This window comes from Ptychodera flava, chromosome 21, assembly GCF_041260155.1.
Source record: "Ptychodera flava strain L36383 chromosome 21, AS_Pfla_20210202, whole genome shotgun sequence".
NCBI classification, from domain to species: Eukaryota; Metazoa; Hemichordata; class Enteropneusta; family Ptychoderidae; genus Ptychodera; species Ptychodera flava.
The window spans coordinates 17141667-17251875 of NC_091948.1; the positions used below are offsets into that span (position 1 = coordinate 17141667).

At 37.0% G+C, this 110209-nt stretch overlaps 6 protein-coding genes across 6 annotated transcripts; 3 read left to right on the top strand and 3 right to left on the bottom strand.

The window, feature by feature from the left end:
* Positions 1–432: 432 nt before the first annotated feature.
* Positions 433–8231, bottom strand: LOC139121580 (peptidyl-prolyl cis-trans isomerase 5-like). Its single transcript, XM_070686611.1, has 5 exons — positions 7742–8231; positions 5440–5553; positions 4922–5015; positions 878–1062; positions 433–626 (listed from the first exon to the last, which is right to left on the bottom strand). Exons 1-5 carry the CDS (start codon positions 7874–7876, stop codon positions 495–497), a joined length of 660 nt encoding a protein of 219 aa, XP_070542712.1. The 5' UTR covers positions 7877–8231; the 3' UTR covers positions 433–494.
* A 6220-nt stretch (positions 8232–14451) lies between these two features.
* Positions 14452–66654, top strand: LOC139121581 (arrestin domain-containing protein 3-like). Its single transcript, XM_070686613.1, has 9 exons — positions 14452–14733; positions 39205–39310; positions 45359–45437; positions 55395–55542; positions 57755–57857; positions 58503–58759; positions 59192–59390; positions 60119–60276; positions 61260–66654. The coding sequence occupies exons 1-9, from the start codon at positions 14581–14583 to the stop codon at positions 61320–61322; spliced, it is 1266 nt and encodes a 421-aa protein (XP_070542714.1). The 5' UTR covers positions 14452–14580; the 3' UTR covers positions 61323–66654.
* Positions 66655–68041: 1387 nt separating this feature from the next.
* On the bottom strand, positions 68042–75160 carry LOC139121583 (U6 snRNA-associated Sm-like protein LSm6). Its single transcript, XM_070686615.1, has 4 exons — positions 74998–75160; positions 72015–72189; positions 70373–70486; positions 68042–69212 (listed from the first exon to the last, which is right to left on the bottom strand). The coding sequence occupies exons 2-4, from the start codon at positions 72103–72105 to the stop codon at positions 69178–69180; spliced, it is 240 nt and encodes a 79-aa protein (XP_070542716.1). The 5' UTR covers positions 72106–72189; positions 74998–75160; the 3' UTR covers positions 68042–69177.
* Positions 75161–75219: 59 nt separating this feature from the next.
* On the top strand, positions 75220–78264 carry LOC139121582 (cyclin-dependent kinases regulatory subunit-like). Its single transcript, XM_070686614.1, has 3 exons — positions 75220–75707; positions 76878–77005; positions 77246–78264. Exons 1-3 carry the CDS (start codon positions 75649–75651, stop codon positions 77311–77313), a joined length of 255 nt encoding a protein of 84 aa, XP_070542715.1. The 5' UTR covers positions 75220–75648; the 3' UTR covers positions 77314–78264.
* A 4429-nt stretch (positions 78265–82693) lies between these two features.
* Positions 82694–87365, bottom strand: LOC139121584 (ciliary microtubule associated protein 1A-like). The gene is made up of 4 exons (XM_070686616.1): positions 87201–87365; positions 86488–86598; positions 86166–86279; positions 82694–83449 (listed from the first exon to the last, which is right to left on the bottom strand). The coding sequence occupies exons 1-4, from the start codon at positions 87244–87246 to the stop codon at positions 82968–82970; spliced, it is 753 nt and encodes a 250-aa protein (XP_070542717.1). The 5' UTR covers positions 87247–87365; the 3' UTR covers positions 82694–82967.
* Positions 87366–89935: 2570 nt separating this feature from the next.
* On the top strand, positions 89936–108067 carry LOC139121585 (COP9 signalosome complex subunit 2). Its single transcript, XM_070686617.1, has 12 exons — positions 89936–90020; positions 90312–90425; positions 91176–91253; positions 93939–93992; positions 95026–95187; positions 95896–95973; positions 99273–99447; positions 100963–101141; positions 102049–102199; positions 102754–102836; positions 103210–103268; positions 104767–108067. The coding sequence occupies exons 1-12, from the start codon at positions 89967–89969 to the stop codon at positions 104909–104911; spliced, it is 1332 nt and encodes a 443-aa protein (XP_070542718.1). The 5' UTR covers positions 89936–89966; the 3' UTR covers positions 104912–108067.
* The last annotated feature ends 2142 nt before the right edge of the window (positions 108068–110209 follow it).

The window sequence follows — 110209 nt, forward strand, 5'->3', positions numbered from 1 at the left end:
TTTTTGAAATTCGAAAATATTTATTTTTCACCATAGAGTTAACACAGGGATGGCGGCCATTTTGAATTTAAATTCTAATATCGGTAAATCTTGGGTTATTTGTTTCTCTTGTACCAAAATTTGCTCGGCTACCCCCTATTTTTATTCTTGATTTTGAAAGAGAATAATTGTGAGATTCCTTGAGGAAAGTTAGAGCAAAAGTTTAAGTCTTTCACTTTCGAGGTGCATATTACCTTAATTGCAAAACAAGAGCGATCGCTTCAAAGGTAGTATGCATCTTGTAGATAGAATTTCACTTGATTCTTAACGTGGTAAAAGTTAATGTTGAACCAGTTCCTCCAAATCAAGGATGCTGAACATAGCTTTTTTTGAAAATGGGTCCAAAACGGGCATTCTACCTTTTCATTGTAAGTAATGACAATAGACAGTGTCAACTATAAAAGTTCATCATTTTATTTCAAAACAATTCTATAGAATGAATCTCCTATGCTATTTTACTCTTCAACGGCCTCTTTTGGAACAGAATATGGTTCATCAACTTCAATAACTCCAGAGTCAGCGATTACGCACTCGTCCTTGGGACTGGAACCAGCTACAGGTGTGTTTTCTATCTTGCGAACGACATCCTGAGGAGAGAAAAGATGAGATGCTGTCAACTCGATTCATTAGAGGTGACTGGTACTGTGGTATCCCTGCTTGCAATGGTGCTGCTGTGTATCGGCCAAGGTGAAAATCATGTGACAAACAGCCTGTCACAGGTAACAGCCATGTGACACACATTTGACAAGTACATTTGCATTTTCATACAACAAAATGAGGATACTAAAGAAAGGACAAAAAAAGAAAGGGGTAGCAAGAAACAAAGTTGTTGTCTTACCATTCCTTCCACTATTTTACCAAAGACGACGTGTTTTCCGTCCAGCCATGGTGTCTTGACAGTGGTGATGAAGAACTGAGAGCCGTTGGTGTTTTTGCCTGCATTAGCCATACTTAGCCAACCAGCACCATAATGCTTCAGCTTGAAGTTTTCATCCTTGAATCGATCTCCATAGATACTCCTGCCTGAAATGATCAATTGAAAGGTCAGGAAAAGGTCATGGTTCTTTAGTGATGGTCACTTGGTCTATGTACATGTAGATGTTTAGTGTGTTCAGCAGTTAGAAGATTAAATGATTAGAAGCAGTTAGAAGATTAAAAGATTAAAGCCCGGGGCGAAATGGACCGGGATCCGGATTAATGCCAAGTTTGGATGGGCGTTTTGGGGCATGGCTCTGCATAATGAGTCTGTTGGTAACAGTTGCTATCGTTCGCATTATCTGCGTAATCTGTTTGCTCTCAACTCACGCTCTGACTATAAGCTTAGGTACAGCCTTCGCAATACGCGAAAGAAAAAAGAAAGAAGGAAAAAATATCAATTTCATAAAAACAGGAGCGTGCTGAGTTGATCTACTGAAGTTTTTGCTGAGTTGATTTATTAAAGTTTCGGGGTCATGTCATCGTTCGAGAATGATTCGGCTGCTGACCGCCATATCTACATACGGAAATGGCGCCGTACGTAGTGGAAATAATCATCAAGAAAGTAATAAACATAAACATTAAAAATAATCCGAAGCTGGCAATTTCGTATGTTGAAATCACGAATTACCGATCTGAACATTGACTGAGAAACACGGTCAGGAAAATGGTAGGAAATAGGTGAACGATGCGACGTCATGACCGATCGCTAAAAATTAAAAAAATAAGTTCACTACATCACGGAAGGATCGAGATTTCCATGAATCTCGCGTACCACAATATCTGTAAGCGATCGAGGTCGGCTGCTCGGTTGCTTTGAGGGTGACCCCGGACAACTAATCACGAGTTACATTTATTTTCGGAGCAATTGGATGAACCACGGACTGGGTTCATAGATATCTTCGTTATTGAAGAAATTAAAGTCCAACCTTTGTCAAATACATACGATGTAGTGCCAACTCAATGACCCGATCTCGGACACACGTACCAATAGGCCTATAAGCCTTTCGAAGAAGATCAGGTGATGACGCTCACTTGCTCACCTTGAACTGACATTGACAAATACTGTTTTGATGTCTTTACAAGCTTTGTTTATTTCTCATAACAGAAGTCCAAACGTTACTGGGGCAACCGGTACATGTATGTCAAAACCTTACCAACCCTCCGAACACGACATGTCATTGCCATGTGTGAGAACACGTGTACATGTGCAAACCATACGGCCGTTTCAGGGCTAGCATTTATATCAAAAGCGACTGTAGCGTACCGGTACTTTCGGCCGTAGATTTGGGGGGCTGTTTAAAAAAGTGGCTCTCTTTGACTGACTGTAATCAAATTGATCATGGAGGCTACCGCCATGCTTTAATATTTAGTTGTTTTCGATGTCATTGTAAACTATGGACTCTGCCTGCAGTTCTGTAAAATTCAGTGTACGCTAAGTCACGACCGAAAATGGCTCACTTTCGCGATGTCTGTGCATCATAAACGCTTGTTAGTAAAATAGTTTATGACAACCACGAAGTTTTAATCCTGTGTGCACGCCAATATCCATGTAACTCTAAGCATGGAGGTCTCTTCCTACCTCCATGCTCTAAGCGTACACATGGTTTGTTTACATCGTAATTATTCTCGTATGCACAGCAAATGTTTGACCAATTTACACCTCTGCGCGTCACTGAATGATTGACAATTGTTTGAATTGCGGAATGACTGTTCCCTGGGGGCCATTTCCTTTGTTACGAAAGCGATTTTTCCCCTTATCGTCGTAATTTTAAAAGGCTTTGTGAAACTTTGCGGATACCTGTATGGCCTACGTGTTTATGAAACAGTCTATGTTTATGGTATGCCAATAATGTTTGTTTGTGAATCGCTTCGGCTGATTTTTACGGAGCGGTCTACCTTGCTGTTGCCAGTTGTCACTCAAGCGCCATTATGAATTTTCGATGAGTTAGGGGTCTTTTATACCCCGCACCGGGGTTTAAATGCTTTGCACCACACTTGAATCAGTTTCTCAAAAACACCTGCAGAGGAGTGTTTCCATTCATTTTTCAATTCACATAACTGGAATGTAAGTCACTGGATTCAACACTACCTGATGCAACAGTTTTGAATTGTAAGGTTACTATAAACAGAGAATAGGAAAGCCTTGGAGAGCTATTCATGGACTTGCAGATACGTGTACAAATGTTTGCACTACGCCATACGAATCTTGCTGAAGACCAAGTTCACCTGCCATGAATAATTTGTGATGATGCTGCTATCTAAGAACACCTGAAACACTGTCCTTCGTCACATCTTCTGACAAAATAAGAAGCCACTGGGAAACTCAACACTACTCACATACAACAGAACAAACAACATACTTATACTCTGATGACTGACTATACAAAATGAAACTGCAATTATGTGGAACAAACTTTCACTAGTAAAAAACCCAATATGATCACATAGCATCAATGACGCTTGGTTCCCATTTGAACTATATCAATGTCAGCTCGACACATAAATTTCAAAGCTGATGTTTAAGGTCAGCAGTTCCAAGGAAGATATTTTTGGCAAAAGGCATTGACTGTTAACTTTATATTTGCAAATTTCACTATTATAACATCAAGTCTTTAGAAGTGATCCTCAAGACCTTGAAACCAAATTTGAAGACCATATAGCCTAGCAGAGCTTTAAAAAAGTTTCTTGTTTTGGTGGGGGGGGGGGGGGGGAGGGGGTAAAATAAGAGAAATTGGCTCAAAGGATACTACTGCAATTTTTATCCTCATATAAATAATGAAACCATATATCATCCCAAGGAAACTACGGAACAAATTTACAGTCACAGCTAGTGATTTCAGAGAAAAAGATATTTTGACCAAATTGATATAAAAGTCCATCCCAGATTTTCACGTTTGCAATTTTAACCCATCAATCGAAAGAAAACCCTACATTAAGTAATTTTTTTTTCTTAGTAACGTACGTTACAATTTGAAAGCTACGTGATGGGTAATTTCAAAAGAACAAACGAATTGGAAAGATCTGTAACCTCCTTTCTGGGGGTTTTCACCAAAATGCACTTAGTGAAATATCTTGCCGACTTAAAAAGTACTCTTACAACATGGCCGACAACATAACGATTGCTTATTCTTACAGGTACTTAAATGAAACTTGATCTCAAGCTTGAATTAATGGCTATATCCATATTATTCCACAAATGTTTGTATTCCAGGAATTTCACACTGTAATGCTCTTTGTAGGATATCACCTGAACAGCACGGACTGTGTACATGCATTAACCTAGACGGTAAACTGAGTAAAATTTGTCCTGTATTCCTCCTGCCTTCAATAGAGTGACATCCTGTTGGCGTCTACCATGGTGAAAGGAACCAAGGAAGGAAGGAAACTTATAGAGGGAAAATACTTTGTGTGACAATACAAACTATAGAACCAATAGGTCTGCGGTCACAATGATCAAACATTTTCACTGCAGACAAAAGGACAGGAACTGACCAAAATACAATGGTTGATATGTTGGGATTCAATAGCATACATTTTCCTTACATCATGTTGATGGCAAAAATCATATTTTGGGTAATAGCAATGTAATAAGGTCATGTTGAAGGCTCTAGACATATTTGGGACCATGATAATATAATATTGACTTAAACCCTTTCATTGCTAGACTTCCAAAGTGTTAAATACAGTGATTTGACCTATCCATACACTAGAATAGGATGAAAGAGTTCAAACTCTATCAAGCATTGAGGGTCACTGAAATTACCATGGAACTATCAATACAAATATTCCTTGTGTCTGCTGTGATACCCTACATGAAATTTAAAGGAATAAATGAAATGTTACAGAAGAAAGTTCAGTGGAGAACAGTTCAGGAAGAAACAAAATGGACATCGCTGACACTTACCTCCCGTTCCATCACCTCTGGTGAAATCTCCTCCTTGAATCATGAAATCTTTGATGACTCTGTGAAACTTGCTGCCTTTGTAGCCTTCACCTTCCTGTCACAGCAATGAAATGTACGACAAATACAAGATTTTGAGATGAAACACAACAAAGAATGGTAGGCATGGTAGGTATTTTTCAACTTTGAAGTGATTTTGTTATTAACTGAAAAATCATTCCAAAGTTTAAAAATTTAACTTCCTCTTTTGTTATTTACAAACAGATGTTACTAAATTTGATGGCTGAAATAAATTTTTAAAGACTTTCAAACCTCATTGGCATTTCCTAATACATGGTCTACGGCACTATTGATCCCATGCCTGTACACATTAACATGCAACTGCTTTAAAGTTCAATCACAAAAACTGTGAATGAAAATTAAACTCTTAGCCACCACTGTTTAGCAATTTGCATTCACTGACATTGGCTTCAATGAACATGACCCAGTGGAATGAAAAACAAAATTAAATGATGTGTTACCTCTGCCTTGGCAAGTTCTGCAAAGTTCTTGACAGTTTTGGGGACAACTTTACCAAACAAGCCGATGACTATACGCCCTTGTTTCTCACCACCGATCTCTATATCAAAGTAGACCTGGAGAGAAAAAGTTTAAAACTAAAAGTCAACATTAAAAGGTAAAACTGTCATATAGATGTTACCTCCATATTTCTTTAGATGGATCATTTCACTTTCAAATCGTGGTTAAGAATGCAGTTACTGCCAATTTATGATATATTGTGTATATACTCTGCATACATAATAGTTGTTGGTTATTTTTTAAAACAAATAAACAATAGAAAGGCTTTAAACTTGGAATAATTTTGGTTACATAGGCAAACAACCTTTCCACAGCAAACTTACATACATGTAGTTTAAATAGTTAGGCCACTCTATTTTGTCACGAGCCTCACTTTAATGTTAAAAAGACAAATGGCACAACTGACAATGTGATCTAAAATATAATCATACTTAATAGTGTAAAACTGTTACCTTGATTTCGGATATTTATTATTCTTTACAATTAAAAAAAAATTTCCTGTTTATTTGCACCATTGCAATACACTGGCAAATACAAAAAATGTACGAAAAATGAGCCTTGTATTATATATAAATAAATGTATATATATATAAATATATATATATATATATATATATATATATATATATATATATATATATATATATATATATATATATATATATATATATATATATATATATATCTCTCTCTCTGAAATATAGGTTGCTCATCAGTATTTCAAGTTTCCTTTGAATTTCTTTTCAAAGGTATGCAAATGATGTCTGTAATAGTTGTACATGAGCTAGAAGGGAATAAATCATTGGCAGTGTTTGACATTTTTTTCATATTTCTTGATAATTGCCTTTGATGGTTTCCATATTAAGAGTCAGCCATATGCCTTATTTGCATCTGTATAAACCTACTGAAAACCACTTCATGAAATCCAGCCTTAACATACGGTATTTTGTCCTGGTGGTTTTATCAATAAATTCTACATCTGATGACCAAGAGGCAAGGATATCTATCCTGAAAATAGCACAGTTGTTAACAATGTACGGGTACACTGTTGTCATATACTAGTATTGTGGGGGTAACACTGAGTGTACCATGGTATACTATTGTTTCTGGTCAGCATGAAATGATGCCCTGCTCAAATTTGTCACCAGTGTCATAAACAGGTTTAACACTTTCATAGTGTCAATGTCACGTATATCCCATATTGCTTGTACAAGGGTGGGTATATCAGGTGATGAGAGTGGATGGATAAATTTGACTTGCACTCCAAATGTTGATTATTTTACAAGTGCGCCTACTACTGTACTCACATGTTGAGTGAATATCAGTTATTGATAACACTCACAGCTTTTGTATACCCACATGGAGGTAGAACTAGACTGAAGCAACCCTTACATCTTCCTCCGATACACCATACCGATATCTTCCCACGCCTGATATGTACAGATAGTATGCTCTGAAGCATATTAGCAAACACAGTAGCACGCAAAAACTCGCACGACCAGTTTTTTACAACCATATGCTATTTTTGGCCCACTTTGTTTTTTGATATAGGGGTAAGTAAGTGACAAGCAAATTCATTTCACTCCCTAATCTACAGTGAATATTGAACTGTTGCCAATCCGTGGTCACTCTGAGCATCCTAATCATCGAAATGCCATCAGTGATCAACTAATTGCCTGCTCATCAGGCTGAAGTTGCACGCCGGGGGAGGCTCCACAGACAGCTTCCACATGGGACAATAGGTTGGAAGAGGAAGCAAGCGGCTGGCCATGAGACCAGCACACTATGAATTTCCCCAAGGACAGCTAAAATACTAGAAACTATTTTACTAATTGTGATATATGAGCAGAGGTAAATCGCAGACAAGTAGAACATAATGACGTTTAATTGCAATAATGCGATGCCAGGCCACCCACCAGATCCATGTGGTCCAGTCGGTCACACTAATTGGAGGTAGTAGCTACTACCTCCATGGTCACACTAATTTAAGTAATTAGCCAATCGCACTATTCAGAATCACTTATGCAGCTTCAAAATCATCGAATCAATCACAATCCCTCCAATCAGGTGTGTCAACTGAGCAGAGCCCCGTTGAAAACTTGAAAACTTTACAGCAAAGGGGAAAGAAGTCTGGTGATTAGTCTGTAACAGTCTACGGCAGGGTCCGGTCCACCAAAAACAATTCAAAGAGTAAATGTGTCCGACACTGTTGTGAGGAAATTGGCTTCCTCATCAGCAACTCACCTTTTCCGTTACTTTAGGGTCTTTGCTCGAGTCACCTGCAGTTGTGGGAACAAGCAGGTATGTTAACCCGAGTAGAACGACCGAAATTACGGCGAGCAATTTCATGTTTCGACGGAGGAAAGACCACCACGACATGCAATAGAAGACAACCCTGGACCCTATGAACGAAACTAACTCTTCCTCAAATGTGGACACGTTTGTATGCTCTGATTGGTTGGTTTCATTTGTTAACCTTTCAACTTTACCAGCAGCTGTTCACTTGCCTTCAACCATACCTCCATGCCTTCAACTGATAGTCTCGGTGACCCAGACTATCAACTGAGAGAAATCCGGGGAGAAATCACTGTCATCAGGACCAGTTTAAAATTCCTTCACTTTGAAGCTTTTTTGTCAACTATGACGAGAATCTACGTGAGAGTTTTGTAGAGCTGAAATACGCTGACAAAGTACTAACGCGAAAAAGAAGTAATAACTGTGGGTTGAAAACAGTGCCCTCTATAGACTTGTATATCGCAGATTTCGTTTTTCTTCAGGAGCGCAACACTTTGATACTGCGCCAAACTAACAAATACAATTATTCCTTCTAATCCGAAATAGCCGCCTGTACTTTTTCCAGTGTGGATTTATTCATTTATTTATTCATTTATTTATTTATTTTTACTAACTACGTAAATGAAAGAATACACTTTTACGTCAAAACAGGCTTTTTTTAAAAACTGCAGGTGCTGATGATACCTAAAACATTTCTTCAGATGGGTAATCACATTTCAGGTAAACTCAGGCAGATAAATGAATCTAACTGTATCTACCCTGTTTGCAGGGAAATCCTACTCTTACATCCATTGCGGTGATCTCGAGCAAGACTCTTAAAAGGCCAGTAGCTGCAACTTTTGATGATATTTTCGCTATTTTGTGTTTGATGTCAACTACAGTTTTTTGTTCTTCTCCAAAAGCACGTTGAGATACACAGTTTCAAGCTTGTAGACCCAGTGTGTACATGAGTAGACTGCATTGTTATTGTTAACAAGTCAATTCTGGTCCGGTCTGGAATTCAAATGTAAACAATAACAGTGCATTTTGCACGTTCAGATGCTGTGTTGACAAACCAAATAGTGGATGTGTGGATACTTGAAAGAGTAGAACAAAAACTTGCAGCTAGCATAAGAACAAAAAAGTGAAAAATCATCTAACCGGCCCTTTAAATTTACGTAAAATTTGAAATGTAGGTTCGGGCCAAATGTTGTTCGTTGTGATACCTTTGATGCGAGTTTTGGTTTCCGCATTATTCAGGACACAGAAGGCAAGCAGATATATTTGTATGTGGACAACCTCTTTCCAGGAAACCATGTATCTCAAATACAATAAGCTATGATTACATGAGCATGAAGGCGACAGCTTACAACAGTACAACAATCATTTGAAGCATGCTGTTTGTATTTAAGAGTTGACGGTCTAGATAATTACCGTATAAAACCACAGTACAGCGTTGTTAGACCGCTGTGCAAAATGTGCCTCAGCAGTGGTAAAGAGACCAAAAAATTGACTCAAAGTTATGTAAAAACATAGCTATTAGGCCTCGCCTTCAGGAACAATAGCTGTATGCTTTGTTCTGTATGTTTTTACATGTTCTTGTTCTACTCCGAAAAGCGTATATATACTGACATAGCATTCTCTTTAAAAACACCAACTTGTACAAGCTGTATACAATGTGCATTATTATTTTTGACGGTTGAATTTACTGCTAGATTTCAAGTCATCAATATGGGCTATGTGTTCGAGAAAGTGTTACAACTTGAAGTGACAAGTCGCAGTGTTATCTGTAGGCCTACAGGTAAACAAATTCCAATGGAGATAGATTCAAACTATGATGATGGAACCAGACATAGTACAAAATATATTTTAAGAAATAACACACGTTTTAGTGACTGAACCCTTTGAATCAAACACTTCATCAACACTGTCAGCCAAAGCAATACTTATCGTTTATCTCTAGTAAAATATACTAACTCAGCATTCATTGTCATTAAGTGTGTATGTACATATATATATACATACACACACACACATATATATATATATATATATATATATATATATATATATTTATATATATATTTATATCCCAAAACTTCTGTGTAGTCCTGCATCCTCGGGTACATTACTAGGTCAAGAAGCAACAAAAAGCGATAAACAATAAATAACGACACCATCTCGATTCACTGATAAATGATGGTACCAGGTGTACGAAATGGACGCCCTTTCCTTGCTTTCAATGAAGAAGCATGACTGAAAATGTAATTTTTCTTTAGATTTGGCATTTTGGGATTTACAACTATTGATTAATATTTTAAGATTTGCTGTTTTCAGAATAACGGTAAGTAGATGGGATCAATATAAGAGAATAGCGTCAGGCCGACTACGAGGAGAGGGCACACAGCGCACCTTCTCAATGTTTTTGGCTGTCAGTTACTCATATAAGACTGTTAGAAGAGTTTTACTAATTATTTCCTGTCACGGTGTGCTTTTCCTTTGGTTTGTCTTTCTTCACATATTGTCACCTAAGATGGATGATTCTCCTACACAAAAAGTTCAGCGTTGCTGAATAAAATGCAAAACGGAAAATGAATTCCTTGTCGCCCTAAGCAGTCGCCTTTACAGTATTTTCAACTGAAGATAACATGGAGGGAAAGATGCTGTCGTATAATTGGAGACAAATTTTAAGGACTCCCTGAGCGAGAAAGGACGTATAATTTATGTAGATAAATCAGTGTCTATGCAGCAACTCCGAGACTATCCGTAGATTTCATATTTCTCGTTATGTTTCTATTTACATCAAAGTGAGTCCACATATGCACCAGACCGCAATATTACTGTTAAAAGCTAGAGCACAGACAAGGAGAAAAATAATTCCCCTTGTCTGTGGCTAGTGTACCTCCATGGTCAGAATATCTTTTGCCGGAACGTATTTCACCCTACAGGTAAGGATTACTGAAATGTATTGACGAGATGAACATAATCATGTCAGAGCTTACATGATGAGAAATTTATTTGGGAGTAGAAGTTAAAGTTTAATATCAAAGAAAAAGACCTTTTCTGTGGCGAACAGTGCTCGTGGGGTGTGAAAATGTTTAAATGACAGAGGTGTAAATGGTATATGCGGGAACAAAGTAAGCGTAAATTTATGCTTAGGCCGTTTAAAGAATATTCTTGTTTTGCCGTCCTTGAATTTTTGAAAAACCTACCAGCTAGCAGGGGAAAACAAAAAAACACAGACAAAAACACAAGGTATCAATATATGCTAAATTTTTATTTGATTTCCCTTGGAAAAATAATACTTTTATTAGTAATAGTGTTAAGTTGTGTTTGTTTACTTAATTTTCTCTGAAAACCTACCAGCACGTTGACGGCAAACATAGTCAAAACGCCTTACTAAGAGCACAGGGGCTAACCCGCTGCGGGTCATAAATTGGTCTAATACAATGATCTAAGGTATATTCACATGTGAGCGTGTAAAACCGAATCATAGTATGGAAAATAGGTGTGAAAACGCCAAGAAAAACTAAATTTGGTTATTATTATTGCTTTGACATTTGGCAAAAGTGACCCAGTTAGGTCAGCCGTATGTTTTGAGGGAGTGACCCCGTGCGAATAAACACCCTTGGCTAGCGAAGTTGCACATCATGTAAGGTATACTTGAGTCAATTAATTTTACTGATACGATATTGGTTAAATGTAGGTATTGTGTTAGCCGTCTGATTTTGAGACTTTGGCAAGGATTAGCCGTTTGTTTTCTGGGCTATGATGAGGATTGGTTTGAACGCACCAAAGAGTGAAGGCGTAACGAAGCCGTCACAACGAGCAAGTCTAAAAGTGATGTGCAGAATCAAGAAATCTGGGCGGGTTTTTTTTTTTTGGGGGGGGGGGGGGGGGGGCGCAATGCCATAAATATTTTTTTAACATTCCATAGATTATCTCTATCTGAAAAATATACAGACCAGCACGGATTGATCTTTAGCTTGTGTGACATATAAAAACTATCTATTGATTATAGGTCTGTTCGAATTAAGAGTGGCATTACTTCACCAAGTCCGCACAAGGCAGCAATATTCACAATGAATGGCGAGCTCACCTGCGAGACATGTCGCTTCTCATTTTGGAGAACAAACGTTTCCGCAGAGGTGACAATAGAGGGCGTATTCCAGCTCAGAGTCAGACTTGCACCAAGTTTGTACAATAAAATAAAATGATTTTCAGCAAAATCTGTCTTGGGTTAATATACTGTGAGTGGAGTGAACGAGTTCAGATTGGTATGATCACATAATAACCGTGTGATCGCGAAGGATTACAAGCACGAACATACACCCGAACAAAGAACAAACCCGAAACGTTGCAAAAGATATAAAACCTGTCAATACTAATGGGAGACGGGAAATAACTGAATTAGATGAGAATCTTTGAAACAAGCAAACAAAAAACAAAAACCGTTAAGCGACTATTGGTGTAGGTTAGCTCAGAGGGTCGCGATTGAATTGATGATCGCTGCATGGCGAGTTTTGAAATTTGAAGATGGAGTTGTTTCTGTCAAACTCCAATGGATCTCTTTTTTATTTCAAAAGAAAAAGTTTTAGCTCGATGAGCCAAAGTTTCAACTTAAAGGGGAATTGAGTTTGCACTGTAGTCTGAATGCGATACCGTACAATATTATGTCTGGAATTCCCAATGAGAATTCAATTATCACAGGGTAGCGCAAACATCACAGTTTCAAATAGAAGAACAGATTTTCAAAAATCACATATTGAACACAATTTTCGATTGTAAATAAAGGACCAAAATATATTGACATTGTTACCCACAGTTTTACCACTTTTTAAAAAATTCTACAATATTTTATTACGACTTTTCTCAACAAAGATATCACTGCTCCTCTTTTGCCGAAACGCTTTTCCATGCAGCCAGAACATTCAAGTTGTTTATAACATCAAAGTACATGCATTTTAAGCTATCTTGAATTTTAATGACGAAATTACTGGAGTCCGACATTCATCAACATTTCGATTCGGGGTCTATTTGTTGTAGCTGAACAGGTGCGTATTTTGGCTCACAAACTGGATGACCTGAGAAAGCCTTCAGGAATTACAAGGGTTGTTGGCTGGGGGAATTCCGTGCACACCACTACAGTAAAATGTGACCCTCCCCCTGTCCGACATTCTAAAACTTGACCCACCCCCTAACCACCGCAGTATTCTCCCAAGAAATAACTGAAACAATCTCAGCTAATTTACATAACACTTTTTAATTGTTATGAAGTTAGGGACAGAAATAACAGGGGGCTGGCGTTTTTGGAGAATCGAAATTTATCACGCATGCATTTTTAAAGGACATGATATTTCGTACATTTGCGGGATGGTCACCACATTTTGTTCAACTATGAGAGGGTAAGAAGTGGCTGATATAGTTCTTCACCAAAAAATATCAAATCATAATACATGGAGTCTATCAGGTAAACTAGGCCTACTGCATGACAATTTTCCCCCGCAAAACAAGCTATGTCTGTACATTTATATATGGTTGATAATATAGTTAAATGTACTTAGCTTGAAGTGGGAAGTAAAAGTGCGTTATATTTGTGTACAAGAAATAAGATTTTTGTATTTCATCGAAAGAGTTGATTCACTATACATGGTAGTCTATGAGAGATCTATGAACAGTTTTTTCCAATACAAAACTGACAATATCTGTGCATTTATAGACGTTGGAAATTGATATACACTTTGCCGATATGTTTTTGTCTCTTGTCTTTCATCAGTCTCAACTGTTCAAGGTGTTTAATGTAGGATACCACTGCATCTTCTTTGCTTGTGAAACGTGTGGACAGTGTTTACGTAAAATCAGCTTCTCTTACATTGTAAAAGTGACCCTCACCCCAAGAAAGGTTCATAAAAAATGACTTGGACAGTTTTCTGAAAATTGACCCTCACCCCAATTCCCCCGGCCCAACCCCTGTAATTACTGAAGCCTTCCTAAGGTGAAGACATCAAACGAGTATAGATGTAAACGTATCTTGACAGAACACTGGTATTTTGTCCGATCTCCAACATTATTCTATAATAATAATATTAAAATGCATTCTGTTTAACGTAAATTACAGCATCTCTATGTGTACAATTATATCATTTTCAACGTATGTAGGTGCAATAGGACAGCCTGTGAATGTGCATATCACAAAGTAGGCTTTTCAACTATACTCACGGGATTGGAATGTTCAAAAAATAAAACAAACTTTAATTGTAAGTTCAAATAATGTTTCTACGAAACTTTTAGAAATTTTCGGAAACTTTCAAAAACATATTAATTTTCCCATGGCAAATGTCCACGAAATAACCTTAATTAGAACATTGATATTCACGATTTCTTGTTTATCTGTTCCGTTTTGGTATAATAGTTGTTGCTAGGAAACTATTTGAATTCTTGTTGCATTTCCTACTTATCAAATATCAAAACGACTTTGATATGTAGATCTGACTCTATTGGTATTAGCGGCCAATTATTGGAAATGGGATTATCTCTGATTTTCGTGGTATATTAGCTGGTATGTAACCCACATAAAATGATTGCAACTGCATCTCTCGCTTTGTTGTAGTGATCCATGACGTTATGAAGCGGGCAGATTCAGCTTTACCCGAACTGGGCATGCGCAGTTGAAACTTCCGGGATGATCTGATACAACGATCAGCAGCAAACGACAGCAGTGAACGGCGGAATCTGGAGAGCAAATTCACCGTGCCGCGATCTCGCAGCATTTGCGGCGGATCTGTGGCATCCCTTGGCATACCACGACGATGATGGGGAAATTGAAAGACTTTCGCGTCGTCTTGGATAACAACAAGACAGTGTACTCCTCGGGAGAGCACGTTTCCGGCGTCTGTATTGTGGACCTCCGAAATGACATGAAACTGCGGGGAATACGAATGTACATGCGAGGACTGGCAAAGGTGAAACATCTTTCTTCTCTCTTTCAGTAGCAACGCATGCGTGTATTTACCAAATAATTTCATTAATTTTAGCTAGAAGCTGTATGTAGCGAAATTTGTTACCCTGTGAAGGATGTGAGTTCCTTGATATCGTCAGAATTTATGATTTTTTGACGTTGTTGCAGACTACGTGACGAGAAACACGGATGGAGCAGTTCTTTTCAAAACGAAGGAAAGTGTCACCATTTTCAGTATTATCACAGCTTACAGCAAAATCTCGAACGAGATTACGTAAACTTGACTCTTTTAACGGCGACTTTGTGTAAAGGTGCAGGTTGAATTCTCATCTTTGTCCAAATTGGTCAGACCACTGTCCCACCGTGATCAGACGTAGGTGAATTGTTCCATTAACATTTAATATTGTTGTAAACATAGTAGCTTTTATAATTGTGACACATTATTGCCGTGCTAGCAAAATATTTTCATTGTATAACTTTTATCGTCCACATTGTTTTAGAATATGAAGGTTTGCTTTTCCCTTATTAACTAATATTTCTGCTTGATAGCGGTCTTACACATATATCTGCCTATATCCACTCCTCCTGTTGTTTTGATTACCAAAGAGCAACACGCCTCCTCACTGAACAACAAAGGGTGTCAACTTTTAATCGATTGAAGATCCCCCAGGGTGCTTTTATCTTTCCACTGTTATTAACACTTACAGCTGTAGAGCTAAATGCGGAAAGGTGAGAGTTAAAAACTCGCAAGTTCCCAGAATTCCCGATCGTGTAATATCTGATGGCTGTTGTTGACACATATTTTCATTGTATTTTGTGAGTCAATGTTCGAAGCATTGAACTTTTACCTATTGCATTGGTATGTATGAATGGCTCAGGTTTAAAGTACTTTTCCGCCAATCTCCAAGGAGATGACAGCAGCTGAAGTTAGATAATCAAAATAACTTGCGTTCGAGAAATAAAAAGAAAACAGGTAATATTAATAATATCACTGATGCGGCGTTCATTAGAAAAGACAATTTACACTTGCAAGGAAAACCAAACATGGCACATGGCTGTGCATGACAAAAACATAAGCCAACGCAGATCTCTTCCATTTGCTAATTAAAGTGTATAATAACGAATTTCCCAAATGCATTACAAAGCTGATTTGTTGGGTAAATTTAGTGAGAGAACAGCTTCTTACATAACAACTGTCAGTGGTTTTATTGCAGACCTTTAGATTGAAAAGCTTCTTCCCATAGAAATTCGTATGGTTCCTGAAAATTGTTTAGTTTCTGCTGTCGCAGTCTATGTTCTATCAAGATGGTCATTCTCATTATTTCACTGTAAAATACATGACCTGTAACAGCCAGTTAAATTTTTACTAAGTTGTGGAGGTGACCAAAAGACATTGTTGAATGGTGAACTGTCATTGTGCCAAGTTATGAAACATTTTTTGTATAATATAAAAGGACATACACTCTGTGTTTTATTAAAAGTTTAGCATGTAATGTTCAATCTTTAAGTAGAAATTGTATCCCTACCCAGCCCACCCTGTCCAGTGCAAATACCTCCAATATGTCTGTGACAAGAACTGAAATATGGCAGAACTTTGGTAGTGACCCACTTTAAAGCCTAAATGTGCTGTCTTCCACTAACTTAATGCTATCCAGACCTTGATATATGCACTAATTGAGTGTGAATGACAGCAAATTGTGTGTGGACAGAGCTAGGGTAGCACATGAACACACTGACTCATTTGTGCCACAGTATATATACGGATTGTAGCAAAAAGCCATTAAAGACACATAAACATATACTTTATTGGTGTAAACACACAAACGTGTTTTGATTTTTCAACATTTCAAAATTACCAAGGAAGCCAAGTGTTGTTTGACAAGATTTGCTTACATGGGGTAAATGGACAGTTTATTCAGAAAATAGACAAATATCCATGAAGTCTGTGGTAAACTTTATTCAATTGACAGCTGTTCATGGTGCAGTAAATGACATATGGTCAAATCCTTTGGGATTCAGAAAAAAATATTCCTAGTAATACCAGCTTCAAATTTACCACTTGATTACTATAACCCATTATCCTGCCATTCCTATTATTTTCCTTTCTTCAAAGTCAGTAAAACGCGATGCTGAGCCAAAACCTACACATATTGTGACTTACTTTGCAGTAAAGTTCATGTTTACAGTACATGTGTGTGCGTTTCCAGGAGCCTTCAAGTGTTCTTGAAAGTCTTTGTTTGAATACAAGTTACACATAGCACATGTTATACTTCACTGGTAACTTGACCTGATGGCCACATATGAACTTGGCAAGATAAGGTTTAATTTTCCATTTCATTACTGTTTTAAATTATTTTACTGATTCTTTGTTGCAAATTTGCTTTGAAAATGAAAGGCAATATCAGTGTTGAAAGTAAATAACAGATATTAGTTTTAAAAAAGTGAACTCTCACCCATCTGCAGTGTCCAATAAAACATGTAGGGTAGGTTACAGATGGTAAAGAAACCATAGGGTAATATACTAAAACTTGAGTATATGCTGTAACAGAATCTTGCTATGAAATGACTGTTGTAATTTTCAACTTGGCAGCCTTCAGTCCTTTTTTTTCTTGTTAGTTTTGTCAACATTGATTATCTACTGTTCACCCTATTTCCCAGTATAAAGATGACAGGTCCACAGTCGCTAGTAATAACAATGGGTTTGGCCAAACCATGGTGGTGAAAGGATGTAGCCCTTTGTTTTCCATTGAAAATTTTGTAATCAGTGGCTTTGCAGGGAAGGCTGATAAACAACCATGCACTTCATGAGCTGTGTTTTCTATGTGAGCTGTATTGTATACACCAGTGTGTGTTTGTCTTGTACATTGTCAGTAGCAAAGACAAAGCTTGAAATTTATTTTTGGCTGATTTTTTGTCAAAGGATGATATGTCATTGATGGCTAAGTATCATCGAAAACCAAGATGGCAATTATGTTATAATGTTGTATTAATAGTGCAAAGTACCAGAAGACAGTGGAGTGAAATTGTTCCCAAGGGTTAGATTATAGACGTTTATTTGTGGTAATTGGACACCAGTTTCCACACTCACTTTCTACAACAAGTATGCAAAAGCCATTCCTGGGTAGTATGTTGAGTAATAAATGGAAAAGACAGTTCCTATTGTGGCAAGCATAATTTTGTGATCTCATCATCTCATACCTAACAAATGTTGTCTGCAGCTTCATTGAATAAATTTTCCAATACACAGAGTGATTGAATTTCATTGAGACTAGTAAATACTTGTGGCTCACCACTAATCCTATCACTTTACAGAATCTTGATTCTATTTTAACTGGGAAAAAAATATAATAAATGCACGCACAATTTTATCGGTATGTGAAAATGTAATGATTGAATATCATGGGATCAAAGAAAATTTCAAACTTCCCTTTTCTCTTGATTTCAAAAGAATGTCAGCTGGGCACATATGGAAAAAGCATGACACACAAATACTCAATAACACATTTCAATCAACTAAATAAAATTTGGATGCCCGACAATTGGTTATGTAAATTGATATACCGGTATGTAAAATAATAGGCATGATGGGCACTGTACTCTTCAAAGCTACATGCAACTCCCGACTTATTCCTACAACTCTTTATGTATATAAATGGTAAGTATTGGTGAAATGGTCGCCTAACTTATTTCACTGGATTTTAGGTAAACGAGCATATTCTATGGAAGGAAAATCAACATAAAATCAATAGACAAGATGATAGCAATGGAAGGAATGATAGCCACTGATATTTGACAAAATTTTATGTGATTTTGTAAAACAAACATTCAAATTGACAATATTTATTTTAATTTTGTGTAAATATCTTGCAATTTTCTGATATTAATTGCAAGAAGGTGCTAATGTAATGATAGTGATACAACTATAGTTTTGCAACAGGAAAGGAGATTCATGGCGCCGTTCTGTGTGGTTGTTGCATATTTTACTCAAACTACATGTTTTTATAATCAATTCTGTCCACCTTTGATGTGTTTTCATGTCAAAAGTACGTTGACCCAGATTTGCATATGCAACTTGGTCAGAGAATGCTGAATGAATATAAATTAGCTTCAGGGTAACTTTTCCTACAAACATTTAGTTTCCTCTTTTATCCCACACATGCAACACTAAAATAGCTCCCTGCAACGCTGTGCAGGGTCAAAATCTGGGTAAATTCATCATTTCCATGGCATACCTGGTAGTTAGATCCCTATTGACGCCGAGTGTTAAAGCCCCAACAGCTGCAAATGTGTACTAAATTGATCTCAAAATATCCTGGGTTTTCCAAGAGTTTCTTTGAATAAGACCCATTACAGACTGAAAAATTGTGTAACACTGTCATAAGTGTCGAAGATGGCATGTAAATTCATACGTTTTAACATCATTTTTAGATTTCCCGCCATTTTCAAAAAACTAATCATGTGACAGAGAAAATAAAGATTACATAAACAAAATGTTGGCCATCGTTTGCATTCAAGAAAATGGCATCATTCGTGTTTCCTTTGTAATCACGATGTGTATGTGCAGGGAATACTGCATTTTTTGTACTTTTCCGCTGGGGTGCCATTTTATGAGAGCGACACTGGTTTAATATTTAAACTGTTAAAACATACCAGTATAGGTGTGGTCCAATTTAGAGAGCAGTGATACTTCTATAGTATATGTATGTCCTTCAGTTAGCACATTTACACTAACCAACTTTGGTTTGAAAATAAAATCATGAAAATAATGCATAAAATTTACAAATTACAGCTATTGGGGCTTTAATGCTCACAGTACCTCCAAGTGGCAGAACTGAAGGGGGGGCACAGTGCTTTTGTTGTTTGTGCCGGACATTGTTGCATGTTTCGTTCAGTCGACGTTGATCACTGTTCTGACATTGTGAATGTATACTTAGGCCAGAGAGAGAAAAAATATTATTCATCAGATATTTTTGGCAAAGCTACAGAAGTGCTGAGCAAAATTTTTTAATTTTTTTACGGACCAGCAAAATCTACCTCTAATTTATAGTATTTACATTGTTACTGATGACTTGGAGTCTGATTTTACAAGCTTTCCACAATAATACAAGCATTACAGGCAGTGTTGACAGAACAAATCCTGAGCATTTCCACAAGCTCCCAAAAGAAAACATAAACTGTAAAAATATGCACAATATGAATGTCCTAAAAGTAAAACAGTGGGAGTATTATCCTTTTAATGACCTTCTACTGGGGTCTAACACTTGCTGGTTTTAGTTTTACTTTGACCCCATGTTCTGGGAAGGAAAATGTAATATATGTTTGCCGCAATTAAACCTTTTTTCCCGAATTGGCTAAAGTAGAAGTGGTGAATCAGAAGAAAATGTAATATATATTTGCCGCAATCAAACCTCTTTTCCCGAATTGGCTAAAGTAGAAGTGGTGAATTAGAAGAACAATTCAATTATTCTTCTTGGCCTAAGGTAAAATACAATCAACTACGTTCAGCATCTTGCAGATTGTTTGAAGAACTTTGTGGTACGTATCATAACCTATGTATTCACTTTTCAATGCCCATCCAAAAGGACTCAGTATGTTCAGTACAGAACATGGACATTTCAGGTAACTTTTTGTAAGTTGAACAGCACAAATAATAACACGGACACTGTCTACAATTCTATCTTGATCTTTCTTTCATTGTCATATGAGAAGAATTATTTCTGAGGATAATGTAGGTCAAGACTATCTTGTTGTTTGGAGATATTTCTTGAGTAGGAATTCTGTTTACCTGGAAAGTCCAAGCTACTAATCACCCTGTACTTATTTTCCAGTGAATCAAATGTATATAATAAAGATAATGTACTGCTTTCTTAGAAAAGAAATTGTGGTTGGTGTTATAAGACAAACTGAAAGTTACTGAGTGTTTCAGGACAGTCATCAATGATGTATATAGGTTAACCAATGTATATACCCTCTAGACTTGTTTTGCCCTGAAGAATCTGAGTCACCCGTGAACTTTTGGCCTCCAGGCAGAGTTGAATCTGTTTTAAAGTGACATATATTCCTTCCAAGAAATACTTATATTACTTATCCGTATTGGCAGTCACTATAAAGGGAAGCAGTCAAACGGACAACAAAATACTATCACAACATGTAATACCAGAGTTTCCATTCTTCCATTTTGCTACTTCAATCATCGATACCTTCAAACTCTCTGCAAAGCGTTACTTTTTCCCATACACACATGGCAATTTATTTTGTTATTCCCTTGATAGACTTCCAATGTTTTTGTCTGGCTACTAGTGTGTTTTCCTCTTGTCACGTCTTCAGCCTTTGACATACATCTGTGGTGAAAGTATCAACCAGTTTCTTTCAAAGTTTGTCATGGACATTGCAGTGTTAATAAACTATTTATCACTTTCTTCCTTTCTCTCTTTTACTGTTTGCCTCACCGTCATTCTCTTTCGACTCGAGAACATTTGCCAAAATGGATAAATGTTGGTAGTTTACTGCATTTACAGGTAGCGGTATAACTCTTTCCCAATAGAATGAAATTCTTGTAATTGCATGAGGAAGAGTGCATTATTATAACACGATACACATGGTGTATATCTGAACTGGTAGCAGAAAACAATAGTTGAGTGAAACCCTTATAAACCGTGATGTGTGTATCTTTCATCCATGAAATGTTGCAATCTGGTGTCCTGTCTCCATGGAAAAGCCTGCCCTTGTATCTCTCTATGGTCAGTTTTGCTTACTGCAACCCTGGAAGCCAGAGCAGGTGGATCTATGATTCAAATCAAATCAAATAATCTTTTGTACATTTTACACATTTGTTTATCAAGATGATCAAGCCACCCATGAATGCTCAAATGCTCACTGTAACATTCAGGTTTTAATAACTACCAGGAAAGGATAATTGCAAGTTCTGCTTCATACATCTACCTTAATCCCTATGTACATTCAATGTACACATTACAATCATGATAATATCTTGATAAGTCGCTCATTTGATGTTTTCCCAATATGGCATATATGTATCCATAATGTGCCGTAGAAATTACCTTTATTCTACCTGCCAGCTAAAAAGTAGTGAGCTACATGTAATAGTCGTTACCTCAGTAACTAGTGTAGTGATATTAAAGTGCCAATTATAGATTTTAATGTCAGGTTTCCATAATTGACAATTTATTACATAGCTTTTATAATTCAAAATGTCATGATTTTACGTGTCTTAAAATGTCAAACTATATTTTACATTATCTGTTTAATTGCATTGTGTTGACAATATATTGTGAGTATTGGTCATGCCCAAGTTATTTCTGGCTTTAATAAAATAGGGTTATCAATTTTGTCATGATATCTTTGTTATTGTACATATATTTGTTTTAGCATTATTAAACTAAATGGAATTAGCATTTAATTAATTATCCAGGCTTCTCATTGATAAGTGAACAAAGCTTCTGAGTGCATAAGTTCATTTCCTGACCTGAAGGTGATCGTATTATTTCAACAGTGGCAATTTGATCAGTTCACAGACAGCTAACAGAAGGACAATATGCTTCTCTAGACTGTCATATACAGAATTGCATTTTTTGTACATATGTGTACATGTAAGCATGCAGTTTCATAAAATCCTGAATCAAAGTAATCTTCACTAATATCATTGCATTGACCTGGCGGGGAATGATTTATGTTGCACCACTGTGGTAATATTACTAGCATAATAAATATAATTTTCATTCTGTACAGTAAAGTGGAAAAGCCTACATAGGTATGTAGGTTGTGTGATACAGTTCAAGTATCAATTTCATTAAGAGGTTTTGTTGTTTGACTTCCATGGGCAGATGTTTAGTCCCCACGGACACCGTCCGGGGGGACTTATAGGTTTGGTCATGTCCGTGCGTGCGTGCGTGCGTGCGTCCGTGCGTGCGTCCGTCCGTCCGTTCACGCAGATATCTCAGAGATGCCCAGGTCAATTTCTTTCAAACTTTGCACAAGGATAGTACCCTACCCCATACAGATGCACGTTGATTTGTTTCACAATGTGATCAAATTTGGCCGTGTTAGAGGACTTTTTAGTTTTCACCTCCGTAGACTCCCATGTATAAGGCAGTCTCCATAGACTCCCATGTATAAGGCAGTCCATAGACTCCCATGTATAAGGCAGTCCATAGACTCCCATGTATAAGGCCAAGAAAAATAAAAATTTAGTTTCTCATCGTATTCATATTGCAAAAAGGATGCAGTGACACAGTTTTAGTCCCCACGGATGAGTCCAGGGGGCTTATAGATTGGGTCATGTCCGTCCATGAGTCCATCCGTGAGTCCATCCGTTCACGCAGATATCTCAGATATTTTGACAAAATGTCACGTGACCTTGGTGACCTTTGACCTCAAATATACATATTTGTCCATAACTCAGTAGCCACAAGTGCTAACCCTTCATGTATGGTATGATGGACAGCTTATGACGCCACATATTGTACCTTATTAATTATGCGCATATCTAATTTTGAGCGAGCCAATAGAGCTAGAGGTCTGATTTTTGGTATATAGGGATAACTTAGCAATACTATTTTTTTTTCAAAATGTCACGTGACCTCGGTGACCTTTGACCTCAAATATACATATTTGTCCATAACTCAGTAACCACAAGTGCTACACCCTTCATATATGGTATGATGGCACAGCTTATGACGCCACATATTGTACCTCATTAATTATGCACATATCTAATTTTGAGCGAGCCAATAGAGCTAGAGGTCTGATTTTTGGTATATAGGGATAACTTAGCAATACAATTTTTTTGACAAAATGTCATGTGACCTTTGACCTCAAATATACATATTTGTCCATAACTCAGTAACCACAAGTGCTACACCCTTCATATATGGTATGATGGGACAGCTTATGACGCCACATATTGTACCTCATCAATTATGTGCATATCTAATTTTGAGCAAGCCAATAGAGCTAGAGGTCTGATTTTTGGTATATAGGGATAACTTAGCACTACAATTTTTTTGACAAAATGTCATGTGACCTCGGTGACCTTTGACCTCAAATATACATATTTGTCCATAACTCAGTAACCACAAGTGCTACACCCTTCATGTATGGTATGATGGGACACCTTATGACGCCACATATTGTACCTCATTAATTATGTGCATATCTAATTTTGAGCGAGCCAATAGAGCTAGAGGTCTGATTTTTGGTATATAGGGATAACTTAGCAATACAATTATTTTGACAAAATGTCACATGACCTCGATGACCTTTGACCTCAAATACACATGTTTGTCCATAACTCAGTAACCACAAGTGGTACACCCTTCATATATGGTATAATGGGAGACCTTATGATGCTTCATACTGTACCTAATTAATTATGCGTATATCTAATTCTGAGCAAACCCATAGAGCTGGATGTCTGTCATACATATGCACATAGATTTGTTCTGTGATACGATCCAATAAGGCCGCCATGTGGCCATTTTATTACGATTTTTTTCATGTCCTGAACTACAGCTCAGACATGTATCAAGCGAATTTATTCAAAAGTATTTTTATCACAAACCTAATGAAGAGGACTCTATCCTCTCTGAGGACCTGTAATCAAAGTACTACCCATTAACAAGTGGGACTGTGTCATCAACGATGACTTGTTGAAATTAATTGGTGTTGATGCAAATTAATCCTCATTTGAATAAAAACTGCTCAAGATTTGTTGCTTGATTTTGGAGGACATTCAGAGGGTATCACTGACCAATGCCCAGGTTTATTACAGGGGGGCAAATCTTTCAATGGAATTGTTTGATATGGTAAATTTCTCACCTAATGCCAACATACAGTACCAAAGACTCATTTGAGCCTTCTTTGACACAGCGAAATTTTCATAGTGCATGCAATCATGAAGTGTGAGGCAGAAACCATAAGTTTGTTGTAAAGTTAAATTGAGTCAAGAGGCATGTATATGTACAGGCATGGAGGTAGCAGCTACCTCCATGGTACAGGTTACATTGCGATTGACAGGCCTATTATTTCATTGTGTGAGTTGTGTTAGGGGACATGTAAAAAACCAAGGGAATCCAAATGATAGAGCTATGGATAGAGTATCACAACCCTTGGTTTGTTACACAGCTTCCTACAGTCTATCTCTCACTTACTGTACCAGTACACTATAAATGTACTAGCTACACAATCCCCTGGGCCAGTGCACAGAATAAAACCGCCCTTACTGAACTATTTTAAACTAAAGTCAGAATCAGTGGCAGGAGAGATCAAGCCACACTGCATAGCCAATGAGGGGCTGTGAGGAGAGTCTATGGTAGGCAGTGCAGTGCTACAAATAAACCGCATAGCCTATGAGGGGCTGTGAGGAGAGTCAATGGTAGGCAGTGCATTGCTACAAATAAACCGCATAGCCTATGAGGGGCTGTGAGGAGAGTCTATGGTAGGCAGTGCATTGCTACAAATAAACCGCATAGCCTATGAGGGGCTGTGAGGAGAGTCTATGGTAGGCAGTGCATTGCTGCAAATAAACCGCATAGCCTATGAGGGGCTGTGATAGAGTCTATGGTAGGCAGTGCATTGCTACAAATAAACCGCATAGCCTATGAGGGGCTGTGAGGAGAGTCTATGGTAGGCAGTGCATTGCTACAAATAAACCGCATAGCCTGTGAGGGGCTGTGAGGAGAGTCTATGGTAGGCAGTGCAGTGCTACAAATAAACCGCATAGCCTATGAGGGGCTGTGAGGAGAGTCTATGGTAGGCAGTGCATTGCTACAAATAAACCGCATAGCCTATGAGGGGCTGTGAGGAGAGTCTATGGTAGGCAGTGCATTGCTACAAATAAACCGCATAGCCTATGAGGGGCTGTGAGGAGAGTCTATGGTAGGCAGTGCATTGCTACAAATAAACCGCATAGCCTATGAGGGGCTGTGAGGAGAGTCTATGGTAGGCAGTGCATTGCTGCAAATAAACCGCATAGCCTATGAGGGGCTGTGAGGAGAGTCTATGGTAGGCAGTGCATTGCTACAAATAAACCGCATAGCCTATGAGGGGCTGTGAGGAGAGTCTATGGTAGGCAGTGCATTGCTACAAATAAACCGCATAGCCTATGAGGGGCTGTGAGGAGAGTCTATGGTAGGCAGTGCATTGCTACAAATAAACCGCATAGCCTATGAGGGGCTGTGAGGAGAATCTATGGTAGGCAGTGCATAATTGCTACAAGTAAACCGCATAGCCTATGAGGGGCTGTGAGGAGAGTCTATGGTAGGCAGTGCATTGCTACAAATAAACCGCATAGCCTATGAGGGGCTGTGAGGAGAGTCTATGGTAGGCAGTGCATTGCTACAAATAAACCGCATAGCCTATGAGGGGCTGTGAGGAGAGTCTATGGTAGGCAGTGCATTGCTGCAAATAAGGAGACATAATGATCTTTGAATTTAGGTCCACATCTACTGGTACAAGGTGACAGGAACTGGGAATAGGGCGGGGATCAAAGTAGTATCATAACACTCTTTACAAGAATTTGAATGTTAATCTGTTCATCCCCATCTTCCTGTGAACAGGTCTGGAGTCATAGTGAAAAATGATTGGCCAAAACTATAGTTATGAAAGGTTGAAGACGGATACCAATATTTTATGTCCACAGGTGATGGTATAATTAAGGTTGACAAATTATGATATTGGTCTCTGCTGTCTTAAAACTCATCCATGTTTCATTATTACATTTACGGTGTACCTTGACATCGATGTGTATATAATAACTAGGGAAACACAATTTCACACTAAAAAAGTCAGCTCACATTACTGGTATAGTAAATTGGACTTCCTCTTTTCATTGCGCTGCATTTTCGTAGCTTTCAACATTCTCAAAACATCAACGTGAGAATCATAAATATGTGTCAATCCATAATTTGATATCACATTTGCTAGCTTGATTTTATAGCTCATGGGAGCAGAATGTTCATTTTGATATGTGACTTTGTTTTCTGAAATGAGCAACATATTTTTGAGTCCATGAAACTGTAAATACCCATGGTACATGTATACCTAAAGAACTAAAAATTTGCAACATCATAATAAAAGACGCGTCTTATAAAATGACTTTAACGGTATGAATTGAAAAGTATGTATGGTTAACCACAATCCCTTCATCACAGCAAATGTCTATGGCACCTTTCCATGATATTAGCTTTACTGCATCATAGTACAAGACTTATCTGGAAAGTCTTAATGAAAGTCATCTCACTCAGGGTCAACGGTGATTGACCTTAGTATACCTGTACATGGGGAAGTCTGTTTACTTAAATATTATAATCTTGCTAGTGATAGCATAGATCCTAAAAGGGTCTATTCTATAGTTCAGCAGTCAGGGCCTGAAAGACAGGGGACATTTTTAGAACTCATTTCCTCTTGAACCTGTTACTGTGTTAGACTTATAGGGGTAATACTGTAGTATAAACAAAATTGACACACCTCATAAACAGCATTCATATTTTTAATTTGGAACAATCGTATTACCGTGAACAAACATAGTAGCAGCCATGAAGAATTACCATGACGCTACCACAACTGAATATTATATCACCTTCATAATACCCATGAAAATCCTGTGGAAAGGGAAATGGAAAATTATTGCACATAAAGTGTGTTATGTCTCATTATGCCATGACCCTCTTGACCCAATGAAATGAATGCACATTAATAACCTGGCATATCAAAGTTCCCTTTCACCAAGTTTCATCCATGGTTACTCTATCCTACTTGTACAGCATTGTATAGCAATACCAGCATTGGTGAGCAGATTTTTACAATGTGAAGCATTATGCTCCATAAGTTAACACCATATGGGTTGGCAAATAACATAGAATTCTCATTCATTTCACACACTTTGCTGTGATTTTGTGGTTCACTGGTAAGACTGCAATTTCACTATGTTTACCAAGTCATGCAGTTGTTACTTTGATGGATAAACAAATTTGTAACATAAAATCTTGAAGTTCTTGTTTCTTTGGTTGCTAGGGGAATGATAAATATTTACCGGTACTTCTCTTCAATGAGGTCATATGGAAGCTACTGGATTTGACTAATCCTTCCGTATTTCACGGGAAAGCTCTTTTAATTTTTATTCATTCCTAATATTAGGGAAATGATGTTAATATCTGGGTGTAATGTTGTTCAGCAAAAAAAAATATTCTACTCAGGTTTCTTTGCTGCTTTTGTGGCAGCTTCAATCAAGACAAGCTAAAAAAATTGTCTGGTATTCTGAGCAATGACCAGTACACTTCATTTGTGGTAAACAGGGTACTAAATCCTGACACATTTTTGACATGTTAGCGCTGTTAGTATTACACAAGTATAAAAGAATTTCTTTGATGGTGTACCATGTACCAGTGGAAACATCTATTTCTGAATTCGTGCATTTGGCAAGTTTGTTATTGATGTGATGAACATATGGTACAGTTCAAATGGATATGTCTTATTCTAGAAACAGGCTCACATCAAAAGAATTTGATCTACAAGAAAGTATGGGTTCACTTGTAGTTCACATAATGGAAGTTTTATTGCATTTGTTCACGTAGAGCAGCACGTCTACCGGTACTGAGAAAAGACACATCACACGGATGTGGCACATTTGTATATCTGGGAGATTAATAATGGTTTTCTTTCACACTCTTCCGTTTTTCATTCCAATACAGTCTTACCAGCAGGTGATGAATATGTATACTGGTACACTGCACCTTTACAGCTTGGATTTCATTCCTTTCTTACAGGCATCATGATGTACAAATTCTGATCAGCATGATAATCATTAATTTTTGTCACATACAGTCCTATTCTTTGATAACATATTCAAGTTCACTGTCCAATATACCGTACAGTGTACTGTGCTAGGTTGTACTGGTACTTCGGTGTGTTTGTTGTATACAAATCTATGTAATGTGACTTTTGACCCATGATTTTTGGATTACGGATGGGTGTGATTTCTATTAATTCATAAGTGAGTAATATCGGTAGGCTATCATTTTCCTAGTCAGTGAATTAATCAATGTGTAGATGCGTGGCATAGTATCTCAGATTTTGAACAAAATTGGACCTGTCATTTCTGAGGGATTGATGTACCATTCGCTTGATGTGAAGAATTTTACATAACAAAACAAATGGCCACTTGATAAATATAAAAAAATCATTTGTACTGGCAATAGTAACAAATAGCTGTATAAATATCATGTAAACTGCATGCCATGCTTGTTCCTAGCTTTAATTAAAAGAAAACATTTCTGTCATTTCTGAGTGTGGTTCAAGAAATGAAATATTAAAATTACTACAAAACAGCTGTTTGTGGCCATATTGGATCATAGCACAAAACAAATTGCCATGCATACTTTATGTACTTCCAGGAAATTATACCACATTAGAGTGTCGTTGGTTAAAAAAGTTGTGCGATTCTATAACATATGTGTGACCAATATCAAAATCAATGGAAGAAATGTAATGAAATGAAAAATTAATAAATTAATCATGACAGGTTGTACATTATGCAATTCAAAAATTGTAAATTTGTGTGATAAGAACACAGCGGTCCTGGATTATGTGTATAGTATTTCATGATAAATCTACTTGAAACTCGTCAATATTAACAAAATTTAGTGCATTTAAAAACCAGGGATAAGCATTGACAAGTAAACACTGTAAGGAGATATATTCTTATATTTTGACATTGAAAACACGTAAATTATACCTCAGCAGCTAGGTATGTTATTTATCACTCCCACGAAATGAAAAGTGTCTGTAGATTTGCATTAAGATTCTGGTGATAGGATTGTACACCATTGATATCATTATACCAGGTACATCAGATGCTAACAGCACACACCTTTACCATACTCATGTATTGTTGTGCAACAATCAATCAGACCACAGTCTAAAGATTGTGAGGTTACCATGACAATCTGTGAAATTCATTTTGTAATGCACCTGGTGATATTAAACTTCGGGTTCAACTATTACAAGAGGATTAGAACTTGTCTCACAGCAGCTTTAAAAAAAACCACGGAAATGAAATGATAGAGGTTCTAAAGAGCACTCTGTATTTCATGCATGACTGTTCCTGTATGATTTGAAGGCTTGCCTATCACTGCAAGTCTGTTATTTCTGACAAATTTTCAGGACTGATATTTTCATTCTGGAAAAAAGTTCATTTGCTGTACCTCAATCTTCTCCTGCAGTAAGCTGATATACATAAAGTGTTACCATTGCAAACACAATGTGGATGATATGCAGTGTTTTGCTGAGAAGTGACTTCCAGTCTGGATTAGAGTTAGGCTGTGATGACAGGTTTGGTACCAGGCGCTTTGATACAATTTTGTGCACAGAACGAGAAACTGTATTTTACAAAAAAGGAGAAAAATGAGGGCAAACTAATCAAAAGTACAGCTAATGGAGCTTGAAAAAATATCATGACAATACTCTTCATCAGTTTAAATAACACAGTTTTGACTGTGTTCCTGAGGGAATTTTATGATGCTGTTTACAGCAATAAAAAAATCTGTCAAATATCGTACAAGTTGGCATATTGCACAGAGGAAGTGAAGCTGGAATACTAGATCAATTCAAAATCCATCAACAGCGTGCAGAAACACACATAATACAGTCCTTTTTCTTTGATCAAATATATTAGATATTGTCAATCAATGCAACTTCCATCTGATAATTCATGCAAAGAATATGTATCTCAGTATGTATGTCTAGAATGATAAAAAACTACTAAATCCTGAATGTTACTTTGCTCAACTTGCAAATTATAGGCCCCAGGATTTGTGTTACAATAGCCGTTATCAAGCTATATATATATATATATATATATATATATATATATATATATATATATATATATATATATATATATATATATATATATATATATATATATAGACTGTGCCACCAGAATATCGCTTTGTTTATGAGTATACTGATATTGGTCAAGTTTGTGAGTTAATTTATCCAGAGGTGGCATATAGCAGGGTAAACAGCATCAGTTCATAGGTAGTAATTTATTAGCATTTGAAGGCATCATAGCATATTATTAGCATTTGAAGGCATAATAACACAGTGTGAATAGTGAGAGAGTGATATGTCAATGACAAATGCATAAATAACATGATGTTATTAAATTTTGATACTTTGTTCCAGTTGAATGATGAACACTGAAGTCTGTCCACACATTGGCCAGTACTCATCTGTAAACTTATCAAAGTATCAGCTTATCTGAGCCAAGATTGTGTTGTATTTCAGAGGTACCATAGTTCACAAACTATGTGACTTTGTTTTAGTTAATAATATTATAGTAGCTGTCATTTTTGGACTAAAAAGATACGAATGCCAAATTGCTGTTTTGATCACTGAAATAATTTAATCCCATTTCATGTTGTTCTCCACGGTAGATACATGATAAGTGATGTTATTGACATGTTGACAAATTAATTCCAGTCCACACTGAAATTAAGGTTCCAAGACAAGAAATTGGCCTTTTTAAGCTAACGATTCTCTAGTCGTTCATAAGCTCAGAACCCCCCTAAATTATATAATTTCGGAAAGCCTAGATGTAGGGGAACATTTTTGTTACCATAATGTCACCATTGTTTACATAACTATCACGTGATAGGTAATTTGCATAACCTTTCAAAAATCAGTTTTCCCTATGTTTTGTTTCAATGCTTTGAGATGTGGCTGAAATTTGTGTGAGTGCAAGCTGTTTATTTAAAATTGTGCTCAAAAAAAAACTAAGCAAGATATAAAAAATGTGAGACATACTTTTGAAGAGCGTTGTAACAGCTTGCATTCCAGCAAGTTTGAGTCAGATATTTTGAAGTATTGAGACAAAACATAGGGAAAACCGATTTTTGAAAGGTTATGCAAATTACTTGTCATGTGATAGTTATGTAAACAATGGTGACACTGTGGTTACCAAAATGTTCCCCTATATCTAGGCTTTCAGAAAATGTATAATTTATGGGGGTTCTGAGCTTATTAAGCACCAGAGAATTAATTGTTAGATTAAAAAGGTCAATTTCTTGTCTTGGAACCTTAAATAGTCAACAACAGTATTGGTTGTTGCACATGTTGACATGCCGTGTCAGTGTTTTGATGAGGTTTCTGGAGTACCAGTAACACAAGAATCAGGATTTTACAAACTAAACAAAAATACCTGTTATTTTTTACATCAAAGGTTTGGAAGCAAAGGAGCCTGAACAATAAACATGTACCATTACTTTCAATGAATGACCCAGGTGAATAAACCTACAGTTCACATTGTGTTGTACATAAAGTAATCACACACAATAATTAGATGACAGAAGAGCATCATGTGCATTTTCTGTCCAGAAATCCTGTAAAAGCCAAAAAAATTCTATTTGGAAACAACATTTGTGAATATTCTCTGTGTGATGTATGTACTAAAGAGGCTAAGATATCAGCCATTTTTTACCTCAATTATTTGCATTATACAAGGCAGATTTGTGAGAACAGCTGTAATGCAGTAGTGGAATTCTTTTTAATTTTGTAGTGTAAAAATATCCGAAGCTGATATCCAGCATAACAATTGTCACTTCTTCAATGAACAACAATGTGCGTCATGCCTTGTACTTCAACACAGCCAAACACACACTTCAGAATTTGATTGACAGCTGCAAGTGGGCCGATGGTATTCCACCATGACTGGTTTAATCTCTCTCGACTGAGTTCATCCACCGTGCACAACAGTCAGAAAATGGTAAATTCATTAAATTCTCATTACGTAGAGATTGATGCAGAGGTTACCAAATGTGAAAATAAACTGCGGGAGTGACCTAGCATGCCAATGTGGATATCAAGTCTGAAATGCAGTTGAGTTGTACTTCACTGCATGACTTGTGTTTCTTTCCAGACAGTAATTTATGGAATGACTGGCGTTACAACTGATGGTCATTATGTAAGATACCAAGAATGTCTACAGCCCTCAAGTTCATGACAATTTATTTACCTACTGTACTTCATGTATCGTCAGTATCTGGATGTTTACATCAAGTACAGTACATGCAGCCATTGTAAAAAGTCCATTAACTCAGTATAAGGGCCTACTTTTCATTGGTTCATGCAATACTCTTTTTGAAAGTCGATTTTCATCAGGTGTACTGGTAGGTACCGTATATTCACAGTACAGAATACATGAAGAATGTGTCATTGCTATACATACATATTGATGCTTATACTTGGCAAAGCCAAAGAATGATGGTGAATCAAGACATACAGATCATTTCAACTGTCAATGTCTTATTTGTTGCAGTCTACTGATAGCTTGCTGTTGTCAATCTACTAAAACTTAGTCAGTGGAGACATTTTGAATCAGTGTGATGGCAGGATTGTCCATTGGTTTTGTTCAATAGAAATGTACCTGGCTGTCACAAATGGTATGCTGTTGATTAGGTAGGATTATTATACCACAGGGAGCCAGGAAAAACAAACATACAAATAAATAAATAAATAATAAATAAATAAATAAATAAATAAATAAATAAATAAATAAACAATGTCATAGAACGTTGAATAAATAAACATACAAACAAATAAACAAAGTATACACACATGCATATGTAAAAATAATATTATATATATATATTAATATATATATATATATATATATATATATATATATATATATTAAATATATGTGCATGTGTTTATACATTTGTTTGTTTATTTGTTTGTGTATGTGTGTGTGTGTATAAACTGGTATATAATGTATGTGTATGTGAGTGTTAGAGACAACAGCATATTGAGAAAAGATTGATATGGTTGACTGAACAGCTCATGCCAATTTGCAGGTAAAATGTACCACCTAAACAGTTTTTCAAATGTATATTTTTACAATATACTTTGCTGTTCTGCTGCTTGTATAAAGTACCTTGAAGCCCATGGATTAAGGCAGTATGCGCCTCAAAAGTGAAAGACTTAAACTTTTGCTCAAACTTTCCGTAGGGAATCTTTCAACCATTCTTTTAAAAATCAAGAATAAAATCAGGGGTTACCGTGGAAATTTTGGTACTACTGGTACATGTAGAGAAACAACCAAGGATTTACAAATATTTGACATTCAAAATGGCCACCATCCTTATGACATGTTAATTTATGAAGAAAAAAAATATTTTCGAATTTAGAAAAACCAAGTTGTTGAAAGGTTTTCTTACACCAAGAGCTTGAAAATGAATCCCCACAAGTGGTATATCAGAAAAGAATTGTAAAAGTTTGAGAGTCTGATATTTGTCCCTGAGGCGCATTCTATCTTAAATGAAGTTTGAGTTCTGATTTTATAAAAATCAACATACAATTTTTACACATAAATGTAACAATGGTATTACAATATTTTTGAATTTCAAGTACCGGTATAAATAGTTATTAATTTTCAGATCATTGCATTCTCTCACCCTAACCTTTACTCAGTGACCCCTGATCTTTTCATGCTTACGAAAGAGTGTGGTGCTGGTGTGAAGTTACCCTGTGAAAAATTTTGGCAAACCGCAACACTTTCTGTTTTGAGCCATATAAGTATACCTCAGGGCTCGAAAGGAACTTTTTACCCTGGTAGTCCCATTGGGCTACCATTTTCTGAAGTTGGTAGCCCAGCGACAAGGTCTGGTAGCCCATGCATGAATGAAGAGGGGTTTTTTGTAAAGAATATTTATTTATATCTAGACAATGAATGATTTATTTTGCATTATTCTATCCAGTGAGTGAATTTTCTAGTCATTTGACATCAATACCTGCAGATCATGGCCTTAGGAGAACGGTATAGTATGTATAGTGGACGACAGTGACGCCTCAAAGTTTGACGACCTATTTTCACATACGCAGAGCTTTGATATTCGCAATGACTACGACTTTTCACTCAGCACGTGTAAACATAACATGGCTAAAAATAGATTGGCCATGAATTTCAGGGTGACAACTTGGTACAGTCATGTTCCTAATACTTTCCTGGCAATTTTGACTATATTTCCCCAGCATATCATGGGATGATCTCGTACACTTCAGAAAGCTAAATGTGTGGATGGCCCGACAGCTTTTTCTTTGCAGTTTGAATAATTTTGTGTCTAATTGTGATTGATAAATTGTGATTAAATAAATATGAAAATGAATTTTCATTGGCCATCATTTCTCGAGCCTGTTATCCAAGTACATCAGTTCAGATATAAATGATATTTTATTGAAAGTTTGTCGCAACAAATTCGACATGTCCTTTCTGTGTCCAGCTGGGTTGACTGTATGAGCGTCGGTATAGCATGTGTAGTGGCGTCAGCGATCAACATCATGTCGCCCACTAAGTAATTTCATGTCCCAGGCTTTGGTAGTCCGTGTGGGCTACCATTTCATGGACTTTGGTAGCCCCAGGGAAAAGTTGGTAGTCTGTGGACGCGGGACTACCGCTAATTTCGAGCCCTGGTAGGATACCTTTAATAGTACCACCAAATTTTTTATATCTCTGAAACCCACAGCTGTATACTGTTTACATTCTGGCAGTTTAAGGCAGAGCATTCATGAATGTTGAAAATGCAAACTGCATCACATGTACCACTTTTTTATAACAATGAAATTACCTAAGGTTTAAGCCATTAAGTACATTTATCAGTGTGCTCAAACAAGATATCCCTGGAGTTATCCAGGGTCCATGATTCAGGTCTATAGGATACTATCGATATTATAGTGTACACATGCTTGATTCCTGTGAGGAAATAATATAATTTAACTGTGAATAGTGTGATAGCATCTAGATCTCAAATGATGTACAAATTCTTCTATGTGATGATCTAAATTGGATGTACTTGTAATAAATCTTTAATTGGCACAGTTACCAGAAAGTCAAACGCCCTAGGCGCTTGTTACCAACTTCGCTTCCCCAACACTGCAGGTAACTCATTCCTCTATTGCACACACAATTAATCAAAAAAACCTAATTTGGAGTTTGAGTTTCCATGTAGTTTGTACATTGTCTATTTTGTGTCCATCGTGATTGCCATGTACCGATATATGCAGCCAGCAGCACAGTGTACCGGAATAACACGTGACCCATTGTGCCTTACCGGTACAAAAACAAATCAGGCTTTTCATGGGGGCTCTCCAATATTGATAAAAATGGCATGACCTTGTAATATGTTGCTTTGTAAACTTGATGAACAGTTCAGTCTTGCTGACCACAATGTACCAGCCATGCTGTCATTGTGCTCCTCATCTTTTCCTCACCACACGGAACTCTATAACAACTGTGAACAGGAAGGATATCAATAATTTGTCTTGAATTACCTGTGTGATTCATCATTCGCACATCAGAATTTGTTCTAGGAAACATGGGTAATAAGGTTCAAACAGTGTCTCTATGTATATACAGCAAGAGAAGTGAATTTGAAATACTCCAGCCACATATTAGGCACATCATGAACAAATGGAGGTGGGGGATGTGTAGAGATATTGTATATACCGGTACTTTGTGTCATGACACTGTAAATCTGTGTGCCGCAAACCTCAAAGATGTTTTACTTGATTTATGGTTGAATTCAAAATTATTTGTTCAGTTTGCCAAATGTTACTGATAAGTAAAAGACCTTGTGTGCCATAAGAAATGTGGTTATTGTTAACATTCAACGAGTTTTAGACTTCTGAGATTTCATCATATCTGGTACAGCAATGGAATAACTCAGCAGTCGAGTAATTAATATGTGAATTTACTCGTGTTTCCAATCTAGTTATGATTGTTGCCATTGAAAAAGTCATTTCATTGACTTTTAATAACACACAAAACATGCCAGAAATTAAAAGATAAGTGGAATAAAGTGTTATATTATTTTATTATTGCTGTTTCCTTTTGAAACACATTTCTCAATCTATCCTAATAATTTTTTCTATCATAATTCCTGATGCAGAAATGTCTGATGAGACAATCAAAGTTGTTGGAATACGGTACATCTGTAGCTATACTTTTTATTATTTTGACAGTACTTTGTACCATATCAAAATTTCATCCAGTTCACAACCAATGCAATGAGCAAAACGTATCCAAGTAGTTGCTGATTATATGGTAATCATGTGTTCAGCAGAAATCTGATGAGGAAGATAACTGAATTTTAGTTTTGAGATTCCAGATCATTTGTAAGCTTATATTTTTCATGGCATTTGCAGTTATTGTCCATACATGCAATGTTTAGTTGACTGATCCAGCGGGTAGAACTCAGATTCTGATTCAGTGTTGCCCTTTCCATTGTTTTATGATGGCATGACAACTACCAGTTTAAAGCAAGAAGTATTTAAGCTAGCGCATTCTTTGGGTTGGAAGAATGATCTGAGCAATGGACTAAAATTTTCATAACTCCATTAGAAATTCATGAGGGGACTGTAATTTACAATATTTGGCGGCCATATTACGTAATTAAAGTATTGATTGCCTCCTTGCAAGACAAGCTCTACAAGGTAATTGTACTGCACAAGCTCATCTGCACTTGTATTGTGTTAGATCAAAACTGATGCATTCATACCTAGAAATGAACTACGATTGGAGTTCACAACCTCGCCTTATTCCAGAAAGTGTTCAAAACTCGGCAAACATGACCAATGAAATTGTAGACCATATTGGCTGATTTCACAATCAAACATCTAGGGTAGCTGATAAAAGGTTAAACAATGAATCTCGGTACCTAGTTCAACTGAATGAAGTACATCTAATATCGTACATCATATGTCATCACCTGGAAACCTATTCTGAATTTCTGTTGTCAGGGGAACACACAAATCAATTACTGAATCGTATGGTAATTTAATACCATAGATAATTTATGGTTGGTTGTCCATGCATGTGTGCATGCACAAATGGTTTAGAGCCTGTAGGCTCAAAATGAATTCTTCAATGTCACATGGTACCTGAATGTATGGTGATTGCATTGGTAAATAATATTGTATCCACACCTAAAGTGGTTTGGTGCTTCCAGGGTTCTTTCATGCTACTGAGAACATAAAAGAAAATGTTTCAGTAAAAAAAGTATTGAATGAGATGATACCATTCTATAAATGGTTAACTCGGTAGGTAACATACATACCCTGTGGCAAAATATACCGTAATAAACTTTGAATCAACAGTTTGAACATAACCCTGGTAGATTTTTTTTTGAGTAAAAAAAATTGTACAATTTATCAGAAGACATAGACAAAATCTTTGAGGATCAAAACAAGTTCCCAGCACAATGTTCTCAACTTATTAATTTTTTACGTCAAAATGGTCAAAAGAGACTAAACTACAATATTTAGCTAATTAGAGAAATGAGTATAATGTACAAAATATTGGTACACAAAAACCCAACCATTATTTCATTATCTTTTCCAGTACAGTGTTCAGAACATTTCTCCATAGCTATAAGTAACATACCTGGTACTATGCTGTGTCATATGCTTGAGTAGAAACTTGGAGAGCACTCTGGTCACGTTTGTAGGAAATCAGCAGTCTTGGAATTAGGGGAGGATACCGCATTCAGTTTTGCGTTCTCATCACTATTGACGGCATTTATGGAGAGAAGTGAAACAAATTACTTTATTGAGGGTTCTGACGTTGACATGGTAATAACAAATCTGTTACAGGGAAAATTGGCTATTGGCTCTGAAGATTTTTTCTGTCATCTGATTAGTTGGGTCGTCTGAGCATCCACAGTGATAGAGTTAATTTAAGAAGAGAATTAGATTTAGGGAAGATACAGAGGTCAATCAGAGAGCTCTTTTGAAGTCTTCACGTGATTTATAACAGTACACCATGTACACATAAAAAGAAAGTATCCTCTTTAAAGAATCAAGGTCAAATAGTGTCATATATTTGAATTGCTGCTGGAGGCGAAAACAAACTGTATATATAAGACGTCAAGGTCATCGGTACATTCTTCAATGTGTCTACTATATTGCCTTTGTGGCCTGTATTGTGTGTTGACCTTCACAATGAACAAATTATCAAACAAATGTCCTATTCGTCATTATGAATGTAAACGTGCAATTTTTCCTCAAAAACAGCTAATTTCATCACTTATTCCATATTCCAAGGAATAAGCTCATTCACTTTTGAACTAATTAGCACAAAACGATGCTAGATTATTCCCAGCTTTCCTCTGTGTTACCGGTATGTGTCAGGTTTGTCGGTCCCTATAGGCCGGTACCTGCAAGCACGACTGAATGCTGTAAGCTGTAAACCATGTGTCTAACACTCTGTTGTTTTCAAATGAAGCTAGAGGATCACATAGCAGACTAAACGACTATCATTTGCCAGTGATTTGACCTAGAATTACTATTATAGATATTATCTTATCATTATACTATTACATAGATAATTATAGATAATGTTTGTTTTCTGTGATGTGAACACTAATTACCCTTTTCTAATCTATTTTTCCTTTCCTTACTCCAGGTCCACTGGACAGAGCAACGAGGCATTAGCTCTACTGGAGCATACACTCAGAAATATATCGCAGAAGAGGAATATTTTTACATGCAACAAACACTTTTTGGAAAAGGTATGTACCGATATTTGGTTGTCGGAATATAGTCACGGTCCGTGTACTGATTGTCAGTCTAATCTGTAAGTATTCATTGCTTCTGTACAGCTCTATTTTCAGGTACTTATGTGTGTAATAGTCCATTTTACTCATCATTGGAAATTAATGATTGCATCAAAATGTGCAAGGTATATTTTAATGTGCTGAAGTATGATAGACTTTGTTCAGAACATGTATAGGTATAAATGGAGTTGTGACAGTGGTGGTAGTGGAGTGACTGTTCTTGTTCAACATATGTTTGTAGTCTTCACAAAATACCAAAAACATTGTTATTTGAATGCAGCATCAGATTACCTATGTTTCTTTCATAAAATTTACCCTGAAAAGCCAATATACAGTATTTGTTTGTTTTACAGTACATATACGTCATATGAAAATAAAACCAGTAAAATGATGAAAGTATGGGCGAGTCATAGTGCTCATATAAGGGTGTTCAGCACTTTCATTTCAAAGAACTGTCCATTAAAGTTTAAAAATACAACCGGAAGCATAGATCAGTGTATGAGACCACATTCTACCGGTATGTCAGAACTGGTAGCATGGTACCATCATGACCAAATTGAAATCAAAGAATATTCAACAGAAAGATAAATATATAGTGGTGCAGAATGCATACAAGTAGTCTGTTAGTTGTCATTTGCTGATGTTCCATGGCTGCCCAGTACGACAGCATACATGACAGCATTGCTGCAAGCTACTGATGTTGCACATGGATATGCTCAATGGCATAGTAAACTGACTTCAAAGCCTGATCCATTCTAAGCAAATTGTCTCTTATGGTGAGGTCATATAGATTCATATTGAGGCCATAATGACTTCTACCGCAGGCAACTATGTATATCTAACGCTCATACAACAGTACAGCATTATATCATTTACTTTGTTGACTTTGCTTGTATACTTTTACATCCAACAAATCTGTCAAAAATTTTAGAATGTCACAAAAATTGGGTTAGGAGAAACAGTTTATTTTTTGTGTGCTTCAGTGGTAGGAATTATTTCCCCCAAACACAAACCCACGTGATTGTTTATGTCACTTAATAACTGAAATTGCCTTGTTTAAATAGTGCAATATATAGAAATCCGTATGCCGTTATATGAATTTACAGTGTAATGAAAGGATTAACAGATTGTAACCTATAGGATCACTCCAAAGCATATGGAAAAATTATCATGATGTACTGTTACCTATGCATTGGTAGTAGGACATCTCTAACTTGTGTTGTTTTGCTTATCTTTTTATTAAATTGATATTGGATCAATCGAAATGAATGTTAATCAGTGAAATTTTACTTGCCACTAAAACAATTTTTCCCCGAAACATATGCATTTTTGTAAAGGCTTTATTGAACATGTGGTAAGAAACCTGTCAAAAATTGCATGAAATTACTGTACGAAGAATATATTTTTTGTGTCAGCATCAAGTCCATACTCAGACCTGTAAGTGTAAGGTGCATTCGTGTACGGGGTATAAAATGAAATGTCATGGGCAGTGAAATAAAAAGCTAACTAAAACTTGAAGCAATTGTATGCCTAATACCATAAAAACCCTATTAATTTGATCACTCTATTAATTCGATCACCCTATTTTTTTCTTAGAACAATTTTATTTTACCCTAATCAATTCAAACACTGATTGTAATTGGGACTTTCTCAACCTCAAATAATTCGACCGCCCAATCGTGAAAGCTGTTCTGAACATTTTACATTTTGATAAAATACACAGAACAATAAAATGTACACTTCAGAATGTCTAAGTTGGGACTTTAGGAAAGTCACCTTTATATGTTTCAATCATCCAAGATGGTTAGCATGTCACTTATGAACTGTCAAAAAAGTTAAAATCTCTAATACTTTGACCACTAAAATTATGTTGGTTTTGTTAAATTTCTAATAATTCAACAATTTAAAATCCTAATGATTTTTCTGGCCGAAGTGATAGGGTTTTTGCGGTAGTATTTTTGATGTTATACAATGGCCTAGCACAGAACAAACATGTGCTTGCTTTTATAGAGTTCATTATTTTTTCATCCCAAAAGCAAAAACATAAAAACTCATGCTTTGTACATTGAAAATATTTGGCTAAAAGGCATTGCAATATTTATTTCTGGGTGCTTTGTTCCAGCCTATATATAAAAGTGGAAAAAGTAGTTCAGGGTCAGTGTCCAATGAATGATAAATGATGCGGTCTGTTGTGTCAATCACATTCAATGGAGCTTGTGGCATGCAATTTGTGAGGCATAAAATAACAATCAGAATGCCATTACTAAATTATACCACCAAGGAAGAGAAATTTTCCATGAAATGATATCGGCTGTGGGATGTACTGAAAAAAAGTATGTTTCAAGCTGTTAGGTTGTGTGAGAACTAGTTAATAAAACAATCATTTAACCTGTTCACCCCAATGCCCTGTAAACAGGTCCACAATCATCATTTGATAACAATGGATTTGGGCCAAACAATGGTGGTTGAAAGGGTTAAATTTATGAAAAATTATCAGCTGCATCAGACATGGTACAAGATATGGACTGTTATAGTTTTGGATAAAAATGCCTGCATTCATCAAAGAAAGAAACTTGAGAAATTGAATATTGTAAGGATATTTACAATATACAGGGATGTATGTATACGTGTAATTACATGGTACAACATACATGTAGGTAATAACAAAGTGTATGCTGTAGGAAGGCATAAATCCCGGTATTATGTGAATAACCTTATTAGTATACACCTATTTTAGTCAAACTGTACATGGAAAAATTGAAAGTATAGCATTTGTAAAATGTCCTGTCATACACTGCATCATTTATCTCATGCAGACTACAGTAGGAAGCGCAGACTAAAACTACACAATGCAACTTGCAAGCAACTTGTTGCTGCCCCTTCATCCATTATGCCTCTGATATTGAAATTTGATGTGATTAGCTCTACTATGATAGTATTTTTAATCTTGTATTATTTTCCTGTGCAAGTTCTCCTGGAATCCTTGTAACTTCCATCACCAGCTCCAACAAACAGGGAGAGACTTCAAAGCATGGTCTATGTGTGCACAGGTAGCTGGGATGTTACTTGATAGTGTGATGTGAATGCAATTGTCAGTTTTTGACATGGCAACCCTTGCCATAAACTAACAAAAATACTGCTTCAATTTTACATTCTAAGATGATATGGGGATCAGTGGGAAGAGTTTTGACACCCAAAAGGTGTTAGATGGAGAAAATAATGCAATAACACTCTCGACCATCTAAAGTTCTTGCTATGATGCAAGTCCATTTGCGATTCTGGAAAATGCAATACTTTTTGTGTTCATAATCCTCCCCTCTAAGGCAATATGATGGGCCACAACGTTAAACAAACTGCCTGTGATACTCAAGCATTTTTTTTTGTTTACATGTAAATATATAGCAGAGATTTGTCCACAATTCCTCTAAATGATGCATAGTTTCAAGAAATATACGGTAGGTTTGCTGGCGACCACACGTGTGCAGCATTCAGCAACACATCGTTGAAGTGCAATGTTACAAAGGTGGCAACATCTTAAAGTTTTATGAATTGAACCTGTTTACATAAATATTTCCATATTTATGCCTGCAGCTGAATAAAAGGATATTCATCAAGATTAAAGGTCTGGTGAAATGCCCATGTTGCAAAATCACAGAAATACAGTTGATGGTCTATAAAACAGTTACATTCATTTCTTTTTTCGTTTAGCGCGCGTGATTATGAAATATGGCAAAAGAAAATGCAATGTGGGCGTGTCCCCCGAGCCTCTCCAGTCGACTTTTTTCGGCTTTCCGAAGTTTGCCCGACGCCGTATCTCATAACGGGAAGTAGAGTATTTCACACCTCCGTAAGCTCCCTACGGGGGGTAACTTCTAGGGTTTCCGCTTACATGATAAGGACAGTGTCCTCCTTCACTATGGGAGAACGTTGTTCTTTTGGTGGCTGTGACAGCGGCAAGAACATGAACGGCTCAACTGTAAACTTTTTCAAGTTCCCGTCAAGTGTTGAGTGTTTGAACCATAATGTGCTTGTCTACGTACGATCGGCCACGGTCCCTCGGCTGAGCCTGCCTCGCTACTCGCTACACAGAAGGTTGGAACCTCAGTGCAAATCAACAGCATGAACACCAACACTGACGTTGTGACTGCCATTAAAATGCACTTGTCTACAACACGGAACGTCGGGACCGCAATGCAAATCGACAGTAACTTAAAACGTAAATGGGACTGTGATTAAAATGCACTACAACCACAACACGGAAGGTTGGTTGGGACCACGATGCAAATCAGCTGCATGAACAGCAACACTGAATGTTGAGACTACCATTAAAACGAACAACAACACGGAACGTAGAGATCGCGATACAAATCATGGAGGTAGAGTCCTCCTTGATACGAATCGACAACAACACGGAACGCGTCGTTGGGACGGCAATTAAATTGAAGAACAACGGCGAATACCGTACCACGAGGACCGCGATGCAAATCGACAGCAACATGGAATGTTGAAGACCGATCGTGATTAAAATGCACAACACAGAACATCTAGACCGCAATGTAAATCAACTGCAACTCCGAACCTTGTTGCCTCGATTAAAATGCGTATGTCTGCTATGTATAGCAAAAGTTTCAATTCTCGCGAGCGAGCGTTCCTATGCCCGCTGTACACCAGACAAAATGACGTCAAATTTATCGCGAGGGCTCGATTGCGTGTGTCGAAGTTTCAATTCTCGCGAGAGCCATTTATGCATGGTACACTAGACTAAATGACGTCAAATTTCTCGCGAGACTTGGCTCGATTGTAAATACGTACGACGGAAAGAACGCAATAATACGGAAGTAGACACAGTTTTTGCGAATCACCGAGAGAGAAGCGCAGATTAAACAAAAGACTAAAAAACCCACGTTTTTTCTTTATTTTACCATATTTTTAAACAAAAATCAGTTTCGCCGCTGTGGCAAATTAGGATCGATTTTTTTTCGCCACTTCGGATTTTGATTCGCATTGGCGAACGTGGCAAATGGGCAGCGCGAACAGTGTTTTGTTAGCGGATACCTGGCAGAGATAAGGTGGCGTTGGACCGCTATTCGATGTAAATGAACACACCTGTGACGTCACAGACGGCCAACCATTATCCCCGCTATGGGCGTGACCTGAGTGTCGCAAAATGACCCCATGAAAGCCGCGCATAGAAATATCAAAAAAATTAACACTTGCGCGTACTTTTAGGTTGCAATTCTGTTGCGAGTGTAATAGTATTGACCCCCTGGAAGATATTCAGTCACACGAACGGGACCATTTCACCAGACCTTTAATGTTTTTCCTGTTGTTTCGAAAATTCTTGGCAAAAATTGTCATGAAAATTTACAGTTGTTTACTTGGTATAGTGAAGTCATCATCATCATTAATTCGATGAAATCAACTGATCCAAATATAATTCAGCATCCAGCAGCATACACATTCCATGCTATAAAATTAAAAAAAGGGACTCCTGAAAAGTATTGAGATTGTTGAGTACATGTTTGTACCATTTACCCGTCAATTTATGTACTTTCCTTCATGTAAAGTTAGAGTCTATTGGGTCGGTGGCCTTAGATCACTGAATAAAGATCCTTCTCTTTACCCTTTTTTTATTTGTCCACAGTAACATGTGGAAGAGTATTAAAGCCACCTGCAAGTGTGACATTCTGACTCAGTTATGCCGTTACTACAGATATGCTAGTAGCACTGGAAATGTGTGGCTTTCCATGTGTACTGGTATTTTGCGGAAATATCCTTAGTATAGAAAACTGTTGACATAAATATTGTTACAGGAAAGCAAATGTATTCCTATAATATGGGTAAATTGTGCTGAATTTTCAAAAAAATATCTAAATTGTGTTGATTTTTGAATTAAAAGTATTGTGCTTTCTATCACTCTAGTCCAGCACTACTGGTGTATATAGGTCAACTTTCAATCGTTCAAATCTTGTTTTTCCCTGTGACATTGTTCTTGAATTTCAGAGGAGAATGAGGAAGGTGCAAATCCAATACTGAGAATGGGAAGACATGAATTGCCATTCCGATTTCAGATACCAATCGGGTAAGTAAGAGATTCAAAGTAGGGTAGATTCCGTGTTTTACTCCCATTTTTGTTTCAGATACCAATGAGGTAGGAAGTAAATTGTAAATGCCTTGCTGTCTGCAGTTGCAAGTAAAACAGCTCCTGGTAGATGAACAATCAGCTTATCAGCTATCTGGCCAGACAGATTTGCCTCATGCTAGTTTACTATAATCAATCATTGAATCAGAGACTGAAATTTATTTTGATACCTACGCTTATTATTTACATGTTTTGTTATATACATTGAATTGTGGAGTTAATATGAAATCTTCTGTCCTAGAAGTTTGAATAGGCATGATTCTCAGTCATGTTTGTGTAGATGTCTGTTAAAAGTACTGGCAGATAACAGAACATGCACTTTTGTGAGTTCACTCGCGATGTGTTTCATATGGCCATGAAGCTAGGTACAATCCTTTGAATGTATCCCCTTTTTAAACCCTGATTCATTACTTAGATATGTTTATACTGTTCAAGCTTTTATAAGGGCATTGCAGTGAAACACACTAGAAAGCTTTATTTTGAAATAAAACTGACAGAGTTACTGGAGTGTTCAAGTGACATAATGCAGAGATGGCAAAAAGGTCAACATCTGCTGAAGTTATCATATTCAATCAGTCTGAATAAATTCAGTTATACCGTGGTGCTGTAATACAAGTACAAGAAATCAAAAGTTGATATTGCTAATTTTACATGACTCATAGATAAATTTGAACCAGGGTCCAGATATCTCTAGTTGATTGTAACTGATGTAAGATTTTCCATATTATATTCCTCTTGCCATGTACAGGGATCTCATTATCAAATGATAATAGTGATTAACAAAATCATACATGAAACTTTCCTTGAAATATATGTATCATTTATAGAAAATTTCCGTGCAAAATCATTAATTTGAACTTTAATTTATGATAACCAGTACCAGACCAGGAGACCTGTTTTCTAATCTCCGCCTTGTAAACTAAATGTATTCATACCAGCTTCAAAACTGTTCTTGTCAACTTAACCGTTCTCCAAAATGCAGAAGTTATGGTTCCATTTAATTCCGATGGCCAAGATATTAAATGGATATTGTTAGAGTCTGGAAGAACTGTTCCCCAATTTATCAGCATTCCAGTGGGATTTCAGTGCTTCTGGGCAGTCTTACTCACTGAAATACACCAGAGTCTGAATCATTGATATATGGACACAAATTTCAGACCGTGTTGCTATTTTTGAAGTACCCTGTCTTTGCTTAAATCCAGTAAGTAGGCAGACTTCCTTCAAACATACCATGAAACCAAACTTGGTACAAAGAAGTCCACTGTGGTCTACATAAAAACTGGCAATTTTAAGTACAATATACTATAAGCTTCAATCATTGTAGTTGAGTATTGGCGTCTGGGTGCTTTATCGAGCACCGTAGGGGCTAGGATATCTCCCGAATGTAGAGGAGTGTGTGTGTACATACCGGTATATGCACATGCAATGAGAAATTTGTATCATGTTTATTAAACTCATGAAGTATTTTAGTTTTCATTACAAGATTTTTTATTCATATTAGTATAGCTCTGTCGCAGATCCTTCCAAATTATTAAATTATCTATATTGCATTGCCTTGTTAATAGTCTTCAATAATTGAGCTTTGCATTCTGGGTAATGAGTCTCTTGCAGCTAGCCTATGGTTAGTAACAGCTCTCTCAGCATTCAATGCAAAAAATATATCTGTGTTACATGGCTATCTTCTTCCAGTTTTCAGCCCTTAAAGCAAGTTTCACTCTCAAAGAGCGGCATGTTTTCTTTTACAATATAACATGAAATAGGATGCTCAAGATTTGGCTACAAATTAGATACATAAAACTAATTGTAGTGTGTTCATGCTGTAAAGCAAGGTACCCAGGTGTCACCAAGATCTCATGGTGATTTCATATCCAGATCCATAATGACAATATAGCAAACGCTGATATTTGCTTCAGCATTTACAAAGATAATTTGCTATAAAGTACATGAACATGCGCATACCCAGTGTCCTTTTTTTAATATTATCAATTGTAGTACTAGGCAGTCATTTTATCTTTATTTTTCATGCCAAGGTAGCAGTTCACAGGACATACTAAAGTACATGTAGTATACGCCTCGAAGGTGAAAGACTTTAACTTTTGCTCAAACTTCTCAAGGAATCTTTCTACCATTCTCTTTCAAAATCAAGAATAAAAATTGTAGGTATCCGTGAAAATTTGGTTCTAGAGAAAGAATGACAAGATTTACCAATATTTGAAATTCAAAATGGCCGCCTTCCCTGTAGTAACTCTATGGAGAAAAATAAAATCTTTGATTTTCAAAAAACAAAGATGGTAAAAGTTTTTCTTTTACCAAGGGCTTCAAAATGGGCCCCCACAAGTGGTAGATCAGAAAAGAATTGGAAAAGTTTTAGAGTCCAAATATCTGTCCCCAAGGCGTGTTCTACCGTATGTGCATTAAAATATGTTTGCATCTACTGTAAGGCCAAAAAAAAAGAAAAGAAATGTTTCTGGTCAGGCCTTTCTTTAAAAAATGGTGCGGCGACGCGAATTTTTTTTATTCTTTTTTATTTTTTTTTCTCCTCAAGGGAGGGAGGAGGGTCAGTTTTATAGTTTTATCAATATAGTAACATTTAAACTGTTCATGCAGTCACTGATCATGTGCCCCAAAGAATTTTCTCTTTCTCTTCAGCTGTTTTGATTTCGTGTCATAAAAATCAGTACGTAGTTTGCCATGGCCAATGGCCACAAACCAGGAAAAAAAGGGTGACGCGCTGTTGTTCAAGTGACGCGCGCGCTGACCAGAAACATTTCTTTTTCTTTTTTTGGCCTAAGGTATGATAATACAATAACTGAGAAGTATCAATACTTCATGTCTATCATATGTGGTGTGGATTAAGGAATCAAAATATGCATTATGCACATTTATGTAGTGTAATACTGTACATTATTATACATCTACCATAGAGAACAATAGAAATTTGCATGCGTGAAAAAAAACGTACGAAACGCCCGATCCGTAACATGTATGGTTTCCAGGCTCCCCATCTCCTGCGGCTGTATCTGCGCGTTCACTACTAAACAGTTTCAAGGGACCCATTAGACGAGTGCCAGAACATGTCTCGCACTCTCTGTACATAGGTGTGTAGTGCACACACTCCAAAACTTGCAGAAGCGTGTCCAAGATGGCGTTCCTCACTGACGCGATAAAATTGGAAGAAATATTGTCGACATTGCACGAAAACAGTCGCTACTCTGACAATTTGATGCCCCAGTCAGGAATGTAAGATGTATAATGATAAGGTTTTCGCATTGGGAATACGCTGCGCCAAAGTCCTCTTGCATCCTTTGCGGTATTTTCGTAATAACCTCATAGTATTGTATGTTAATGATATTACCAATGATGCAATGTAGTTTATTGGTCTACTGGTAATGGTTATGTGATGGAGAGCGCAGTACACATACCGGGTACAGATATATAATGGACCATGAAAAATGATAGCTAATAGCTTTAAATACAACTTTACATGCTTCTCGCTACAACACATTTTTTGTGGCGCATATGTCTGCTTTAATCAATAGAGCTTTTATCTTGTTCACATTGGCAACCCAACTGAATTTGGGCCGACGCAAAATAATTGTTCTTTTGGGATTAAATTTGGTCCGTGTCCACACTTACCGGTACCAGAATTAGGGCCGACGTAACTTTACCTTCCTTTGTGACCTCTGACCTGTCAAAGTTCAAAATGGCGCACTTGAATATGGCACGCTGTTTCTACTGTTCATGATTTTCCTGTGTTTTTACGCAAAAGAAGGGCAAATATGACTACCACTCACCTTTTTAATCATCGGAGAGATCTTCACCATTTATTGGATGAGCATATGGTATATATAAGACCGCGTGGAGAAATAACCAGTGCGTGGCATTTTTGACATGCCTCTCTAGTCTATTACGTGCACTGTGGAATCGAATGACATGGTCTCGTTTGCGGAACAAAGGTTGGTGGGAAGTTCAGCGTACATGGGATGATATTAAAATGTAAAGACTGGATTGAAAACTTTCGATAGGTGTAAACTTTAGTTTCAACGTCGTTTGTTTTGTGCGAATAGGGTGACTAGTTCAACTTCGATCCATAGCGGAGGCCTGGTCAACTGGGACCAGGGCCGACGTAACGTGTCCACACTGGCGATTTGCGTCGGACCAAATTTTGCGTCGGCCCTGAGTCGGCCCTGAACCCCCCCTTCTAACTGGGACCAAACTGAGTCGGCCCAGGGCCGACTCAGCGTGTCCACATTGGTTTTTTACGTCGGCCCGGCCCTGGTCGGGACCTAGGCCGACGCAAAGTCGTCAATCTGAACGTACCATTTGTCATCTAACCCTTTGTAATAAGGTGTAGAATTACACAGGATATTTGTAAGTAGTAATGGATACTCAATATACCCCGATAAGAAATTATTTTCACATGTTGAAACCTCTGTGTTTTTGCTTAACATATACATTTACCAGTCTACCGTAGAGCTACATGTAGTGTGTGTCATTGTAAACATCTTGGCCAGCAAAGCTGCTTGTGTTCGGCACTTCAACAATAAGTCATTTCAATAAGTGGGTTTTCATTCATCCATTCATTCATTCATTCATTCATTCATTCATTCATTCATTCATTCATTCATTCATTCATACATGCATGCATACATGCATTCATTCCATCATCAAGTAAACAGTCAAACTGGTAATGACTGTATGACCTACCCATTACCCCTTCATAATTTTGAAGCAATGAAAAGTAATTGTGCCTTTGCTCTAGGGCACAATACCATGAGTCATGCCAGGGTCTCTAACTTCAGTGTCCTCAGACCATGAGTTCACTACCCTGGCCGCTGAAACATGATGCGGCCCCTTGAAATTTGATGAACATTTAGCCTACTCTTTATCGCAAAAAAATTTCTCCGATGTACACTTTTCTAGTTTGTGCACAGTGAAGTGTTTTCAGACAGTCTTTAGAATGGACAGTGCAACATGGATTTGTCGAAGCTGGTTTACTCTCTTTCACAACTCATCTGTAATAAATCTATGGCAAGGATGTAGTTTTAAGTTGAAGCTTTCAGAACCATTCAGTCATTTCTGACTGCAAAAAAAACCCATTCTATTTAGCACAGGCCGATCAAAGACTTAATATCAAGGTTGGATTTCCCTATGTAGGGTGCCTGAGCTTTTGTAAATGATTATACACTAAAAAAGACCATGGCGGTTGTAGGATTCCACATTTAGATCATGGTAATATGTGGTGATATACCATAGGGGTTAGTTTATACAGACTCAGGTGCCGCCAACTAAGCTGTTCGTGCAAAAAGGTGTTCGTGCGAAGTGTTTCAGCGGGCGGGCAGATTTCAAAAAGAATCAGCGGGCGGGGAGAAAAAATCTATATTTACTGTGGGCAGGGAAGAAATTTCACTATTTTCAGTTGGCGGGGAGAAAATTTTTGACAGTGGGCACGGAAGATACGTAGAGGGAGGGGAAAGCGGCGTGGTTGATAGAACTTGAGGGGAGATTTAGCGCCTAACTTAGAGGGGAGCAATGTTCCAAGCTATACTGCCAGCTGCTCCCACGGTTTGCGTTGATCTGGGTTGCCTAGTAGGCATCTAGTTGGCAATGGGAAATTTCAGTAGTGGGGAGAGGGCAGAGGGGAGCTTGAAATGTTGTGGGGAGTGGGGAGCGGGCAGACTATAGATACTGGAGGGCAGCGGGCATCAAAATTCAGTGGGAGGGCATATTTTCCGTGTATGCCAGTGGGAGGGCATTTACGAACAGCTCTACTTTCCCCTCCAAATTTTGGGTCACGGTCAAAAATACGAAAAATCGGTATATCAGCCTTCAAAACATGTTTTGTGATGATTTTGCGAAATTCATGAAATTTACCAGTTGGCGGCACCTGCAGACTGCCTCGATACTCCTCCTGCAGTGTAAAGCTGTATACAGTTGATGTGGGTCGAGATAACCGTAATTGTGCTATTCAGGTATTCAGTTTGTAATATCGGCACCAGCTGGTTCTCCCGTATGAGAACTATGCTTTTAGCAAAACCACATTTTTAATTGTGACTCATAGAAACATGATGTATGACGTAGTTGAACAGAGAGACTCTTATGACCTTTTCAACAAAAATATGACAGGGGAAGAGTGCTTATACCACAGAGAATCCCAGAGGGAATACGATCAATTGTGTGTGAACAGTGTCACAGATAAATCATACCATCTGATCTGTGCCAATTAAGGTGAACAATGTTGGAAAGGCTATTTTTGCACCAATTCTTTTCTCAGAGTTAATGTCAAGTTTCAAGTGTTAGAATCAAGATATTTAGTTCAAATTTTCAGGATAACTCCCTTAGTTAATATTTTCTCCAAAGAATATAAAAATTGTATATTTGCAGCCATGATTTTGAAATATGACACCAGTAAATATTAAAATTTAATTTTTCATATTTTTTTTACATATTTGAATTTCATAATAATTGGATAGTATTAATATTACCAAATTAATTATAAATATGTTGACACTATTTATTGTAAGATTTGTACGGCAGGATTTGTAAATAAAATTTGTTTTTATGATTTTACATGGGTTTATATATCAAAAAATTATTAAAAATTCTTTCAAATTTCAAAATGCGATTTTTCAAAAAGTACTTCAAATACAGGAAAATTGTGCCGTACAAATCTTATCTGTAACCTTGTTAATAGGCTGTAAAAATTCCATGTCCATATCTCATTTCAAAGTTGGATTAAATTGGTTTACAATTATGTAGGAAAACTGTTATTCTGTCAAAAATGTTGAAAACAAGCCATATTTGCACCCCTCTTTTGAAGTCATAGAGCAGTTTTTTTTGGTTAATCTCACTTTTGACACCTCTTTGACACTCAAAGAATCTAAAAATGCATTTACAATAGCAGTCACTCACTCTGAATGCCAGCACCACCTTGTCAAACTTTCCTGAAAAACAGCAAATAATGACTTTCCCTTTTCAAACATTTTATTAAAAGCTAGGGGACCTCTACCATAGTTAATACACTAAGGACTCCCCAACTTCTTCTTATTTGGTCAGTTTTTCAGAAGTTTTAACAGGCTATAACTCTGCAATGCCTTTGTGCCCAAATGTCTTGTTTTTTTATTCCACAGAGAATGTTGACTACTTTTATATTTTAATAGTTTTGTTGAAATTTATAACTGACGCTCTAGCCTTTCCAACCACCTTAAGCTGAACAATTTTTCATAGTCTGCTACCCAACAATGAAATGAGATAATTTAGTTTCATAAGGTGTAATGAAATACAGACAACTGTTATTGCATTCATGAAATCCTCTTGCCCACACCACTGAGTTTCAGAGACAGAGTATCATAGGGGATCTTGTGTTCCATCTCAAGTAAATTAATGTGCATGTTTGTCAAAACTTGTAATTTGAATGAGTACGCATCCGCACAAATTTCCTGTTAAAATATACAAATAGATTATTTCAGAGGAGGTTATGATCTATGGTAATTAACTTCTCACAGTACTGGGTGTGATCCGTTCATGGTACGTGGACATGTCTCAAGTTGTGGCATGGAAATTCAAAGATCACACAGGCTTTTGTGCACTAGCATTTATAGAGTATCACTGTCGAATTTGCATAATTTAAACTCTCAGGCATGTTAGCATACAGGTAGAGATCTTTATCATCCCAAACTGCTGCTTGAAATGTACTACAAAAATGAAAAAGTGTACCGGTACAAGTACCTAGAAAATTGATCAACTTAATATCTTTGATGATGTTACTGCGTGTTTCTGTGCAGTTTGTATGTGTGTATATATACATGTACATGTACCAGTACAATCAAGTGAAGCAAAGATCTGCCCTAGCTGAGTTTTATTTCTATACATAACCCCACTTCATAGGAGCAAGTTTCTATTCCGGGCACAATACAGGTATGAGAGCTGGTTTCCTCCATTTAGCCTTGTAGGTTACTGTTTCCTCAGAAATCTTCATACCAGCTTTCCCCTACATTCAACTGACATTGCTTGATCATTTGTTCATTTGACATCATTAGTCATTGATATCAAAGTTGAAGGTTATTGTTTTGTCTGTAATATCATCCAAACTGCCAGTAGAATATCCCAAGTTAAGTTTTCTTACATATGGCTTGCCCATGGCTGGTCCAGTGCCAACAAAAGCAAATGGCACGGTATAACCTTTCTCTCCATGGTGTAATGGAAACATTCGAACAAAAATGATATTTAGTACTGGTATATTGCTTTTTGTTTGCATGATACAATTAAAAATTCCATGAGCAAACAGATGTTATTTCCGATGCAATTTCCATTGCACCGGTACATGTACTTTTCTCCGGCTAAGTAATTGCGAAGACCATGTTTCATAACTCTATATGAATACTCAGTGTGTTCGTTTCAAGAGTGACGCCAGTGCAATAGTGCAAAAATCTGGCATTGTGCTATACCCCTACCAAGCCGTTACTGTGGTTTATTGGTCGATTGGCTCAAGACCTGCCCTGAAAGAATTAGCAGATAATGGAAGTCTGGTATAGCCATCAGCAGGGAAACGTTACATTCAGAAGAGATCATATATTACAAACTTTTTGTCCAAAAAATCAGCCACAGTAAATGACTGACTAGTACTCAATATAATACTATTAGCTTGGCCATCACAAGGCTGTCAGTTGGCTAGCACACTTTTCATGCTCCACTTTTGGCATATCGCTTGTGGTGGCTTATTTTGAAGCTTATGGAATAAGTAATTTTTCACTGGCTTAGTTTTCTGAAAAAATGCAATTTTATTTTCCCCATAGAGATAGCGCAGGGATGGCAGCCATTTTGTATTTCAAATATCTGTAAATATGAGGGAATTCTTTTTCTAGCACCAAAAAATGTAAGCTGATCCCCAATATTTGTTCTTGATTTTGAAAGAGAATGGTTGAAAGTTTGCTTGATAAAAGTTCGAGGTGGAAACTGCTTTAAGACTTAATTGTTGGCTAGGCCAGCAAATGACTGCCACGGCTAGCACACATAAGACTACTGTTGTCTGGGTCAATATATGCTGTTAGCGGTACTACCTTGCCAGCCCATTGACAATTCTACTTAATAGTTCTGTAGTGATCAAGCAATAACATGTCATCTTGTAGTGGTTATCAAGATGAGCCGAGTCTGAGTTTCTGTCACAAATTTGTTCTGCACATGCTAGCATTATAAGTCATTGTCAGCACAAAGCGAATTTGAAATAGATCAAAAACTACAGTTGTAAACAAATTTATGACTTCAAAAGCGAGGTACGGTATATTAACTTTTTATCAATTGTAACCTTATCTTCATTTACTATAGGATGCTACATATGCAAAGTCTCAAATACTTATAATTCAGTTGTTAGAGGTCATACATGTACAGTGTTGTAGTGATTTTGATATCCATCAATAGATGTGGGTTTGCAATGCCAAAACATCGTAGATGGTGATGATGATGGTGTATTCAGACTGCAAGTATGATGAGACAGCCCTGTCAGGCAACTGAAATCATCAAATTTAATCATCACTGAAACGATGATCATGAATGAAATTCATTTGAAATCCACTGAATGAAAATTCAGGTGTGTTGTCTACCTGTGAGTGCATGACCATTGAAAAATCGTAATGACTTTGAGGGTCAATTCTGTTGGGATTTGCTTCTTATTGGCCAAGCTAGATCACAGGAGATGATATTTCTTGACTGACTCTCAGAATGGCATCTTCCTAGCAACATCTGAAGCCTTGCTTTTCAGCAGCCAGTAGGCAATTTAGTCGTACAGCAAGCAGATAATCAATTGTATTTACCCATTTGTAATGGATATCTGTGTCTTATTAAAGATGATTGATCGACAGGCAGTCTTGTTGACATTGTCTGCATCTGTGTAATTTTCAGGAGAGTAGCGACATCGTTTGAAGGAAAGTATGGGCGTGTTCGGTATTGGCTCAAAGCGGAAATCGACAAACCCTGGGTGTTCAATAGCAGGACCAAGAAAGCTTTCACAGTCATAGATCACATAGATATCAACACTCCGTCATTGCTGGTAAGTGAAAATTTTGCCTTTCCTGAAAGGTCAGTCATCTAATATTAACCAACCTTCATCAATAATTCATGTGACAAGGCCTCCGGCTTTTTAATTATGGACAACGTTCTTAGATATAATAAGACACTGCATGGAAATGAACCAATTAATTAGGGATTAGAATTGGTTCATCAACATATGGTGTAATTTTTTTAATGGAAGTCAGGCAGGTTAATTAAAATATGAATAATTTACAAATTTTTGAAGATCGTAACTCAACCAGTATGTTTCATACTGTATCTTGTCAGGTCATTCTCATTTCCAAAAACTGCAAATTGATTTTCGTTGCATTCAATATATTCCTACGTCATCAAGTATGCCTGTAAGGAAATTATAGCTTCAAAATCTGTCCATACATCATCCATGAATTGTCGTGTTGATGAAGTAGACAGACTCATCCTGCCCACTCCCTGGACGCTCAAAATTATACTGGTACACAAATGCATACACCATGTTATGGTTGTGTTTTAGAAATTGTGTATTGCCACTGTCGTTCACAATAGCGGTACATGTGTCAGGAGACAAACATCAGTAACCTGAGTGTATACACCAACAGGCAACACTGCCCTCATAGGTGTACCATTGTATTGGATATCACTGGTCATTTCAAGGTAATACACACCTGAAAATGAGTTCTTGACTTGCTCTCATGGGGAGGTACTTTACCAAAGGATGGAAATCAAAAATCTTAAATCTTTATTATTTAATGAGCGGAACAAATTACAGTGTTAGCCATGCAGAGAAAAAGGAATATTCAGTTTCACAAAAATAAGATTACAGGCTGCAGCTAGAAGAATATTGATGGACCAGTTGTTGTAGAATTAAGAAATCTGCCAACGAGTACAATTCCAAACTAGGACACTTTAAAGGAGGTAGATGTTCTTAAATTCTGTTGAACTTGTAATTATGTCAGTGAACAAGGATGCAGAAAAAACCTGGCAGCCGGCAAAAACAACAGCTGTCAGCTAAAATTGCCAGCTGTGATAATTAGTAGTTTAATAAAAAATCAGAACATTTTGCAGAAACTTAATGTGCTCTCACGCACTATTTGTAACTGCCCATACTTTTATTTTTACCACCTGTAACCAAAATTATCTACATCCCTATGAAAGTATCCCTCGATATTGAAAAGATACCTTTATATTATGGAGCCCTGTCCAGCTTACATACTGTGAATTAACTATCAGATCTGACTGAAGATGTCACTTTGAAGTTATACCTTTCCAAAATGCTGTAATCTGAATTGTAGTTATACCATCTGCATTATCTATGTTTGTGCCACTGATAATAATCACTATCCAGTAGACCCTGGTTTAATAGGGTCATTATTATACGGGTATACTTACGGTACACTGCTTGAAAAGATGGACTGCAAAATTTACATTGAAACATGAAATATGGTGACATCACGTATTAGAAGCAAGGTCACTTAGATTAAAGAACATTAGTTCAGCTATTTCATTGACTGTTACTGGTAGAAACTGAATCAAAAATGTGTACTGTATATTTTGGGTGTTTTATGGCAAACTGAAAGTAATACTGACTCTGAAAAAGATTGGTTTTACTGTCATCGACTCAGAAGTACTATAAGATGTTAGACATATTATGAATTCTGTATACCTTGCCATTAAAGTGGCGGTCCTCAATCCATGTTTCTCGTATGATGAGTGTTTGTTTACATTTACTGTTTATATGATCAGATGTAAACTATTTATTAGTATTGGAGCTCTAGTATAGAAACGGTAGCTTGGCAGAAGTCCTAGGGCTTTTCTATTTTCTGTAATATTCCCCCCAGTGGTCCCCTTGCTCATCCACAAAATATATGTGAGCGCCATCTGTGTTTAATTTTGGTGCCTACTTTGTTTTTCGAGAGAAGACTTATGAACCCAGCATGTTCAAAAAGGGCCCATGTCCTTTGTGTTTTACCCATTTTACAACATTATGCTGAAAATGCACCAGTAGTACAATGGCTGATATAACACTTACCCGTATTCTATCCCTATCCTAGGTCAACAGGTATGTCCAATATCCAGATAGAACATTGACCCATGTAATACATGTACTTACCATACCCTATCCCCATCCCAGGTCCCAACTGGTTGGTAGGATATATCCAGGTAGCACATTGACCCATATAACACTTACCATACCCTATTTGTGTTCAACATTGCAGACTCCGGTTGGAGGTGACAAAGAGAAGACAGTGTGTTGTTGGTTCTGTACATCAGGTCCAATCAATATGAGTGCCAGAACTGACAGGAAAGGTTACTGTCCAGGTATGTCATTGTCTAACCTTTACTTATTGTCATTTAAATCTTGAGTCAGAATTTGCAGGTGATGATGGTCAAAACTTTAGATTGCTTGGCCAATACTGTCAGATATCACTGGGAATTCGTTTACTTTTCACCTTATCATTTCCTCTTTAGTTGAAGGTGTGCAAGTGTTAAAATGAGAAATTCAACCTTTTCAGTGCCAAAGTCAAGTTTTGTTCTAGACAATTTTGTTTTAGATCTTTTTGCAAAATTTTGATCAAAATCTGTAGTAAATGAAAAGATATGTCTATTTGGTCCAAAATTATCCCTAAAATTACAGAAAAATTCATAAAAAATTAGTAAAATGTTGCACTAAAATTTTGAGGGGAAAAATTGTAGCTGTCAAAGGGTTAAGCTGTCAACATGTGAAAGAGGTTGCTTTATGTGTAATCAGTGGTAAAGAATAGGAAAGTACAGTCTTTGTAAGAGATTGGGAAACGATCAAAAGTGGTGCCAAACTTCCTAACCAAAGATTTCATATTATTGTGCAAATAATTGTCATTTCTGAAAGGAAGGGAGCCTTGAAAAAAATTAAATGATGTGATTAATCTAGTGGTTTTGACATTTAACTCAACCTCAGATGGTAACAAACTGTACTATCGTTGACAGGTGAATCTATTGCAATAATGGCAGAGTTTGAAAACTACTCTCAAAGGCGAATAACACCAAAAGCGGCTTTATACCAGCGGACAGTGTTCTACGCTGGTGGAAAATCAAGGTCTGTACGTAACAGCGTTGCTACTGTCCAAGGTGAACCTATACCAGCTGGTAGAATTGCTAGATGGGATAGTAAAATGCTCAAGATTCCGGCTGTCACTCCGTCATTAGTCAACTGCGGCATTATAAAAGTGGAATACATACTGACAGTGAGTATTTTCATGAAACCAAAGTTAAAATTTGATGTACATCTATTGCAGTGTTCAGAGTAGTGCAAGCAAGTTAGCAGATAATGTAATTTTGACATAGGGCCACTAGACTGAATCTGCGATGCTGTAATTTCTTTTTGTGTCGATACTTTTAGATTTTGAAGGATTAAAAAAGCTAATGCAACGCTGATTATGACTATGTGTGGTTTCCTTTAAAACCAGCAGAAAAGGACAATAAACAGACATTTTTTTGATTTTTGGATATTTTGACAGACAGGAGGGCTCATGGTACTATTTCATTGTGAAATTAAGGTTGCCAGAAATTCTCAAAGTAGCATTAGATTAAAAAAAATCGTAACATTTAAATTTATCAACAGTTTCTTCTCAAATTCATCTATTCACCACATTGCCGCATTTTACTTCTCCTTTCAGATTTATCTTGATATATCTGGTGCTATGAATCTGTACCTACACCTACCAATAGTGGTGGGGACAGTTCCGCTGAGAGCGCCACCATACAGCCAGTGTGATCCATTAGCTGCTCTTGGCGATGTGTATCTACACCTGTCTGGTCGTAACAGGGTAGTCCCGCCACCCCCTGTCACCCCAGTACCACCCCCTCTCAATGAAGGTCAGTCTTCCTCGTACAATGGCAACAATCTACTTGTAACATTTTAAAACCCTATGAATGCCAAATTCAATTTTTGTCATCTTTAGAAAATATACTCCAGTCAATTTTTTTCAGATTTTTATCAAAATTTTGATAATGAATTGTAGCCAATAAAATGTGATGTCCATTTGGTCCAAAATTATTAAAAAATTACAGAAAAATTCATAAAAATTGGTAGAAATGTTGCACTAAAATTTTGGTGGGAACAATTACAGCACTCAAAGGGTTAATCACAGCCAGAGTTGATAAGTCTGTGGTCTGCCAATAATGCTTTCTATATATCCAAATAATGATGGTACATTTTGCTGGTACTATATAACTTTTCATTCAAATTTAGGTCCAAAGTGTTGGAATGATGTGTTTATGAAATGCTACTTTGATATTTAGTGTTTACCAGAACAAAATATGAATCAGACTATAAATGAAACATTTCTCATAACAATTGGATAAAGAGATGTACCTTTTCATCCCATCTGCTTAAGTCCATCCCTTCAATCCCCTTGGTTTGGTCCAAACTCATTGTTTTAATGGTGAGACTAGACCCATTGACAGTATAAAGGGAGGGGAAGGGGAAGGGAGGTGAAGGAACAGGGCAAAGATCAACCATGCCAAGCTTGTTCTCAAAACAAATCGGTGACACAGAGTAATGGTGTACTGATAACTGAATGATCTGTGTTTTATTTGAACAGCACCACCCAGCTACGCAGAGTGTGTATTCGGAGCCACTGACATCCGAGACAGCGATGACAATCAGTATACAGTCGGTGACACGATGTTTACTCCCATGTATACCTATGTGCATGACTATCGATTCATACCAGCAGCTCCACCTCCAGAATATTCAAGGGTAAGCTGTCCATGTGAACCCCTTATCTGTCTTCAATTGATCAGTTCACTTCCTTTTCAGCAGGTACGCAGAGCTCACAGTGCTATTTCTGAGGGTTGTGACAATGTATCTGTTGAGAACAAGTCAAGAAAATGTGCTTTTACTGGTTGAGGAACTGCAAACGTTTTATTCAGACTAGTGAACTGAAATATTTCCACTCTAAGGAACCAGTAGGTTATACAACTCAGAATGGAAATGGTCATCCAGACAGAGTCACAGGATTGGTTGTTTGCGGTAGATTTGTCATTGAAAAGACCAGAGACAAGAAGCATTCTAATGAAATACAGTGCTGTAAATTTTGGAATATCAAGATACTGAGTTGACAGAGATGTAATTGGTACCTGAATGTTATGGCAAAGTTGTAGGCCAGTGTAGATGACTACAGCATTTCATTTAGCGCATTTGATATTACATACTATAGCCCAAACAAGGGACTATGTGCCAGAGGGTGGGTGACCATTTGCCTGACATCAGGAGGGCAAATGGTCTTCTGCCTCAAGGATATATGGTCCCTTGTTTGGGCTATAATGCTTTTACTACATGTCTCTCTTGTGTAGTTTTTCACTCCAAATTTTTTGCATTACATGTATTAAAATGACAATCATAGACTTTATTTCCATGTCAGACAAAAAAAACTAGAATGATTTTCATCATGAAACAGCACATTGGTATATTTAAATTACTGTTATGCGGTTTATGGATTTTATATGCATAAAAACATTTCCAATCAAAAACATGTAATTTGATCATTTCTAAATCCCGAAGCTGTCAAGTTGAAAATAGCCCTGGTACACTTTCAGTCAAATGACAACTATACAGTCTGCGATGTCATCAACAAATTTACTATTGAATCCTATGGAGCACATAGCGATAAATGTACAAGGCATGTAATAATAATACAATTTCAATTTGCTAATTTTTTATTCTTTTTATTGATTTCATAGGATGATCCAAATCAGATCTCTATACAAACACAAACAGAAGATAGTCGTGAGCAGGTTTCATGAGGCCAGCTTTAAAACCGTAGCGTTTCAGCTGACAAGGGACCAGATTCTGTGTACAGTAACCAGGGAGTGTTATATTACATAGAAGATTGTGTCTCAAGCCACAGCTTCGCCACCCATAACACCAAGCGTCATCATCATCACAAATGAAAAACAGAGTGCGATCTTTGCCAAGAATAAGTTACAGACCTGCCACGCCATCTACCCAACCTCCAGCACTAGAGGGCAGATCGTTGCTTTCCCAAAGTGACGCTGTCTATAGGTGACATACCAGTATGCAAACAGTAACATCATTATGTGGCTTACCTTTTCCATGTCTAGTTTTCTGTGGCACTAAGCACTTTGCCAGGCTTTTGTCATACACACCTCCAAACACCGGGTGTTGATCAATATTTTATCCATAAAATTTTGATATCTGTATAAGATAGAACATTTAGTCTTGCCTTTTTTTACAAAAAAAAGTAAACAGACAAAAAAGTCGCAAGAAGATAATTTGAAAGAAAAATTTTTTCAGGTTTAAACTGTGAAGTTGTTGTATTTACACGGACACTTGATATTAGCTATCAAGAACTTACATGAAAGAGTTTAAATATTAACTTATTTAATATTATAATCATTAACGTATTCTAACAACCAAAGTATATTTTAAGTGAGGTGACTTATCACACAGAGTCACCGTATTTTGAATCTTGCCAGCCAGAACGGAGGAGACATGGTGATTAATTTCGTTCTCAACCATGTTTCTTCTTTATTAGCCATTGTTTTATTCATAACTTTATTCTAAGATCAGTTAAATTCTTTGAAGAACCAAAATTGAAGGATGCTAATAGGAAAACTCTGAAAATTGAATTTCAGAAAAAATGTAAGTTCTCCAATATTGGTAATCTTGTGGACTATTGCAACTTGTATGTGATCTCTATATGGATAGAGTTGCTGGCCATGAACTTTCATTTTTGTCAGTTCTTTTATTTAGTTTTAGTATCGGGCATTTCTGAATATGCTGACAGAGAGGTTTATAAACCATACTTTTACCTGTTCAACCCCTGTAAATAGGTCCAGAATCACATTGATAAATAATGGGTTTGGGCCAAACCTCAGTGGTGAAAGGCTTGAAGCATGTGTTCTCAGATAAAACAGGTATGGAAAGCTATGACAAAATCTTCTATAACCAAAATATAATGGTTGTTAGGTAGGATTAAATCTACCAAATTGCAATCTTGGCATATAGTAAGATTATGTCACATTTTAAACTCATAATCTTTTCATGTACGATTTCATTGTTTATTTAAGAAGATAGTTTTGTTTTTCTTAAAATAAAAAGCCTATCCAAATGGTGCAACTTTATCCATGTAAACTTTCAACCCAATGCTCCCTGCTTTGCTATAAATCTGCATGACATCGTGGGTTACAGTTGGGATCAGGGGTCAATGGATAACCCCCATTGCCCAATCAGAACTCACAAAGGTTTTCAGCACCTTCTCTTGATGTACAACCATATGTTCTCTTAACAAAGTCAGCAGAGAAACTTGCACACATTTTGAGTTTTTGGTCCAAATTTAGTCTTCAAGCTCACCAGTTGACTCCAGGTTCTCATAAGTTTCTAAAACATTGTGTATGTCTTCTGTGTCTGTAAAAGTTTTGAAAAATTTTGATACATTTCCAAATAGCTCCCTCGTAATACTGGTTACTTTCAATACTTTTTTCAGTTTGATGTTTCTACGAGTGTACAAGATGCCAATGCTGGGAATGAAATATCTCACGTTGTCATAGGATTGTGACAACCCTTGTCTCTCATAACATTCTTCAGATTGTCATATTTTCACAATTGCATTCACCATGATTAATAACAATGAATATCAAGTTATAAGATTTGTAAGACTCTTTTTGAAAAACAAAAAACATATTCCTTACAAAATATAAGAAATTTATATTTACTAACAATAAGTGTCTTAAACTCAGTCGGACATTTGAGAGTCAAAGCAAATTACTCAAATTCACCTCTTTGAAGACTTCAGACAGGCAAGTACATAGCATTGTACAATATTTAATGAAAGACATTCACGGTGTCAGTTTGTTTGTCAGTGCTTGTGTACTACAACACTTATTTCAACTGAGAAATAAATTGAAAGGTTATACCAACAAAGAAGCTTTCATCAATCATCAATAAAACCAATATATTAGAGTCTGTCTTAAGGTAGTATGCGCCTCAAAAGTGAAAGAGTGAACTTTTACTCAAACATTCGTGAATGAAACTATCAACCATTCTGTTACCAAATCCACAATAAAAATTGGGGGTCACTGTGCAAAGTTTGGAACTAGCAAAACAAATTACCCAACATTTTGCGATATTTGAAATTCAAAATGGCCGCCATTCCTGTGTTAACTCTATGGGGAAAAAAATTAAATTTTGGAATTTTGAAAAAAGTAAGACGGTGAAAGTATTTCTTTCCGCAAGAGCTTTAAACTGAGCCACCACAAGTGGTAGATCAGAAAAGAATTGTAGAAATTTGAGAGTTTGATTGTCTGTCCCCGAGGTGCATTCTATCTTCAATATAGTTTTGCTGTGCATATATAAATCTTAGAATAACAGGTCTTACACAGCAGCATTATTAACTTGTTTCAGTTTGTCTTTGAACAATTTTCTGAGTTGAAAAGAGCTCCTGATATCTCTAACTTGCATGTTTCATTCATTTCTACTCAGTCACATCCAAAAGCTATGGCATTATCATTCATGTGGTTGTGATGTTCTTCACAATCACTCAGCCATAATCATGCTTGTATTTCAGATTTACATGATCTAAAAGGGATAATTTTCAGCTTATATTTTACATGTACAGAATATTTCTCACAGTCTTGGGTGTTTTATTCCAACATCTAGTCTAACTTGATCAGTGTTATACTCCGGGTGTTTTGCTACTACACAACAATTTACAGATGAAGTCATTTTCATACCAGTATAACATTTATATTGTACTTTAACATTTATTCACATTTTGAAAGTTTGCATGAGTACTGTACATTTCAGTCGTGTTTTGTTACTTCTGATGATAGCCAGGAGATCTGTCGTAATAAATTTCGTACTGTGTATCCTTCCATCAAGTACATTATGCTTGCCGTATTGTGTGTGCATTTAGTACATCTTGAACCCTACTCAGACATGACTGAAGCAATTTGACAATCTTCTGTAAGGAATACATGCATGTTAATCGTTTTGGAATATAATCCAATATGGCCGCTGGTAGCCATGTGTTTTTCCTAACCATTTTCAACTTCTCACAACCTTAAAATGGTAACTTATGAATTCACAATGTTTCCAATTTTAAAAGTCATTACCACAAATCAAAATAGTACATTTTTGTTTCCACAACATGTACTGTAATTTTAGATTGTTGAACATGTACTGAAATTTTAGATTGTTGTACTTGATTGTTTCCTTGAAACATGTCAGTGGTATTCAGTAGGAATCAGAACCATAGCCAGGTGTAACTGTCTGAAATTTTGCAAGAACAAGAATCTGAATTCATTTATTGTAATTGTTGCTGTACTGCAGTATTTAGGAGAGTACCAATCAGAGAATTAGCAATTTTATGTTAATCGTCATTATTTTTCTCTTGATAATGGTACTTTTTATGAAAATTTCCCGTTTATTCAGTATGTTTAAACTATTTATTAAAATCTTTGTAGTTAGAAGCTTTTTTAGTATGCATCATTTCTTTAATGTTCTTCTCATTTTTCTGTGCAATAGATAGCAAGTGCAAAGTCCAAAGTTGTTATTTATGTTTTTTATTTTGTCTCATGAGTACACTTTTTTAGTTAAATAACATTTTGTAACTTTATATATGTATGATTGTAGGGATACAATGTGTACAAATTTATATAGGTGTGTATGTATGTATGTGTGAATATGTATGTATGAGTGAGTGAATTTATTTATATTTGGATATATGTATTTCTTTATGTTTGATTTTTTAACCCGGTTGCCTCTTTGTTACTAATTAGATGAAAGCTTCACCAAACGGAAAGTTCAAAGAAGTTGTCCAGGTTTTCCATTTGCAAACTATTTATATGTAACTCTTTGTGCAATGTAGTGTAACATATACAGAGGGTTCTATTGGACTAGTAGTGATACACCCCTCACTCATTTCTTCAAGAAGTTTCAAGTTAAATGCCGCTGTCATCCTTCCCGTCAACCAAGTCATTACTGAATATTGAAAACAAAAAGTGAGGATAGAGTTCGCTATTTTTGTATTTAAAGGTATACTGTCACCTGTTCCAATTTCGCAACAGTTACCATGAAAAGAGGAAACCTAACCAATCACAGATTTTAAGCGGTTGGCCGCTTTTTAAAACAGCGCCCTCACATGGGCATTTTGAAGACCAAGGAACCCTTTGAGGTTACCATTGGGTCAAAGTTCAAATGGTTAACAATCTAACAGGGCATGGCAAACATTTTCATCCATTTCCTTTATGAAACATATGGATATTTTATTGATTGGCCATTCTATTTTACATCCTCAAAAGAGATTTTTACAATGCATGCTTCTCTTCATGTATGTACTCAAGTTGCCAGGTTGCAGTGTTCAAAGCAGTTAATAATTGTACTGGCAGCCTAGGAATAAGCCTTGTGCCATCCTTTATACAAAAATGTACTCAATATTCTGATATTGAAAGCAAACACAACTGTTTCAGAAATATTGTGGCTGCACTAAATTTAGCAAAAGCACAGCTGAACTTTAACATTTGCCAAGTGTGGTGTGGTTATCACCAGTTTGTATTGCAAACACAAAGTAGCAAATCTTTTACACATCTTGTCTTGGATGATTTGAAACAGAGCAAGTAAGTCCAACTCCTAAGTCACACCAGATATTGTTGGTTAGTGTTAAAATTTGTACCATCAAAGACCGAGTTCTTTTAGTGATGCATGATTGTAGACGTTGAAAGACCACATAGAGACCAATGGCAAGATCTAATTATACCAATATGTTCTTTATTTTCAGTGAAATCTGGTTGGTTTTCTAAACCTTTGTAATGTTTCTGTTATTTTGGGTGATACAAAACTTCTAATTAAAGTTGTGTATCAAATTTTAAGTGTGGAGTTGATGTCGTACTCTAGAGGCTATATTTCAACCCAGGCAGTGATCTTTTTTGTCTGAAGCATTAATTTTTGTACCAGGTGAAAATTGAATTTGTATTCAGAAAGTCATGTATTTCACAGTTGTCTTGGGCAGGCAGTAAGAGTCTTCAAAGATTTTGTACTGATCTTCAGACTGAAGATTAGTTCTTCAAAAATGTAATTTTTTCCAATAAAGTACAACTGTACATATTGTCATAAGAATTGGTGTTTGTTTTCCTTGTGTGAATTTTTCCCTCTTTATATACAGATACAACAATCCAAGTGCTGATTTACAAGAATTTCTCAGTACTGATTGACACTTCATCAGTTTGAAACATATGGTGGTTCTCTAAACATTTGTTTCATAGATTTCAGCATATTGTGGGCCATACGTTGAATGAATGGTATCTAGAATTGAGGTTGCTAGGCTTGAAATTGAATTTTTGAACAAAATCTTTTTTCTCTATCTATTATTTGCAAAAAGAGCATTGCGAGAAGAATGTGCACACTTTGATTAGAGTTAACAAAACAAAATCCGAGGTACTTCCCATTGGAGTACACTAATCAGTGTATAAATCACCATGTCATACGACAGAATTTTAAAATAATTTTAGTGAAATGTTAATGCACACTCTCACTTTTGAGCATGACACCAGTCTTTAACTTAAGAGATTGAAGCCAACAAAATGTCTGTTTTTTCATGGTTTTGGAAAGTAGGAGCTTACAAATTGTCCTTACAAGCATTTGTTGGCAAGTTTCAGCGATTGATATGTTCCAAGCACAATTTATAAGGTCAAGCATGGATGTCTCAAAAACAGCTGACAGGTACTTTTGCAACCAATTTTTTTCTTCTGAATAATGATAGTGTTTTCGTTCCTGTTTACTCACATACACATGAATACTTAGCATCCACCTACTATATGGATGTCCTCTGGACACAGGTTTTGAATGTTTCCCTGATGAGTGATGTAGACAGACTGATTTAATCCCCTGATAAGGTGAACACTGTGTAGGTGAATAGGCAATGTTATGGACTAAAATCTGTTGGATCAAGTAATGAGAGATTCCAATTAGCATGTTAAAGCAACAGTCATCAATCCCTGGTTCTCACATTACCGGTAATGGTTGTTGACACTAACTGTTTATGTGATTTTAGTCCTTTTCTCTCCTTTGAAAGTTTTACCATTAGTCAATTTGCTCAGAGATGAAGCTGATTGAAAACCTGCCCTTTCAGTATAAGGAAGAAGAGACTGTAATAGAAAATTTGAGGAACTTTGTTAGAAATATCAGAGACATCATAAAGATATCATCAAAAGGATGTGTTGATTTGGGGCTTTTTCCTGTGACTGTCTCTCTATTTCAGGCAATGAATACAGTAAATCTTCAGAAACACTGCGCAAGCATTACAAGCATTGTAAGAGTTGATGTTTCACCATGTAACATGGAAATTTCTACTGAATAATAAAATTGTTTAACTGACTCTGCTAGCTTCTTATAGTCATATTTTGAGCTTTATAGCAAGGCATCAAGGCCAATAGATGTACTTTACTAGACCAGGGCGGGTATGTTTTGACTCTCTCTAAGTCTCCAAATGTCGTCACCACACAAGTTTCAGAGACAAGACTTCCACAATTCCACATGTGGACTTTATTACAAAAGTTTGTGAAGAAATACATCATTTCTGAAAATATCTGGGCAGTGACTGCATCACAAGCTTGTTCAATATCCACAATTCCTGGACAACACCAAAATCAATTCACTTTCATTTTCTTTATCAAGTAGCAGGGTTTACCTGTTTTCTTTGCGTGGCAGTTGCCTGACAACCATTTGACTTAAAAAAATCCCATCTTCATGATCTAAACTTCAAAATGCACAAAATGTGATAACTGCCTGTCATCAGAGAGCCATGTGATGGTTCTGTTTACAATCGTCTCATAAAGCAAAACTGTCAAACATTGTTTTTGATGACAGTAAATGTTTAAAACTTCCACGCCTTTCAAACTACTTGTGATTTCATGTCTGTTTATTTAGTCAAATTTCTTAAATGAGCAAGCGCACGTTTCTTACAGTCACTCTGGCAATGAGACTGTGGGCAGATCTGATTAGATCAGATTTGTGATCAGATCTGTGGATCTAATCACAAATGACCTGCACACATAATGCATGATGCACCAACTGTATCATGCATGCACGCCTGATGACCTAGGTGCTTTGATGGAAAGTAGCTGTACATCTTGTTATTGGTTTGCACAAGTCTTCTTTTTGAAAACAAAACTTTGAAAAAACTGCACTTCTGAAAACAAAAGGGGTCTTTCTGACAGCTGTAACTGTAATGCAATATTATTCTGCATGGATTGTTTGTCAATGCAAATTCAAAAACTAGTCATAATTCACTTTCGCTACCTCATGTCAGGGAAAAGTTTAATGAAATACATGAACATACTTTTCCTGGACAACTGAATGCTACGGGCAGTAAAACTGTTATCATTATTTTTTACTATAAAATATGCAAAAAAGGAGAGAATAAATAAATCTCTTTTGACCTTCCCCTCCTATATTTCTGTGATAGTAGTAGGTCCCATCAGCTCACTGAAATCAATGGCAATGTACCAAAAACCTGATATGAAAAGGTAAAGCAGCTTTGAACTGACTAAAAATTTAGACATAAACAGAACAGAATTGTACACAAAACAATATTACAAAGAATTTGTTGTAAAAAGAAATGTCTAGGTTTCTACTGGACTGCTAGTATTTCCTCTTCTGAGTACTGATGTACAAAACTGTAACAAAAAAGATATGATGTGTTCATTTAAGTTGAGAACTATCAAAAGTCATATGAAAGTATTCATAAAGAAAGGGAAAATGCTGAAGTTTACTTCAGGGGATCCATAATAAAAAGCAAAGAGACTTTGTGACATGATACTAACACCTTATACATGCAAGTGTTCATCCTAGGATCTTTCCAATTTGGGAGTGGGAGGGGAAGGGGGGAAGAATGAGCAGACAACTTAATTGATAGTCCCCTTAGTGACAGGACCCACTTCACAAAATGCTGTTAATCTGAGATTTTAAAATAACTATCATGTTTCAAACACCCCTTTGATATTAGCTGTGTAGCAAATGGCTGATTGGTCTGGAGACAAAAACACCAGAAGATGCTGCATTTTGGCACAAAAAAAAACAGCTGTTGTCAACACACCTATAGAGTTCACCGTTTCCTTCCTTGTAAATTTCAATCTTTGGTTTTGATCATGCTTAATCTTATAAACACACACACACATACTATGTATGGTCATAGACCCAGGGCATGACATATAAATCTGCGAAATTTCCTTTCAAGTTCACTCTGAATAAAATACATTTAATACCTGTCATTCACTATGGTTTGTTTTTGATAAATTTTTCTTTCCTGCCAAAGAAATCTAAAGTTGAGAGAACTTAAACTTTCATATTTCAATAGTTCACATACATATTCAGAGTGAGACTTGATGATGGGCATTGAGGATGACTTACGACAACATGCGGACATTATAATACTGCCGGATGTGGAACCATAGACCCTTGAGAAAACTTTCTGGAGGATCAATGGTGGAGCTTGTTCACTCTGTGAGTCCATTTGACAATTGGGCATACTCTCAACTAAATTCAGTCTGGTAATTTGTGAACAATGCTGCATCCCCTTCAGAGAAAGATGATTAGGTCACAACACAGTGACAATTACTCCTGAAGTACAACATTTGAACTTGTGTTTGATTTGCAGGATTGGTAAACATACAGCACGGAATTGCAAGCTACCACCACCCTGTTTTCTACTTTATTTTATGAAATAAAATAAAGTAGAAAATAGCTTGGCGCTAGCTTGAAATTTTGTACTGTATGTTTACCAATCCTGCAAATCAAACAGGTTCAAATGTTGTACTTCATGCTATTTTCTGCTTACCATTATTTCCCCTGATAAACGCATCTCCATATTTGTTTTTCAGCTGTCCATTGACGTATTCTTCTGTTTGTTCAAGTGCAATGTTCATGTATCCATCTAGACATGCCAGAACCCCTTGAAGTCAAAATAACAAAGTGAAGACATCAGTATAGGTCGTGTCATGTTGGTGAATGTATGTGTACCATGACAAAACAGTCTATTTGTGTTTGTCTTCAGAGTCTATCAACATCACTGTGTTCCCAGTGGTTAGACATTGCTTCCAATAGGTGGTAGTACTGTAGAGTGGCTTATTAGTTTATAGAACATTTTTTTAACATTTTTCATTATCTGATCATTGAGAACTTGTCATTGCCAGGTCAAGGGTCTCCACAGAATAGCACTGCTGCCGATGGTGTTATACCAATTATTAAGTCACTGTTCATGCCTGAACCACTATAAAGATCTCACTGCGGTGCTCAGGTTTGCACACTCATGACACCAAAAGTGTGTGACATGGGCGCCAACTGAAACTTGGCTGTTCATACAAGATGGTCCTGCTAGTTGAATAAGTGCATTGTACACAAGTGATGCACCATCCAGGCTGTTCATTATGAATGTGCTGTGGTTGGATAGGTTGGAGGTGGACAGTGGACAGTGAGCACAACCAACCAGTATTCCTACCAAGTCAGCAACATCAAATCCCTTTAACTCCTTGCAGGTTCAGTAGGGATATCATATTATGGATTGAATACCATTAGCACAAGACCAAACCTAGTTGCAAGTAAACTTTCATAAATTAATCAGTGCCCTTTAAACAAATGCTGGGGAGAATCCTATAGGCAATATTTGATACGATTGCAATGCATTTTAAAAACAAAGTATGAAAACTACATGACAAAAATGGGCAAAGTGAGAATGTATGTATATTATCTTTAAATTAATACTGAATGGTTACACATGTGAGAGGATGATAGCTGAGTTGGTGTATCCAGTGCAATGCTTGCCAAGGGTACATTATTTGAAATGAGCAGATGATATTATTATAAAGTTGATAATTGGATGTCTGGAAGGGTAATGAGGATGAGCAATTTTTTTCCATCTTCTCATAACATATTTTCTGGAGTTCTCACAACTAAGATATGCACTTTTTCACAATTTCTGACTTCCAGTTATTTAAAGGGCCAGTAAATGTAACTTTTGCTGATTTTATCACCATTTTTTGTTTTTAATGACAATGACCATGTCTTGTTCTACTCCCAAAAGCATGTTGAGACACACATTATTCAGCTTGTCAACTCAGTGTGTAAATGTGTGAACTGCATTCTTATTGTTGACAAGTGAATTCTGGTCTGGACTTTAATTTAAATGTTAACAATAACAGTGCATTTTACACATATAGAAACTGTGTTGACAAGATAAATAGTTAGTGCTTCAACATGCTTACAATTGCCATGCAAAAAATTGTGAAAAATTTGTCCACAGTTACTACTCCTGGCCCTCTCTAACAGATGTTGCTGTGAAATGAGGTCCACATTCTTTTAACAGTTTTGACCAACCATTTGCCCAACCCTTTGAAGAATGCCATGGTCCATGCGACCATGTAATTTCAACCATAGACTTAAGTTCTTGGATGGATGTTTCAACAAAATATTTGTGCACCTACCTCTATAATCTACACCTGAATTCAGTTTCACAACAACAGGTCGACCAATAATTTGCTTGAGGAAATCGCTTGGAGTTTGCTTTCTGCTCATCTTGTTCCCATGCGGTGATCACGTTGTTCTCTAATAAAGCAATACTGGTTGTAATGCTGGGGTTTTTGCTTGGATAGTGATACCCTACAGAATAAAAGATTGGAAAGCAATGTTGAATTTGGATCAGGAGTAGGAATGTGGTGCGGGATTGATGAAAATATGCTTGCTTTAAAAGGATCACACTCATCGGAACTGCACTCGGTTGTATGTGACCTATACGACCAATGTAAACAATGTATCCAAGGTACAATGGTGATTGATGAATGTCAAAAATGTCAGTCAGAATCTTCATGGTAAAATTTACTGTAAATGTTGCAGCTATGATGATGAGGTGCATCTAGATATCATGCACGAAATACATTGTTTGTAAATAAGAAACTCACACAGGGCTAATCAAACTATTCTAAATTTCCACAAGACATTATTTTAATACATTAGCTATAGGTACCAGGAAGTAGGTTTGAACAAACCAACCAGTGAGATCTCAGAAGGCCTGGCTATTCAATGACAGCTATTTGTTAGCAAGCTATTAGCTGCGTGCCAGCTAACCAATGGCGACTTCTGACAAGGCCTGGCAAGTCAATTACTTACAAAGTTATGAGCCTGATTTTTATTTCTGCTTACACAGAAGACGTATTGAAAGGAGTTGAATAAATATTTAAAGTTGCATTCAGCTCTGAAGAGGGACTCTTTTTTGAGGCATGTGCAAGCTACTACTAACCAGCCTCCTTCCACTGGTGAAGGGATAGTGTACTAACCAAACAAATGTTTTAGTACAGAGACGTTTGCCCAGTGTACAAAATAAGAGTTTATTTATTGGTGTTAATTATCTTCTTCTTGTAAAAATTACATGAGAAGAAACATGCCATGCCTATAACCTAGAAAGTCTTTGTTTGAAAAGTTTCAAGTAGTAGCACGAGATAACAAAATTACAAAAAGTCTTCATTAAATGTCAGTGACCGTCTTTGTATTACCGTATCTTTTGTTCAGAGATGTAAAATGGTTTTGTCTTTTGTGGCAGAAGATAAACATTTTGTTTGTAACTTGTAAGAGACCTAGAATGGTGAATGTTTGTATGGAAGTAGGAAGAGACCAAACACAACAAATTTGGAAATGGAAAATGATAACCAGCCACAGGAATGAGATTGAAAAATGAGGAAACCAATGAACTAGGATGTAGAGGCTAAAATATTTAGCAAAAACTCACAACAGTATTACAAATCCATGAGAATGTGTTCCATTCGTAACAATTCAGGAAGGTGCTAAAAATGTGTAATGTTCATTTGCAGACAGCGATAATGATCAAAATTACATGTAGTCAACATCTCTGTGTTAAGGTCGAAATAAAGGTATTTTATTCACTGGCTTCAACTGCATGTATGAAAAGAATTAAAGACCCCTATAAGCCCTCGGGTCTATGACAGATATCAAGGAGAGTGAAGTTAAGTCACTCATCCCCATAAATCCAACATCAGTAGCAGTATCTAGAAATGGTAGAATGGGGGATATGTTGTAATGTGACGTCCAATATTTTCCTGGAGATAAGCAGCATGTGTGATCCTGGCTGAATGCATAGACCCTCCACGGTCTATGCTTAAAGGTATACTGTCACCTGTTCAAATTTTGCCGCAGTTACCATGGAAAGAGAAGATCTAACCCATCACAGATTTTAAGCGGGTGGCCGCTTTTAAAAACAGTGCCCTCACATGGGCATTTTGAATACCACGGAACGCCCCTTTGACCATATATGAGCATATTTAGATTACAGGTGACTGTATACCTTTAACCCTTTTCCTGCCAAGTCCATATTTCACCATCAGGTCAAGATGGTTAAAATTAATGAAACACAACATATTCCGTATGGTGTATTTTAGCATAATACTGTTCATTTGAAGGCTGTTGAAAACATAAATACTGTAAACTTGATTTTTTTGGACTAAAGATGCTGTAACAGACCAAGCCAAGTGGGTGAAAATACGTCATGTTTTGGCTCAATACCGCTTTTTACTGACTTGACTGATGGGGAAGTGATACTGTCTGGCAGGAAAAGGGTTAATGTGATAAACAATTGGTACAATATCTCATTGCACATCTGATGAATGTTCTTGTTCTTCTGTGAAATAAAAGTGGGTTGCACAAATTATAGAAGATACAAATTTATGTATGTGACATTTTTTAGTAACTCTAAAAAAATCTGGAAAAATACAGTTATCAAACTGTTTAAAATATTTGTGATGATAGAATGCATAATGCAAGCGCCTTATAATGTGTTATAGAGTCCAATCTAGGAGGTTGGAAGTCCAACTTAAAAATAGCTACTTTTGCAGCAAGGTAAGAGTTTACAAATTGGGCAGATCGTCCATGTAGCCGACACGAACACGAAGTGTCTGTTGCCGGCTACCGAAAACTATAAAAAATAGTAAAGAATGAGCTACAAAATCACTATCAGTTTTAAGTTGCAGGTAGAATAAGTCTGTGCCTTTGTATAAAATACTATAAAAATAGTAGAAAGTGAACAACCAGCTGAAAGTCAGTTGAGGAGACCTTGACTGCATATCATTTGCATCTCATTGTCGGCTACATGGACTGTGTGCCACAAATTTGATAGCTTGAAGCACGGTCCGTGCTTGAAGAAGCTGATAGCTAAAAGTTTAGCACCACTGAAGATATAGCTGAACATCCCCGTAAAGGCTGCTTTACGCGACCATGGAGGCAAGACAGCAGCTATGATCTTATCAGTCGCAGCTGCATAGGACAGCTGGCAAAATATCTTCAAACCGGCGACTTTGACAATCCAGCAATATTGAATCTCGCACCTTTTTATAATAATAGGACTTCATGAGTCGTTCACAGTTATTTTCTATTGCATTTAAACCCATGCTACTTTCTTACCTCAAGTCAGCTTGCGATTCAAGTGCAGCTTACACAGGAGAGACGAGTCGATAATGATTAATAGCTGACTGGCTTTTTTAACTTGCAATTTTGTTGGACATCAAGACCACGGACGACAACAGACAAGCATGACTCTATCATCAGACGAACAGACTCCAGAGCGCCCCCGGCGGACAAGTTGAAAAACTTAAACGCTGACGAACTGAACGCTGACGCATGTCTACACATGCGCAGATCAGCGACACTTTAAAAATCATTAGTTCACAACTGGCAGATTCCCGTCACACAAAATGAAAGTCATATGTATCTTTTCTAGTGTTATGAGATATACATGTTGAAACAGTGCTGCCAGGAGAAGTTTGTTTAATTTCTTTTTCGAAAATATACTGGACTGCCCAAATATTCCGAACGGTATATTTTGTTTTTAAAATACACAATAAGCCGATAACCAATGTCCATCGGGCTGCGGTACCACGTGATCATTTATAACCAATCGTTGATTGGTGGTAAATTTGAAAACTATTTAGAGTTCGCTTTGCCTGCATTCACACTCGCTTCAAGAACGTGGAACTGGAAGTGCTTCGTTCACAGCTGTACTCACTGCCGAAAGTTGGATTTTTTCGAAAATTTCTGTAGCTTCTTTAATCTAGAATGTCACAAAAGCAAATTTATTATTCTGACAAGTACTATGACGACAAATATGAGTACAGGTAAGTGCATTCATTCAGTTTCGTCTGTCGAAATGAAGCCATATGTATGTGTATCACGACAAGACATTGCAAGGTTTCTTTTTGTTCAGACATGAAACTTAGCCGAAGTTTCTGCATTTTCAACGTGTGTGTACTTCCTCTCTGAATTTGAAATGATGAAATTATGTACAAAACAAACCAAGAGGCAAATTACAGACGTTCATCTTCATTAGCAACCAGCTGTCCTAATATGTACAGGCTAAAAACAGTACATCCACTCCTGTTTTCGAGGTGACACAAATTTCAGGTCGGTGGTACGGTCGGTGGCCATGGTTTTATCACTGTCCGTCCACACATTTTTTTGTTTGAGCTTCATGTTTACTCTCTACAAGCCTTCGATTGCGATGACTTTTCATTCCAGAATTCTACAATCTCACATTTATGTCTTAAAAGTTTGTTGATAAAGTAACGTTTTTCGAATATGGTTTTGCTTTTTTTTTCCACGACAAGAGCAAAATGCATGAATCTGAATAGCTGTTGTTTGTGGCGTGTCAAGTTGAAGGACATAATTCATTCCTAGTCTCTAATATGCACACAATCGTCACGAATGCACTTCAGGACTTACAAAAACTTATTCATAGATAAAATTTCCGGTGGCTGTAAGTTAACTCATCCCATTCTGTGAAGCATTGTTTTTCCCTCTATAATATACAGTACAACCTGTCTAAACTGAATTGTTCAGGGACTGAGAAAATTGTTCGGTTTAGATAGGTGTTTGGTTTATACAAGTCCTTTTAACATAGAGTTCTATTGGAATGGAACTGGGAAAAGAGTTCAGTTTAGACAGGTTTCCAGTTCAGACAGGGTTCGGTTAATCTAGATATATATATATATATATATATATATATATATATATATATATATATATATATATATATATATATATATATATATATATATATATATATATATATATATATATATATATATATCACACGCCTGGAAATTTCATTTCAACATTTCAACATGGCAGGCCCCATTTGAGTTCTGCGACTTTGATAACATGGCTGTACACTGCAACAATTGTGGTTCATATATACTTTATATTTTATGAAAATCAAGAATATGCCAATTTTAAGGCTTTTATAAATGAATTTACATGTGGACTTAAAGATGTTTTATTCATTTTAGGCATGTTATGTTGCCAAAGGAAATTGCAAAATTGGTGCCGAAAACTCACTTGATGTCTGAAAATGAGTGGCGGAGCATAGGAGTTCAACAGAGTCAAGGATGGATACATTATATGATGCATGAACCAGGTATTTGCTAATGTTACGTTCAAATCTGTCTTTCTTTAGAAACTTGAACTATATGCCATAACATGAAATGTAGATCTGGCATTGTGTGCTGTATTGTACAACGCAAGGAAAATGAATTATAAAAATGTAACATCCATTCCTCATACATGTTGTATGGTGCAGCTCAATACTTTGTTTGGCTTTTTTTTATTTTTGTAGAAACTGTGAGTGAATCACATTTTTCTCTGTCTTTTTTTGCAGAGCCTCACATATTACTTTTCAGAAGACCAACAACAACTCCAAGAGATCAGGATACCATTATTCAATGATTCAAAGATTTCCCCTCCCAGTGATAAAAAAGCAAAGTGCAATGATGTTCAAGGACTCTACTAGTGTTACCTGCACTGAAAATGTCACCATTCCTGGAGCCACCAATGTCAATCACCAGAAACATTTTTTTTTATCACTGTGGATATGGCAAAATATTTATAGGACGCATGGGAAGACAAGCCTGCTATTGTTCTATCTCAGGAACTTGAAGAATATCTGTTTCCCAAGTCATGAGAATTCATGCTGTTTAAATATTTGCAGAATTCATGATTAAAACACACAAAGGATATTCTCCAAAGTTGTTTAATTTTATTCAATACATCTTGCATATGTAAATATCAGTATGTAGTAATTAAGTATACCAGTACAATACTGCTGGGATATGACAAAACTATAAAACGATGACAGCTGTGTCATCCTCAGAGAATGCAGTTTGTAAATTCATAGAGCAAGGTGATTTATAAAAAGATTTCACATTCTATGATGTCATCACAATAAAAATACCTTGGTAGAGATATTAGAGTTAACAGCTTTATCAGCAACTATGCCAATGAAGATTTAGAACTGAGTCAAAATCACAAAAAGACTCAAGTTTTAGTTTACGGTGTGTACAGCAATCAGCTCATTGCTTAGCCACTAGGATTGTAGGTAGTAGTAATGCTTTTCAATCAAGTTTTTCAATTCATTTTCCTGTCATCTTTTTTTTCCTGAAGTATACTATAAGTAACTGAATGCATTTTTATTTGTCCAGTTAGTAGTGAATATTAACAGTGATATTTTTGGGGTTACAAGTTTATTGCTGTTATATTTATAGCTGACCAGCTTGTGGGTTTTGTGTCTTATTTGTAAGTTACAGAACATACAAGACACTCCGGGGAGGGTAAAAAGTATTGTCTGTTCATAGATTTCTTTGAAATGATAAGGGTAATAAAATTGTTTAAAACGATAAAGATTTAATTTTTGTCTGTAATTTTCCTTACAAGTTTGATCTATGCTTAATTGTATGTACAGTGTATTTCAGTCATATGTGACGGCACCTGGAGTCCTATGGTTTTAATTTTGTAGTTTAGGGAAGAGCAAGTTAAAATGTGTTTGTGTCTCTTCCCAGGTTTCTTGCAAAACTAATGCAGCATTGCAGCTTTCTATTTTGTTGAGCTGATAAATCACATCATTGCTGACATGAAAACAAAACCTGGAATGTTTACATATTGGTATCCTACTGGGCAATTCCCCATCTCTAAAGCTAGTAAACAGCCAAAATATATCTGTATTTTCACCTACTTGGCATGGCATGCTACAGCAGGTTTTGTCAGTAAAAAAAATCTTTACTATAGCCGTGTTTCACAGATATTCAAACTTTCTAGTCTTTGTAATCAAAATGCAATGTGGGACATGTTATGCCTCACAGTTTTTCACCAACTTAACTTGATGGTGACATATGGACTTGGCAGGAAGAGGTTAACTGTGGCTAGCGGCAGGATCACAAAGATTAGTTTTATTCAGAAGTAAAATGCATCTTGTAAAGTGCTCTGTATTATTTTCATCGGGTCAGTAGCTGCATCTTTTGAAGATTTTTAAAATATTTTTGTTTTTTATATCAATTGCAGGTTCTCTTGTTCTTTTCCTCACAGCATGTTTAAACTGCCCTCTTATTAGCTCGTCAAAACAGTGTCTATCCTTGCAAATCACACTGTTATTGTTTACATTTGAATTCCAGTCCAGATCAGAATTCATTTTTCATCAATAACATTGCAGCTTACACATTTAATCCTTTTCCTGCCAGATTCATTTTTCACCATAACGTCAAATAATAAAAAACTAGTGAAACCAAACATGTCTTTTATTAACAAAAAAATGAACATATGAAGTTCCCCTTTGATACTGTTAACATGACACACCAAACCAAGATGGTGAAAATATTTGAGGTTTTGGCTCAATACTGTTTTTTAACTGATTTGGGATGGGAAGTGATACTCACTCAGTCTGGCAGAAAAAGGGTTCAAGGTTTAGTTAACAGGCTGAATAATGTATCTCAACAAATGGGGAGCAGCACAAGAAATTGTCGTTTACATTAAAAACAAATATAGTGAAAAAAATCAAGAGTTGCAGCTACTGGCTGTTAAAGCCCCAGTGCTGCTAACTTTTGATGATAATTTCACCATTTTTATTTTAAATGTGAACCATAATTCCTTGTTCTTCTCCCCAAAGAATGTTGATATACACAGTATCCAGCTTGTCAACTCAGCCCTTAATGTTGTAAACTGCATTGTTATTGTTGAAAACTGAATTCTGGTCCGGACTAGAATTCAAATGTAAACAATATTCATGCATTTTACACATATAGATGCTAAGTTGACAAGCTAAATAGTGGGTGTTCCAACATTCTTTTGGGAGTAGAATAAGAAGTTGCAATTGATTTATAAAATAAAAATAATGAAAAAACCATCGAAAGTTAGCAGCACTGGGGCTTTAAATGTTTCAAAAACAAATTTGGCAGCTGGTCTAGATTGACATACACAGGATGAGAAACAAAGGCTTTTCTTCTTTGACCTTAGCAGATTATTTCATCTTTGACATCCCTCAGTTGCTACATTGTAATGGGATGGCAAAAATGAAATAGAAGGATGTTGAATACTTCATATAAACAGATATTGTGTACATACCAGGCTATCCCTTATAGAAGAAATGCATGCTAGTGGATATTTTTTGATTTCAAAATACATGCTTCACAATATGCTTAATGCGTTTAAAAAAGAAATCTATTCAGAAAATTTTGAAAGTTTTCTGCCCTGTGTTTCAAAATTATGGTTACATAGAGGGCTCACTGCACTATGAAGAGATGAATGCCCCCCCCCCCCCCAACACTTCTGAAGACATTAGTAGTATTTATTACAAGATAACCCATCACTAACATAGTTTTTATAGAAATGAATTTGAAAAGGCAAGTTTAAAAAAAAGGTTTTCCCCTCAAAGTTTAATCAAAAACCTAAAGTTCGTCAAATTTGAAATTTCAATTGTAATTTCTTGAACTACCTGAATCAAATCATTTTCACAAATCCATGGTAGTATGTATAAAATTCTTTTGAACTTGTTTTTAGCAGAATAAAAATAATGTCCTTGATCAGTCCAGCTGAAACTGAAGTTTGAACCCTGTGATCATGTGAGGTGACTTCACGAATGCCCTGTGTAGATACGTATTGGCAAAATATTGTTGCCACGCTGCTGTAAGGCCATGAGATTTTTTCTCTTTACCAAGTCCTGTGCAGTTTCATGGGCATGACTAAAGTAGAAGTGGAGTTTTAGTAACGGCACTTCCATGCAAAAAAAAATTGACAGTTGTAGTTGATGTTTAGCTGCCATAAAGTTGCACCAGCAAGTTCAGAATGTGGCCATATGGTATGTGAATTACATCTTTACATATACCACTACAGGGAAGTTTAGGGAAGTACTTGTGGGAAAACATTTATCCAAGCAACATACCTTAGAATTAAATGTAATGAGTGTCACCATGTGTTCTCATTACTTCAGCAAATATCTGTCTATAAACCCAGTTTCTCATTTAGCATGCCTTGTGTACATTAATTATGGCGTTGACAGCTATATTTTTATCATGATTTTGGATGTAACTTTCACAGGATAATCTAAAATATCTGTAATGCAAAATATATAACCTTTTCAACTTCAATACCAATTGTACATCCTGAACAGAGAACAGCTGTCATGGGTTACCGCCGGGTTACCACCTAACTTATACTACATAGGTACTTTCCGATAGTGGCACTTCCAGTGCCACTAAGGTAGTACTGAGTGTGAAAATAATCCGAGTATAGTGGTACCTATGTCATCATCTTGATACCAGTGAACCTTTAAGGTAATATGCGCCTCGAAAGTGAAACATTTAAACTTTTGCTCAAACTTTTCTCAAGGAATATTTCAACCACTCTCTTTCAAAATAAAGATAAAAATTGGGGGTCACCATGGAGAGTTTGTTACTAGAGAAACAAATTACCCAAAATTTATAGATATTTGAAATTCAAAATGGCTGCTGTCCCTGTGTTAACTCTACGGAGAAATATATAAAATTTTATATTTTGAAAAACTAGGACATTGAAAAGTTTTCTTACGCCAAGAGCTTTAAAGTGAACCCCTGCAAGTGGTAGATAAAAAAGGATTAGCGAAAGTTAGAATCTGAATATTTGTCTCCGAAGCACATTTTACCTAAAAGCAGTGCAGTTGTCAAGGTATATACACTGCCCATCTGAATGGGTTTTAAACCTCAAAATCGATATTGCTGTCATATATTATTGTTCAGCCTCTCGGATTTTATTGTGTGCAGCATGGTGATGGCTGTTATGGCTCCACTGATATTTCCCTCCATGTCATAACCAAATAGCTATGCTGCTCAGAAACCATGCCATGCCAAATCTTTCATTGTGTAGTCCAATTAAAATTTAACTGAGTACACAACACTGCAGACATCAAAGTGTTCATACCATTGATACATTTTGTAGTCTCTAAAACGTTAACAGAGATCAACAACCTCACGAGGTTAAGCCATAACAGCCGTCACTCTGACTATCATAAAGCTACCTATTGTTTATTTCATACAATGAAATGAAATCTCATAACATTTGATTGGTATTGATTAAGTTCTGTTTATGGCTCATTTAATGCAGATTCACTTAAAATGTAAAACAGTGTCTACAAAATAATAGCTTTCTGAGGAATTTGGTTTGCTTGGTCAGGTAGGGGGTGGCTGAATAAACTGACTTCATAAGTCAAAGATTGTTCAATATTTACAAGGTTGGAAACAATTTACCACATCTGTCGTCAGTTGGTTTTTTTTTTGTGATTCTAACAATTATTTGAACAGTTTTAAATATAATATGGTGAAGAGTGCTGTTGAAATTAACCTGCCTGAAATGCTGACTGCTCATGCTATGTATGTGTTGAATTGCAAACCTCAACAAAAATTACAGTACTCTTAGGGACTAGGATCTTGGGAGGTGGGGGTGATCACAATTAGAATGTGAATATTTTTTTTACAATTGTGAATTTTTGAATTTTTTTTTCCAAGTGAGTCATGATGTGCTAATTTTTTTTCCAAGTAAACTGTCAAATTATCATTTTTTTGCGTTCTGATTTTTTTTTCATTTTGCAAACTAGTCTGAAGATTTGTTTCCCTAGTTTTTGGCTTTGAAATTTTTTTTGTTTTGTTTTTATCACCCCCTCCCAAGATCTAATGGCCCATTCCTTATTTCTCAAACTTGGCTTTATCCATTGCTGGAAACCAGCAACAGAAGATTATAGACTATATCCATATGTTTGATCCATGGAGCTGTTGGCTGAGTTTTTGTACTGAAATAAATGTTCACAATATTCATGTGATTCTTTTACTTCATGTAACTTTATTTGCTCAAATTATAAATATCACAACTAGCACCTTTCATACAGCAGATATACCATAGATATGTAGGTTTGACTCAATTGTCTTTACTACAATATGAATTAATTTATTGAAGCAAGAAGCAATGTAAATATTGATATTTTCACACATAAAAATTTAGGCAGTGTGTTGAAAATAGTTGTAAAACGTGCAGCAGACGTTAAGAGTCACTCACATGCAAAGGCAACGCCAATTTTTGTTGGTTTTTTAATCAGCAACTTCAACAATGAGTGGAGTGACGTATTCAGAGTGCCGGATGCCCATCGAAATGGACGGTACAAGTGGTTTGTTGACTGTGACTTTCTCTGGGCTGTGTTGGCCAGGGCCCGGTTTCTGGGTCCTGTCCCCGGGCATGTAGCTCCTTCCCAGCATGGAATACACGGGTTGTTTATTGGCGTTGGTATCGGGATGCACGGCGTGATAACCACATGGGCCCGGCGTCTTGGCGAGGTCTTCAAGGTAGCTGCCTGTCTGCGCACGCCTCGTCAGTGAGTGGCTCGGGTAAGATGTTTTGTTGGGAACTTTGGGTCCAATCAAAGGTGGCAATGTGTAACTGTTCGGTGCTGGGGCAGCATCGCGTTTCCTGTATCGCGTTCTGGCTCCCATCGAGTAACTTGACGCGTGCCGCTCTCCTTGTGGATGAACTTTTTCAGGGTGATATGCACGGGGACACGGAGTTTTGAAAGTAGCTGTAAATGTAATTCGGAAAATGACTTTATTAGTTTGCAAAAATTGTTTAAAATTCCTCACTATATGGATTGTATTATTTTTCCGGGGGTACTCTCAAAGAAAGGTTACGGGTATATGCTGCACGACTAGGTCACTTTTTCACGAAAAAATCCCCAAGCATAGGTTGATTTTTCAATCCGAAAAAAAAACTCTAAGCATTGGTTACGGTGGCCCAAAACTACCTGTTCTCCGCATTCAAAATCTGCGTCGCAATCAAATGTTTTTCTCTCACATATGTCTCTGCATTCAAAGTCTGCGTCGCAATCAAATGTTTTTCTCTCACATATGTCTCTGCATTCAAAGTCTGCGTCGCAATCAATTGTTTTTCTCTCACATATGTCTCCGCATTCAAAGTCTGCGTCGCAATCAAATGTTTTTCTCTCACATAAGCTTATGTCTCCGCATTCAAAGTCTGCGTCGCAATCAATTGTTTTTCTCTCACATATGTCTCCGCATTCAAAGTCTGCGTCGCAATCAAATGTTTTTCTCTCACATATGTCTCCGCATTCAAAGTCTGCGTCGCAATCAAATGTTTTTCTCTCACACGCCTCCGCATTCAAAGTCTGCGTCGCAATCAAATGTTTTTCTCTCACATATATCTCCGCATTCAAAGTCTGCGTCGCAATCAAATGTTTTTCTCTCACATATATCTCCGCATTCCAAGTCTGCGTCGCATTCAATTGTTTTTCTCTCACATATGTCTCCGAGCATGGAGGTAGTACTACCTCCATGCTCCGAGGTATGCCTCAGTGGCGATCTTACAGCGTTTGCATATGCAGAATCAGGGTCTAATATTGACCCATTTTAATCGGTTAGCGTCTCTTAAATTATACAGACCAAATACCAGTCAGGTTGTTGTAATTTATACCAAATTTTGGCGAATATTAACTATGAAAATCCCAGTAAACTGCAAGAATAACACAGAACAGAGGCGAACGGGCGTAGAGTCTCCACTGTAATCGTGCAGTGAACGTTATCGATCGATATCCTTTTGTCCGAAATTGATACATTGTTGTCTCGCTCACTCGCATGTAGTCCCCCCCCCCCCCCGTTCACAATGGCGCCAAACTACGCCGAGGTGCGCCAAAATGTGCCGAAACGTACGTAAAAGTATCACCAAAACTAAAAAAATTGTCGTCGATTTAATTTCAGTACAGGAAACCAACGGATACCTTCAATGTTGATATTTAAGTGTATAAGTCAATATATGGGTTATTGTGGAAATGTTTATGACGTGACCTCAACACACGAGCGCCCGGCCCGTCCAAACAAATTTTCGATCGATAATCTATTGAAAATAACTTGATACAATGTTCGTCGTTGTCAATAGCGACCGTCTGAGAGCGCTGTTCGATAGAAATTATGCTTCGCGGAATAACGTACACTGAGGCATACCTCGGAGACATATGTGAGAGAAAAACAATTGAATGCGACGCAGACTTGGAATGCGGAGACATATGTGAGAGAAAAACATATGATTGCGACGCAGACTTTGAATGCGGAGACATATGTGAGAGAAAAACAATTGATTGCGACGCAGACTTTGAATGCGGAGACATAAGCTTATGTGAGAGAAAAACATTTGATTGCGACGCAGACTTTGAATGCGGAGACATATGTGAGAGAAAAACAATTGATTGCGACGCAGACTTGAATGCAGAGACATATGTGAGAGAAAAACATTTGATTGCGACGCAGACTTTGAATGCGGAGAACAGGTAGTTTTGGGCCACCGTAATTGGTCGACATAAAACAAAAAGTCCATGCTATAGGAAAATCTTCACATGCAAAAGAATAAAGGTGAAAATTTTCCAAATTTGTCGAGAAAATCCCTAACGATGGGTCATATTTTTGGAATATAACTTGGGCGGCACACCCCATTATGAAAATATCAAGAGTACACCCCCCTGTAAAGATTGCCAATGCTTCGGCATGGGTATTCGCCGAGTATCGCGAACCGCAACCAACTGTGGTTTGCGCGTGTCATATAGGCCTGTATTGAACAATCATAGATACAATGCTCAGAACCTCCAAACGTTACTAGGAAACGGCTGATATCTGTCAAATTAAAGCTCCCGATGAATGTTGGAACGTTTTACTACAAATACCACTCCTGAACTCATTACTGAGCCTAAATGATTTCTTTCTGAACACAATATCGATCAGGCCGAAATGTTATTTTTGTTGTGTTACTTCCCCGTAACAACCAGTATGTCCTGAACGAAATGTGCTTTTCGTCAAGGAAACTTAAATTAGAGGCAATTGCAATTACATCATGTCTTGTAAAGCAAGCACTTCACAGGTCAGGGTTTCATTGTATATTTGCGCTACAGAATGTGTATTTTGAGGTTTAACCATCCTGTGAGTGACATTCACGGGCATAAACGTTCACAGCAAACGCTTCCATTTTTGTAGAATTCAGTATATATGTATGGACAATTGAACAAAAAAGATCGCAATTTGTCCCCTATAAAATCCTAAGCTTCGTTCACGGTGTCTGGTAGCCACTTTTAAAGCGGCAGCCCCAATTACTTGAAGTATTCCTTTATCAAGTTTTCCTTTAAAAGTCATGTCCAGTCAATGAGTTTGTTTAGATACAGACGTTGATAAAACCCTTTCCCTGTTTAACAAGATTCATAATACCGAAACGATAACTGAGGAAAGGTCTTTACTCACCGGGGTCTTTCTGTCTTCCAAGAATTGAATATGCCGGTGTTCCATCTTTACCTTTCCTTGAGACACGAGGATTGATATAATAGCCTGGTCCTGGGCTGCAGTCTTTCCGGAACACTGAAAATGACAAGTACCTAGAATTTAGAAACGCAACGACGATATTTTCTCCGTCTGCATCTTCAACACAGGACACCACAGATTCTCCCGGGCTATAGTGTTAACTACATGTATGTAATATTCCAGAACTTAGAAGGGAAGGCGTTTGTTCGGATAGGCTTCCCTTTTTTCTTCGATGTCGGTACACAAAGCTTGTTGTTATACTTACTTGAGTTCTCCAGACGTTGGCCAAATGAATAGGCCGGCTTCATGTGTTTCGTTGTGTCATGCTTGATATATCCAACGGACGAAGGGAGTGCGTAACGACCTGGTCCCGGACCTGTCGGAATATTAACGATAGCTTGTTAAAGTTCAAATTATCGTTCTAACAGGTTGAGTATGTAGACAAATATTACGCCCAACGAATGAAGTCAGATATAGCCAATACTTGGTTACGGTATCCCTTCATCAAAAAAGGAAACCGAGTCATCCAAGTCTGGATCACGCTTTATATTTTTCCTGCCCGAGTGACAATTTTTTCAAGTAGTTTTTTTTTCTTTTCCACACGTCACATAAACATATATGATATTCACTCAGATAATGTATTTCATGTTTTTTGTGTCCATTCATACCATTTGTTGATGACGCTATTGTGTTGCGTTGCTTTGTTTACAGAAAAAAGCATGACCGCTGACGTTATCGTCGAAGCATCATCATTTGACTCCCAAAAACAAGCCCAGTTTTAATTTGAAATATGTCTCCTGAGCAGGCAAATTGCATACAGCATGGATGGTCATCTGGTTCGGCTACATGTCTTTGTAAATCATGCGAGCGCGACGCAATGGAATGAACGAATGGCTCAAGGGAAGCCTGTCGATATAGTTAGAGAAATTTAAACTAGAATACAACATTTGTACATTTGCTCATCACAGTAAATTTTACCTCTTTCCCTAGCGGCAATTATGGGGTCCTTTGCGTCTTCGGCCATATTCCCGACAGATAATTAAATTGAAGAGATTTTACTGCGATCACTGGTCTGATGTACTAGTACGGCCACCTGCACCTCAAACAGTGTGTTGGCCGCTACGTCGAACACGATTGTTCGAAAGTTCTAGCGCGTCGTTTTAAATACGCGTTCTGTAACCATGGACGCCCTAAGTACACATAGCAACAATTTGCATTTATGTAAATACCACACGAGTTGTTATTTTTGTTGTTTGCAGTGTTTTACACCATCAAAACAACTGTTTATTCATGAGTGCCAGTCTTGAGGGACTCACTTGCATTGTTATGCAGATATTGGTCGATATCCTTTTCGATTTGGCAGTGAGGAATTGATCGCGCACTTTGATGTAGGCCTAGTTTGGGGAAATACAGTACTATTGCGAACAAGCCGGTGGTGCGAAGGTTTGTAGAACGATATCGCCTGGATATTTAATTAAATAGCTTTGTATCAAAACAGAACATTAATTTTTCATGTACGAGTAGGGCTTAAGGTGCATACATTTGTTTGTCAACTTCATCATAAATAGTTAGAATGCAAAGTTAGCTAGTGTTCTTTTAATTTACTTCTTGCAGTAAGCAAGTGAGGTTATAGTATCGCGAAATGAACAGGGGATTTTGTCCCATGTCACACATGAAGTTTCGTAAACTTCAAAAATAAAGCACAAGTTGGCGTCCCCTTTCTATCCTATAAGGTAACATGAGTGACTTAAAGAATTATTAATATCACTTTTAATAATTTTTTCCAATATATTGCAAACAAGCCGGTGGTGCGAAGGTTTCTAGGATGATATATAGCCAGGATATTTAATTAAATAGCTTTGTATCAATACAGAGAATTAATATTTCATGTACGAGCAGGGCTTGAAAGGTGTGTTGATGATGTTCGTGGATGGGTGAGAAATAACATGCTGGTGCTGAACGATAACAAGACTGAAGTTGTTCATTTTTCATCATGCTTAAAACACGATATGGCAGATCTGAATTGCCGCAGGATTGGTGAACGTAACATCACTCCCTCTCCTTTCGTTCGGGCTCTTGGTGTTACTCTCAACAGGGGTGGATTCATGTTTGATCATATAAGTCAGCTATGTAGGAACGCATATTTCTCTTTGTCAAGAATAGGTAAAATTCATAAAATACTCGACAAGCCCACTACTGAGAAACTCATCCATGCATTCGTTACTTCCAGACTGGACTATTGTAAGTCTATTCTAGGGCATCACAAATAACCAACTTAATCGTCTACAGACTGTTCAGATTGCGGGAGACAATCTAGTCACAGGTACACGCAAATATGACCACATCACTCCTGTTTTAATTGATTTACACTGGGTACCTGTGAAAGCTCGTATACATTTCAAAATTTTATTGACTATTTTTAGAGATTGTCAGACGTGATGTTCCTGTTTATTTAATGACCTGTATGTACCGACAAGAGATCTGAGAAATTGCGCGTATCTCCTCCTAGCGGTTATTTTAATAAGTCAGAGAGCTTTTTCGGTATGTGTTTCTTTTGCTGTTGAATGAACTGCCTTCAGAAATTCGTTGCGCCAGAAATGTTACATCTTTTAAACGTAGTTTAAAGAGACCCACCTTTTTATTAAATTTTACTCGTAATTGTGGTTTTTCCGTTTTTAGCTGTCTTTTTGTATCTTTTAAATTGTTGTGTACAGCGCACTGAGACGTTTGCGGAATGCGTTTTTTAAGAACTAAACAACATTATTATTACTATTATTATTATTTGTTCTGCAAAATATTAAATTTTATCACTCTTATCCCTGCACTGTGCGTTAAAATAACAGTATATTGCCAACAGATACTTTGCATAAAATGTTGTACATTTTAATTCCAGTTTTGACTGAAATGATATCGTACATTATAGTTACACATATAGGCCTGCGTACTATGTTGCTTAAATTAGGCAATCAAATATGATATTGGGAGTAGAACAAGAGACCGCATTGTCCAATCATGTCCTGGATAATGCATGGCAAAATATAACTGGACAAACTTTCAAGGCATGCTTTTGCAGATTAGTGTTGCAGCAATTTTGTCCATCGAATCGTAATTCAATATTACGGAACAGCACAGTAACGGCAGTAACAATGGTAAATTCTAACCGTTGCAAACTAGTCAGTGGTGCAAAGGTTTCTATAGAACGATATCGCCAGGATATTTAATTAAATAGCTTTTATAATTATGTAAAAATACATGATTGGTGGATGTAAAATAGAATAAGTTTGGATTGTAAAACGTTTTTCCCTGGGGTACATACAAGTTTCCCGGCCATGCCTCTTCGAGGTGAAAGATTGCACCTATCTTGCTCCGTCGAGCCGGGTCTGTGGTATCATCCTCAGTTCATGACACTTTGTGAGGCCATATGCGGTGTATGAACTTACCCTAAATGTTGGTTGTATATTTTTTATCAGTGACATTTTAAAATAAATTACCTTTCTTTAGCTTAGAGTACTACATTACAGTAACAACAGTAACTTTAGTGGAATGCGAGCGATGTTATCCAGAACTCGAAGTTATTGCTTTCGAAAACAAAGCTAAAGTGTGAGCAACTTTAGCGGAGCGCAAGCGGTTGCATCCAGAACTCGAAGTTTGTGCTCTTGAAAACAAAGTAAGAGGGCAGTGCGTGAGCGAGGGCGCTCAAATCAAAATGAGGGCGCCATTCCACAGGTATCGTAAAAATTCAAAATGTCGGACATGGATGAAGATTTCATGTGCGACGAGGAAGAGGATTACGGCCTTGTAAGTGACATGTTTTGTAATTTCTTGCATATTTCTCATGCCAATAAAGGTTTATGATTTTAGTATTACCTGAAAAGTTGGCGGTTCATCTTGAAAGACCATCAAAATCGTTTGATTATTGACCTGAATCTGCAATGACACGGGGTTCGTGGCGGCCGCCATGTTTAGATATGACACTGGATGTTGTGTCGGTACCTCCCTACTTTGAAGTGTTCCCTCATACTTGAAGTCTCAAAGGTGTACATCTGCTCTGTCTGTAACTTGCTGAGCTCAACAAATGTATTTTTTCAGGAATATGAAGAGGACAGTAATTCGGAACCGGACGTAGATTTAGAAAACCAATATTATAATTCAAAGGCTCTGAAAGAAGATGATCCTAAGGCCGCATTGTCAAGTTTTCTAAAGGTGGGGATTGTAAAGGAGAAGATATCCTAATAACACCCTTATATTTTGTCCATTTTTGGAAATATAACGCTATCATAATTATATTGTTATTTACATGCAATTTTTGGAGCAGAAAACCGACAGCATATCTCGGAAAGAGTACACAAACACTGAAATTTTGTATCTATGAACTACATCAATGAACAGTACTGTAGCTGTAGTCGATAGTCTGGTATGTCTAGTGGATAGCCTAGTATTTGATTGTTGCTGGAAGCCTCCCAAATTCAACAACTTGATGCAATGACCAAAGAGATTTGAGGAAATATTTAAATCTTCATATACATGGTGTTCAATGTCCAAAACAATAATATAGATGTATGAGAGAGAGATTTCTATTTAGATATACTCACACTACCTATGTGATATAGTAATTTGATGACAATTTCTGGTAACAACAAAGTCAGAATATCTCTACAAGTTATGGTAGTATAAGCAGAACAAGATATATATACCATAAGCCACCGACCATACAGTATGTCTCAGTCAGCTTCATAGTTATTCTGTAACTTCTTTGATGAAACAAAATTCACTGCATGAATGTCAAAAGATTACCAGCCGTTTCCCAGTTAAGAATGTTTATGATGAATTTATCATCCAATGAAACACATACACAAGGCATACACAGCAAGTCAGGTTGATGTTTGAGTACATTGTGTGAAAACAGAATGCATGTCTTTAATTTATGCAAAATATTTTTGATTCAAATTTCAGGTGCTTGAGTTAGAAGAAGAGAAGGGAGAATGGGGATTTAAGGCTTTAAAACAGATGATTAAGATAAATTTTAAATTGGTTAGTACTTTTTCATTGAAATTAATGAGCTTTAATTTTTGGCAAAGATATTCACCTCACAGCGTGGCTAATAGGGACTGAAAAGATATGGTAAGTTGCCCCGTTGTGGGGTGAATAAGGGCTGAAAAAAATAGTAATTTGCTCCACCATGGGGCTAATAACTGTTTCTTTTTTAGATTTTTCTGTCCCGTCTTTGCCCTGCAGTGGAGCGAATTATAATTTTTTCAGTCTTTTTCACCTCGCAGTGAAGCAAATGATGATTTTTAGATATTATAGACTATAGTCTATAGAAGCGATTGGGATGGGTATCTGTACAGCGTCAGTCTGTATGTATGTATGTCCGTTGTGAGGATGTCCTTCCACTCAAATATTTTGAGAACTGCAGTACATGTACTTACAAACTTAATATTTGATGTGTATATGCACCATAAGATAATGGCAAATGGTCTTATTTTCATGTATGATATTGTTGAAAATGTGCGAATTAGCTTAAAAAAGTCATTTTTGGTAAAAAATCTTCATAACTGCTGGTCAGACAGCTTAAATATTTGGTGTATAGGTCCCTAGGGATGACCTTACTCAGATTTGTTCAAACTTTGATGAAATATGCGAGTTTGTATTTTAAGTCATTCTCATTTTTGATCAAAATCTTTATAAACTTCTTCAAAACCACTCCTCAGACAGCTTTGATATTATACTGGTGCACAGGGATGACCCTGTTGAGATTTGTTCAAATTTTGATGAAACATGTAAACTTGTTAGCACTGGCCATCTTTCCTGCTATGTAGCAAAAAGGAGGGAGCACTTACTTCTTCTGGGAAAACTTATAAAGTTGGCAAGAGAAATTAAATCTTTTAGAGCCTGATTTTGTTTTGTTATTCATGAAACACATACATTACATACATAATGCGTTTATCAATATTCTCAGGCATATTAAAGCCAATTAATTATAAATTGAAATCATAATCTTCATGAATACTTAATGTTAAAGCATCGTACTACATGAACACTAACCTGCCAGCATTTATCGATTGGTCGTGGAGTTAATTCTTTCACAGTCGTGAGAAGTGTCAGTTTGTTTATGTTCAGTTCTGGTAGTACTATAGTGAAAGCTGTCTAAACTGAACCCTTTTCCAAGTCCCATTTCAATAGAATGCTATGTTAAAAGCACCCTCTAATAAACACCTCGTCAAACCGAACAATTTTCTCAGTCCCTGAAGGGTTCAATTATACAGGTTTTACTGTATTAGTGATAATGATAATAATAACAATGATAGAAACAAAAGCCCTGTATTCAAATTTGAATATGGTTTCCACTGTTAATGTTTGATTTATCAGGCATCCATCTGCCATTAGCTTGTAATTAGTGTATGAGCCTACTACTGTAGTTGTTTGGCTGAAGGGAAGCCATCACATCTGTCTGTTGAATCAAGTACCTAAATCAAAACATTTGGAAGACATATATACAGGATTAAAAGTGTCAAATTTAATCGTTGTAAGAGTTTCATTTGTTTCTGATATGGATTAAGCAAACAAAGCCATCAGAAATTATCATTTGATTCATTTTGGAGGCCAGAGTACACCGAAGTGTCTGGTGCATTGCAGTGTCATCATAAGAAGCTTTAATATTTACATGATTTACATATACAAAATACACAAGTGCAGTCACATTTGACTATTGCCCAGTAGCCCAGTGCTAGGATCAACCAACCAACAGTAAAGGGCCCTGGTTTCAATCCCTGGATCATATCTTGGAACACATCAGACATTTGATTTCTTGCAGTCTGATATTCAGAGACAATACATCATTGATATTTGTAAATACATTGGAATTACTTATTGATGTGAGTAATCACTGGCCTTGCATATGAAAAAGCAAATGTTCTGCATTTGACATTTGTTTTTACATGCATGATTTCATGTTTCTTAAGGAGAAAGGTGCAGATAAGTTCTTGATACATTGTATATCCATAATAAGTCTTGGCCATTTTTGAAGTGATTGAGTATTTCAATATCCGTAAAAGCACCCCAGACTGTGCTGCAATAACCAATGCAAGGTCAAATGACACGATTATAGAACAATATGCATTGCTTTAAGCAGAAAATGATGTAGCAGTTCATGTTATTACTCATAATTTTTAGCTCATATTTGGTTTTGTATATAAATACCAAAAAGAGCTTATATGATGAGTCGGTGGCGTCTGTATTTCTGTATATTTGTGGGTATGTATGTGCGGATGTATGTCCATCACACACAAAGGCTCCCATACCGCCAGAGCTACCATCTCAGTATTTGGTGTACAGGTAGATGCAGGGGTTGAGATGTGAATTTGTTCAAATGAACACATCAGTGTCAAAAATGTTCAAATGAGGTAAGAAAAAGGGAAATTCTGCAAATGTTCAGAAGTGGTGTTTTTCTGGTTGTACTGTGCAGAAATCATTGTCATAACATTGAACGTAGAATTTTCCTGCACTGAACAGATAGAAACAACATTTATTGTTGATCTTTGGTACCCATACTGGTATGTACCAATTCTGATCAAATGTGAGCGACACCGTATCATTGCGGTATTTTTTGTTATTAGCAATAGTCAGTTCACGTACTATGTCATGTAAGGTTTATAGCACAAAGTACTTGATGCCTGGGTGTTTTGTGACTAAACTGTGATGTTACGATTTCAACAGGGCAACTATGAAGAAATGATGAAACGGTATAAGCTACTCTTGACATACATAAAGGTAAGATATGTGCTCACTTGACATACATGGTCTCTCCACAAAATGGTCAAGCATCTCAATCAAGATTTTTATTTAGAGGTGCGAATTAGATACTCTGTACTGACAGACCGTGTTTTGTGGGACAGAGGAAGGCGATGATGTCATAGGCTATACAGCATTTCCAGGTTCAGTTACAAGTACTTCCAATCAGTCTGTTTATTTTTGTCTTTCTGTAATATTTCATAGTTCTAAGAGGAGATTTGTGTTCACATCAGACTGTGCAGCAGTTTCTTTAACATCTGGCTCCCCAATGAGAAATCTTGGATAACGTTTTTCAGCTTGCTCCAATTCTGAGGTGCTTTTGACCGACACTGTGGGTTTCAGAAATTGTGTCAATGTTTAGTTCCCTCGCTTTCCTCAATTTTTCCTTAGACAATGATACACACATTTCCATCCAAGGCAAAGAAAGCAGGAGTCAGTTTGTTCAAATTTGACAAGAAAATTATCATTTCATGGCATGTTTATAGTTTTAGCTGAAAACAACCTGGCATTGCTTGACATGATAAGTTGTCTCTGTAGTCCGGGAAAAATACTGAAATTTCCATATTAACCTTCCTTTGATGTCGTTTGAATCAACATATTTATCAAAAGATATTTGAAGAGCTCAATTTGAAAAATGGAAATTTGTTTGTGATGAATTGGAAGTTCACAGGTTAGCTGTCACTGAGAACCCTGTGAAGCTTTCATGAGAGGCAGTTAATAATCCAGAACCTCTCAAAGCCAGTGTAATTACTCTTCCCATGATCAGATGAAAAGGTACTTTAATTTGCATAGAATTTGCATAATAATATGTATAATAATATTCATAAAACTGTAACACTGTTGCAGTAATAGGAAGTGAGAGTATATCTTTGAATGACTGCTAGACAACACAATATTTGCTACTAAAGATGGACTTTCCAGTCATTCATTGTAAGCTCAAGTAGAGGAAAGATTTGTCTATGCTGTATATAACCAAGTATGCCCCATATTGAATGTGTTTATGATCTTTCAGAGTGCTGTGACAAGGAATTACTCTGAGAAGTCCATCAATTCCATCCTGGATTACATCTCCACATCCAAACAAATGGCGCTGTTGCAGGATTTCTACGAGACTACACTAGGAGCACTGAGGGATGCAAAAAATGACAGGCTATGGTTCAAAACTAACACAAAGGTTTGTAAAGAAATAGACTTGTCTTTGGATTTGCTTTCATTACTTATAGCCGCAATTTTCAATCCAAGTTCTCGCATTACTGGAGTTCTCCTCGCAGTCAAACAGTTGGCCAGTACAATGTTTGATTTCTATAACATTGATTACACAAACTGATCTCAACCCTTTGTCACCTTTTGCTAATCATGCAAAACAGAGTTTATACAAGCGTTTGATTGACTGTCGGTTCAAATCGCCAACAGTCATTGATTCCTCACCACCAACGCTCAAATGTCCTAAACAATTGCCTTCCAGTTGGTTAGAATTTGAATATAATGACAGAAATTGATCGGCAGCAGCTTCACTCTGACCCCTGACCCCTTGGCAGTCTGTCTGCGTTTTTGTGGCCGGTAAGAACTAAAAAGTGACATTTTCTGGAGCGTGTACCCGCGTGTTGCCTGTTTGGTGTCCACTTACACGATGAACGCCATAGCTTGGCGCCCTTTTAAAGGGAGGCTCCGCCTTCAACTAAATGAGTTTATGAAGCTTAATAGTTACAAAAAACCAAGGTAGGAGATGAAATATAAATCTGCGAATGGGTTCTGAGTACCAAGTCATTTATGTGTCACATCTTGAACAAGAACATGATGTAGTACTGCATACGTGTATATCTGATGAAGCCGTTTACATACAATTTGTGCTTACACCTGTTTTCTTTTTAATCCACAACAGCTTGGCAAATTGTACTACGACAGAGAAGAATTTCAGAAGTTAGCCAAAATCTTAAAACAGCTGCATCAGTCATGTCAGGTAAGGTGTGAGTTAACCTGTCCACCCCCATTTCCCTGTAAACAGATCCACAATCACCATTGACAAGAATGGGTTTGGGCCAAACCATGGTGGTGAAAGGGTTAAAACTAGTCTTGCTCCAGGGACTGCATGGAGACTTTCTGACTGGTAACAAATGCATTAATGAACATGGTGCCACTCATACAATCCCAGTTCTTTAATAAGAACTCCAAGAATTTTTCACATGCATATTAATGGTGCTGCCATGTATTCATGTCTGCTGAGATGGTGAAAGAGTTTAAGTTGTCTATGGTCATAGAAAGCCAAATTCTGTTCTCTGTATTTAGAGTAAAATTTACTGCCATCTTACTTTTGTGTAAATCTTTATGAATTGTTACATGAAATAAAAATTTACCTCATCGTGGAGTCTATAACCAGAGTGGCAACTTTTGTGAATATGAGCCAGGAGAGTATGTTGGAAATCTTTATGTGCTTTTTTATGAGAAAAATATAGAAAGCCAATGTTTAACCCTTGACTACCTATGGCGCCGGATATTTCCGGCGCCATATTGAATTACCATATACCTTGAGTGCCGGAAATATCCGGCACAGTTAAATAGGCGTATTTGCTTCGTTTTTGTCGCTAAAAATCCCGTAATTTCGGCGCCTGCACGCAGCGCAACTAAGATTGATGTATTCCGATCTGGCCTGAATGTGATTGCGCCCCCGTACGTCCGAATATGGCCAAAATCCGGAAGCAAATGTCGTGACCCATGACCTCGACCCTGAAAGGTCAGGCTGATCACTGAAGCGTCGCGCTGATTGTTTACAGTTTTCAGAAGTAAGGACGATCGCGAAGATGTTTATGGGTTTTTTTTAATGAAATGAAATGTTTATTTATTGAAAACAAATGATTTATATGTAAATATGTTCTATTAACAGCAATATTCGTGAATGAAACTAGAGGAAATACAGTGTTTTACTATAAGCCAGTGAAATTTTATAGCAGCCATATTATCATATGACTGGTCACATGACTGGTCATGTGTTTGGTCATGTGATATGTTGTTCCCTAAAATGTATTTTTAAATATTGTGAAATATTTTTTGATAAATCATAATCATTTCTGCAAGGAAGACTTAAAGCAGGTGTTTACAAATATAAAATGTGTTGATTTTCAAATACAGAATCATGTCAGATGCTGATGTTTATGGTTCATTTACTCTGCCTTTTGTGAGAAAAATCTTAAATAGGTACATCTATAAATAAAGTAAAGGGTAGTTATTATTACATATATGTAAAGACAATGCCATGAAAATTGCAACTGTATTCAAATTTGCATCATTTTATGGATTCAAAACACGTCCTGATGCTTCAAATATTCATATTCTTTGCCAACTTTGGTCACATGACGTGTCATGTGATCAGTCACGTGACCTGGAAATACAAAATTTATGTATGAAAAAGTGGAAAATTTCATGCTGATTCAGAAAATATATGGTTTATTGGTACTTACTTAATTTTTACTCTAAGCAGTGTTCATGCAATGACCACACCCCAGATTTTATCAATATTTACATAAGGGGCCTGGTATATAGGAATACATTGGCCTTGGTAGTCAATGTTTAAAGGTCTGGTGAAATGCACATGTTGCAAAATCACAGAAATACAGTTGATGGTCTATAGAACAGTTATGTTTATTTCTTTTTTCGTTGAGCGCGCACGATTATTAAATATGGCAAAAGGAATATGCAATGTGGGCGTGTCCCCAAACCCTCTCCAGTCGACTTTTTTCGGCTTTCCGAAGTTTGCCCGACATCGTATCTTATAACACTGATAATGGGAAATAAGTATTTCACACCTTCGTAAGCTCCCCACGGGGAGTAAGCTTAACTTTTAGGGTTTCGGCTTGCATAATTAGTATCCTGCTCTGTTCACGCTAACGCTCGCAACACTTGCAAAATGCGATAAATGAATAATTGAATGGGGCGAAATTCTATTAAAATGATTCTCCATGCTTGCGAATATATATTTTTATGTGAAATTAGGTTTCGCCAGCCACAGCTACAAGTTTTACAGATTGATCGAAGCGACTAGCCGTCAGGCAGTGGAAAATCGCCGCCTAAAAGCGGGACGATCGCAAGGTGAAATATGCACAGATTGCTTCTTTTACCCTCTTTCATAGACGATAAGGCATTGAAAAGAAAACGAAACGCGATGAACGGTGCAAACACATGACATGCTTTATTCTCGCTAAGTGGCTCAATCAAGGTTTCTTCTGCTTGTCCTCCATATATCCAATCATGAGATGTACAATCTATATATTGTATTCTGTGATTTGTTCGTTTACATCCCAGACATGTATCGGCTGCTCCGATTCGCTAAATTTTTTAACACAGCCACTTGTCATTAGCCTTGCACAAAGGCGTCGTGAAATTCATACTCTCGTCGAACCGGTTTTTACAAGGGATAATTACCAGCACTAAATGAGTATTTTTGGTTCGAAAATGCAATCGAAGCACAGAGAAGTACGTTTGGTTGTTTTATCTCGTTTCTAGTCGTGAATTCCTGCCAAAACGTGGTCTGTCTAGGAGAGAAGACAAGTCGATACTGACCGTGCCCATGCTATTCTTATGCATGTGTGTATCGTATACATTGCCAGTACAGAGTCATTACTGATAAGATTTACATGAACGGGCAAAGCCGACTTTCACTATTGACCGTAGATTTCGTTTAACAAAGCAGACGGGGCTTGTAGTATTCTTTTGGTCGAGCAATTCTCTAACAGACGTAGCGCTTGCGGGAGAGTCTGCTGGTGAGAAACGGACGGCTAGCGTGGGTTGCCCCGTGGAGGTACTTACTTGATAACATGTTGTGTTAGCGGATACGGGGCAGAGATAAGGGATGGCGTGGGGACCGCTATTCGATGTAAATGAACAGCGTTGTGACGTCAGAGTGTGCCAACCTTGGCTAAAGTGTGGGCGTGGCCTAAGTTTAGCGAATTGACCCCGAATTGACCCCACACATAGAAATATGAAAAAAATAGCACTCGCGCATACTTTTATCTAGAAATTTTGTTGCGAGTGTAACAATATTGCCACCCGGAAGCTAAATAGCTCAGCAGTACAGGTTGATTTCACCAGACCTTTAAATTCTCCATCCTTGTAGCTACTCTCTGAAAAAAATTCTCAATGAATCACAAAGGAAAAAAAATTACTGTGATTTGTGTGATATTTCTTTTTGGTATTTCTTGCAGTGCTCAATGCTGATGCTTTATATCAATTGCAAAATAACTAACTGTAATTTCGCTTTTCTATCAGAATGTCGATGGCTCAGACGACTTGAAGAAAGGAACACAGCTGCTTGAAATATATGCATTGGAAATACAGATGTACACTGCGCAGAAAAACAACAAGAAACTAAAAGCACTTTATGAACAATCCTTACAAATTAAATCAGCAATTCCTCATCCACTTATTATGGGTGTTATCAGAGGTAAGTTGTGAAAACACATTATCCACCTGGCATAAATATTCTACCCTGATAATGAGCCAATATCATTAGGTTTGCATACTTTAAAGAATATTCTTTGAATAGACAAGGTCTTTTTTCACCTTTTATGATAATAAGTAAACTTTGAATACTTGCATAAAATCACTCAGGGTAGAAAACGATGGCAGTACATAATTGCAAAAGTGTCAAAAATTACCCCTTTGCTGAAAGCAAACAGATTATTTCATTTGTGACTTCTAGACAAAATTGATTTTTCCTATTCAGACTTGCTTTTCCATATCCCTTACACTGCCACAATGTAAGGAAAAGCTACTATCAGTATCTATATGAAAGGCACCACCAATTAAGATTTCATTACAGACGCTTGAATGAGGTCCAAACTTTATGTAAAAACAATGGAAAGTACCTATATTTATTATATATTTATTGTATTATTGTATGTAAGAATGGTGGTGACAGGGTTGAATTATATAGAAAATGGCGTAATTTTACATCAGTCCATCTCAGACAGTGGACTTAGTTTATCTTTGCATCCTTGCTCAATCAGATCATTTTGGCGTTTTACTGATGAGTAACCAGCGAAATAGCTTGACATCAATATTTATGGCAAAATTAAAATTGATTTTACAAATGGTGCGGAATGAAAAGGACCCTCAGTGTTCCGCAGACTCTGTACAGCCAGGAGATCACATGATGCTGATACAAATAAAACCAACGTTTGCAAACTGTATCTAAATACACATGATTTCTATACATGCATGTACACGTGGTTTTGTTTGTACCATGGTCCATTCAAATTGCTGGTTTAATCTGTCAATAGACATGACTCTTCAATTAGCCATAACTAATGAAGCTTATGAAACTATATGCAGACTTGTTTTGACAAGAGTTACTGAGAAAATTATTCTCAATAACTGATGTTAAAACTACTGTCTGGGGCTTAATTAGTCTATTTATGTGCAAAAATGTAAGATTTTTGGATAATGACTGTTTTGGGTTATTAAGGATGTTTATCAATTTCAGAATAGCATGCATGTAAATTGACATCAATGGGGCTGTTCCATCAACCTTCAGAACTCCCTACCCTCAAACATACATACTACATTGAAATTGATAAAAATTGTCTTGAACTCTATCGATATCAAATGATCATCAATGATTTTTAAAAGATGTTCAACAGAATGACAATGATCTGTTTATGAAGTTTTGCAACAAATAGACATGTGCTCTTTAAGATAGTTTAAAGTACAACACAAATTTCAAGGTGAAAGTTTATGCTACACAGACATACAGCATGTGCCTATGGCATGGCCAGTGTAGGGTGTTTGCAGGTCACCCAAACAGAAATCAACGAATGATGTATGCCATGTCAATCTGCCTTTTCTCTGATAGACAACTAAAGTCGTTCAGTGTTTGTATGTTGCGATTACAAATGTTTCAAGACCAGCTCTGTTTACTGCAGTGTATTTCACCTCATAAAATCTTTTAATTTTTCAGAATGCGGTGGCAAGATGCATCTCAGAGAGGGAGAATTTGAGAAAGCCCACACGGATTTCTTTGAAGCGTTTAAGAATTACGATGAGTCGGGAAGTCCCCGGCGTACGACGTGTCTCAAGTACCTAGTGCTAGCCAATATGCTTATGAAGTCGGGCATTAATCCATTTGATTCACAAGAAGTGAGTGTCTTTCTCGAATCTGACTATGTGTTTTTCATGTCATGGTGTACGTTAGTGCAGGATTCCTCATGTTGAATGGTCTGAGATGATGGGTTGTCATCCATATTTACCAATAAGAGTTTGTGAACTGTGAAATTGTTAATGGAAAAGGAGTCAACAGACATCGGCATTGTTTAATGTACAGGGACAACACCCATTCTTTCATGGTTCTGTCAATCCTGTGTATTTTACCGCTAAAACTCTCTTATCTTCTGTATTGTCACTTAACCATTTCCCTACCAGACGGTATCACTTCCCCATCAGCCAACTCAGTGAAAAGCCGTATTGAGCCAAAACCATACATATTTCCACCCACTTGGCTTGGTCTGTTCCAATAGCTTTAGTCCATAAAAATCATGTTTACAGTATCTGTGATTGCACCCTTCAAATGTTCTTTTTTTTTGTTAAAATGCAGCAAATGGGACATATTGAGCTTCATTAGTTTTAACGAACTTGACCTGATGTTGAAATATGAATAATGGAAGTACTATCGGCCCATGATGGATAAAAGTACACCTTGTGAGGTGCAAGGCACATGCGTAGTAAAATACACCATACTTTGCTCATGTAGCCACATTAGTGTGTGTACATAATTAGCTTTACCACATTTCATCTCTGTGCATGAGTCATACACTGTACTAAGTAAAGATAGGATTGTAGCTTGACACCTTTTGTTTCTTGATTCAAATTACCTTAGAAAACAATAGCAGCTGGTAAATTGTCATGTGACCTCAGGGATATCCAATCATGTAGCAGCTTAGAACAGTGTATGTTTGTTGTACTTTGTAAGTATTAAAGATTCATAAATAACACACATAGCACTTTTCATATCACAATATTTTAATAGTTCCATCTTTTTTATTTTCAGGCCAAACCCTATAAGAATGACCCTGAAATTCTAGCTATGACAAATTTAGTGAGTTCCTACCAAAATAATGATATAAATGAGTTTGAGAAAATTCTGAAGACAAATAGACAAAATATTATGGATGACCCTTTCATCAGAGAACACATTGAAGGTAAGACTGAAAGTAGTCTGTTCATCAGCAAATCTGTAATGCAGATATTCTAATGTTTTGTTGTCGTTTCTTGAAATTAGACCCAAAGTCCTTGTTTTTCAGTGGTGAGTGTTGACCCTGTATGGGGAACTCTGGTAACAGGTCATGACAGGACATCATGGCATTTGTGTAGCTAGCCTGGATTCTGAGTAGCCTGATTAGAATTTAGAATTTGGGTTAACAAAATCTGTGGTCTGGTATTCTCATTATGATTCGCAGTCTTGGATCACTTTTCATGGTGGTAATCAACATTTTGTCATTACCACAAAGTCGGGAAACGATGCCATGCTCGTTGAGTTACCTGTTTTCAGAGAATGGCAAACTTCTCACGTCGTATTAGTTTCTGCTCAAGTGTTAACTCTTGTAATTCAAAACCCTTGATTTTTTTCTGTGAAAATATCAAAAAAAAGTAAAAAATCTACAAACAAAAGATTAAAGATCATATGCCATGTTTCCATACAACAGAGGTATTTATTTATTAATGTGTTTATTAATTTATCTGTTTACTTCTTCAGATTTACTCCGCAACATCAGAACCCAAGTCTTAATCAAACTCATTAAACCGTATACAAGGATCCATATACCTTTCATTTCTAGAGTAAGTAATTGCACTATAGATATTTATTATGATGGCTGTACACAGCAAGGATTGTTTACCAATATTTGCATATTTCTCTCCTTCCCTCTGGTACACCCTCAAGGAGATCCATCACTTGTCTCTTTCTGTGGTATGGCCAGCTGATTATGTTTGTTTCTGTGAATCATTTCGGTGCAAATGAAAACTATTCGTGCCCAGTATTTGTGTCAATTAATCATCTGTGTTGAAGATTATATGCCGGAAAACTGATTTCTTGTACTTGTCCCTCAAAGCGCAAACTTCAGTCAAATGTCTGATTTGATAGTGCTGACATATTTGCTAGCAAGCTGTGTATTAACGATACAGTTTGTGTCGTGTGTTTCTCGTATTGCAGGAACTTAACATAGATGTTAATGAAGTTGAGAGTCTGTTAGTTTCTTGCATTCTAGATAAGTAAGTATTCCCAGCCTTTGCATCTTGTGTTTTTAGTCCCCACAGACAAAGTCCAGGGAAACTTATAGATTTGGGCGTGTCCGTGCATCCATGTGTGCGTCCGTTCTCAGAGATACCTGGAGCGATTTCTTTCAACCTCTGTATAAGGATTACTCCCAATGTCACACATACGTACGTCGATTTGTTTTGTGATACAATCCCACATGACCATCATTTCTATCAATGGTTTCCAAATTCATTAACCAAGTGGGGACTATGTCATTGACAATGACTTGTTTCAACTATGTGATTGATGATTTATCACAGCAGAAGAGTGTATTATGATCCCAAGCAAATGGCCACTACTCAAACTTTACCCAAAAGTTAGAAGTCAGTATTATAGCATGTAAATTTTCCAAAACAAACGAGTGTATTAAGTCATACGATGGTAGGAATGAAGCGTTTTCTCTACACTTTGTATTATCTGAACAACAGCAGGACAAATTATTCCTTTAGCCAGTGTAGGAAATTCATGGAAAAGTAAGAAACAGACATCCTGGCAGGTAATTTGAAAAGTTGCCTGCCAAATGAAAATAGACCCTGCCCAGATATCTGTCTTTCATATTGTACATCTGTACCTCTGATCTCAGCAAACCAAATCAGAAATTATTCCCACTTATTGACTTGGCAGGTTATTTCAAGTATGAAATACCACTTATTAGGCTAAAAATTTATCTGCTTCGGGCAGGTGGACAGGCAGTTACAGTCCTTCAACTCTGGTCTATTTTTGCACTGTTAAGTGTTTTATGAAGAGAAGGATTGAACACAACTGTGAACCAGTAAAGTTGAAACAGAGTCATAATTCAAACCTTGATAGGAAAGGGGATACCTTTGGTGGTTGTCCTCAATTAATTTCACCATCATAGGTGTTAAGAGAGCTTGCATAAAAATATACTTTTACAGCGGTTAGATTACACAAATGTCAGAACAGGCTTTCTTATACCACTTTCAACAAACTGGGGTCTTGTCTGTTCAGCATTGAATCTACCTGCTGTCCACTTGACATTGAAATTTTTATAAAATATTTTTTTGTTATTCAAGAGAAAAGTGAGCCTTGTCTTTTTCAAAATAATTGTATTGTAAGTGATCTGACAAAACAAAAGGTATGCTGATTTTCTCCATTTGATGTGCAAACCCAATGGTAGGAAAGGATTGCATGCTGTCATTTTACTATAAAGTAGACCCCTGGAATAACCCTTTGAGCACCAAAGTCAATTTTTGTCGCCTTTATAAAGTTTACCCCACACAATTTTCTTCAGATTTTTGCCAAAATTTTGATAAAAACTGTAACCAATGAAATATGATGTCCATTTGGTCCAAAATTATCAAAAATATTACAGAAAAATTCATAAAAATTGGTAAAATGTTGCACTAAAATTTTGGTGGGAAAATTACAGTACTCAAAGGGTTAAAAACCCCTGTAACTAAACCCTTGAAATGGTTCTTTTTATGTTTACAGTACAATTAATGGGCGCATTGATCAAGTGAATCAAGTGTTAGAACTAGACCAGCAAACCATGGGTGCAGCCAGATACACAGCTCTAGACAGGTGGACGGGCCAGCTGAACTCATTACACCAATCAGTAGTCAATAAAATGGCATGACAGACTTCACTCTCCTGGCAACCACCGTCTCCACCAACCAATCAACTGCAGCCAGACTCCTGACCTCGCCCAGTGCCCCTTGGAATGTTGCCAACCAATCCCGTCAGTCGTCAGAATTGAATCCGTGGAGATAAATGCTGTGTTCTTTTGAAATCTGATAGACTCTGTATCAGAGATGGACGGGATGGGGTGATAGTTATTACAGGTGGTCTGCAGAGGGGTATAAGAATTACAATTTTTTTGTATTTGCCTCCCAGTGTCAAAGAGTGAGAAAAATATTGGAAAACAAGCACAGAATTTTTTGGACAAGTCTGATTTTTTGGGTCAAATACTGTCAGCATACATAGTGAACAAGTCTGATCAAAGCAACTTTCAACTGGTTTAATAGATCTTTGAGACTGGTTTGATAAATCAATTTCTTGGGTTTTTTTTTTACTCACAACTTTCAACAGCTCAATTGTCAGATGTCTTCTTGAGTTTTTGCCAGGTCACTGTGGGGTCAAACTGCTAGATGTTTGGTAGAGAAAAAACTCCTCACAGCCTTACAAAGTGCATTTGTAGTCAACCTGCAATTGGAGTTAACTGCTAGCGAAACAAGACATCATCTAGATAGTCAACTAACACTTCAAGGAGAGAGATAAGATGACAAGTTTTTCATAGGCAAGGGGCAGAAATTCTTCCTAAATCACACTGCAAGTTTGCTTACATAGTTACATGTACATATCAACTTGAACTAGATGACAGAGGGAAAGATGGCAAGACAGTGACTGCTGTATAGCCGTGTTTACATCAAGTACAGTCTTCGTAATCAAAACAACAATGTGGGTACCTTACGTTGGACAAGCCAAGCTTCTAATAACGTTGCTACTTTTTTTCATGTAGTCCCTTTTAAATGTATACTGTCACCTGTTCCATTTTTGCCACAGTTACCATGGAAAGAGAAAATCTAACCAATCACAGATTTTAAGTGAGTGGCCGCTTTTTAGAAACAGCGCCCTCACATGGGCATTTTGAATACCAAGGAACACCCCTTTGACCATATATGGGCATATTTAGATTACAGGCGACTGTATACCTTTAAGTAATGTTGCTTATATCTTACCATAGTTTTTCATTCAGATCCAACTTGAATTTCTGATCAGCTCTGTGAACTGCCGTTCTGAGATGCAATTCTTAGATGGGAGCAGCACGGGGTGAAATGCACATGTCAGGCAGGCGTAGAACTGCATGGATGTATATTTGACTCTGGTCAGAAGAGTCTGTTAAGTTTTTAAGCTCCCATTTAGAAAAAAGTGGCAGATGGATATCAGTAGCTGAAACTAACCATCACAGACACATGATGATTATATGTGTCCTGTCTTGTTGGTTCATTTTGTTTACATGGAATTTGAGCATAACATCTGGCAGGTCAGACCAGACTACAGTGAGTGCGCTGACTTTTAATGATTTACATCAGTGAAATCACAAGTGCAGCCACAAGATTTCATGAAAAACTGTGAGACAAAAAAAAAATAAACAGACGTTGAAAAATTAGATCTTTTCCATCAAATGAATGATAGATGTAATCGCAGGTTGATGGCCTTTATTTTACAACCACTTGTTGTGAATACTTGTCAAAGTTATGAATTACCTCTGTAACATTCTCTAAAACTCTATTATGTGATTCTCAGCACACCTGTGTGTAGATCGCTGCATCAGTTTGTGCAAACTGTGTACGTCATCAGAGAAATCTACCTGCAAATCTGTCCGTATTTGAATGTCTGTGCAGTTTCACATTTAGGTTTCACTGACAAAATTTTATATATTGAAATCGACAAGGAAAAACTATTAGGTTTGATTTTCTTTTTGCAATTCTCTCTGCAGTTGAAACTTGTGTTCAAAATAGCTTTGCTATGCCTTGATCCTCTGACATATTGACTATGATATCTTGGATGCAGTTACCATTCACACCTAGTTTACTGGTTGTACGCGTGCATCGAATCCCTCAACGCCTCCACGTATCAGAATTCATTTATTCCTACACAGCTTGTAGTGTTATTAGTCATGAAGTTCATTTGTCTTTTTTATCGGTTCACCTGTCATGGTTTTTGGGGAGTCATTATCCGTACATCCAATCTGTACTGTAAGGTGTAGTCTTGCTACTTGAAATACATTCGTACCATCCTGACTTGTTACAGGAGTCAGTGCTGCGGCCTTGGGGCCTAGACTTGCTGAATGTTAAGACCACCTAAGTTTACAAAAAAAAATTGTCAGTGTGAAAAGAAGAAAGGAAGGAACATTTCAAGCAGTAATGTTTGCAGAGAAACTAAATTTGATATGCCAGTAAATCGATTGAGTTGCTGTACTACAATAAATTATCAATTATTCATTGTGCTCATTTACCATTCAAAATTTGCCCAACAGGTGAAAAAATGCTTATTTTGAAAACCAGTGAAAATATGAAATAACAGGTGGTTTTCATTGATTCATAGGAAAAATTGGCAGATTGGCTGAGAAATTATTGCTATGAATTTAAATGCAAGTGAAAATTCGATGTGTTTACGATAAAATAAACCTTGGTTTTCCTGCTCTTAGGGGATCAGCAGTGAAACAGAGATCTACCTACCAGCAATGCACCAGTGCTTTGCCAACATAAGCCTATACCATGCACTAACAAACGGTAGCTCTATTTCAAGTAGCAAGAATTTCAGCGATTCTTCACATTTAAGCTACAGAGTACATTAATGTATGTATTGAAACCTTTTTCTTTGCACCTATCTGGAAAGCTCATTGGAATTACCCCTGTCACCACTATACCTTGGTGCGGTCCATTGTTTTGAATAGGGTGGTTGGACCTCTGTACTGGATAGTGGTGGTGAAAGGGTGAATGTAAAACCGCTGCGAGAACTTCCACACCATGCATGTCATTTCAGTCACAAAAATAGGTACTATTGATTTACAAAGAAAAAATATGTTTGCCCATCAGACATTATGGAAAGAGTTAATTTTTGTGTATTATAAAAATATAAATGATTTTTTTTCTGGACCCTGGCTGTTGAGGAAGAGACTTGAAAAAAATGTATTGTTGGTTGGTTCAAGTTTTTCATCTTTTTTCTTTTATTGAGACTTGTTTTAGCTGTACCAGCTGTGCTTTCCAATAAAATGTAGTTATTTGTACCGGTTGTGTCTGTGTTTAAGTCTTTGTTGAATACAGAAGTGCATCACCGCATGTTTACATGGAAGGTCACAAAGTCAATTGTTCTGCGGTATTGCAAACAGCAGTTGATATAATGAAAAAAGTGCTGTTCACCATATTGAATTGTGACTGTTTTACATGAAACATAATGATACAACTGAGAGTCCTCAGTGAGACTTTGCTCAGTTTGTGGTGTTTTATCTGCCGCAGTGAAAGAATTGACCCTATGACCTTTCTAGAACTCTAGATTTGCTTTATGGACTATAACTTCCTATTTGTCTGTGAACCCCCACCCATAATTGCTGTATGTGATTTAGACCTGCAATGTGTAATTTTTGGCAACTGTCAAAGAATTCACAATTGATATGCCATATACAGGTCCATGTCTGATGTTGAACTTGATATCTGTACGATATTGTTTTGAGACATGGTAAATAACAGAAATGAAAATGTTGTCTTCAACTGTTAGCATTTCTTTCTCCAAGGTGCTTTATCAACCATCCTAAGGTACCATTATGTATCATCAGGGTCTCTGTTCCTGAGCATGTACGCCAGAGTATGTTTTATGCTGGTACCTATATGCACTGTACAGAAAATTTATGGCAAGTTCACTTCAAAAAGTGTATCTGCTTGACATGAAAAATGTCACACGGAAGAACAGCGCCCTCAGTGGTCATATTTTTAACATTGCATGGCTACATACTTCCTTGTGGTTTGCTATGTCAAAGATTTCTAACAACAGAAATGCATACGTATTTGTGCAGGATGTTGTCGCAAGCAGAAATATGTAATGCAGCAAACTTGTCTGACTTCAGAAATTTTCAATTTTTAGGGACCATTCAGTTTTTACGGCCTGGGGGGCCGGCAAAATCTTGTCGCCGGTTTTCCAAAAAGTATAGACCCCCCTGCATTGTTTGTGAAAAAAAGATGACCCCCCTCCCCCCCTTTGTCAGATCGAAAAATTTGATGACACCCCCCCCCCCCCCCCCCCCCCCCCCCCCCCCCCGGCTGAAAAATAACCATAACCCATTTGTCAAATTTACCCGCACGGTTTGGATTTGAACTCCGGTACGCGGCGCACTTTATTCGTGTAGCAGAGATGCCAGTGCACAAACTTCTCAGCCACATCCATGCAAACAACTGTAAGGCAATTTTTAACTTCATTTCCATAGACAACTTATGTCCATCACACTGTTATGCAAATTCCCCTTTTTGTCTCAGTGCTACCATTCAGGGTCGCGAGCATGTAAATGGTCTTTCAAAGATGAGATAGGCACTTAACTAGATACTACTGTAATATGAGTTGGCCGCCGAAGGCAGCCCGCTGCTTATTGTAGTGGGTTGGCAAAGTCCGGGCCTGCTGGTAAAGGGTCATGGGCCACACGTCGATCATGACCATTGCATGAAGTAAACGTATTTATTGTAGTGGGCCGCCAAAGGTGCCCCGCTGGTAAAGAGGGTTGATCACGGCCATTGCATGAATTAAACCTAATTGGAGTGGGGCACCAAAGGTGTCTGCCCGTTAAGAGGGTCATGGGTCATTACATGCAGTCAATTTATGGCTGCCCGCCGGTAAAGAGGGTCGATCATGGCCATGGCATAAAGTGAACTTTATTGTAGGTATTATGTTTTTGAAAATGTGGTGACCCCCCTTTCCTACCACTGAAAAAGTGATGACCCCCCCTTTGCGGATTCCAAAATTACGATGACACCCCCCCCCCACCCCAGCCATAAAAACTGAACGGTTCCTTAACATGCAGTGCGTTGCAGGGTACCTGTAACTTTCCTGTGCTTTTTCACATTCCAATAGTCTGTGGTACCTTATTAACATTGGTTAAGAGCAGCATATATCAAGCCAGTCCATATGGTTTCTAGTCTGCGCTTATCAAGTATGATAGCATAGTGAAACACTTCTGGCACAATCTCAGTGTGTTGAGGAATTCCCATAGCACATTGAAGGCACTTGCTCAAGTAACATCTGAGCTTAGCTGGCAAAAATCACAGGCTGGAGTGAGACTAGCTGCTGTAGACAGTCAATGCTAACACTACGATGATAGAGAGAGCAATATGCTGTCTGGATAGTTCCAGTAATAACATCTTACAAGTTTGAATTTCAAATAAAT

Bases quoted from the DNA above. Each gene is read 5' to 3' on its own strand.
- LOC139121580 (XM_070686611.1), bottom strand. From the start codon at position 7,876: ATGTCGTGGTGGTCTTTCCTCCGTCGAAACATGAAATTGCTCGCCGTA. The intron at 5,016-5,439 runs GTAACACATCAT...TTGCTGTGACAG, and splicing joins CAGAACTTGCCAAGGCAGAG to GAAGGTGAAGGCTACAAAGG. The intron at 627-877 runs GTAAGACAACAA...TTCTCTCCTCAG, and splicing joins GTAAAATAGTGGAAGGAATG to GATGTCGTTCGCAAGATAGA.
- LOC139121581 (XM_070686613.1), top strand. From the start codon at position 14,581: ATGATGGGGAAATTGAAAGACTTTCGCGTCGTCTTGGATAACAACAAG. The intron at 45,438-55,394 runs GTAAGTAAGAGA...TGTAATTTTCAG, and splicing joins CGATTTCAGATACCAATCGG to GAGAGTAGCGACATCGTTTG. The intron at 57,858-58,502 runs GTATGTCATTGT...TATCGTTGACAG, and splicing joins CAGGAAAGGTTACTGTCCAG to GTGAATCTATTGCAATAATG.
- LOC139121583 (XM_070686615.1), bottom strand. From the start codon at position 72,105: ATGAGCAGAAAGCAAACTCCAAGCGATTTCCTCAAGCAAATTATTGGT. The intron at 70,487-72,014 runs GTAGGTGCACAA...TTTGACTTCAAG, and splicing joins TTCAGGTGTAGATTATAGAG to GGGTTCTGGCATGTCTAGAT. The intron at 69,213-70,372 runs GTAAGCAGAAAA...TTTTTGTTACAG, and splicing joins GTTTATCAGGGGAAATAATG to TTTTGTACATCAGTACTCAG.
- LOC139121582 (XM_070686614.1), top strand. From the start codon at position 75,649: ATGTCACAAAAGCAAATTTATTATTCTGACAAGTACTATGACGACAAA. The intron at 75,708-76,877 runs GTAAGTGCATTC...TATTCATTTTAG, and splicing joins GACGACAAATATGAGTACAG to GCATGTTATGTTGCCAAAGG. The intron at 77,006-77,245 runs GTATTTGCTAAT...CTTTTTTTGCAG, and splicing joins TTATATGATGCATGAACCAG to AGCCTCACATATTACTTTTC.
- LOC139121584 (XM_070686616.1), bottom strand. From the start codon at position 87,246: ATGGCCGAAGACGCAAAGGACCCCATAATTGCCGCTAGGGAAAGAG. The intron at 86,280-86,487 runs GTAAGTATAACA...TGTCATTTTCAG, and splicing joins CCAACGTCTGGAGAACTCAA to TGTTCCGGAAAGACTGCAGC. The intron at 83,450-86,165 runs GTGAGTAAAGAC...TTACATTTACAG, and splicing joins TGGAAGACAGAAAGACCCCG to CTACTTTCAAAACTCCGTGT.
- LOC139121585 (XM_070686617.1), top strand. From the start codon at position 89,967: ATGTCGGACATGGATGAAGATTTCATGTGCGACGAGGAAGAGGATTAC. The intron at 90,021-90,311 runs GTAAGTGACATG...GTATTTTTTCAG, and splicing joins AGGAAGAGGATTACGGCCTT to GAATATGAAGAGGACAGTAA. The intron at 102,837-103,209 runs GTAAGTAATTGC...CTCGTATTGCAG, and splicing joins ATATACCTTTCATTTCTAGA to GAACTTAACATAGATGTTAA.